General features: G+C 41.3%; 6 protein-coding genes, 2 long non-coding RNA genes and 6 other non-coding genes across 17 annotated transcripts; 8 read left to right on the forward strand and 6 right to left on the reverse strand.

Annotated features, from left to right (window-relative positions):
- The first annotated feature begins 2,855 nt into the window (after nt 1-2,855).
- LOC119886427 (protein kinase C delta type-like) lies at nt 2,856-19,931 on the forward strand. The gene is made up of 17 exons (XM_038697143.1): nt 2,856-3,072; nt 10,646-10,776; nt 11,045-11,317; nt 13,708-13,876; nt 14,255-14,286; nt 14,405-14,490; nt 14,886-15,015; nt 15,170-15,270; nt 15,395-15,479; nt 15,699-15,826; nt 16,581-16,754; nt 16,971-17,062; nt 17,202-17,264; nt 17,414-17,552; nt 17,832-18,020; nt 18,106-18,234; nt 18,383-19,931. Exons 2-17 carry the CDS (start codon nt 10,668-10,670, stop codon nt 18,539-18,541), a joined length of 2,058 nt encoding a protein of 685 aa, XP_038553071.1. The 5' UTR covers nt 2,856-3,072; nt 10,646-10,667; the 3' UTR covers nt 18,542-19,931.
- Nucleotides 11,401-11,472, reverse strand: trnae-cuc. Its single transcript has one exon. It is a non-coding gene; the product is annotated as a tRNA-Glu (tRNA).
- A 1,821-nt stretch (nt 19,932-21,752) lies between the features above and the next one.
- sfmbt1 (Scm like with four mbt domains 1) lies at nt 21,753-42,896 on the forward strand. Its single transcript, XM_038695658.1, is given in 22 exon segments — nt 21,753-21,898; nt 26,187-26,244; nt 26,327-26,421; nt 26,908-27,151; nt 28,040-28,128; nt 28,977-29,229; nt 30,370-30,467; nt 30,655-30,756; nt 31,068-31,227; nt 31,422-31,504; nt 35,446-35,572; nt 36,360-36,473; nt 36,650-36,692; nt 36,797-36,864; nt 36,987-37,126; nt 38,046-38,155; nt 38,620-38,795; nt 39,427-39,530; nt 39,532-39,606; nt 39,755-39,979; nt 40,340-40,468; nt 40,627-42,896. Coding segments are annotated over 21 exon segments (2,601 nt in total). The 5' UTR covers nt 21,753-21,898; nt 26,187-26,219; the 3' UTR covers nt 40,768-42,896.
- Nucleotides 42,897-42,976: 80 nt separating this feature from the next.
- stimate (STIM activating enhance) lies at nt 42,977-58,330 on the forward strand. The gene is made up of 8 exons (XM_038695659.1): nt 42,977-43,994; nt 46,180-46,228; nt 46,331-46,426; nt 46,567-46,688; nt 46,952-47,064; nt 50,042-50,119; nt 50,338-50,481; nt 56,424-58,330. Exons 1-8 carry the CDS (start codon nt 43,769-43,771, stop codon nt 56,535-56,537), a joined length of 942 nt encoding a protein of 313 aa, XP_038551587.1. The 5' UTR covers nt 42,977-43,768; the 3' UTR covers nt 56,538-58,330.
- On the reverse strand, nt 43,958-45,228 carry LOC119885579. The gene is made up of 3 exons (XR_005441370.1): nt 44,699-45,228; nt 44,447-44,517; nt 43,958-44,128 (listed from the first exon to the last, which is right to left on the reverse strand). It is a non-coding gene; the product is annotated as an uncharacterized LOC119885579 (long non-coding RNA).
- Nucleotides 51,109-51,180, reverse strand: trnae-cuc. The gene has a single exon. It is a non-coding gene; the product is annotated as a tRNA-Glu (tRNA).
- On the forward strand, nt 54,522-54,594 carry trnar-acg. Its single transcript has one exon. It is a non-coding gene; the product is annotated as a tRNA-Arg (tRNA).
- trnae-cuc lies at nt 55,290-55,361 on the reverse strand. Its single transcript has one exon. It is a non-coding gene; the product is annotated as a tRNA-Glu (tRNA).
- Nucleotides 58,331-58,519: 189 nt separating the features above from the next.
- Nucleotides 58,520-58,591, reverse strand: trnae-cuc. Its single transcript has one exon. It is a non-coding gene; the product is annotated as a tRNA-Glu (tRNA).
- Nucleotides 58,592-60,738: 2,147 nt separating this feature from the next.
- Nucleotides 60,739-63,233, forward strand: mustn1b (musculoskeletal, embryonic nuclear protein 1b). The gene is made up of 3 exons (XM_038695661.1): nt 60,739-60,877; nt 61,028-61,151; nt 62,758-63,233. Exons 1-3 carry the CDS (start codon nt 60,869-60,871, stop codon nt 62,871-62,873), a joined length of 249 nt encoding a protein of 82 aa, XP_038551589.1. The 5' UTR covers nt 60,739-60,868; the 3' UTR covers nt 62,874-63,233.
- trnae-cuc lies at nt 61,837-61,908 on the reverse strand. The gene has a single exon. It is a non-coding gene; the product is annotated as a tRNA-Glu (tRNA).
- Nucleotides 63,234-65,810: 2,577 nt separating the features above from the next.
- On the forward strand, nt 65,811-81,150 carry LOC119886954 (inter-alpha-trypsin inhibitor heavy chain H3-like). Of its 4 annotated transcripts, XM_038697963.1 has the most exons (24): nt 65,811-65,971; nt 66,209-66,238; nt 66,542-66,565; nt 67,679-67,833; nt 67,998-68,102; nt 68,236-68,398; nt 68,597-68,707; nt 68,884-69,012; nt 69,262-69,378; nt 69,469-69,637; nt 69,758-69,883; nt 69,971-70,152; nt 70,298-70,483; nt 70,585-70,724; nt 70,924-71,084; nt 71,246-71,272; nt 71,377-71,439; nt 72,135-72,260; nt 76,038-76,094; nt 77,289-77,402; nt 77,569-77,770; nt 77,893-78,065; nt 80,200-80,311; nt 80,459-81,150. In XM_038697963.1, the coding sequence occupies exons 1-24, from the start codon at nt 65,858-65,860 to the stop codon at nt 80,595-80,597; spliced, it is 2,925 nt and encodes a 974-aa protein (XP_038553891.1). In that variant the 5' UTR covers nt 65,811-65,857; the 3' UTR covers nt 80,598-81,150. The 4 variants fall into 4 exon arrangements, with proteins under 4 accessions (XP_038553891.1, XP_038553892.1, XP_038553893.1 ...); XM_038697964.1 differs by lacking the exon at nt 76,038-76,094 and having other exon boundaries at nt 65,812-65,971; XM_038697965.1 differs by lacking the exon at nt 72,135-72,260 and having other exon boundaries at nt 65,812-65,971.
- A 2,391-nt stretch (nt 81,151-83,541) lies between these two features.
- On the forward strand, nt 83,542-91,996 carry LOC119886955 (inter-alpha-trypsin inhibitor heavy chain H3-like). The gene is given in 20 exon segments (XM_038697967.1): nt 83,542-84,294; nt 84,377-84,481; nt 84,564-84,726; nt 85,656-85,766; nt 85,879-86,007; nt 86,162-86,278; nt 86,365-86,533; nt 87,124-87,249; nt 87,597-87,778; nt 87,896-88,081; nt 88,470-88,606; nt 88,999-89,056; nt 89,058-89,160; nt 89,515-89,544; nt 89,642-89,683; nt 90,078-90,191; nt 90,300-90,501; nt 90,997-91,172; nt 91,291-91,402; nt 91,519-91,996. Coding segments are annotated over 20 exon segments (2,571 nt in total). The 5' UTR covers nt 83,542-84,136; the 3' UTR covers nt 91,670-91,996.
- A 528-nt stretch (nt 91,997-92,524) lies between these two features.
- Nucleotides 92,525-99,403, forward strand: LOC119886363. Its single transcript, XR_005441476.1, has 4 exons — nt 92,525-92,649; nt 92,829-92,884; nt 97,793-97,893; nt 98,394-99,403. It is a non-coding gene; the product is annotated as an uncharacterized LOC119886363 (long non-coding RNA).
- The last annotated feature ends 31,517 nt before the right edge of the window (nt 99,404-130,920 follow it).

Consider the following 130,920-nt stretch of genomic DNA (forward strand, 5'->3'; position numbering starts at 1 on the left):
ATGTTTGAATCAATCAATTCAGTCTCTAAAAAGGACCTCTACAGTAAAAGGATAGCTGGTATACACTTAAACCAGGAGGCCAATAAACATCTGAAATTCAATCGACTGCCCGTATTGCATTGCCAAAATACCAATTCTATGCATGCAAAAAGGTTCCGCGTGTTTTAAGATCAGACAGTGACACTTACAGAATATGCTGGGAAGTCCACGGGGACATGCTTCTGAGTAGACTATATGACACCAGAGTAGGCAGGTGAGCAACTTTCCAAGCTCTAATCTCAAAATCCTTTTCCAGTGCAGTACTGTAGACACACCTGACCAAACGTTGAGGTAAAAATAATCTGAGAAGAAGAGGTGTTCCATCTAATTATTATTGTCTAATGTTCCTGCTCACAAGAGCATTCATGTAAAATATGTCACACAAAAGAAGATAAACATGTATGACAGCATAACATAAGCAGCTGAGTACAATCCAAATACCAAAAGCCTGCTGATTCTACAGATGTGTTGTTCTGCTGCGGTGCCTAGCACGGCATTTTAAACCAGAGACAACACAAACACTTGTAGATGGGCGCCTGGCATTTTTGTCACCACTTGAGAGAAAAGTCATTTTCACAGTGTTGAAAAGAGGAAAGTAAGGTTGGGCTGCTTTTAGAGATAAGCCACATTCTAGCAAAATGTTTTACCAACATCATGTTGCCATACACGGGCTAAGCCAACCCTATGCCTGTCTAAAAACTTGTCTGGTTTACCTCAAGGCCTGTTGAACTTCTCTTTTTTCAATAAACGCACAGTTCTCTGCCTTGAAACATGAAAAGGGCATTATAACACAAGAGGACGAAAGACTATGAAAGCCAAGAATTGAAAAAAAAAAAAAGCTGAAGTGAGAGAAGGAGACGGAAATGAGGACAGACAGAGAAAGGCATTTAGTATATGGCATGTCTCTTGATGAAAGGGCTGTTTCTCTCCTTTTTTAGGGATTGTTTTTTCATCTCTCCCTCCCTCCCTCTGTCTGTTCCTCTCATTACTCACTCTGATGTTTGCCCTGGCACTGCTTGGATGGCAGAAATGGCCATCTCAACAGGAACCGTCTGGGTTCCCTGCCCAGGTCCAAGTCTAATTCACACAGAATTTTATGAAGCCAGTAGTTTCATGCAGTACACATCGTGTCATGTCGTGAAATGACATAACCTACAGTGACTCAACAAAAATTTGTTTATCCCTTTCAAGTGAACTAACTCTGGAATTCTTACAGCAAACAATAATGCCTCTAATCTCATCTCTAAAGCTGCAAAGGGGTAATTTTGCTCTCCTGTGTTGATGAGGTATTACAACATGACTTGTGACATCAGCAACAAATGCACACCTCTTTCCTACATTTCTTCCTTCAAAGGGTGGTAATGGTGAGACAATCTTTTTTGCTGGCGCATGTCACTGAGAAAATATTGCTTCCCCAAAGTGATGTTTTTCCTGTTGAACCAGAATGCTGGGCGGGACAAAACACAGGGAGGGGTCACGTGCAAATCCACTGGATATCAGTTGGCAAAGCCAGAGCCAGAGGTTTATTTGATGGGAGAGGTGGGCGTGGCTGACTGATCAAAAGTCTGTGATGTTTTATTGGGTGGAATTATTATTTATGACTACTGGTGCAGCATGAGGTCATCGGTGAAGATAAACAATTTTCCAGGAAGGGACAGCAGTGGAAAAAGTCATGTCATCTGACTTTAAGTTTTATTAGTGTGTTATACTGGACATCGGAGCAACATGGTACATCTTTGGAATTAGTGGGGATGGAATACTACTCTTTGTCACAACCACAAATTATAGTTTTGAGTGATCATGAAAATACCAAACTGAAATATATATACTTGACTGCAAATTTGTGTCCAGTTGCCAAAGCTCTCTGAGTGCTGGACAGATTTTGTGTGGTAAAAGCCATTGTACTTGAGTTTCTGTCCCTTGCCCCAAATGTTTGTGGTGGTGATGAAGTGATGAGTAAGTCCATAGTTTTACTCAATTATCTCAATCAGCAGTCAGCCCAGGTCACCTAATCTATATGTCATTGTTATAAATATCCCTTTAGGAGCCGAAACAGGCTGTCTAAATTTACCGGCCAGTTCTCCCTCTCCAGTTTTGGTAGGTGGGGGCTGATGACTCAGCATCACATGGATCTCTACGCTTTGTGTAGGAGAGGAGGAGTTGGAATGTGGAGGTGCTGTGGGCAGGGCCAATGTGGAAAAGCTGTTTGGATCAGTCCACAAACTGTATTCTCTTGAAACCTGGTGTGTGTGTGTGTGTGTGTGTGTGTAACAGAGACAGATGGCAAGACAGATCAGCCAGGCCAGTTTTGTATCTGAGCATACACATTGCATTGATTTCCTTGTTTGCTGCTTCCCTTGCCAAATTCACATTTTACACTGGAGGGGAAAAAATTGTTGGGGGACATTGACAGTCAATGTGCAGCTGCAGAGCTTCCCATTCACGTCCTAGGCTTGCTTTCCACTGCTGATGATGGTGATAGATGAAAAAACTGAATGCTAGAAGGCACAGCATGATACAGTGGAATAGAAGCCAATTTCCAGTGTAAAATGTCAGGTGTCCAATGTCGTCCTGCTAGTGTACAGGCTACGACATTAACAAAAGAATTAATTCGTTATAGAATTAACTAAAACAGAGCATTCATCATTAATCCTCTGTCTGTCTATTTTTAGCACTTTATGGCTTGAGTGTCCGGTGCACAATTATTTCTCACTTCTGTGTTTTTGTTTCTTGTGTGCGCGCGTCCGCGTGTGTTTGGGAATTCACCTGGTTGACGTCACACATTCACTCCTCTGCTCCGCGCGCTGCCATAGAGCCGCAGCACAAAGCACACACACACACACACACACACACACACACACACTCAGACAGAGTGGAACAGACAGAGCCCGAGCACAGCGTTCAACAGCAGCCGACTTAAACACTTCCTTAAAACACCATTGAAGGTTTTGAAGTCGTACCTCCGTGAAGACCGTTGTTCAAAACCGGTACAAACTCGTGACCAGCGAGACGCTTTCCAGCTCCGCGGAAGAGGTAAGTCTCAATTTGTGGGGAAGCGGTTAAACTTGTTTGACAGTTGGGACAGCAGCGCTTTCTTGCGTGCAGTGTGTTCTGGGTGTCAAGAGTCGCCAGTAAGTTGCTTTAGCCGCGCTTTGGTTGATTTAAGTTTTTTCTCACAGAGAAGCAAAGCTTGACTGCAAAGTCGGTTGACATCTGTAATGTTAGTTTGTAGTAATAGGGCTGCTGTCGCGGAAATTTCCCTCTCTCGCCGTGTTACAGTTGTAGTTATGTAAATTAAGTTAAGCCATGCTGTTTCAGTGCTTGCAGCAGGTCCGGGTATAGTGAAACACAACGTTGCTTGTCGCCACTACTGGGGAAGGAACTAGGCTATTACACCGGGAAGAAAGTTTGTGTGCTTCATAAATTCCTCAAGTGTTGTATCTATGGCAACAGTGGATCAGTGATGAGACTTGGTGGAAAATAAAAATGCTCTTCATCCCATTTAAAGACAGTTCCTTTCATAAGACATTAGGGGACAAGCCTCCCTTTTAAACTCCGTAGTTCCATGTCTGAAATGTCTTACTGGAGTAGTTTAAAGGAAGTGGTTATGGCTCTTTAAAAATGAATGTGAGCATGCTGACAAACATGTTGAGCCCTCTGAGTAACTTAATCCTTGAAGGTGTTTTAAGGAGTGATCCTACTGGTATAGCTACAGTGAGTAATTATTGATTATTACTAATTCACATAATAGTTATTTACTGTACATGCAGTCACAAATTGTGTGTAAAGGCCTAACCCTAATTTCTTCAAGTTGAGTTTCAGTTGTCTTTGGTTACAGATAGGTTTGACAGAAAGCTGCTGGTGTCAGGGTCATTACGAAGACAACACAGATGATGAACAACAGCACTGGGCTCATTGTAGTCTAACTTGTACTGGAACCGGTTTGCGCTGTTTTGCCGAGACTAAAGTCAATAGAAATCTCAAAAACTGTTACCTCATTGCACTCAGATTTTAACAACTGGAATTGCCAGCCTTCATCACAATCTCTTGACTGAGAAACAGGACGCACGTAAAAGACACAAAGTATGGATCGTGATGACACTGTGAACAACTTCTGAATCCAAGGTAGCTGGCTTGACTTGTCAGCCCCACAGGAACCCTACCACACCACAACCTATTTTGAAATATTCCTCCCAGTCACTTGCGAAAGTCTTGTGTCACATACAACACAATTCTGCGTTTGTTGCAAGATTCTGTATCCTGTTGTTATCTGGAGGCAGTGCAGCTTTGTGAGCGCAGGTAACACTATCTGCCTGCATCTGCCTGCATTGTGTCAATATTGGCTTGTGCCTTCATGAGCTGCTTGGAGGACACAGTTGGGACATCTGCTCAGTGAGGAGTCACCCACGCAGCACTGATCCCTCGATAGTACAACACACACATAAACACATCTCTGACTCATAATTTTGACAGTGTTTGGACTGTATTTGTGTGAATGGATAATTGATCCTTTAGTTTGAGACAGGAGTCTAGTAAAGCTAGTCACTCAGAGTTGGGTATTGAACCAATATAGTTACTTGTACCAACCAAACTGCGTCAGTTGGCATTAAAATTGCCAAGGCAAAATGTTGACGTCAGTAATTATACTAGTTTGTCTGTTTTAATGAGATATTTATGGATTTAAATCATTTTGTTAATTGTATACTTTTTATTTGGCAAAATTTTGCTACTGTTTGTGATGAGACAACATTCAACACTAATTGAGTTGAGAAATTATATTTATGTCATTATCTGAGAAATGGTGTTTTGTAGAGCGTGTTTGTACTGAACAAAGAAGTGAATTGTGGGAGTATAATTTTGCAATCAATATCAAACTTGGATTACATTTTGGCAATGGAATCAAAAAAATCTACAACAATATTTAGCCCAGTATCCCCGAAACTGTGAGTACAGTTTTCAGAAGCCATAAAGTATGCAACACTTTTGTTATGATGTGCAATACTGATTTTGTTTAATAGAGCACCTGCTGTTATGCATAACTGCACACAGAGGCAGGCACACCCACAAAACCTAGGTATATGGCACAGGTTTGCTAAATCAGTGCTCAGTGATGATTGGTTGACTCATTACTTGCTCATGGATTTTTGTAATTACCTCCCTCGCTCTCTCTGTCCCACACAGGCACTCTCCACATCTTGCTATCCTGCGTAACACTCCTTTCTCTGACTCTATTTCGTCTGTCTTAACCAAGGTTTTGTGAACTGTGAGCGGGGCAGAAATGGACACCGCACTTAATGTGTGTGGAGAGAAGACACACACACACATACACACGCTGTGACAGGATTCATTCCATGCAGATATAGCAGGTTTGACACCGTGCCAGAGAGCTCGGTGATACTGAGAGAAAATCAGAAAAGGTTATCACTCCACAACTGAAGTTTGTGTCCATGTGTACTGTCAGTCTGAACACTTATTAACAGCTTTCATTGATCTGCTCCTAGGTCAGTTCAAGGCACAAAGTGAAATTCTAGCAGTTCTCACTGGAATAAATGTTAAAAAGAAATAGCCGTTCATCTGACTCTGCCCTTGAACAAGTAACCTCAGCTCTCATCTCATTCTTTGACAAATCTCCCTCACTTTTCTTTCCTGTCCTACTTTGACCTGATTGCTGGGTGTGTGTATGTGCACGTTTGAGAGAAAGAGAGGGACAGTTAAATGCATTTTCATGATTGTGTGTGTTAGACATTAACGTTGCTTAGTGAAAGAAAGGAGGGCTTTGATTCTTTAAAGCCAGTCTCCACTGAAATTCATTAAAGGCTGCTCTTTGTTCAGGTTATTAGTGTGTGTGTGTGTGTGTGTGTGTGTGTGTGTGTGCGCGTGTAATTCCACCCATGGGCTTTCGAGGTGTATTATGCTGTAATAAGTATGCCACCTCGCCTTAGTGAAAGACCTGTGGATTAAGGAAAGTTTTGTTTGCATGAATTTGTCTGTCAAAATTGGGAATGAAAAAGAAAATCAAGTGAGCGCAAAAGTTACCTTATCTCATGTTATTAACTCCACCAAGGGGGTTATTTGTTTGGTCCTACTGTATGTGTCGGTGAGAACAATTTTCAAGCAGACACCTACCATCAACATTGCTATCACAGTTTGAGGAACAGCCCTTTTCCATGATCACTGTTTAATTTCCAATGTTGAGGGATTGTTTTTCTTTAAACTGCTGTAAAGCTCAGTTTCATGGTGCAGTAGATGTTTACACACAAAACCACGCACCACGTGATCAGCTTTAGGTGTGAATGTGGCCTGGCTGAGTCGGACCATGCTTGTTCAGGTTCATTATAATCGTGTGGTTACTGGTTGAGCTCTAATTTGCCGGGCCACCGACTGGCCCAGCTCCATCCAGCCAGGCTTTTCTTGGTCTGTTTTGGAGCTTTTGTGTCTTTTACTCAGCCTTGCACTCCCCCTCTCAGTGTGTGCTGACAGCACAGTCTCTTTAAGGAACTGTAAAAGGAAGACAAAAGATGGATCGTATATCAACTGACAGCTCTAAGTAATGCTTGGTAACTTAGACAATGCAATGACATGTGTTTGGTTATGTTTCGCATAACTGAAATTTTCAGAACTAGCTGATCTTTTACCTGCTTACAGCTTTATTTAGCATCCTGTCAGGCAGGTTTTTATCACTTGAGGTCTTCTTCTGTCACTGAGGCAGACATGATCATTTCCAACTTTGACAAAGCCCGTTCAAGGCCTACGTCACGGTAGAAAAAGCATTTAGTGTGTAACACTAATCATGGTTTTGATTAATTGTTTAGGAAATGTGAAAATTTGCTGTTATCTTTACTCATCTACGACATTAAACAGAAGTTGTTTGGATTGTGGACAAAACAAGACACATGAGGGCTTTGGGAAACACTCATCAACATTTTTAACCATTTTGTGACATTTTATAGACGAGACCAGATCAACTGGCAATGAAAATAGTTGTTAGTTGCAGCCCTACAAAATGTCCCCACCTGCTAGACCTGCTTGATCACTTCTTCCACTAAATGACATATGCGATTTAGTACAGACCTTTGACTTGTTTGCGGTACATCTCTGTGCATGACTTAGACTAACATTCACGTATCTCTGTCGCCATTATTGAGTTGTGTCTAATGTATGAAATTTAATGGAATATTGGTTTCACATCATTATAGCTGAAGGTTATTTTCGTTGTTGTATGTTAATCTGCTTATTTTATAAGCTTCTTGCTGAAATTTGTGATTCTGCTGTCCAGTTCATCACAGTATTTGTTCCACGAAGCAGTTTTTGTAGCTGTGGCTGATTCTGAAATTAATTGCAATCAATTCATATAGTTATGGGAACAGGAGCACTTCTTCAAATTCCTCAGAGCTGATGTGACGGTCATGTCAAGTGGCAATTAGTATCATGCTTGTAATACTTGTAATGTTTTCCGCATACCGTGCCTTCTTTCAGTTAGTGGATAATTAATGAATTATTTTGTGTTGTACAAAGTCAACATGTATAACACAGGCAGGTAGTCCAGCTTCACTGGTACTTGGCAGTCCTTTCAAGTCTAGGATAAAGGCTAAAGACTTACTTGACGGTAAATAAATAACTCCTTGAGGCCACACACATGCACATGAGCAATATCCATCTCACTGGAAGTCGACCTCATTGTGGCTCGTGAAGGCAAATCTGGTTCTATCATTGAGTCTGGCCTCTCTTCCAGTGTGGTGTCTATCTTTTTTTCCCCTTTCCCTCTACCCACCCCTTCCCCAATTGCATGTGCTCATTTTTTCCACTCTCTCTGGGGAAACAAGACTCTCTTTTTCTACGTAGCAATGCCTGTGTATGTGTATGTGTACATAAGAGAGAGAGAGTGTTTGTGTGTGTGTGTGTGTGTGTGTGTGTGTGTGTGTATGAAGTGCAGAGAAAATTGAGTATGGTCTCTAAAATAGTAAGAGTCTTTAGATCCCCAACAGACTTGCAGGGTCAGTCAAAAACTTCAGCAGCAACAACAGAGATTCTCAGCCCGGTGGAGACACTGCTGAGGAAGCCAGTTGGAAGTGCACAGTATCCAAAATATAACTAGCTAACAGATATAATGATGTAGCTAACATATATATTGTCTATTACTGTAGCTTTATCCTGATACAACACATGCCTAGACGCTTGTTATGATACCTGTGGAACTGTATAGACTTCAGTTCACATTTAATACTGCATATGCTGTACATTATGTCTCATATCTTTCAACATAGACAATATCAATATACATATTTATTTTGTACATGGATCATCTTCTAACTTGTCTGCTATTTTAGTGTGCTCTGTGTTTAGACACACTGATACTAATGCCTTTACTTCAGCTTAAGAACATGCGCCTCTTTGGTGCTGGTCCTGTTTTCCTTTGCTATAGCCTATGACTTATGACAGCTGCGGCAATCCTGTTTCTTTGCAAAGATAATCAAATTTTTTCTTGTATATGTAACCCAGGTATGTAACCTGGGCAGTGATTTGTGATTTCTGAACAATACAGGGTGGCATGATAGCTCTGTGATAAGCTCTGTCACATCAGAACGATAGGTCTGGGGTTTGAATCAACTGGCTTAAGGTCTTTTTGTGTGAAGATGCTGGAGCATGGACTGTGTGTCTTTGAATAAGAAGGTTGCTTGTCTGTCTGTATGTCAGCCCTGCGATGCCCTGGCAACCTGTACAGGCTGTACCCCTACAGCCCTGCACAGGAAAGATAGGGATAGAAATTGCATAATAGAATACAACATACACAGCACATGTAACTCTAGGGCACATGATATGTGTTTGTTTGTTTTATATTTTCTCGTTCGGAGGCCAAATCCCTACATGACCTTCAAGGATGGTTACAGTGCATTGGCTACATCATTTAAAATGAGATGCTGTTTGCCGCCGATCACAGGTGTCCCATGTCTCTGAAATGGCTATTAATTCAACATTATGTTAATGGTGCAAGAGACTAAAGCTACAAGAGATCAACAAAAGTGCTGTGTGGAAGAATTCTGTGGGATTTTATTGCAGCTTTGGGAATTAGGATGTGGGCTAATCTGCCCTCTGGGTCCTGCTAGTCTGTAAACGTAGCATATGTTTGATTCTGGTGTGAAACCGCATTGAGAACATAAGGGTTCAGTAAGTGTTTATACAGTTTCCTTATACAGCATGAAGACTGACTGGCCCATTAAATTAGAAAATGTCAACCTTTGTAATCAGTTATTACAACAATGTTGCTTGTCTCAACTGTTGTTTTCACTGTAAGACAGTTTAGTATTAAATAAGAGGGATACTGAACAAGGTCTATACTATTTGCTGGTATATTATAAAGCAGCACTGTTGCTTCAAAAGTGTTTTTATTTTGTTGAAAAAAGTATTTAACATTTTTCAGGGAATCGTTTTGTATTTTACTCGTGTTTTTATCAGTTACACCATTACATTAAGATAATTGTATATTTGAAGAAAAAATCAATCCACACTGCTTTATAATTATAGTTTTAAGATGTAATGAAGGGAGATTAAGAATGACTCTGAAAGTCTCAAAGAGGAAGTGTACGAAACACGTGGATTCAGCTTAAATGGAGCAAGTGGGTGAACACTTTTTCAAGCTGTGTTTTCTGTTTCAGTTGTTACTTTTGAAGTGATGTGTGGAATTAAATTTTCACTTGGAAAATAGAACCTCTAAGAATGAATGAATTTTAGCACAACTAATACATAAAAAGAGGGGGAATACGTTACAAATGACTATGACAATGTAGATATTTTGTCTTTGTCAGCGTAATAGATCCAATACTGCAGTTTTCATATGTGACCTTCAGGCATCTTAATGCTAGTCTAGATTGACTCAGGAACATTTTTCTGTAGCAGTACTAATTAGAAAAGATGGGATTTTCTTTTTGCAAGGATATTCTGAAATACAGACAAAAGATACGAGAATGGTCAGTGAGGTACAACAAAACAGAGTATTAGAGTAGAGAGGCATTTTGGCCAACAATTCAGTTAGAAACTGCCCCCAGAGCGTACTATTAACAGAAAAAGGAAATTCTAAAGCCTAACCAAACAAAGCTACAAAAACAGGACTATTAGTACCTCCTACCATAAAAGATAAACATACTCCACATTTGTCGACCAACAATCATCAAGACTGCTGCTGGCAATTATCTATAGCGTAGAGCTATGTAGAGACAGCTGGGAATAAGGAATGGACACAACCAGGATTAATTCACATAAAATCAATGTGAAAACAGTAAAGTTTTAATATATTTGCCGAACAGCAGGACTTTTTGTGTTTGTCTTGGAAATGTGATCCTTCTGATTTCTTATTCCCTCATCCTGCTCTCATGTGCACAGTTTGGGATTGCCACTCTGTTTCTTCTTCCCTCAGAACTGGCTGGTAGTTTCCAAAGTTGTGTTTTGAATTGGAAACTTCTACTTCCTCTGTAGTTTCAATCTGAGAATACTATCAGCCACCGACTCTCTTCCTTCTTGTTTTAAGTGTCAGACTTAAGCAATAGTACAAGATGAATGTGTGCGTGTGTTTGTGAGATGTTCTAACTGTGAGTCTTTATCTTTGTTCCAGGAGGCTTTGGTGAGTGGTCGCCATGGCACCCTTCCTGCGTATCACCTTCAATGCTTATGATATTGGCGCTTTGACTCTTCCGTCTGACCCTCCCATCTGTGCCGTCAAGATGAAGGAGTCTGTAAACACAGGTATGTAAAGATGCACACACACACGTATGCAGACATAATTTTATCTAGACAGGGGAGTGGCTCAGGGAGTAGAGAGACCAGACGTCCTGAGTTTAATTGCCTTAACAGCCACCATCTGCTGGGCTCAAAAATCCATAAGAAAACTGCTTCTCTACCAACTCCAGGTGCTTTGTGCTGTAGCCATTCCTTTGTTGTGATTTTTCTGTGGAAGCAGAAGCAACAGACAAATGTTTTGTTCCCAATGATGATCCCAATCTTTTTTTTACAGAGCGAGGAAAGACCTTGGTCCAGAGGAAGCCCACCATGTATCCAGCCTGGAAGTCCAGTTTTGATGCTCACATCTATGAGGGGCGTGTCATTGAAGTGGTCCTCATGCAAAACACTGAGGTGCCATTGGCCAAGGCCACGTTGGGCGTGTCTGTACTGGCAGAACGCTGTAAGAAGTCCAAGACCAATAGCCGTGTTGAGTTCTGGGTGGACCTGCATCCTTCAGGGAGGGTCCAGATGGCTGTACAGTTCTTCCTGGAGGACAGTGATGCAGGTAAAACTGCTATGTCTTAAAGCCCCTGGAAATCTGGTTTTCAAATCTTAAGTATTTATTATGTTATATATATTAAAACACTGTTCCCTGACCGGGAATCGAACCCGGGCCGCGGCGGTGAGAGCGCCGAATCCTAACCACTAGACCACCAGGGAGTGGTGTTCACTGTGAAAGAAGATAGTATGCTGGCCTCTTGGCTGTTGGGAACTTGCCCATGCCCCCTCTCTTTCTCTCTCCTCCCCCCTCCCGTCTCCCACTACTCATGTAGGGCCACAGAAAATCACTTTCCTTCAGTGTTGATGTGTAATGCCCTCTACTGGCAGAAAAGATTCCTCATCTGGTGTCAATCTCCCTGCACTTTGTACACACAACCACAGCTGAACATGTTTCATTTTTGTGGACCTCTCTGAGGAGTGTGAAGTTGTCATGCTCTGGGCCAACTGTCCTGCAATAAACTGTTTACCTCAAACTGTGAAGGGTTAACCTGCATGCTGGTGACATACCATATCTCACACTGTCAGCTGAGTACAGGGGTAGCCATGTAGCTAATGCACTGTTAACAACCCTTCAAGGTCACTTAGGAATTTGGCCTCAGGGCTGGCTGTACTTTGAATAAGTAACTAAGATACCGACCACAACGATGAATGTATGAATGTAAATATCTGATAATATATCTTGTTGCTTTTTTATTTTATGCTTTTTATTATGTGTTTACAGTAAAGAGTTTAAATCTTTGTAGTCTCTCTTAAACATATTGAATAGCAGCACACATTACCCACCATTCAGAATGACATTGCTGTTTTTATCTGCTTTCAAAAACCTGTTTTAGTTTCAATTTAGCTGCTGTTACAAGCAGAAGTGAAGCAGAGCAGTACTGTCTGACCGTGCTGTATTCAGCTACTTGGTCAACACCACAGACAGGGAACCCAGTCTCTGATAGTCTTTGCTGTCTGCCCAGATCGGGTAAGATTTACAAACTGGTTCTGTTCAGGGGGAGTTTCTGCATGTGACTAAGACAGCCTTCGCTGTACAGGGCTGATGAGGGTCAATGAGAGAAGGGTGTGTCTACTGTTATGAAAGAGCTCCATATGCCATCAGATCGCTCCTACACACTCTACAGGTTTCCTGAAAAGCAGCCCGGAAGTATTTTTAGCCATGTGTGAACAGCCCTCAAGAAGTCCGCCTCCTCTCTGTCTTCTTTCTTTTGCCCCCCTCTCTCACTCCCACTTTCTTGGCTCAGCTCACTGAACTGCTGTCCAAACATAAACATCTGTCGCTAGAAGAGGAAATTAGTTTACCTCCCTCACCTCATCACTCTTCCCACTTTTCCCTGTCTGTCAATTGTCTGTTTTACAGCTACTTTATTTTAATCTCTCCTGTCCCTCCCAACCACCCACATATCCTCCCCATCTCTTCCAGAGTTTCCGCCTTCTTTGTTTACCTCTCTCACGCCGCCTTCGATGCCTTCTCTGGGTGACTCTTGACCCCACCCTGTTGACTTGCATCAGTTAGAGCCACTAATCCAGAATAGCATTTTCATGTGTTTACCCTCCATTTAGTAGCTGCGACTGTGCCCTCTTTCTATTTTTCAACTTGTTGACTAAATACCCCTTGGCTATTATAGCTGATGACTGATTTATGATAGTGCACACTGTAATGTCATTTAAGGAACATTAAAGGTGCATTAAGCGATTCTGCAGAAATCCAACACCATGACAAAAATCATGATATAGAGCGAACAACGACACAGCAAGTAATGTAATTAACGTTAGCTAAGGTGTGGGTTAGCATAATATTGTTGGAGTTGCTGCTGTGAAGCTAACATGAAGCTAACATGCAGAGAGGACAAGATGGTCCCAGAGCAGCACAGCAGCTCCAGACAGCGATATACATAGCTCTCCTCCTACTATAGCTAACATCACAACAAAGGCATATCTTGGTGAACTAGAAAGTAAGCTTTATGTCTGTGGCCATTTAATGTTGCCTGACACACAAATCATGACTGGAATGGTTGGAATAGTGTTGTGTGGCGGGATGCGAGCCACTTTATTTCCCATTTACAGAGCCAGGGCTAAGTACACACACCAGATTTTTTTTTTCAGTGCATACGCAGAACAGATAGCTAGCGGACCGTGAGGAGATATTTGCTGAATTTGACAAAAGGACATATTTTGGATTAGAATCGCTTACTCCACCCTTAAAGGAACATTATTAAGGAACAATAAATTTCATCAGCTAGATGAATAATTAAATAACCATCCTCACTGCATCCCTGCAAATCAATAAAAAAGTGTATTTGGATAACACTTCATTTTAAATTTGTTAGACAAACACCGTTTGAGTAGAGTAGAAAGGCAATACTTTGATCTGTAATTGATCTCTCCCCTCAGCGGTGTGTCAGCCATCGGTGAAGGTACCTCCTGATGATGGAGCCATGACCCTCAACAGGAGGAGAGGAGCTTTCAAGCAGCCAAAGGTTCACTTCATCAAGAACCACGAGTTCACCGCCACCTTCTTCGGTCAGCCCACCTTCTGCTCTGTCTGCAGAGAGTTCCTCTGGTGAGATGCCAAGTCCTGCCTCTGTTACTTCACAGCTGTCACTATTATGTCATTATTATGTTTATGTACTTTAGCTGGTTAGCATATCAAATACTTGTTTCACTTCTACAGAGAGACCATGGTAGTAATTTCCTATGCTACTCTGTCTGGACATGACTTATCCAGAAGCAGCCAATTTGCCTGTCTACTTGTTTTTCAGCATCACTATCACATTATGAGAATGAGTCACTCCATAACAAAAAGGAAAAAAAAAAATATATATATATATATATATTTTTTTTTTTTTTTTTTTTTAATTGTTGTTATGGCAAGGGAAAATTATATTTTTTGCTTCATGTCAACCATTACAATAATTTAATTACATTCCATTTCTCCCAGGGGGCTTAACAAGCAAGGTTACAAGTGCAGACGTGAGTGTTTCATTAACTGTTATCTATATTTCTATTATATTTTATCCCTTTGAATTTTTCCCAGTTAACACAATATATGGTCATTTATTTTTTATATATATACATTTTTTTTTCCCAGAATGCAATGCGGCAATCCACAAGAAATGCACTGAAATAATCATTGGCAGGTGCACTGGGACAGCGACCAACAGTCGTGACACTGTGGTGAGCAAAATTAATGTTCTCCAAAATGAATGCAAAGCCTCACTTCAGATTTCATTTTACAGTACTAGCTTTTATTACTTTTCCCAGCTGCGGTTCAATAATTACTTATTTTCTCCTGCTTTATTTGACTTATGACTTATTCACTGTTATGAAGTTGTCCATTATCCATTATTAGTATTCATTACTTAAATTCTTCAACACAACTTAAAAGATATCCAGCCAAAGTTAACAAACAACATCAATATTAGAATCTTTACTTAAATCACTGGAGACAAGTGCTGTGGAATTTCATTTTCACTCATCACTCAAAAGCAACTAAACATGGCAAAACATGCGTGTCTATTTTAATTATGAGCAGATTTCTGTTGATTAACTGGATTTTTATGTGTTTGTAGTTCCAGAAAGAGCGCTTCAAGATTGATATGCCACATCGCTTCAAGTACTATAACTACAAAAGCCCCACATTCTGTGACCACTGTGGCAGTCTGCTGTGGGGTCTCTACAGACAGGGCCTTAAATGTGAAGGTGCGTCTAATGTGTTCATTGCTTAGCTTTTTCTTTTTTTTTTTTTTTACTTTGTCTTAAATGTTTTGTCTGCATTATGCCTCCTGCCTCTGACATTTTTCTCTTTCATTGTATTCCCTTTCTCCACAAATCCATTTCTCACACCTCTGACCAGACTGTAGCATGAACACACATAGTTACTGTCAATCAAAAGTGGCCAATATGTGTGGAATCAACCAGAAACTACTGTCAGAGGCTCTGTCTCAAGTCTCCCAGGTTTGTACAGTAACAAGCTATGTTTATTTTACTTTGTGGGGACATTTTATGCCAGTCAGTGTTTTAAAAAAACAACAACAAATGATTGATTTGTTCTTGATCAGCAAACTTTTTTCATCCCTAGAAATCTATAAAGAAGCCTGAAAACTCCAATGCAGCAGATATTGGGATCTACCAAGAAATTTCTAATGCAACAGCAGACCCTAGTGGTAAGATGTGTTCATTGTAGCCCACACCGTAGTACAAAGTAGTAATAGTAGTTTGATTTAAAACAAGTTTTATATTTACAGGTAAAATAGATGTGGTATTGTCGCTGATAGTCTTTATTTACATTCTCAAGTCGTAACCTTTTGTTGAATGAGTTTGCATGTATCTTTGCATTCAGGTTTGCATGTATTTACTCTGGGTGTGCAAATGTGTTTTTCTAGCAGATGGCAATGACAAGGCACAACAGGGCTTGAGCCCAGCCCCAGCCGCACCTACAGTTCCCCGAGTACGCCTCACCATCAACCACCTGGTATTCCACAAGGTGCTGGGAAAAGGCAGCTTTGGCAAGGTATCTTCAATCTTTAAATCCTTTCCTGAATTCTACATGAACTGACTGTAGACACAAAAATGAAAGATATTGTTAACTGAAAACTTTGCACAAACTTGTTGTGCCAATGTCATGACATACATACATATATGGTAAAAAGAAACACATTCATTCTGAGGTTGTCCATGTGTGACTGACTTTGTAGATGAACATTACGTAATATAACCATGGAAAAGGCAGCGAAATAGGCAGAAGTATTCCATATTTTCATGTTTTAGTCTTGAACCATTAGAAGTGGCATAATTAAGAAACAGAAATATGTGAAGATTTGAATTGATGAATTTGAATTAATTCTGCTACAAGCGAGCTGTGAAAGGAACACATCTTGCATGTTATCATACTTTAGTGTACTCTGTCTTCAAAGTCTATCATTGTCCTTCCTTAAAGATGAGAAAAGACCTTAGTTATTCATCCATCACTATCAATGCTAGGCAAGATTAGATAAAAATGTACAGCCTGCAAGGGTTGGTCTATTTTGAGGAAAACAAAGACGCTGAGTATAGAAGATTCATTTAGGCCCAGTGTAGCCTGGTGGCAGTGCATTTATGTAAGAACAAACACTCAGTGTCCTCACTGAGATACGTTGAGATCGAGCATGTAAGAACACCAAAAAAGAGGAGGCGATATAAATAAAGCTCCTGCTCTGATTGTACTCCATGAAACTGGCGTAATCACACTGATGAAGTACTCACTCTAAGTGGCTTTGACACCTCAGGTGCTGCTGGCAGAGCTGAAGGGGCAGGGGCAGTACTTTGCTGTGAAGGTTCTGAAGAAGGATGTGGTTCTCATGGATGATGATGTGGAGTGTACCATGGTCGAGAAGAGAGTACTGGCCCTCGCCTGGGAGAACCCCTTCCTCACACACCTGTTCTCCACGTTCCAGTCTAAAGTAAGCACACACATCCTGAACATCTCTTCTAGTAAAACGTCTAAAAGCATGTACCCTGATAGGGAACAAACCTGAGCTACAGCAGTAAGAGCGAAATTCCCAGTTGTTGATAAAGACCAACACTCCCTGCCCCCCTTATCTGAATCCATCCTCTCTCACATACTCTTCATGTCTAATTTGTCTGCAACAGTGCGCTGACAATAATGTTTTGTACAGGAGCACCTCTTCTTTGTTATGGAGTACCTGAATGGAGGTGACTTGATGTTCCACATTCAAGACAAAGGTCGCTTCGATCTCAACAGAGCCACGTAAGTACACTGGGATACCATGTTAAGAACTATGAGTAATACAGCAACCGTCGTTTTCCACAATGGAGGATGCGTAACTTAAGCTCCAAATCGCAGTAAAACTGTGTTTAATGGTTGCTCTGCACATTTCAACCCTCAGATTCTATGCTGCTGAGATAATAGTGGGACTGCAGTTCCTCCATTCAAAAGGAATTATCTACAGGTAAGACCTGGCATCTGAAACCCGTTACTGCAACAGTGTACACTGGAACTGAATCTCTTTGTTGATTTTAGAGTACAGTATTTCAAAGGGAAATATAGCAGAACTAGTTGTTCATTGTGTATATCTCTTCCTGTGTCTTTTTTTCTCAGAGATCTGAAGCTGGACAATGTGATGCTGGACAAAGATGGACATATAAAGATAGCTGACTTTGGCATGTGCAAAGAAAAAGTGTTTGGAGAGGCCAGAGCCACCACATTTTGTGGGACACCAGACTATATCGCACCAGAGGTTAGCTTCAGGGCCTGGCTGATGTCACATGTTTATTCTGCAATTTAGTTTTATTATATATTTTTTTAAATGTGAAGCCCATTACCCGTCTTGTCATGCATCCATTCATAGTCTACATGCCCCCTTAGTCATTAGGAGGCATGGCAGTGTTACTAGAGTTATTCACTTGGCTTCTGTAATACTGGTGAACAACAGCAGAGTGCTTCCATCTTGACACTGTGTGTCCTTGTTCTCCTTACTAACTTCTGATGTATTTTGTAAAACTGTCTCTCATCTCAGATCCTGCTAGGACAGAAGTACACCTTCTCAGTAGACTGGTGGTCTTTCGGTGTGTTGGTGTACGAGATGCTGATTGGTCAGTCACCTTTCCAGGGTGACGATGAGGATGAGCTGTTTGAGGCCATCAGGTCGGACATCCCTCACTACCCTCGGTGGATCACCAAGGAGTCTAAGAGCCTTATTGAACTGGTAACTAAGGGGATACATATATTGTTAGGCACACTTTTGTCCACAATTGGGTCCACAATTTCTTTTCCCTCTGTCATTATTTCAGTTGTTTGAGCGAGATCCCACTCGCAGATTGGGTGTGGTGGGAAACATCCGTGCTCACCCGTTCTTTAAAGTAGTCAACTGGCCAGCGCTGGAAAAGAGAGAAGTGGAGCCTCCTTTTAGGCCCAAAGTGGTAAGAGCCTATGATTTTGTTTCTGAACAGAATATGTGGTACCTGAAATACATTTGTATAAATATGATTGCATGCATCTAGGTTCCCGATTACTCCAGTGTGCTTTGTTATATTAACCTAACTGAAATACCTGACCTGCAACCCACAGAAATCCCCCAGTGACTGCAGCAACTTTGACCGAGAGTTCCTGAGCGAGAAGCCGCGGCTCTCCCACGCAGACAAGAACCTCATTGACTCCATGGACCAGGCTGCATTCGCTGGCTTTTCCTTCGTCAACCCCACTTTGGAACAAATAATAAGCAAATGAAAAAACTAAATGGCTCCCCTGGAAACACGATCTTAGCCCCACACTTATCTCATGCTATTCCCTTTATTTTCATATGGTCTAAGTTCAACTGGATGGATAAGAAGAAGTACATAAAAAGATTTGGGCTTGACTATGACTTCTTTAGTTCCTCGATTAGAGGATGAGATCAAATGAAACCTGGATGTTTGCTGACACTAGCAAACTGTATAGGTGTATAAAAGAATATAAAGCTCCAGGAAATTATGGGAGATTCTTAAGAAACCAGTGCTACCATAATCAATGCAGGACGATTGTCAATGATGCATTCTGTCTTTTCTTAATTTTCTGTCATTTTTCCATGTGATCACACTTTGAATCTATACGAATCATCTAATGTACTGTATCTGAAAAGTTTTTATTCACAGGCACAAGCATGACACCCTTATCTAGTTATACGACCATATACACCCAGCATTGCACACCCAAGTCAAAGAGAATTCAGTGGTGCATACCATATTTACTCTCACCCTGTACTCTGCCTACTGTATGCCGCCTATTACACCCCACCTGTGTGTGTGTGTGTGTGTGTCTGTGTGTCTGTGTGTGTGCATGCTTACAAGTGTGTGGGTGTGTGCAGGTATATTTCTTTCTTTTTTTTTGTGGATGCAATTGGTGCTACTGTAATCTGTAACTTTGTCTGTTGTTGAATGAATCCTCAGCGGTTCCCTCTGGCTGAAGGATAGATATAGGAATCATAAAAAGAGCTATTCTATAAAGTTGGAGGAAATTTAAATCCCTCTGAATTGAAATAATGTTATAGCAGAACTGATTAGCTTCCTCCCTCGCTAACTGCACTGTCTTGAGAAAGGAGGTGCTCTAAGCACACCCCAGAGTCTCACATACCCTCAAAAGAGTTAATGTGTTTTGGGGGTTTTTTTAGCACAGGATTTCTACATGGCAGCCTTCTAGTCTAGTCTTTTGTGTGCCACTGGTGTCAAACCTCTTGTTGTATATCAAACTGAAGCATAGAACAAACAATCATTCCATACATAATATTAATTTCTGGGCTAGCATCAGACTCACTGGAAGGTTGCAGCAATGGTATGATACCTGTACACACACACATACATATATATATGTATGTGTATATATGTATGTGTGTGTTTGTGTGTGTGTGTTATGAAGGATGTGTTATTTTATATGGGAAGGGTAGGCATTTCACTGTAAGCAGAGGGTCTTATAAGTGTGATTACTTGAATGTAGGAATTTTAACATGAAAATAATAGTGCTGTATATGGAAAATGAATGTGTACATTACAATGCACTGTCTGTGAGTTATGGGTGTACTTTTTTTACTCTCCTCATTTATCTTTTAAATCTGATTATAAATAAATACACTGTAAACTCTCAATGCCTGTCAGCCAGTGTCACTTGATTTAATTTACATGTGTTATACACTTGTGTATCACAATGCTTCAAATGTAGATTTTTAAATAGCCTACAGTGTATATGTGTTCTGGTCAGTGCTGGTTTCCAGTGGTTGCTTGCTATTTTATGGTACCCATATTTAACAGTGTGTCGTAGTATCTACAATATCTCATCTCAGGCACTAAAGTCCTTCTTAAGGACACCAAAACATTCCCCAGTACCACGGGGATTTTGTTGGCATGTGAGCAGTACTTGTAGCCGTTACTGCCATCTGACGGTCAGGTGCTATAATTGCAGCTCCCCGTGTAACGTGTGGACGGAAGACGAGACATTCCTGCAGTGCGCACGGTTTATGACCTGTCCTTGTCCTGCGTCCCCGGCAGTAATCCGTTGCCTGCTGCAGGATGTGGCCAGTGAACAAATTCCAAACATGAGGCATAAAACAGCGACCAGCTCGGAGCAATAAACCTGTTCAAGTTGTTGAGACATTTGCCTATGCAAACAGCCCTGTGGATAAATGCAGCATTAAAGTTGTATAAGCTTTAAAAATAAAATGACCCCACACAAATGTCAGATTAAAAAGCACGATCCAAAATGCAAAATAACAACATCCATAAATGCATGTTTTTTTCTTTGTTGTTATTTTCAAAATATGAGTTGCATATACTCCTCTGTTTGAAAGCTTATAGAGAGAGAACCTTTTCACAGTTTAATCAAATGAATGAATCTGGGAGTAAATGCCTACCCCCTTTTCATTTATTCATGGATCTCCGATTGTTTCGGCTGTTCAGGCAAGATCCAATCGCTTTTCTTTAGCCCACATTTATTGTGCTGTTTCCACGTCAACGCATGCAAAACGCGGATATTTTTTTCTTTTGTTAGAATAGGCATCGGAAGGGTTGGTCTATTGTGGAGGATTAACTGAAGCAGTAGCCTTTCTATGGTCCAAGTGAGCGGCAAAACCAGTTTGTGACTAGTACGGAATCGGCTTGAAGGCTCCTAGAAACGTTTTCCAAAACGACAAATACGCTTACTTAATAAAGAAAGCGTATTTATTACACGAAATAGATATACTTTGAGCATTATACTCACAGTGTCATGGTATATTTCCAGCAGTCTCTCCTCCAAAAACCCGACTTGAGATCCTTGTGTAGCAGAAGTACCGTACCAGCAGTGACACATATAATTTTATCCAGTCATTATGATAGGGCGTTATTGTGATTTATTTCAAAAGTATAGTTAAGCCTTTTGTTGTGCAATGTGGGGCCATTTTATTTACTTGATAGATAATATATTGAAGGGAAATTAAGCAACTCGAGGTCATCTTCAATAACACAGTCTATAGGCTACTTTATTACAGAACGAACTGCGTGACTCCACTTATAGAAAGTGGGTCGATTATATGTGCAATTAATTCCAGCTCAACCATTAACTAAGTGTTGATTCCGCTGGGGATCAAACCTTTTAACGACTGACTGTTCAGGTTAGCTCTCGTGTCCTTGTAACAATGAATGCAAACGAAAACCATAATCTGTTCTTTTATTATTTTCTTTTTGCGCGTTGTAGGTTTGGGTTTTCATTCTGGTTGTGTGACATTTTATTGTGTGTGAAGATGGAAGTCAGTGTGATGTAGCCGGGCTCAGAGGCATATAGGCGGCAGAACATGCGCAGTGGCCATTTGTGCCATATTGGAATGAGGTCGTGAACGAGAACTGCGTCAGGCTAGCAGTACGCTGCTACAGCGACACCGGAAGCATCCGGATTTGATCCTCAACACAAAAGTCCCGCTGTTACTTGGACGACGGTCTCAGCACCCGCTCTTATAACCATTTTATTTTGAAACATTCAACCGGGGCTCCCGGTTTGTATTCACATTAACTTAACAGTGCTGCGAGCGAGCAGGCGGAGAGGAACGGCATCTAAAAACCGACTTGGAAAAACTACTTAGCGGTAAGGGGCGAATTTTGCGACTAAATATTCACATACTCTGTGTTGTTTGTTACAAATTCCTTACGGTGTTTTGTACTGTGGTGGCGCATTCGTCTTTTTTCCCGTCTCTCAAAAAGACGAGTCGGGTTCGGTCGAGTGTAAGCGCCCTTATTGCTCGTCAGCCTGCTCTTATTGCTCAAGCTGTGACGTTCAGTAACTTGACTCGGACACAGGCGATTTACCATGTGTTCAATGACTCCCACACGGTCGCTATACATTTAGGACCGCATGTTTATTTATTAGACAGCATTTCCCCCAATTTTTCCAATCGGTATCTGTCATGTTCTCCTCAGTGTGAAAGTTAAGACGGCACTGTGGTCTCTCTGCATATCCGTTGCGTTAATGGCCCATCTCTGTTTCTGAATGCTGCGGTTAGTCCGCACAAGCATCGCAACCTTAAGCTAGTTTCAGTTCAAGGATTGTGTGGAAATTTCCAGAGATTTGCCCTTGAAAAACTCAGTATATTTATAATGTCGAAGTCTTACATAATGAAGGTTGCACGACCTCAGCCGATTTGTATTTCTGTGTAGCTCTCGCTGAATAGCAATATAAACTCATTTGTTTATAAATGCCACCGACTCCAGCCTGCTTTTAACCGCAGATGAACAGGATGATGCTCAGAAGGTTGTCATTTTGTTGTCGTACCCCACGTTGACTTATTGCAGTCTATTTTTCTTTCTGGCTCTTAACTTCCCTATTGTGCAACTTGAGTGATCTGCTGGCAGCGCTGCTCCGGTTGACGTGCCGCTATATAATGGCAACGAGCAGCATTATTGCAACTGAATCAAATAGCGTTGTTGTGTATGCGTGCTGTGTGGAGGAAATGTGGATTTTTCATTTCAGCTGCCTGTTTGGTCTGAAGTTATAGCAGGTCGGCTAGTTGACAGAATTAGAGGTCAGTTTGACAGAGCTCGTGAATTACCATCCACTGAGCAGGCCAACTCCTAATACTTGGTCTTTCTTGGCAGCCATAATGTTCATATTAATGATGTTTGGGGTATTTAAAGTTATTTAAATCGCCATAATAGGAACCTTCACTGGGCTGCACAATAATTTGTTTCTCGATTTTATCGGGACTAATTAGTCCTATCAGGAATGCCATGGAGTGTTTACCTGTCAGCTTTATTTACCAGCCTTTTTAAAGGGTCATTGCACCGATATTACAAACATGCCCCCATATTATCTCACTTACCAATAGTGACATTGATCCATCTGCCAGATGGTTTTAGTTTTATGGTGCCAAGTCTTGAGACATCAGTCAATGTGATTTCTGCCACCACCCCAATACTAAAGAAGTGAGTGGAATTGTATTTGTGGTGCTCACAGCATTAAAAACTTACATTTGTAATATTCAACAGCAGCATCTCTTTCCAGAAAAAACTTTCTTTGGAACTACGCCTACTTTCTACCGAAGAAATAGTTCCTATGTAAGCTGTTCACAGTGACAACTGTTGATTATTTAGTTTGGTAATGCAGAGTTTTTCTGAAGAGATGTTGCTGTTGAAGGGTTCTGCAATTAACATTTATTGTCATTATCGATTAATCTGTTGATCATTTTAACGATTAATCGATTAGTAGTTTGTTCTATAAAATGTCGGAAAATGGTGAAAAATGTTGATTAGTGTTTCCCAAAACCCAAGAGGATGTCCTAAAATGTCTTGTTTTGTCCACAACCCAAAGATATCCAGTTTACTGTCACAGAGATGGGAAAAAAGAGAAAATATTCACATTAATCTGGAATCAAAGGATTTGGAATTTATTTCTAAGAGAAACTTTCAAAATAGACTAGTTGAGGATTAATGTAATAGTTGAGAGCTAATCGATTAATCAACTACTCCTTGCAGCTCTACTGCTGAATTTTTTAATGTAATTTTCCAATGTTTTGGTACCACAAACAAAAATCCAATCGCTCCCGTTGTACAGAAGGCATACATTTCAGAGACTGATATGTCAAAACCTGGCACCACAGAACCAAAACTAATTGAATGGCTCAATAGCACTACTGGTAAATGTAAAAATGTGGTTTTTGTACTTTGGTTGAAATAAACCTTTAAGCTTTTTAGTGACGCAAATTCATAAAACACATGGTATAAAACTACTGCAACTGTTTTTTTTATGTAGCAGTATGTACAGGAGGGCATACTAATTTATTTCCCGTCTTATTTTCCGCTACATTACTGCTTATAATGTATTGTCATTTACTAGTGATCAGCAGATGCTATTAAATGAAATATTTTAGCAGCTAACTTCATTTTATTGAAAGTTGACTTTGGTTTTATTTCCTGGAGAAGTTGTACTGTGTGTGTGTGTGTGTGTGTGTGTGTATATATGTGAATGTGTGTTTTGTCAGATTGCATTTCCTATCCAGGGACTTCAGAGGTTCAGGAAGGCCTTTTTAGATATACTCAATCGCATGCTAAGTGCTGATGAGAACATGATTCAGTGAGTGCTTATAAAGAGGGTGTAGTGTGGATCTCAGCCGTCTGTGAGTGCTTGTTTGTGTGTGTGTTTTTGCGTGGGTGTGTGTTGGCCCTTTCTCTTTCAGGTTCAGTCAGAGTCTAGGGTTGTGCAGAAAGATTCAGGCAGACTGCTAGCTGTGGTCCACACAGAACACTTGCAGTATATGAAACAGGGGAAGTGGCATTTCTTCCTGTCTGCCCGTACAAGCCGAGGCCGTGTTGCTCAACAAAGTTAATTGCTGCAGAAACCTAAAGCTTAGGCAGTCGAATAAGTCAGAGCAAATATTGAAAGCACATCTTTGGGAATTTCAAATGATAGTTCTCAGAAGTGGTGTAATCAATATATCATACTGATTCAGTTTCATCTTGTTTCAAATTGCATCAAAAATGTTCACAAACATAGAAAAGCCATGAAATCGATTGTAGAGCTTCTTAACTTTAGGTCTGTATTTCTACTCCTGTCACTGCTGCTCTTTTTGCACTATTATGTGAGGAGTGTGACCCCTGGGACAATAAGGCCCTCTGGTGTGTATGTATGTGTCAGAGGGAGGGGGAGAAAGATGGAGGGAGTCTTGGGAAGGGTGAAAGGTGGCGCTGATCCCGGTGGAGCACAGGGGTCGTGGTGGCAGTCCGGTCGGCAGGAGGGGGGGGGGGGGGGGGCTTTCTGATGGTGGCGGCCCTGGTTTTAATAGAGACGTCAGATGTGACAAAGACAGGCCTGACAGGCTGGCTGAATGGAGCTGCCGTGACAGAGCAGCTATCCTCAGCGTCCCATACACCGCTCTCTCCACTGTTGTCACGCCCAGCGCTCCCTTCTTTCTCATTCATGCCATCTCTCTTGTTGTATTAACTTATTTCATCTGCTCTTCACAATGCTGCCGTGCGGGTCAGTTTGATGTGTCAAAGCTTGACATGTGTGTCCACATTCATGTCATGGCACTGTTTGAAATTTGCACATCGGAGGCAGGAAACGGTATTCGATCGCGGTTTAAAAAAAGATGAGCACAAGTGAGGTGAAGCTGGGTGTGACTAGCATAGTTTAATATATTTCCGGGCAATCACATACCATCTGGGGTTATGTAGGTGGTAGCCTGTAAAACCCTAATGAATGGCAAATACGCGGCATGTAATTTGTGATTTTATTTACCACATCTCCTAGTTTATATTGATTGAGTCCAGGACCAGATAAAAGCACTTGAATACTGATGTAGTAACTTAACCAGGGATTTGGTATCTGAACAGGTCTATTATCAAGGCCTAAGAGTCCTTGATTTTAGAATAGCTGAAAAATCCAAATAAATGCAAGTTCATTTTATTTTGACATTGATGCAGTGTTTGTAATTTAAAGCTGTTGAATTTTGTCTTTCTTAATATCGCGCTTGACCTAAAGTTTCTGCTGGCTAATTATTGTCACGGTTGCTTGTATAATAATGTGTTGAATGTTGACTGATAATATTTTTATTAACTGTAGCTGAAGGATTGTCATGTGTCCTTGGTGGTGTGGTGTAGGTATGTTAGCCAGCTAAAGTAAGTCTTGATTGCTGTTTCCAGCACATTGTGTAATCTTTTGCTGATACAGTTTGGCTTGTGAACTGCTGAATGGGCTGTTACAAGGCAGTGGTATCACCTGTCCCATTAATCATATAGTTGTTGAAAACAGAAGCACGTTCAGAGATTACTGAGTAATGCTGAGATCTACGGATAGAGATTTTATTAAACATAGGCAGAGCCTAGTGTGCTGCAGATGATCTCTCACTGGATAATAATCCTCCTCCTCTGTTTCTCCTCAGAGCTCCTAGTCTTGGCCTTGAGGGGGCACCAGCATGAGTCAGGAGTCATTGGAGTCTGGTAAGAACTACTCTGTGAAACAGCTGCATGAAATTAGTAAGATAATATGTTGGAAAAGAGAAATGTGTTGTGTGTGTTCCAGATGGTGACTCTGCTCAGGATGTGTCTGACTTTAACTGGGATGACTACCTGGAGGAGACTGGAGCCGTGTCTGTGCCGCATCACGCCTTCAAACATGTGGGTGCTGACAACCGTTACAGCTAACATGCATCACTGGATAAGCGTGTACCAGCTATTCATAATCAATTCCTAAACATCTGTTAAATGTCCTTACAAAGTTTCAAGTACCCACTAGTTAGTTTCTAACTGTGTATTATATCAGAAAGCATGACTCAAGGTTATGGAATGTGTCAGCTCGTAAGGTCTAAATCTGTTTCAAGGAAGCATCCAATCATAAAGCACCATAAACACAGATGTCACTGTAGCATCACCAGTTGTAACAAATCTTCTGTAGAACAGTTTAAACATGTGATACTTGGCTGAAAACTGACAGGTAGGTTTAACTGAAATAAAAGACTATAATAGCATAGAATAAATATATATCTTATTTGCTTTTCATTGTACCTTTTGTAAGTTGTTTTTTTCTGTGTGAACAAAGCAACACAAACTTCCAACTGCGATCAAGTAATTGTTTCCATATCCGATCTTCTGTCCTTGTTTAAGGTGGACCAGGGTCTGCAGACTGGGCTGACTCCAGGCATGAAGCTGGAGGTGTGTGTGCGCTCAGAGGCTGACAGTCCTTACTGGGTGGCCAACATCATCACCACATGTGGCCAGTTGCTGCTGCTACGCTACGAGGGATACCAGGATGACCGGCGTGCCGACTTCTGGTGTGACATCATGACGGCAGACCTCCACCCGTTGGGCTGGAGCCGCCAGCATGGGAAGACCATGAGGGCCCCTGAGGGTGAGGCATGGGTGGTGTTGGCATGGTGTTTTGTTTTTGTTTTTTTTCTTTAGCTGTGGGAGTTAAAATTAAAGTTGCAATCCACCAATGGATTCTTGAAAAATTGCATGGTCACTGTTTTTCCTGTAGAGCTGAGCAGTCATATAAAACATGGCTGATGCTACATGCCAAAAATTCTCTTGCCATTTTGGTGATAAATTGTAGATATTAATGTTATACATCTTTTGTGTTAACTTTAGACACATTTAGTTGTTCCACTTAAGGATTTAAATAAGATTTTCTTTTCTTTGAGTGTGATTCAAGGACAGGTGCTATTTAACGGTGGTAGTAAGTAATTGCACTTTTGTTCAGTATAGCAAGGAGTAATGAATATTTTAGTTATATTTCTGTTCTCCGGTTGTCTCAGGTAAAACACTTGCATTGCCCTTCTGATATTCAGTTTTATACGTTTCATGAGGAATAGTTTTGTCTGGAAAATGGGCAAGATATTTAGAGTTTTTAATGTAAAGTGCTAAAGCATTTTCAGTTTTTCTTCTCTATATCTTTGGTTAATGTGACCCAATAACACATGGGACCTAGATATTGTTGCAACAAAGAAATATTAAGAAATGTAATGCCAGAGTAACTGAAATACTTGATTTGTCTGCTTAGAATGTGGCAGCTGCATGAAACTATTAGATAACACAAATGCAAGTTGCTTACCATATGACCTATTAGATGAAATAATGTGATTTAATTCCAGTAGTTATCTTTTTTTATGGCTGATGCTGTGATTTAGAGTGCCTAAGAGAGACCAGGCAGAGTAGTGTATGTCTACGTGTGACGTCCTGAGCCCACCTGGTTGTTTGGTTGATAAACTAAACACTGTACGTGTATGATCCGCCTCAGGTGTGCGAGAGAAGCACCAGGACTGTGATGCTCTGCTGGAAAAGGCCCTGGCGGAGGAGTGCAGTGCTCCTGCCAACCTGCTGGAATTGGTAAGGCAGGGGAACAGATCCGTCTTAGAAACTTCTCCCACCCAGGGGGTGGGGCGTTAGCTTTCGTCTCTGTATGTGCCAAGAACAATCCCCTCTTTCTCCATACTGATTTGATTCATTTGACAGCTTTAAAAACACATGTAATAAATACTGCAGTAAATAAAACAGTTGAGGTTGTCATAACAAAGCCAGACTTTTCCCCCATAATGTTGAAGTGGCAAGGCAAGTTCAGTAAATACAACTGACATTAAAAAAACACCAAGTTGACAGTTTATACCCTCAGGTGATCAGAATCACAACCAGTGACTCTGCAGTCTTGACACACACACACACACACACACACACACACACATGCTGTACAACTGTCATGTTTTGTTTTACTGTTGTTTGCTACTTGTTTTTATTGTCTTTGTAGTGTATATTTTATATCTCCAAGCACTTTTGTTTTTTATGGCCATTTTGAAATGGCAAACAGACAGGGAAACAACTTCACACTTAAAATGTCCATTGGAATAGATGAACAGAATAGGATTTTATATCTATGATGAAGTCTTGCATGTGTACCCTGCGTGAATTCCCAAGTATCCAAAAAACAAGGCTCTGAGCTTTTGTTTATGCCACCAAGGTTGCGCTTCTGAAAGCAAATTTGCTGTAGGAATAGCCTGTGAAATTCTTTAGAGCCATTTGTTAGCTTTCAGTGACTGTGCTTCAGTTCTGCCACTTAGTCATGCAGTGCATTCTCTCCCAGTACAAATTCCTCGCCTTGCCTAGGCGTGTGTTCATTTGTGTTTGGCATAAGTGTGTGTGTGCTATCAGCTTCTCATTTACCCCACCCCCCAACCCTGCAGCCCCAGCGTGGTAGAGACCCAGTGGAGCTCCTGTGTGCGGGCTGCTACGTGGAGCTCCAGGACAGTGTTGACCTGGGGCTGGCATGGGCTGCTGAGGTGGAGGAGAACGTCGGAGGAAGGCTGAAGCTGCGCCTGGTAGGCACAGAGGGCCTCCCAGACACACCCACAACCCTCTGGCTCTATTACCTACACCCACGCCTCCACCCACCCGGCTGGGCCAAAGAGCACGGCTGCACCCTTAGGCCTCCGTCAGGTCAGTGGCACTGACACGGTTCAACTTTTAGATTTAGAAAAGAAAAGAAAAGGGAAAATGATTTCTAGATCTTGAGGTTTACTGTCAAAGCAGGCATGAGTAATGATTTCTGATGAAAGGACACATGTAAAATTCACTTGGCAATCATACACTGGATGCATGTCTTATTATATAATATAGTCTTATTACCACTTTAAATAGAGTCATTGTATCAGATCAAATGTTTTTATCACTAATTATTTGAAAAAATAATAGTATTTTATGTTTATTCCCAATTGCTCAATCAGACCTGTCATTATATGATTTATATTAGCATTTTCCAATACTTCACTGACAAGTGAATAGTGATGAAATACAAAGAACCAATATTCAAAATCTGATGGTATCCCACTAGACCTTGAAATTGATTTTCCATGCAGGATAAGATAGATCATGGTTTTCAGGGCCACGATCTGCTAATGTTATTCAAGTGAATAAAGTTTGTTTATATGCAGGATGTAAGACGCACTGGAAGCTGCGTCTCTCTCCTGATACAGCTGATCTACCCTCTGCAACACCTACAGCTAATGCCTTATTAATGTTTAATGCCAGGCTTTTATTGCTAAGAGTTTGTACCTGAATACTGTGCTTTTGCAAGTTAATAACAGAATGTAGTGACCAGTAGTGGTGCATTACACTTATCATAATCATAGCCTTTTTATTATTATTACTTATTTTTATTGTGTCATAAAAGAATAGCAAAGATATAATGCTTTTTTTATATGTAATGAAAGGTAACAACAGATGTTCAGCCTCATTAATCCTGCACATCACCTTGTTACATCTTGAACCTAATACCCTGTGAGAAGACGTTAATGTGTTTTGTGGTTGCAAAATTGTGAAGGACAACATTTTTTTTTTGCTTGCGTCTTTTAATTGTTGCAGCCTATTGGCGACATATTAGGAGGTCCAGAACAAAGAACAAGCTGACACACATACTATGTTTTGCCGAGTCTATGCCATTGCATAGAGTGAAATTCAGTCACATGTACGTTTTACCTTTTCATTAAATATGTGTTTGATAATCAACATAGTTTCTAGTCATCAGGAAGTCAGGTTTAGCTCTTCAGCAGCTGATTTGTGTGAATGGGTTTGTTTCAGACCTGTTGGCCCGGCGGACAGAGGAAGAGTGGGAGGAGGTGAAACAGAGAATCAGTGACCTGCCTCAGGATGAAGCTCTGACTGCAGAGTTCAGTAAGGTACTGCCAACCATACTCTTATTTGTTCTTACTGACCTAAACATATCACTGTTTATCCGCTGGTTAAGATTTGATAATTATGCTTTAAGCAAAGACTTGTGACATTCTCCCCAAAACTTGGGGCTGAAACATTATTAACAGGTGTGTGTGTGTGCGCGGGTGTGTGTGTGTGTGTGTGTTGTCTCAGGACCAGCCTGCCATCGCTGCTCATTGTTTCAAGGAAGGAATGAAACTGGAGGCTGTTGACCCTGCTGCTCCTATTTCCATCAGGCCCGCCACTGTCACCAAGGTAACAGACTTTCCTATCAAATATGTCTCTACTATGCTGCAATGTTTTTCTCCGGGCCTTAGTTGTTTATGCTTTCTATTGCCATTAACACTCTACTTTGTTAAATCTGTAGCTAAAAAATGATCACCCCTCTTACAAATAAAAGGATGAAACAATGTCCATTTGAACTCAAAATGTTGCTATATAATCACGGTCTAGTGGTTCTCCTCCTCCTACTGTAGTTTAGTTTGAGATGGTAGACGGCAAAAACTTTACATCTGTCAATTAAAAATGTCTTGAAGTGTCCCAAAATGACCTTCTCTCCACTTCAGGTGTTCAATGAGCATTACTTCCTGGTGATGATGGATGACCTTTGTGGTATTGAGGAGTCAGAGGGTGCTGGGAGGTCCTTTCTGTGTCACAGAGACAGTCCAGGCATCTTCCCTGCTCAGTGGAGCCTCAAAAACGGGCTCCCTCTCAGTCCCCCACCAGGTCTGCTCTGTCAAATGTTATCCCTTCATAACCAGTTACTTTATCAGTCATCAGCAATGTCAGAAAGTAAGGAATGGCAGTGAATTACATCACTCATGTGTTCTTTCCCCCTCTCTCCCTGGCTTTATTTGTTCCCTTGATCTGCCCTTGCTTCTCCCTTTCTGTCCATTATTTCCCCATCTTATCACATACAGGATACCGGGGTCCAGACTTTGACTGGGCAGATTACCTGAAACAGTGCGAGGCAGAGGCAGCTCCCCAGCATTGCTTCCCAACTGTAAGTCAACCTCTGTTTTATCCCTTTTATACCAAGTTCACGCTGGTCAGGCATCAGTGTAAAGGGTGGTCTCATGTCCAGTGAACATGAAGGTTGATGGCAATGTGAGTTAGTGGGTCTTCAACTATTGGATGGATTGTCATGAAAGATGGTACAGACATTCATGATTCCCAGAGCGACTCATTTAAAGAGGTCATAGTATTCTTTTAGGCTTTTTCCCTCTCCTTTTCCCACAGAAAAAAACTGCCTGAAAACAGCTCGTTTGTAGTGCAGACTTCCGCTTTCTAGTGACATCACAAGAAAACACGTGTCTTAATGCTCGCCTAGTGGCTAGTACGGCCATAGGCGGAAATCACGGGGGGGACAGGGGGGACATGTCCCCCCACATCTGAGGGGTGTCCCCCCTTTAAAAACCATCAAATAATATAATGATATATACTTAAAATAATTGTGTAAATAGTAAAACAATACAGATGCAAACAGGGCAATGAAAGTGCTTTTTAAGTTTAGAAATATTTGAGTCCCCCTCTCTTGCCTCACAGTGGTTTGGTCCACTGCCTGCTTTCCCTCACAGGAGCCCGGTGGCAGAAAACCAGTTCAAATTCGTCAATAGTTGTGGAGCTCCAGTAATATTAAGCAGGCTGGCAGGGCTGTTTTATGCACTTTAAACATTGGATGAACTGATTATTTTGTCTTTTAATACAGATGATGCTGAGTCATTAATAAATTAATAATGACAGAAAGTTATGATAACCGATTATTTTTCTATGAGCCCACTCAGTTATTATAACATTACCTAGGTTGTTTAGTAGCTTGTTTAACAGCTTATTGGACTGGAACTCATCTTCTACAGCTAGAGATGCGCAGATTGATCAGCTGGGGACTGAAATAGGCCATTTATTTTCGCTTACTCGGCTCCGACCAGTGACCGGGGTTGAGCAGTGTCAAATATCCAATTTTCTGCTGCTGACAATGAACGTTATAAACACGCTGCACGGCCGTGTTTCACATGTGTGCACAGACAGTAACCTCGTGTCACAGCCACACACACACACGCTAAAACACGTCCTAGGTGTGTGGAAGTTATTCACGAGAGTGAAGAAGACGCAACGCTATCTTATTTACTTCTGCAGAGTAACACACAGAAAGAGACGCTGTGGATATTGTAAAGCAGGGAGCAGGTAAAGCAACAGTGAACACAGCTGTTGGTGACGATGTCATTCATACCATGGTGGGCTCTATCGGTAATTAACAGCAAGCCTCCTCCACACGCGGCTCATCTGCCGCTGTGAAAACGGAATCGCGGGTGAAAAACCCAATGCGAGTTCTTTTAAATAAAACTGCTGACAAATAAAGTCAGAGCAGACAGAGACAGACAGACAGGTGTAGGTGTGTGCTTGTGTGTCTGAAGGGAAAAGAAAGGTGAGCTGATTACTGTAGTTTGTGATTAAACACAAAAATAAATTGGAGAATTAAGTAGAATTAAAATCGTGTGCAATTTATTTTTAGCTCCTTCCAGTAAAAAAATTTATTTTATAATCAGTGCTTCATTATGACCAAACAACTGAGACTAGTGAGAATAGCTAACATTTATACTGGTGCTGATGGGGATCCTAGATTTTTCCAATAAATAGTTACAAAAATGTTTGTGTATGCTATCAGTTATAGATCTTAGAAAGAAATAAAATCGGAATCGGCCAAAATCAGAATCGGCAGGTCAGACCTTTAAAAAATCTAACTGGAATCAGCCAGGAAAACTGTAATTTGTGCATCTCATCTACAGCGATAATCCTGTGTGTGAACCGATATTAGGCTGATACTGTAGATCTACCATTGTGTTGGGTTTTGCGAATTATGAGGTTAAGTGGCAGAGCAGTTGGCCTGCTGCCGTTAAATATCTAATATCTAAAAGTCATATTTAAACAACTATTGCTTTGTGTTGTTGGCCAGAAAAATAGTAGTAAGACTTCTCTCTGTGTACACGTATCCTATAGGCCTACAGGTACAATTATGGCTGTATTATTTGTGTCCCCCTCCAAAATAGTTTATTGTCCCCCCCTACTGTGAGATGAAATTTACGCCCTCAAGAACACCGGTGGGAAAACACTCTGAGCTTCAGCACACAGTGACAAGACATCCGCCTGCTGCCTCTCCTCTCCCTTCCAAACATTAGCTACAGGCAGTCAGTGGGCATGAAGTTGTTTCTGTGATGTAGAGAGTTAAAACTTTCTGGATGAAAGATACATTCGTTACAAATTAATAACTCCCCACTCTGAAACTCTTGCTCCAGTCCATGTTGCTAAGTTGGTAAGGGTAACATATACAGCTGAACCGAAGCCATGTTTACTGGCTTTTCAGGACCCGCCCTACTCTGCTTCTGATTGGCTAGTTGTCCTTAACTGCGCATGTGCAAGTCTCATAGCTAAAACGAAGTGTTTAACACACAGGGTGAAAACAAGAGCTGCAGCAATGTGCAGTATGACAAAAAAATGTGTTTTTTGAAAATTAAACCATGTAAACCTGTTCTGGTACAACCCCTGAATAAAATGAATATAAGCACAATATGAGCTCTTTAAAAAAAAAAAAAACGCCACCAGATGCTGGTCAGACCCACATTTGTAACCGTGGTGGTGATCGTTCGCTGAAAGAGTCAATCTGAGATGAGCTACTAACTGGTTCCAAGCACATTTTGTGCTCTTTATTGGTCAAAATCACAATTAAATGTGAAATTTGTGGTAGAGTAATATGATTAAATTAAATTAATTAAACTGTCATATAAAGGCTGCATGAGATCTCTGCTGTAATGCAGTGTGCCTGCATGAATGAATAGAATTTGAATCACTACTGTATGTGATTTAAAGCCATATATTCAGAACACGAGCTTCAGACATTTTTTTATGAGACTGAAAATAACCACACCTTGTGCATCTTGTGGCCACCTCTTGTGTAAACTGTTTGTCACATGGATGGTTTTGATGCAGAAAGAGTTAGAGTTGGGGACCAGAAGTTAAGTATGGCTCAGATCAGTGCTATAACACATACTGGTTTCTCTACAGCACACTCATAAGCATATAGTCAGTTCTGTTTGCAGATTTATAGTCATTTATACTTTGGAGGAAATTTATTTTATATTTTGCTATCCCATACAGTCAGAAATGTTTTTGACAGAATGTATGAAATGAGATTTTGCCCATTCGACTGACGGCATAATGGAATGCCAGTGATGATACTATGTGTCCGCAGTGTGATGAGTTGTAAACAGATGGCTCACTGGGACTTTTACCAGAGGCAAATATGTATATACAGTATCTCACAAAAGTGAGAACACCTCTCACATTTTTGTAAATATTTGATTATATCTTTAAAGTGTAAATTTGCTGTTCCCTCAAAATAACACATCACACAGCCATTAATGTCTAAGCCGCTGGCAACAAAAGTGAGTACACCCCTAAATGAAAATGTCCAAATTGGGCCCATCTGAAAAAAATAATGGTTGCTCTACATAAAGATGGCCTAAGCTATAATAAGATTGCTAAAACCCCGAAACTGAGCTGCAGCACGGTGGCCAGCGTTTCAAAAGGACAGGTTCCACTCAGAACAGGCCTCGCCATGGTCGACCCAAAGAAGCTCCGTGATGTTTGTCATAGAGGAGTGGAAGAGGACTCCAGTGGCAACCTGTGAAGCTCTGTTGAACAGCAAATTTACACAGTTATACAAGCTGTACACTCACTACTTTACATTGTAGCAAAGTGTCATTTCTTCAGCGCTGTCACATGAAAAGATATAATCAAATATTTACGAAAATGTGAGGAGTGCACTCACTTTTGTGAGATACTGTATATTTATGTGTATATGGTTTTCATAATAGACAAAAATCACCCAACACACGACCATCCTTTGCTGAGAAATAGCTCACATGTGAGCTTCTGTTTACCTGCCAGGAGCAATGTGATCACAGCTTCAAAGAGGCCATGAAACTGGAGGCCGTCAACCCACTGTCACCTGAGAACATTCACGTGGCTACTGTCACCAGGGTCAAAGGACAATACATTTGGCTCAGTCTGGAAGGTAAGATGGGGTACTGAGAGAATGTGTTTGTTTTAGCTGATGTATCATTTCTGTTGAGTCCAACAGCTTATTGACGGCCATGTCATGTAGAGCATTAATCAATGCGGGTCTAATCTGGATTTCCTGGCTCCCTAGTTCAGTGGCTAGTTTTCCGATTTTCTATGGAGAACGCAGGAATGTCAGATACACAGATTATATTATTTTACTCCAGTTCATCACTGCTTTGGAGATTATAAAGTCTTAGAGAAACAGATTTTGCACAGCTCACATACAACATTCTGCTATGTTTGAAGCGAAGGGGGTTAATAAGAGTTGGAAAAAAGGGGTAGTAGAGTAGCTCTCAAAAATGTGATCAGATTTGATTGACAGTGGAGTCTCCCAGGCAACATTTCTCTTACAGTATGAAGCTGATCAAGAAGATCATTTTCAAATATTTGTTTTTCCCTTTTTTATGGGACATTTTGATGTATATATGCTGCAGATACAAAATTGTCATTTATTGTAGAAGATCCTGTGTTGTCTTTGTATAATCAAAAGATGATGTTTATGTGTATACTTGCAAAGAAGTAAATGAGGAACCTAAATGTAAGTTTTACTATTGTGTGATATTTATTTGATTTGATTGTAGCTCAAATTAATGTTGTATGTGAAGTATGTTACTATGTCACCAGTTGCTCTAGCTGAATTTGGCCTCCATGACCGGGTGAGAATGTAGTCTATGATATCTTTTGGTGTATTGTGAGTGATTTTCTAATAGCGCTGTGTCTGTGTGTATATGTATCTGCAGGACTGAAGCAGCCCATGCCAGAGCTGATAGTTCATGTGGACTCCTTTGACATCTTCCCTGTCAGCTGGTGTGAGACAAATGGCTATCCGCTCGTCTACCCCATCAAACCCTCAGGTATACAACACCAGTTATTATAGTGGACTCTTATGGTTTTTACACATTTGCTTTAACAAGACTGTTACTAATGCTGTGACAGACATAATACAGTTTGGTGTGTACCCTGACCTCCCAATTAGTGGCATAATGTAATAGTGTGACTGGGCACACATTAGTCTTTCCTTGTTTTTCAGTTGAAAAAGAGAGGAAGATTGCTGTGGTGCAGCCTGAGAAACAGTGAGTATAGAAGGAAGGTGCGGAGGTGGTGACAGGCTTATTGATTTAAATGGATCGAGTCAGATTGCCATTCATCACTTGATTCAATTTTCATCATTTTATAGCCGAGCTCCATTGAAGTCATCATCACCTGACACTGTCAAGCAGCAGATGGCCAACCAGTCAGAGACAGGTGAGTGGTTTGTCTCAGGTCTCACTGAAAGATTTCAAACTAGGATATTATGCCTTCAACTGACTATCTGTGTAGACTGTGGTTGTTTCATAACTGGTGTCTCAATTTTTATCTGTGTTTAGGACAAGGGAATGGGAAATACTGCTGTCCCAAGATCTACTTCAACCACCGCTGTTTCTCTGGCCCTTACCTTAACAAGGGACGCATTGCAGAGCTGCCTCAGTTCATTGGCCCTGGAAACTGTGTCCTCGTGCTCAAAGAGGTGAGAGGGGCTAATCCAGCTGTATGAATAACATACATGCACACACACGCACACAAAAAAACAATCAATCCTTACACAAAAACATGACAGTTGATGGCAATGTGTAAGTCAGTAGGTCTGCAACTATTGGATGGATTGTCATGAAATTCGGTATAGACATTCAGGATTCACAGAGGATAAATTTTAAGCTGAGGAACCCTTACCTTTCCATATCAAAAATTTCCAAAATCCTGCAAAACTAATGGCATCGCTATCGCTATCAGCCTCAGCAATACATTAGTATTAGCATTCTAACACACTGCTAAAAATCAAGTTTATCATCATTGTCATTGTAAGCATGTTAGCATGTTAGCATGTTAATGTTAGCATTTAGTTCAAAGCACTGGTGTGCAAAAGTCACAAGGCAGCTAGCATTGCTGTAGAATGGTTCAGCTATTTTCATTCCTATGAATATTTAGTGGAAACAAATGAATTCATGTTGGAGATGACTTAGAGCCTTTATCTCATTGCATGGTGTTAAAACCACATTTTCCCATAATCCCTTTAGCATGCTGACAGAAAGAGGAAGTTGCTACCCCCCATTCTCAATAAACTGATTTTTATCAGTGTGTCACATGTACCATGGCAAGAAACACAAAGCAGAGGGCTGTCCCTCTGCTTTGTGTGGTAAAGCAGTGCCCTTTCTATAATAAAGCAATCTTACTAATTAATAACCAATGGCACACAATGTAGATGCCAGTAAAGGCTGCTAATCTTCTGCCAACAGTTACGTTAACGGTAATGAAAGTCTTGTTTAAAAATGAATATGTGGTTTGATGTTGAAATGTGACACATAGCACCATTAAAGAATAAAAGTCATAACCCTCTAACCTGCAGATAAAACCTGTAAGTGTTGCAAGTCTATGTATCTTGTTTCCAGGTATTGACTCTGCTGATAAACTCGGCCTACAAGCCCAGCCGTGTGCTGAGAGAGCTGCAGCTGGACCAAGAGAGTCGCTGGCAAGGCCATGGAGAGACACTCAAAGCCAAGTGAGGGAAAACGCCATTAAATCCTCAGCTCACAATTGTCCGAACACATGCAAAACCTGCAGGAATAGTAGGCATGTTGGCCAATATTTGAACACATGCTGGATTAAACGGTCTTGACTCAAGCTGCAACCTTCAGGGCTGAAAAATGAAGCCATTGCCAAAGTTCCAAAAACTGCAGTTCACCGAATGGCTACATGAGGCTGGCTCCAAAAGCGATCTCCAGAGACCCTCCATGTTAAAATGCCCAACTATACAGCAGGAATAAAAATGTTTACAGTCTGGTACAAAAAAACGGTTTTGGCCTCTATAGCTAAGTTCCCCCTTCATGATGACTGTGCTCATCCATTTAAATTATATTAAGGCTTAAAGTTAAGCATAATTAAGGCATTTTAAACCTAAATATTGTGTGAAAAGATTTATCACAGTTTATTTACTGCTTAACCATGCTTTTCTTAAAACGTCAGGTACAAGGGAAAGAGTTACCGGGCTACTGTGGAAATAGTCCGTACTGCAGACCGCGTGGCAGACTTCTGCAGGAAAACCTGCATCAAACTAGAGTGCTGTCCGAACCTGTTTGGACCTCGCATGGTTCTGGACCGCTGCTCGGAGAATTGCTCTGTCCTCACCAAGACCAAATACAGTACGTGGTTTACAGAACTACAAACGGCTGATTGTCAAGAGCTATGCTTATGAATAAAACTGAATGACTTATCAGATGATCAGCTTAGAAATCGGTATACTTGCTCTCCTTTAACAGAAACGTTCAATTCTTTTCATTTGTGTTGCTCATGAATAGAAATGATTAATGAATACATAAATGTTGCCTTAATGAATACAAAAATTCTGTGAAGCCGAGGGATAGAATTTGTGATTTGGAAATTGCAATAACTTTCCACAGGCAATGAATACGCAGGTATGGTTTTTCTAAAAATACGTGTCAGAATTGGTGTGTTTCATCTTCTACTGAGCTGTTTCAACAGTACAAAGTCACAGATTTGTTGATATGTTTACTTACCGCTGCACTGCAGTGTCGGGGTTAAGAAACTGATGCAATTTGATTGCAACAGATGAACCATTACAGTTTCACTTTTGTCTCATATGTTTTCACATCACTCCAGATACCACATATCCTCCACCGCTTTGCTTTAGTTTTAAAATCAGTTTTAAAATCAGTTTGATCAGTTCATTTCCATCCATCTTTATGATATACTAAAACCTTTCAGACATGTCAAATGCAACATTACACAATAAGCATGTTGTCTTGTCACCAGCATATTACTATGGAAAGAAGAAGAGTAAACGCGTTGGCCGTCCACCCGGAGGCCACTCCAACCTGGAGGGTGGAGTGAAGAGAAGAGGGAGGAGGAGGAAAAAGGAGGAAGCAGCTCTTTGTCCATAAGAAGAGACGCTCCTCAGCCTCAGTGGACAACACGCCTGCTGGGTCTCCACAGGTAATGCACACACATTCATATATTTTTATAATTAATGATGCATGAATTGCATCATTGTTAAACCAACATTGTTAACTCTGGTTCTTCCTCACACATTACTTGAATCTGTGCTAAAGAGCTGTTTGTTGTCCCGGTCTGTGGCTCGCAGGGCAGCGGAGAGGAAGAAGATCTGGATGAAGATGACTCCCTGAGTGAGGACTCTGGCTCTGAGCTGCAGGATGATCTTCAGGATGATTCTGAACAATCATTTGGGAAGTCCCAGCCCACCACACCGTCCCCCTCCCCACCGGCAACACCTAGACCCACACGCCGGCGCCGGAAACCCCGCTCGCCCTCATTCTCTGATGATGAGAACCGTCCTCCTTCACCAAAGGTTATGAAAGTCACAAAGAGTCTTAAAATGACTCGGTAGCAATAAATACTGAAAATAATGTGTACAAAATACGCTTGTACAAAATGTATGATTTTTGCACAATCCCTCCCCTTCCATTAAATACTGCCTTTCTCTTCCTCCATTTAAATTAAAAAAAATTATGTTTTCACTGTGACCTCAACTTGCTCTAAACAGCTTCTGATGAAATCAACAAGACTGAAACAGCCAGCGATTATTTTGTTGCATGCTCAGGTCTGATCATCAAATGTAAAGGTTCAAATGAGCTGTGAGCCTTTCTACTTGAGCTGGGAGATCTCTGAGTATCTTTGTGACTAACTCATCCCGTCTGTGTGTTTATAGACCTCAAAGACTGAGCCTCCTCAGAAGTTGTGTTTGGACACCAGCCCACTGGAGTGGAGTGTTACTGATGTGGTTCGCTTCATCAGGACCACTGACTGTGCACCTCTTGCACGGATTTTCTTAGATCAGGTAAGAAATACTCACAGACGTAATGGCCTGACTTGGGATGAGAGCTCACTCCCCTCTACTGAAATAAATGCACTTGTATTGTATCCACAGTCACAAATAGAAAACATACCTTAAACACTAATTTTAGAAACTGCATCTCATATGAATTTATGTTGTAGGAGATTGATGGACAGGCGCTGCTGCTGCTGAACCTCCCTACAGTGCAAGAGTGTATGGACCTGAAGCTGGGACCGGCCATAAAGCTGTGCCACCACATTGAGAGGGTCAAGCTGGCATTTTATCAACAGTTTGCTACGTAGCTGACGGGGAATGAACATTGGCGTGGCTATATCCTGTTCTTTGTGTCAATCCTGTGAAAAAACGCTGTATTTTCCCATTCTGACTTTTTAAACACTGGACACAGAATCCTGCATTTACCGCATGGTGTTGGACAATCCTGGACATGAGATGGATGATGCAACATTTTCTGATCATCGAAGAAAGAACAAAGAACAGCTACATAGACAAAACAGTTCAGGTGCTGTTTAGGAAACGCATGGAAAAGGACTGAAGGGCAGAAGAATTCAAGGCACTTTGATGCCATAAATAAGTAAAAGCCTTTATTAATTACAGCATGTTTTGCACAGGAAAAAAAAACAGAAAAGGCAAGCCATCATCAAGGACTTGCTTTCAAGCAACAGATTGGTTTCTAGCTATTCTCTAATAAAGGCTTCTTTATTTATTTATGACTTCTGAATGCCTCGGAGTCTTCTATTTTATTTCCTCTTTCTTTGAGGAAGAGTGAGTAACGCTGCCTTCCAGGCAACTCCGAACTGGGAAATTTTCGACCTCCAACTAGAAAAACTATCCTGGCACGCCACCTGAAGTCAGACTTCCTACTTGTGAACTCAGAGAAAAAATATCTACCCCGACTTCAGGAGTAGCAGCTGAATTACGTCACAAAACAATGAGAGAAGATCACTTTATGAGATTCTTTACTGTAGCCAGCTACCTAATAGGCCTAACATATTTCTACATCAATGTACATACAGAACAGGTTTTTCTATATGACTGTACGTATTATTTTAATTTAAATACATGCAAATGTACTTTTTGTTGCTTTTTTGTTTATGGTTTACATTGTGTGCTTCCATGGGAGCTGCCATTCTTTTGTGACGTAATTCAGCTGCTACTCGTGAAGTACAGGGTAGTTTTTCTAGTTGGAGGTCGGAAATTTCCCAGTTCCGAGTTGCCTGGAATGCAGCATTAGCCCTAGAACATTTGGTATCTGCCTGTCAACCTTTGGTAATGTCTGCTGGAATCAAATGAGGTGGTCCCGCCTCCTAATCAGGTGATTTCACACTGATGTCTAATTTCACTGAAAAGATGGTCAACATTTATGTCATGAAATTGTATACACTGTATGTGAAAGTGCACTGACATTGAAGCACTTAAAAAAACAGATTGATGATTACATTATTTTCATAATCATTTAAGTGAAAAAGCTCCAAGCTGTATCTTGGAGCACTAACAGATTGGAAGCATTTGTCTTGTGGTTTATAATGTTTTTAAGAAAAGACTTATTCTCAAAAACATTGTTAAACCCATTAAGACAAAAATAATTGTTTTCATAGTGTTCAGTTCAGTGTCACAGTTCAAGTGTCTTGAAAGCCAGAGGTAAGATTAAACTAGAGATAGTGATAATTGATTTGAAATAAGTCATAGGGAGCCATTGCAAGGTAAGGAATTAGATTTTAGTGTGAACACCAGATATGTGTACTATACCAACACCATTTGCAAATGTTATCCAGCTGGATTAAGATACAATCAACAACACATGTAAAGCGGGCCTTCATTTCAAGAGATACACTTGCTTTCTTGTTCAGGCTTCTACTGTATGTAAGGACAGTTTACAGTGCAAGGATTCTGTATTGCAAGCACAAGGAAAACCATGTACTGTATTGTGGTATGCAAATATGACAGTGCATGTTTGTATATAGTGTATATAATCAAGTATCTTCTAGTGCAACAGGGTGATTAGAGGAAAAAAAAGAGCAATTAACTCTTCCACATAAGCAATGTGTAAATGCCCTAAATATACAGTGCATTTGCACAGAATAGGCCTGAACTCATATGGAGTGTATGATTAAAACAATTTCAGCTATAAGTAATGTTATTTGAACCATTTTATATAATTGACGTCTTATTTTAAACAATTAACTTAATGAAAAGTGTGATGTTTTAAAGATATTCAAAATGCTTTTGTAACTAAGTTTTTCTTCTTTTTACCTACCAATTGTTCTTGTAGTGTGATCTATTGTAATGTTTTGTTTTTTTTGCCCCCATTTTGCTTGTAGTTTCTGCTGTATTTAAGGGAACAGCGTTTTATTTCACGGTTGAAGAATATAACAGCTATTTAAAAAGACGGCAATTAAAACTGTTAACCTGATGTGAAGACTGCCCCTGGTGTTTGTCATACATTTCCCAGCATGCAGTTCGTGGCTGCGCAGGCCTGTCACATGACGTTACGTCTGTCAACAGGAGTGGGCACTGCTGGTCTGGGAAGCAGCTGGAAGAAGGCGAGCCGTGACCTGCAATTATTCACATTCATTTATTTCGTATACCGACGAGCTGTTTTCACAGGCGTTCAAGTCACGAGCAGCCGGTGCACCCGCTGCTTTCAGCGGCTGAGAGAAAATATAAGTTTGCTAGCCCAGCGTTAGCTTAATGCAACTGAGTTAGTTAGCTTGGTAACGGTGATAGCATCTCAGCCGCTGGATCCCCTTTTTACTATGGGCGTTTGCCGGCACAATCCCCCCTCTTACTGGCTGACCTGCGCTGCACAAAACATAAAGTAACTTATAAACGCGGGATTGGTTTGTTGGAGTAGCGACATGACACGTGTGTAGCCCCTGTGCGTTACCGGTGTTAGCTCACAGATCCCAGGTCGCGCTAGGATAACGTTGTTGTTTTTCTGCTGCAGGACCTTCTATACCTGCTATTGATTTTTAATGTTGCAGCTCGGTTCAAAGCGTGTTGACAAACTAGTTACAGCTGCGTAGGACGTTACTGCAAGGGGTTACTGTAAACCCCTTTGACCGACGGCTTTACTTTTCCAATAACAAAACAATGACAACTATGTGTGTCTGAAGCAGAAGAATGAGCCCGCTTGGAAGGGAGAGGATGCCTCCATCTTTCACCGAAGACTGTCCAGCGTAACAATAGCTGACCAACTGCTGGAGGGAACTGGGAAGCACGCTGCAGTGTGAGAAGCTACAGCCCTCGGCTTTATTAATAAGTCTCGTCTGCCTCTTCTGTCCCATGGCTGCTGTTAGTGGTGTCAACATGTTGTCCCAGCTCGGAAACGTGGCACTGGCAGGTCCAGGAGGAGCGGGGCTGCCCGCTGTGACCTTTACCAACACGTCGGTGTCCTCCAGCCCGACGCCAGGTTCTGACAACCGGGGGTGCGAGAACGGCGCCTTGATGGACTCGTTTGGCATTTTCCTGCAAGGACTTCTCGCTGTGATGGCTTTTAGCACGCTGATGTGTGAGTATGACCAGAGGTCTGCCGTGTGCCAGATATCTGACTCCAGCTGCTGATGAAACCGGGCAATGATCCAATAGCATCACTCGTTAATCAAATGTGATATTGATCTCAGCTGGGAGGCTCATGCCCCAACTCTGTAACAGGAAAAGGCAAACAGTAGTATGATCAAGAAAGGCTTTCTGTCTATTGGAAAACTAAATGTAACACTCCACCTGGTGACTACTTTATTGGTTGTAGTTGTAATAATAGCTGCTTACTTACACTCTACACCTCATGGCACACTTGACCTTTCCTGCTATGTTATATCTAGTCTGCCCCTATCAGGTTAAAACTAAGTCAGTACAATTCCTAACAGGGAACAGCTATTGTTCTCACGAAGGGTTTTTGTCATTATGTTTAAAATGTCATGAAAATTGTCATCTACAGCAGTGGTAGAGTCAAAGACCGCTTACCTTGTTTATGTGTGTTGGAGGTTCACCCAGACGGCAAGAAGCACCTCCAGCTTCAATTCACTTGTGTGATACTGATTTGCAGACAAAAAACACAATGTATCACAATGTATTTAGAATAACTTTTGCTGAGTAAGGTTTATTTACCTCAAGCATTCTTTACTCAATATACCCTGTGACTGCTTCACAATAAAAGTCAGAGTCATTTCTCTACTGACTACTGAACTAATGTGTGCGTTTTAAAAATATACTCACTGCACAAACTACTTTTTCATAACTGCTGTCCGCTAAGCTCATTCTTGTTTCATGTCTCCCTGTGAATCATCTGCTCAGGTTTGTTTGTTTCCATGTCCAGCTAAGGTGGCTTTATGTTCGAGCTGGGCGGTTGATATTATATTTAGATCATTGGCATCGAAAGATGAAAATCACACTCTTGGTTTAGCCATGGCTCCATTCAGTCAGTGTCTGGCGCTAGCACTGACATCTGTGTGAGCTAATGAGAGCAGCCTCAGTTTTGTGTGTGTCCATGCAGCCTCGCAGCAGTGGGGAATAATCAGCATTTTAGACCTGTTCATTTTCTTTTCTTTTTTTGCCCGAGGCAACTCTCTGAGCTCCGCTTTGGCTTACTCCTCCCAGCTGCACGCAGGGTGTGTTTAGTCCAAAGTCACACTTGTGCTCAGAGCAGAAACTGTGGTCACAGCTCGCAGTATAACTTGCAGCATGAAAACACTAAAAGCCTTTTTTAACTGTTTGGGCAACACCACAGTATTTTGTGGAAGTTTTGAGAGGTAAGCTTGTTTGACGTGTTCTCTGTGAGTTAAGGGGTCCGTGAGGTACCACAGCTTTGAACAGTTCATTTAGAGAGAGACCGTGTCTGATGTTGGGAAAAGTAAATCGGTGATATCATGATGTGGTTCCCCTCTCATACAGCACTGTGTCATAAGAGGGTAGTGGGGGTGTCATGGAAAACAAGTCACTATTGTGAAGAACAGCAAGAGCTTTATTTGTGTTGGACATTTCACTGCTCTCAATGATGAGCCTTCTTGCGTAACACTCCTCAGACTCTTTTACACACAGGACTTCTAAAACTCCCGTAACATCCCAGAGTAGCATTCGCATTGACACATACAGTAGTTGTAGTGTTTGTTACCTGGGGAACAATGTTTTGCACAGACTATCACTTTGCTACTGCAGATGAGTTTCATTCTGGACAGCTAGATCTTCATCACTTTATTACTACGTTTTTACACTTGGCCAGGCTACGATTTAGATGATCAAACACTGAAGAATTTAGATCCACTTCTCTTTTTTTGGCCATCTTGAAAGAAACATCTCCCTGTTTCCTGTTAACTTAGCAGTGAGCTAAAAATAAGGGTATTGGATTAATAATTTTGTAGCTGTTGCACTGCATATGGTATTAGCTGGTTTAGGTCATGTTCTTGACTGCTAGCTCTACTTCCTCTGTGACCAACAACATTTGCTCTTGCTCAGTTCTTGTTCATAGATCACTGTCACATTTCTAAATTATAAATATGTCAGTACGAGGCAACATTTTCATTTGTACTAAACAAATAGATAGCTTTACAAAACCAACGCAATGCTCATTGGACCTTTGACAGCTCGCAGGATGGTTGTAACTTGGTTCAATGAAAACAAAAGATTTTGTGATTTTGTGTTTGTATGAGTGATCTGTGGTAAAATCCCAATTTCTTTGTGGCCATCTCTTTCCTCCACAGTGAAACGCTTCAGGGAGCCAAAACATGAGAGGAGACCCTGGAGAATCTGGTAAGGCAGCTGAGCCAGCTTACATTCATTTCTCTGCAAAAGCATCAAATGAATCCCGGTGGGGTGCCTCGGATGCATTTCAACCGTCCGGTCTCTCCGCAGGTTCCTGGACACTTCAAAACAGGCCATTGGGATGTTGTTTATCCACTTTGCTAATGTCTACCTGTCAGACCTCACAGAGGAGGATCCCTGCTCACTGTGAGTCAATCATGTGTGTCACGGTTCTCCTCAGAGCCCCATGATGCCTGCATGTTACATAAAGATTTCCAAGAAACTGTTCAAGTGAAGGAAAGTGCTGACTACTGCTTTAACTAACATTCCCTTTCTGTCTTTCTCAGTTACCTCATTAACTTCCTGTTGGATGCTTCTCTGGGCATGTTGCTGATCTATGCTGGGGTGAGAGCTGTCAGTGCGATTGTAGAATGGAGGCAGTGGGACTCTCTGCGTTTTGGAGAATATGGTGAGGAAAAGTGGGAGCTCCAGCACATTCCTAAAATGCCTGTAATGCCCAATGGAGGGCAGTAGCTGCCCCCTCAATACTGCACTGCTGCAATGTCATGTCTTTTGTTGCCAGTGTCTTCTTGTTTCCCCAAAACACTTTGTGTCACACTGAAGCAGTGAAATCTAATAACGATCTGTTCTACATGATCTAATTATATTCTCTCTAATTTTTTTGACAGTAACTGTCTCTCTTTTCCTGTGTGCATGTGTGTGTATGTGTAGGAGAGCCAGTGCAGTGCACAGCATGGTTGGGCCAGTGTATCCTCTACATCCTCATCATGATGTTTGAGAAAGTCCTTATCATGCTGGTCCTCCTCATCCCCCAGTGGAAGAAGGTCAGAAAAAAAAAGACATTTTGGAGAATATGGTGATTTGAACGATTTGAAAAGACAGCAGGTGAAATGAGTGCCCATTTATATCATAATGATCTTTTTCAGTTCAAGAGGAATTCTCAATACTTAAAAGTGTTGTAGTACTTTCCAGAGCCATTATTAACCTGCCTTTTGACCCTCTCAAGTGAATTAGTCGAGGAAAATAAAAAATTTTAACAAGACAACACATTTATATATAGTGTATTTGGACTAAATGAAGCAGCCCTATCTCTCACTCAGCAAGCTGCTGTGTCGGATCTTTTCACTTGTCTTGTTTGCACCATTTGAAAACATTTGGTGGGTTTTGTTTTAGCTTGCTAAAGGTGCAGGGTATATTGGTAGGTTTAGTTATAATAATAACTTTAATTGAATAGCACTTATAATAATAATAATAATAGTATAAATAATGCATAAATCAAGTAAACAACTTACAACAGAGTGTGAAGCAAAGTGCAAAAAAGAGGAGGAGTAATTGACAAAGGCAGCATCCCTGATTTTCTTTCGGCTGTTCCTGGGAACCTCCAATAAACCAGCTGCAGATGATGGCAGTTATCTTGAAGGCAAATGGTTAATAAGGAAGTTAGCAATGTAGCTAGGTCCTAGTCCGTTAACGGCTTTGTATATAAGGGGGAGGACCTTAAAATCAATACTGAATGTTACAGGAAGACTGCAGTGCAGCTAAAACTGGATTAATGTGCTCTTTCCTCTTGGTTCTGGTTAATAGCCTCTCAGTGTTTTTGTTTGGTTGTTTGTTTGTTTTTTCTTTTTTTCTGAAAGCCAGTAAAAAGTGCATTATAGAAATGGAGTCTGCTTGAAATAAATGCAGGAATCCATTTTTCAGAATCTTTTTGATTTACAAATGGTCATATTTTAGCTGTGTTTCAACATTATGTTTTCCTCACCATTTTAATGTGGGACTTAAATCTTAGATTTGAATTTAGGACAACACCAAGACTTGTAACCTCAGATTTAATGCAAGGAGTTAATTTTCCCGCATTAATAAACATTATTTCACATTTTTTAGGGCCGACTAGTAGGATATTAGTTTGACTTTAAGAAATGATTGCTCATCCATTTATTTAATGCCAAATCAGGCAGTGATGGAGTTTATAGCTGTACCATCATTTGCTTCAGGAGTGATGTACAGTTGCTTATTACTCAAATAACTATGGAAACAGACATTGTGCAAAGGCAGCTCCCTTTTGCAACAGTAAAACAGATGTCATGTTTCACAAAGACACAATCTCCAAGACATAGCTGGCAATGTGTTTTCACTGGTGGTCTTGTGGTTAGGATTTGGCGCTCTCACCGCCGCAGCCCTGGTTTGGTTCCCTGTCAGGGAATGTCGTATGTCACTTACATCACGCTAATAACAAGAACTGTACTTTAGACGCACATGCAGGTGTACTCGAGTGCGATACTTTCCTGATTTTACACTGTATTTCACAATCTAGTTAACAAAGTTAGTGCTTTTCTAGATACTATGCATGCTCATCATTGATCTAAAGTCCTACAGCGAGAAGGGGTTTATTTCTGCTCACAACTGCAGCTGACCAGTTTGAGGAATCTCTAGCTGAACATGTCCATATTTTAAATCCTGAATGTGTCTCACTCATATGCTGTACATGTGTGTCTAAAATACTATACAGTTTACTATCCAGTGTGCTGGCATAATAACTTGTTGCCTGACCGGGAATCGAACCCGGGCCATGGCGGTGAGAGCGTCGAATCCTAGCCACTAGACTATCAGGGACACCTGGAAGAGTGTGAGTTTCTCTGGTAGTGGTGGATCACAGTTGTTATCAAAAGCTTTTGTCAATTTTCTCTTGCTTCATGCTCCAGCACCCCTGGCTGCATGGGATTATAAAGTAATTAGTCTTTGTTAACAACACGGGGATCAGGTAAGTATTTCTGAGTTCTGATTCTGTAGGTGCTGCCTTCTGATAACTCTTGCTATTTCTCCTTCTCTCCATAGGAATTTAGATCAATGATGAGCATAGTATTTAGAAAAGCACTATCTTTGTTAACTAGATCGTGAAATCATGTGTCTCGCTCAAACACACACATACATCTGAAATACTACAGTGTTTATTATCCTGTGTGCTGTATAATTAGTTTTTTCCTGACCGGGAATCGGAACCCAGGCCGCGGCGGAGAGAGTGCCGAATCCTAGTGTGTGTGTGCTAGTGGTGGATCACATTTGTTATTTCAAATTTTATAATGTACAACACCTAAATGCTTATGGAGAAATTTTTTGTGAATAAACAAGGAAATGTTTGCTGTGTCATGTAGCCTGCCAGGTGAAAGGACATGATCATACTGATACATTTTTAGCTTTTATTGTAAGACTTTTATTAAATGGTTTAACTAGTCTATGTTCATCAGAGTCAAAAGAATTGTCTTCATTCTTGTTCTGATAAAAGACAGAAAAGAGCTGTCAAAACAGTAGTCTGCAGATTTGCTGCTGTAACATAATCAGTGTGCTCCAGTCCCTCCCATGTTAAAGTGTATGTTTAGGTATGCATGGTTTATCATGTAAGTTTCTTATGTTGTCACACACATTTATGTAGGGCCTTTTTTAACCTTCTAGTAATCTGAAAGTAAACTCAGTGAGAGTCACACTGGTTCGGGTAAACATCTCAGGCAGAATAAACCATCTGATTCTGTAAGAGATATCACCCAATTTAAAAGGGGTGGTTTAGAACAATCCCTTCAACAAATTTGATCAAACTATTACGTATGGTAAATACTCCTTTAAAACACTTTCCATACTCTTTCTGTAGATGTTTGGTAGTTTCTGTCTGATTCAGTCAGTGCTGTGAATGCAGAAGCTGTGGTGTTTGCCCTACTGACCTTAGAACTGTAAGTCTAAGGCTGGCTGTGCTGTCAGTGTTCTTCTGTATGCTTATGTCTGTGTTTGTTGTATATGTTTGTGTCGCAGCTGGCTCTTCTCAACCCCATAGAGAATCCTGACCTGGAACTGGCCATCGTCATGCTCATCGTTCCGTTCTTCGTCAACGTAAGTCTGCTGTTACTACGGGTTTTTCTTTGTACCCTGATTTTAGAGCTCCTGCGACACCAATGTGTCTGGTGAGAATATGTCATTGGGTACCTAAATCATCCCTGTTTGTTTATACCATGGCCATTGTCTTCCCAGTTCATATGTTTTAAAAATCTCTCTGTTAATTCCCTCTGGGGAAACATCATTCACCACAGTATTTTCTGTGTTTTCTTTAGGCCCTCATGTTCTGGGTGGTAGATAATTTCCTAATGAAGAAGCACAGGACAAAAGCAAAGCTGGAGGAGAGAGAGGAAGACTCTCGGGGGAACGGCAAGGTGCGCTACAGGCGAGCTCTGTCTCATGATGACTCTGAGTCAGAGGTAAGTCTCACTGTGGTAGTACAGATGTAAAACACACTAGAGATAAGAAAATATCTCTAGCTTAACGGTGTTTGTTTTATTGATAACACATAGTTGAAATTGACCAGCAATCAAGACGTAGATCATTGAAGGCCCATTGTACACAGCCTCTCCCATCTCTTTCTTTACTCTAAAAGCCTCTTCTGAGCTTCTGAACCTTGGTCTCAGTATGACAAACTCTTTTGACTGTCAGCTGTTCCTGGTCTCCAGTACTGATTGGCACCCTGTTATGGACAAATGTACTTGGTACTAATTTAGCGCACACTCAGTCTGAAGAGGAACATAGCCTAGAGACGTTGGGTTGCTTAGATTATGGTTCACTGCTACTTTATAAGCTTCTAAAGCAGATGAGCTCAACACAGAGCTGTGCTCCACACACATACCATTCATATGCCCACAACACGTAAGGTCATAACACCAGTCTGGTTTAAGCACATTCTCAGGAACATTTTCCAGCAAACCCACATTAAGAGACATGCTTGATTTGTTGCTGTAATCTGGTTTCTTGTTTACGTGTGTAAATTAAGCCCTTCAGGTGTGAACTACCACACTGTGTGTGATCCAGGATTGTTGACACATAATAATGTATTCCCTGACCGGGAATCGAACCCGGGCCGCGGCGGTGAGAGCGCCGAATCCTAACCACTAGACCACCAGGGACATCTGTTAGGCTTTATGACAGCATGTAGTCTGGAATCTGTGGCCTATAACACACAGTGGTGGAGGTACCACATACTGCCTCTAGTGTTGGTAGTGGTGCACAGAAACATTAATAGTGATCTTGGATACTGTGAAATCACAGTTGTTTTTAAGAAGTTGACAGTAGATTGTTGTTGTCACAGCACCTACAAGGCTGCCACAGAAATACTTCCATTTGAATCAACAGGCAAAGGTGAAGGACACCATCACACTGATTTAAAGTACACCTTTTATCGCACACATGTTTTCAACCACTGATTTGTCTTCATCAGAGAAGGAGGTAGGCGGGCTATGTTCCTTCATTTCATTGAAACAGTCTTATTGTTTACTTGCCATTTAAGGTTAATCAAAAACAAAAGCCGTAGATGGAAGGGCATTATTATTGCACTATGTAGTACTTCACTATGAATGCAATAGTTTTGTCCAAATTGAGCTCCTCACATTTCATTAGTGGCAAGATGGCCCTTGTTATTTTTTTAAAAACTGCATGTTCAGTATGCTTTGTTAACATTGCAATGGAGGGTTTTGTTATTTGTAGAACTTTACAATGAAGCTGCTGATTTCTCACAGTAATATAGTTTCATGTGGTAGTGAAGCCTGACGTACCATTTCATAATATACAGGTGCTGGTCATATAATTAAAATATCATCAAAAAGTTGATTTATTTCAGTAATTCCATTCAAAAAGTGAAACTGGGATATTATATTTATTCATTCCACACAGACTGATATATTTCAAATGTTTATTTCATTTAATTGTGATGATTAAAACTGACAACTAATGAAAATCCCAAATTCAGTATCTCTAAAAATTAGAATATTACTTAAGACCAATACAAAAAAAGGATTTTTAGAAATTTTGGCCAACTGAAAAGTATGAAGATGAAAAGTATGAGCATGTACAGCACTCAATGCTTAGTTGGGGCTCCTTCTGCCTGAATTACTGCAGCAATGCGGCGTGGCATGGAGTCGATCAGTCTGTGGCACTGCTCAGGTGTTATGAGAGCCCAGGTTGCTCTGATAGTGGCCTTCAGCTATTCTGCATTGTTGGGTCTGGCATATCGCATCTTCCTCTTCACAATAGCCCATAGATTTTCTATAGGGTTAAGGTCAGGCGAGTTTGCTGGCCAATTAAGAACAGGGATACCACGGTCCTTAAACCAGGTACTGGTAGCTTTGGCACTGTGTGCAGGTACAGCTAACAAGTCAGCAGTCTTCCCTATGATTGTGTAGCCTACAGAACTAGACTGAGAGACCATTTAAAGGCTTTTGCAGGTGTTTTGAGTTAATTAGCTGATTAGAGTGGCACCAGGTGTCTTCAATATTGAACCTTTTCACAATATTCTTATTTTCTGAGATACTGATTTTGGGGTTTTCATTAGTTGTCAGTTATAATCATCAAAATTAAAAGGAATGAACACTTGAAATATATCAGTCTGTGTGGAATGAATGTATACATTATACAAGTTTCACTTTTTGAATGGAATTACTGAAATAAATCAACTTTTTGATGATATTCTAATTATATGACCAGCTCCTGTATACTAGTCCCACAGTTCAGGCTGCTATGTATTCAGAGCACATAAGAAGGTGTTCCCTGACTGGGAATCGAACCCGGGCCACGGCGGTGAGAGCGCCGAATCCTAAACAGACCACCAGGGAACTGTGAGGGTGAACTCTTGTTGGAACTGTAACAGCAACTGAATCAGATATATGTACTATTAATTTTAAAAGGAAGGTGGGTTTATGTGAGACACTCACTTAAATAGGATACAAGAAAGCACTTGACTCTAATGAACAACAGTGAAGCAGTCTGATGCGTCTAACCAACACACAGTTGTTTAACTGTTACACCACCTTACCAAATCTGTGAATGAACAAATGGATTCCTAGATTCCTTACTTACCACGGCAGTCAGCTTCTGCCAGCAGCTCAGTTTGAGCTTATTTATGTCTGTGGGAAGAGCTGGCAATTTTAATGAATTCAGAGCTCTGGATGCCAACTCTCCAAAGGGCCTAGAAATTATTTGACAGGTTTAAGTGAAAATTGCATGCTTTGAGGAGATATGGAGATAAAACAAATTACTGTTTCATTTCCTGCATTAGCATTTTGTGAAATTTGCTATAATTAATACAAGGTATTCTTTAATATGTTGGCAATTCTAATTTGGTAGAGAATTTTGCAAAATACTGATAAATAGAATATTAGTGTAAATAGTAAATGGCAATTTGATAACAAAAAGTAAGATGGTCTTTAAAGGAGGAAAAGAATATTATTTAAAATACTTACTAATTTAAAAATAGAGATACATAAAGAACCAGTCATTGCCAACTTGTTAGAGTTGGCAGCAGCTGGTAACAAGTTGTCTCCTTGTTTGTTACAAGTGGTGTTGAAATAACTCAAACATGCTTCACTTCCCTTTTAACTGTTGTTGAGAAGGCTGTTAAACATGTGATATGGGTCTTCCTGTGGTCAGATAATGAGGCACAGATGAGAAGTATAGGTCAGACAGAAGTCAAGAGGAAGTAATCGGGTATGCAGGTTTGGGTTTTGGCTGCTGATAATGGTAGAACACAGCAGGCCAGTGGTGTAATGGATAACACTTCTGACCACCAGTCAGAAAATTCAAGGTTTGACTCTTGGCTGGTTTGTGAATTTTTAGTTTTGACATTGTGTTCATCCGTTGACATGCATCACTGTGTTGGTCTGAAGTGGTTATAGCAGACATGAAACACAGTCCATGACCAGATTTATCCAAACCTTGGAAGTGTTTAGGGTGGTCTTTTGTATGCAGGGCAATTTATGTCAGAGATTGTGAAAACGCAAGGACAGTGATGAGGAAACAAAAGCACAGAGCAAAGTGGCATCTGAGTCATGAAAAACCTCCCAGAAGTGTTTTATGTGGAAGTGACACTGGAGTTTTTCAGAATCAGATTGGGAAAAAGTGGAAGATCCGTGTTTAATTTTCATTTGGCCAACAAATGTATAACTGTGGTTTAGACTTTATTTGTGAAATCAGGTCTTAGTGTAAAATGACCTGTTTTAAACACTAGTTGTATTTCTTCAGTAGGCCACATGTTAGTATGTTTGTGGATCATAAAGAGAAGTGTAAAGCAGCTTAGCAAGGCGTTGTAATATTTGAATGGTCACAGCAGTTCAGACAAAAGCCAGCCTCATGGTTTGTTTGAGTGCGCGCTGCAGCTGGTGTCAGCGTGCTCTCAGCAGCATGAGTTGTGGGGGAAGGGCTGCGCCGTGCAGAGGTGAAACATGAATTGGTTTCACTAGGAAGGAAATTGCATAGCGGGCCAGTGGCGCAATGGATAACGCGTCTGACTACGGATCAGAAGATTCTAGGTTCGACTCCTGGCTGGCTCGTCTGTATTTTTCTTCTCTTACTGTTTTCTTCAGCTGAAATGCAGCATTGGCAGATGTCTGTTATCAAAATATAATAATAAATAATAATCCCTCTATCGTGTTTTGGTCAGAGGAAACAGATTATGTTACTTGCTGACTTAGTGACAGCGTTCCTTCATATGCAAAGACACAATGCAAGAGATACTATTGACATTAGTTTACATGTTTTACCTTTATGTTTACATTAATACATCTTAATGTTTCTTGCTGTTCAGACAACAGAATATTACAGAATTAGTATCTGAAGCCAAACAATATCAGGGAATGTGTATTTCACATCTTCTTTCACACACATTGGTTGGATTAATTAATCAGTGTGATAAGCTAGAGATAACAAAAGATCTATAGCTTAACAGTGTATTTATTGATAAGGCATAGTTGAAATTGACCAGCAATCAAGACGTAGATCATTGAAGGCCTATTGTACACAGCCTCTCCCATCTCTTTCTTTACTCTAAAAGCCTCTTCTGAGCTTCGGTCTCAGTATGACAAACTGTTTTGACTGTCAGCTGTTCCTAGTCTCCACTACTGACTGGCACCCTGTTATGGACAAACTTACTTGGTATTGGTTCAGCGCACCACTTCGTACTATTTCATAATATACTACTACAATTCAGGCTGCTGTACTGTTTTCTATGTATTCAGAGCATAAGGTGTTCCCTGACCGGGAATCGAACCCGGGCCGCGGCGGTGAGAGCGCCGAATCCTAACCACTAGACCACCAGGGAACTGTATGAATGCATAATTGTTGGAACAGTAACAGCAACTGAATCAGATATATGTACTATTAATTTTAAAAGGAAGGTGGGTTTATGTGAGACACTCACTTAAATAGGATACAAGAAAGCACTTGACTCTAATGAATAACAGTGAAGCAGTCTGCTTTTTAGCTCCAAATAGGTTGACTCTCATTAGTGCGTCGAAGCGTCGCTGCATCCGGCGTTAGCAGGGATTCCCCCGGACAAGCTCCAGCTACAAGACCGCGCCTTCGACCGTCTAAAGTTTACTTAGTCTACTGTCCACGAATACGTGAAGCAGCATGTGAAGCGGCAGCACCGCAAATCGTGTTTACTTTCTGTCTCCACACAAGCACGAAACACAATATCAGCATGAGGATACGTAGTCCGTTAAAATGTATTTTCTAAGCATTTCTTTGTCGCCTTCATGTTAAAGGAATTTCAGCCCTGCTGCTGCCATGGTAACGTAACGTTACACCGTGTGTCATCTAACGTTTGGCGGTTTCATTTTTCTTGTTTATTTAACGGCCACGTATGATCGAGAAAACAGCTGAATCAACATTACAGACAATCTGTGACCGTACAGTCTGAGTCGTTTCAGTTATTTTCTTTGCCCCACACTGATGAAGTACATGTGATTATCATGCACTGCATATTACTCAATATTGAAATAAAGTAGCCTAATTAATATCTGACATTGTTATTATCGCAACACATCAGTGACGTGGAAATTTGATTCATTTTAAGATATACTACTATTGTCATTATTTTCTTGTGCTTCATCAGGATGATTGAATAAAATATTGATTTATTGATTAGACATGTTTTTGATATTTATATTGGATAATTTGGTATGTTAATCAAGTAACAGGCAACTTTCTTTTCTTTAGGATACACAAAATAAGTCTAATCAAAAAAATTATTGTTAGATTAATCGACTTGAAAAATAATCAGTACTTACAGCCCTAAATAGTGTTGCCATGACCCTGTCTCCCACTCAGTCAATTTGGCCTAACAATGTCTCTCTCTCTTTCCTGTTTTTTTTCCCCCCAGATCCTTTTCTCAGCAGACGATGAAATGGATGAGTCAGATGAGGATGACGTTCGTCGGCTCACTGGCCTGAAGACAGTGAAGAAGAAGAAGCTTCGCATGGGGATCCCTGTTTGAGCTGCGTGGTTAGATGAACTGCCATGATAAAATGTCCTCTGGTAGCTGTTCACCTCACAGGCCCACATACCCATTCCCCGTACCTCCACAGATTTGGTGTCAGCCTTACAGGTTAACACGATCATTTCAAACATAGGATGCCCTTTTGATGACAGAAGAATATACTGCAATTGAATTCCCTTTACTATTGACTCCTGGAGGACTTCTGCATAAACTGTGTCTAACCTGGGATTTAATTGTACACGCTGGGAGATATTTTTGCAGTTAACCGGGCACTTTGGATCACTGTTGCATTTTAACATGGCACTCCTGGGGCCAGTGTTGTGTTTAAAGACACTGTCTAGGAAAAAGAACCTCGCCATCAACATAATATTGTTAAATCCTTTATGTTCGTATAATAGGTAAAGCATTGGTTTCATACTGTCTGGACTTCAGTGGTGGTGTGTCCAGGATCATGTTGGTTGGACAAATCCAAATGGCCACAACAGACCCAACTGCATGCAAACAAAACTGTTGAAGGAGTTGGTTACATTTCGTGGTCTGACTTGTCCTCTAAAGTGATTGTATTCCTGATGTAGATTCCATGGTAACTTTGTCCTTTGTTTTCACATGTAGAGGTACCACCATGGCCTGTGAAATGCATATCTGAGTGTGTGTGTATATGTTGTGTGTTTAGTTGGGCACACCTCAAAATTTACGTTACAAATGTTTGAATCACTGTATTGATGCAAATCTAACCCACTCCGGCACAGTTACAGACTTTACCGCTGCATATCTTGTATTTCATGTTACCTGTGTCAAAGGGAGCACATTAATGCTTGCAGCAGCCTTCCACTTTGTCCTTCTGACTGAGTCTTTTCTGTTAAACTGTTAAACCTCACTGCAAGCACCACACACTGCAACACCTTTCTAATGTCAGCTCAGCCAGTGTTGTCTGTCTGTAAACACAAGCCTGCAGTTGTTTGTGACGGTTTTACTAATGTGCTCTGACTGTGTGTTCTTTGTCTTTGAATGTCTTTTGTTTCATTTTGAGTTGTTGGGTTTTTTAGTATACATTTTGAGTGTTATTTTTGGGCCAAAAAGGTGACTATGCTTGTTCCAAAAGTGTTCTTTATCCCTTCACTCCAACAGGGAGAGTAGAATTGGGAACAATTTCTTGCACAATTTCCCATTCATCACAACTTTCATCTTTCCTTTTGTGTTTGTGTGATTTATTTTGTTGTTGTAGTTACAATAATGTGCCTGAGCATTACCAGCAGGTGTTTTGTTTGTTTGATTTAGTTTTTTTTTTTTTTACTGTTCAATCCAGAGCTCCAGATCTTCAGTCATGAAGCAGCATTCAGCAGGCTCTGATGTTAAGAATGTGACATGCATAGACCTCTAAACTGTTGAATGACTATGGACCAGACAGTCTGGAGAAAGTGTGAATGGGTTTTTTGTGTACATTGTATATGCTATATACAATATACCTGTATGTACGGGCGTGTGCTGGATGCATGTGTGCATAGTCGTGTGGCTGCTGGTCCTCCTATAAAATAAATGGAGAGTGACATAAGCTGTGACTGTGATGACTATGGTAATGGTGATGATTTCATTAAGATATTTTTGGCATGTTTAAAGGTGGAAACTACAGCATCTTGTAGCAGTTATGGAAACTCTGCTTAACCAGAAAAGAGGGCTTTTAGTATTTTGCAAAGTGAAACTACTAGATGATTACAAAGGCAAGTGATGGCGATAAATTGTTGATAAATTATCAGTATAAATGCTTTTCCAATAAAGGATGTGATACACTAGCTTGATTACTGAGTTATTTCTACTGCCGTTTGTGTTTCAATATTGTTAAGAGATTTTAGAAAAACATTTATTTATTATTTATTTGTGCGGTTTTTCATTTATTTTTGTTTGTATTTATCGATAATGGTGTCATATTTCCTTCTTCCTAAAACATCGCTTGTTTGAGGAAGCATGTAACAAAAATCGCGTTCCCTGACCGGGAATCGAACCCGGGCCGCGGCGGTGAGAGCGCCGAATCCTAACCACTAGACCACCAGGGAAGGTATGATTTAGGGAAGACATGTTCCAGAAAGGAAAATGACACTGCCTAACTGAAACATTGTATGTCTAAACCATATACAGTCTATGGAGTAAACAGAATGGTTGGCGTTGCTGATTCTTTCTTTACCACTTCCCCCAGAGTTGCAGTCGCCATTACAGCCACCCGACCTCCAGACAGGATTGTGTGTCCAAAAATAGGTCCAGCTAGTAGACCACTTATAGGTTCTCACAAATTACCGTAAGGAGGAGTCATGGTCAACCTTCAGAAGCGCTTACAAAATACATTACAACCCGGCTTCGTCAGCTTCACTTAAAACACAAACACCACTTCTCCACTTTGTATGCCGTGATCTCACTTGCTGCCTGAGACTAGCATATCATTTCTTGTGTTTGTTTTTTCCCTCCATCCCAACACTGTCTGCAAGTACAGTTGTAATATCATAGTTAAAGTTGTTAGAGGAGGTTGAGAGAGATATTTAACAGACTTAGTAATGCTCATTACCTTAAGCTGTGCACTTGGAAAGTATTATATATAACACCTGCACAAACGTGTATTTTATTGGGAGACAGCAGATGGGTAATATGGCAACTTTGACCAGATTCATAGGGAATAATCATACACGTGAGGAGTGAGATGATATGATCTTTTTCATTCCTCAAAGTTTATAAATCTTTAAATCAGGACCGGGGGCGGAGCTAGACTCTCAGCACAGTGGGGGCAGAGCTTCGCCCACCTGCTACAAGGTCATATTAACCATGTTTACATGACCTCAGACTCGCTCCAAAAGTCCAGAGTCTGTCTGCTTCGCTGGTGCCGGATCAGCCATTCTACTAAATGTTTGTGCTCACACAAACATTACGTTACAAAAAGACCCTGGGTTGGCCGCCCCCATCCACCGACAATACCTCTACTTATGATCAGGACTCTGTCCCGATTTAAAGATTTATCCCCTCAGTGTGTAAGATTATCCTGGCGCTGTGATGTGATTGAATGAGTGTGCAGGCTTTCAGATTCTCTCTGCGTCACTGAGCTTGTCCTTCAAATTAAAATAGTGAGTCAGTTTGTCCATCACCACATGGTAAACTCCTCAATTTCAGATTATGATGCCAAGTCTTGCCTGTGAAGATTTTCATTCATCCAGGTCATAGTTACCCAAGGAGTGTAAAATCAGTTGCTCGATTTTACCCTCCTTGGCCAAGTCTTATGACTGCTACTGTCTTAACTGTTTGCTTACTTGTTCAGCCCATGATATACCTTGTCCTCAGGAGAATCCAATAAATGAAAACAAAAACACAAAATGGAAACAAAAGAAAATCTGAAATGGAGTGTCACATATATTATGTACATTAAATAAACAAAACACATCTTAAAATATTATAGATTTATCCACATAAAAATTTAGGGATTTCAGCAGAAAGAAATTGTTATAGGTGCTAAAGTTCAACACCAATCCACACTTCAATTTGTTTATCTTAATGTAGACCTGCCTTTGCAAAAATGATGTGCATATTTGTTGTTATTTATTTGTTTGCTTAGCACCTGATTGTTGCTATTAGAGCTATTACTTTTAGCTTTATTATTTATTAGTTACTGGTACATATAGAAGATCTATTGGGGTTTATGTTGTGAGGCCAGATGTGACCTGACGACTGCTTGTTGGCTATTACTCACATTAGGAGCACACCAGTGGCCTTTATGTAACTAAAACAAGACAGTGGGACAGTGTTCTCTTTTTGGTTCATCCTCCATTTTATTAGTTCTTTTTTTTTAACTATCTGAAATGCTTTTTTAAAAGACCCTAAAAGACATTCTCTCAGGCTTAAATCAAGTTTCAGCAATGAGCAGGCAGAGTCCCAACCACTGGAGTTGCAAGGGAGGTGTTACTGGGCGGTGGACACTCTTTATTCCCCTTTTAATGCCAAGTTTTACACCAACATTTAAAATAGGGGCTATCTCTGCCAGGGTCAGCATGGGAGGAGGAGGAGGCAGACAGCCCCTTGTGTTGTGTCCGGAATTATCAGCTGTTGGCCTGTAAGCTTATCGTAAAAGATGGGAGACCCGTTCCAGCTGTACCATCCCTCACGTCACACCTAATTATACACACTGACAACAGCCAGAGTGGGACAGAGGGTAGGGGGTCTGACTGACTCATATGGGTCTGGACCAGGACTATATATAATGTCAGGCTTGCTGGGAGACAAAGACACACGCTAGGAAAACAACCACTGAATCCACCACACTGGAAAGAGGAATCAGTACACCAACTTCAATCACCATGTCACAGGTAAACTACATCAGATCAAACATGCTGTTTTGATTGTTTACAGAAATTGAACACAGTGCTTTTGGTGTGAAGACCAATTATTAACACTCTTTGCTTTCTTTTTCACCCTTAATATTTGTAATCTTTCCTTCTTTCTTTACTTTGTCCCAGCCAGGCGAGGTGAAGAAGAAAAAGCGTCCCCCAATGAAGGAGGAGGACCTGAAAGGAGCTCGCAGTAAACTGGGACTGAAGGGCGAGGTCAAGAGCAAGACCTATGAGGTCATGGTGGAGTGTGGTGAGTAAAGCCCTTTACTAATGCTGTTAGTTACTGAAATACAAGACAAGTGACGTAACACCGTGTCAGATGTTAACATTGTACCATCCTTAAAAATGTAATGTTTCTCCACTTAGAATTTGTTTGTATTATTCCTGCTTGGCCTGTAGAATATCACACTTCTTGACAGTTTCATATCGCTTAACTATGTGATTTAACAACTTAAATAGAAGAGACTGATGTTGAGTAATGTTACATGTCACTGTTTCCAAATGCTATGGTTCATTGGCCTCTACCATTAAAAAACAAAAAAGATGACTTCTTTGTCAATAATAAACACATCAAACAATGCTGAAATAAACACAAAAAATTATAAATATTTGAATGGATGAATAATAAAATGAAATAAATCAAAACTGAAATAAATAATACTTTAATGCATAATTGAATTATTAAATAAATGCTTTGAAATACAGAAATTAATAAACATAGATTTGTGGAAATGTGAAAATAAATTCTTCTTCTTTGAAAATCATTTTACATGCTAGTTTCGACTTAAAATACCACACTGTGAAAAGTAGAAACTAGCATGAAAAATAACTTTCCATGTATTTAGTGCATACATCACTGAGGAAGTACATCAATGAGTCTAAAACATTGCCATTTCTTTGAGGAAGTATATTATCGACTCATTAACAAAAGTGCATTCCCTGACCGGGAATCGAACCCGGGCCGCGGCGGTGAGAGCGCCGAATCCTAACCACTAGACCACCAGGGAGAGGTACAATATGTCCTGCAATCCTTTATCACAAAGGGACAACATACAGCTCTTAGTGAAGTTGCACCTGCTAGTTATTGTTGTGCATCTGGCCGCTGTCACGAAAATTGTAATTATTAACCCCGCAGACAGGAGGCGGGATGAGTTTGGCAGCTTACTACATTCAACAGCAAAGATAACAGTGAAGTCGTGCTAAACAGTCATTGGTGGAATGTAAAACTTTTACTCTAATAAATACTCAATTTCAGTAGGCCTACAGTTTTGTTCAGTAGGCTATTTGTATAATAGCCTACTGTACTGGAGTACTTTGCCGTTAATACAAGCCCTACCTGTTCACAACTTTTCACATATTGTAGGCCTCAATAGTAAGGGAATCAAATACAGATGTGCAAGTCAGTGAGCCGAAAATCACTTTTGACTATTACTTGGGAGTATAGGCTTTGTGATTTCGTGTGTTTGCATGTGCATAATAAAGTGCTATAGAAGTTATACTAAGGTGCAACTCTCCTTATTATCTCACTGTTTCTTAAGAAATCCGATACTAGTAGGCACAAATGACCTGCTGGTTCGGAGGGATGGCACCCTATACCATCTGCCTGATAATCATGTGAGCTGGAAGAGGCAGTTTTTACTGTAAAGACATGAAATTCCATATTATTCAACAGGGAATGAGAGCCAGCTCCCGAGAGCACTGTATCCTAAACACAAGACCAGCAGAGCAATGAAATGAAACAGAAACAGTTGTTGCAGACATTTGTGTTCTTACATACCTCCCCTCAAAGGCGTGAAGTAGAATTAGCATTTTAAGCATCTGCCTTTCTGACCATATATATCTGTGTCTGTGTTCAGAACGTATGGGAAAAGCTGCGCCGTCTGTGTTCAGCGGTGTGAGGACGGGGACAGAGACGGCCCTGGAAAAGCCTGCTGATACCAGAGCTCCTGGAGCTAGTGTGTTCAGCAAGTAGACACACTGCATGATGGAACGATAGCACTGAAGAAACGCGCTGAAGTCTTGAGGTTTCTGAGTCAGTGGTGATGCTGCATAACATGCATTGCAAAAAAAAGTTTTTAATGAATCTGGATTTAAGAGAGGAAGATAGGCTAGCTATGTGCCAGTGGGTGTGTGTTTACATTTATGTAAGCAGTTATTGTACTTTGAGTATCTTTGACTATCAGATGTGGCTTAGGACTGGATTCATGTAGCTGATGAGCTGTAAATTACTTTTTACCTGTATTTATCAGTGTTGACAAAGACTGCTAAAACAATTGCTTATTTGTTCATTTTTTTAACTGAACATTTTTCCTAAATAAATTATTTTCCCCTGTATTGGAATTCAATTTTTTTTATTTGTCAGTTGTGAACCACAAAAGGTGGGTCTTTTCTATCGGATGTATTTAGGGCTTGAAAGCACACCTCCATTTCAACAGCACGATCAAATAGTATCTGTTTACATTCACATGCAAATGAGTGGGGGAAGTAGAATATCAATAGCAGGCATATGATGATTAATCTTAGTCTGATTTGAAAGTCAATGCGAGTTCTTATGTACCGACAAAGTCAGTGCCTCTAAATTATTCAAACTTCCAAGTTTTTGAGGTTTTGGGATGGCGTGTGCCATGCCTAGAGGAAAGTGTTACGAACAAAGGTGTTAGTTGTACATGTAGCTTTTAATTATGAATTATGATGTGTCTTATTGTATTAAATTCAGCTATAGTGTGATGATTCCTTTGTCATTTTAAATTCATATTTATTAAGTTTTAATTAAATAAACTACAGAAAATTCCAGCAAAGCAGGCAACTACCCCTGGACCCAAGATCCTCAGGGGAGAAAAGGGTCCACAATGTGGCAATTTCAATGTTACATGGTAATTAAAAGCTTCTATATTTAGTATTTTTATATTAACTATGGATTACATGACAACATTTATGTGAAAATGGTCAAAATGGTTGCTCGTAGTGACAAACCCACAGAGAATTAAAACCCAACTGCTGTTCGCTTTAGCTATACAGAGAGTTTAAGGGTCTCTCAGCTCAATGATTCGGTTTTCCATCTCACAACTTTAGTGTTCACCACTCTCATAAGCGCTGTTTTCAACAGGAGCAGGTAGATGTTTTCCACCCCAAACAGCGGACAGAGCTCACTGTAGCATTGAGCAACTAAAGACATGTTTGTGGTGGAGACCACAGCAGAGCTAAAAGGAGAGTGTATATATTCACTGTGTGTTCAGAAACTGTGAGCATATTTATTCAAAGCCAATGGAAAGATGCAATGAGATGCCCGAAATGACGCAAAGACGAGATGAAAATGTTTCAACCAAATTGGCACACATCCCAGTGCATTTTGAATCTGCTTCATAAACATACAGAAACCAGAGGAGAAGTGGCCTAACTATTTGTTATTGCAGGTTAAAGCTGGGGTACGTAATGTTTTTCGGAAACATTTTTTGTTATATGTGTTGAAATTCTTTTTACATCCCAACAGCAATCAATAAATCAAATGCTCTGCTTTACAAAAATGAAAAAAGTCCAGTACCTGTGGCTGTTTCAGTACTGTAATATGCACAGCATATACACAATACACAGAGAAACAGGGGTCTGTAAGGCTACTCATTTTTGCCCTGAGACCCAGAGCCCTTCCCAAATCCTCAAACACATTCACTATCATTCTCTAGGGGGTAAGCCAGAGATCTAACAGTGAAGCCGACCAAAGCCTGCATGGACGGTTCCACGTTTTGTCGGCGCTGAACTTGCCCCTGATGCCCTCGGACTTTCCCTCCTTTTCCCATCACCTGACTGCCACACCCAAATACACACCTGTTTCCACTCTCCCTCACCAGCCCTCCAGGTACTTCCCATTCCTGCTCTCTCCTTGCCAGATTGTGAAAGTTGCTTTGAGCATCATACATTTGCCTTCAAGCCAGAACCTGTATTCTTTTTCCAGCAGCCCTGAACCAATTTATGCCTGCCAGTTTGAACTTTTGCCCGATTAATGGATATGTTGTTTGATGTTTGCCTGTTGGAATGCTGCCTTCGGGTTTTGAACCTTGCCTGCCTAACTATACAGTTATCCACTGCCTATCTGATAAGTCATTTAACTAATCTTGTCTGCCTGATGAAGTCTGCCTGATCCTGTCTGTGTTTGGGTCAGATTCCAGAGCAGAGTACAGCTGGTCTAAGCAGGAAAATAATATGTTTGTTCACAAGGTTGAGAGTGGCCGAACTACTAATTATATTCCTCTTCTTGTCTTGACTTGCAGTACTTGCTTTGTCTTTCTTTATATTTTCTATTTACTATGTTTATTGTGATGCACCAAGATACCAAGGCTAATTCATTGTTTGTAAAACCTACCTGGCAATAAACTTGATTCTGATAATCAGCCAAACATTAAATCTACATTTGTAGAGATGAGTGTGGTCACAATTTTTTATGTGCATTATGATGCTCACATTTACTTTCAAACACACTTTGTAGTCACGTTTGTTTGTCCCTGTATAACACCATAGTGGTCTAATTCAACTACATGCACTATGCCTTCCCACAAAAAACATACAAGGGTCTGTCTGATTTTGATACAGTACTGTGAGTGGAGCAAATCTATCAGACGTTGATGAATCAATCAATGAAATTAATCGTTTTAGTCTCATGTCCGGTGATTATTCACAAACGTTAAGACCACTTTTCATTTGACTTGATGCTTTGATTGATTCCAAACATCTAGTTAGGTGCAAGTTTGGTGTCCTACCCAGCAGTCACATAGTTTCATGAGTGCAGGCATTTACTTTGAGCCTTACAAGCACCGTTTGTACCTCAGAGCCTGCTGCACATTGAGCTCTGTTGGTCAATACTCCAGGACAACACACACACACTCACACTTTGTGTCCCTCCCCTTGGGCAGAGAGAGTTTTTCTCAGCAGTGAAGTGAGCCAGTGTTCAGTGGAGGTTTGGTCATGTCTGGACTGCTGGGTGTGCGACTGCTGCTGCTGTGGGGCAGCGCCTGCTTCTGGCTGCTCGGCCTGGCCCAGGGGGCTCTGGTCATCTCCGGGTACCATGGAGCTCCGCAGGTAACTTCCCTCACTGATGTTTTTGTACTCTGATCTTATAATCTTGTAATCACATCGTTTTGTAGTTCAGTTTTGCCTGTATTTATTTGATCTGGCTCCACATTTAGTAGCACTAGTGTGTATAATTAATGTATGTGTGCAACACAGAAAGTAAAGTCTTACAAGCTAGGTTATGCAAGTGTTTCTTTCTAATATGTTGCCAACATGTTGGTTCACCCTGCTGTGTTTGTATTTCAGGAGACAAGAGGAGCTGCCAGATCATTGCAGGTATTTGGCAGAAACTGTTAGAGTCCTTTCATATTATGGGGAAAATGTAAAAATCCTTCTGCTTGTACCTTTTTTTTTTTTTTTTTACCAAACTTGTGTTCATTGCTAAATACCAGTATTGGTTATTGAGTCATACTTACATAACTTAAAACAAAATAAATAAGGCTATTTTTAAAGAGGCATCTAGATAATTCAATTAAATAGTATTAAACAACAGTGGCAGTTAAAACTGACAGCCTTGTGCAGTCTTAAAATTAGATTATCTAAATCTAAATCTCCTTTTTCTTTGTTTTTTTGTTACAGAAAAGAAGTGCAAATGAGGCCACGGTAGGTCAATGAACTGTTTGTATCTCTGTTGATGTTACTGATGAAATTAGATTATCCAATGTTTTCAATTCAGTACAATTTTATTTAACAAGGGAAATCGTATGCAGCATCTCACGAGCCAGTACAACAAATAAACGCACAATAGATAGGAGAAGAAAGGAAAATCAGTCACCAAACTTACAAGTAAAAAGACTATAAGCTTAGAAACTACATTTGGAACTGGTAATAAATACAAATACATGCATATAAAATATAAGAAAAAAACCTATATAGCAGAGGGAATATAGGAATTACAGTAGCAATTACTTACAGGCAGGTAGAGCAAAGCTAAAGGAAGCAATGAGAATTCACATGAAATGTAGGTTCCATATGCCCATTGTTATGCTTATGACTTGTTGGTCACAAAATTAATTTCTGAACCCTCTGTTTGAATCCAGTAAACACATCTTAACAACACTGTTCAGACTGTTTTGGTCCTCAACTGTCAGCAAATAAAAGAAAAGGTGAATAGACTGTCAATAAAAGACTGATAAAAATAAGATTAAGAATAACTGAACTGACTGAAAAAGAGTTCTGTCCGTGAAATACCCACACTATCCCTGCTTAGATCATACAGCGCCCAGATTGACTCACCCACCCTCATCACAACACTCCCAAAGTGGAATCAGTGACATAATGTCTTGTATTTCAAGCTGTTATAATTTTCTTTGGCACCAGTCACAGCACATGCTGGAACCATCACTTTGAAATAAATATTCCAATTGATCCCAAGCAGGAAAAAAAAACTTTCTTAGGCCCATGTACAGTACAATACAATACAACAATAGAACACTCAAAATATTGGACTAAAAGCCTACGTGGTATCATTGCTGTCATATATTTGCTGTCATACATTGTATGATGTAATGCTTTTAACTAAAAGTGCTTTTACCCTGTACGATTTGATGTCATTATTCTTTTCTGGGTTTCCCTGCACAAGGACTGCTGATGAAATTTTGCTATCCAGCTAACTGCCCCTGTTAAATAAACAAATTCATTTCATTTTCTTTTGCTAAAAAATATCCATTAGTGTTTGAGTCTTTCCATCTCTTCCCCCCTCTCTTTGTGTCTCAGGTGGAGGTGTACAGTGTGACAGTGGACTGCACTGTGACGTCACGTTTCGCCCACACCGTCATGACCACCAAGGCTCTGAACAAAGCAAACTCCTCCCAGGAAATCTTCTTTGAAGTGGAGCTGCCCAAGACCGCCTTCATCACCAACTTCAGCATGTCAGTCTGTCTTCACTCTCTCCACATTTAGACCCGCATTAAGACCATTTGTGTGTGACATATCCTTCCTTTCCCAGATGTGCACTAAGGCCAATTTTTCTTGATGATATAGTCCAGTGTTCTAGTGTTTGCTTAATGTCGTTCTCCATTTTTGTGCCTCAAAGGGAAATTGAAGGTCAGGTGTATGTTGGGGAGGTGAAGGAGAAAGAGAAAGCTAAGAAACAGTATGAGAAGGCCGTTTCCTCTGGGCAGACGGCTGGACTGGTCAAGTGAGTCAGTCAAGATGAAAAATACATAAACCCAGTATTGTAGTACCACAGTATAGTATCTAAATTTTTATGGACTTCCTAAATTGATCATTTTACCTTATAGGCAGTCAATTATGTCTGTGTTGTATTACAGAGTTTCTGGAAGAAAGATGGAGAAGTTTTCGGTGTCTGTCAACATTGCAGGCAATAGTAACGTGACTTTCATTCTGACCTACGAGGAGCTCCTTCAGAGAAAACTGGGCCAGTATGAGATTCTGATTAGAGTGAAACCCAAACAACTGGTCCAGGACTTTCAGGTGAATCCATGTTCATGTTAAAATCCTAACTCTTGATGGTTTCCTTGTGATATCACAAATTCTAAATGAGTGGTTTACCTTACAAATGATGTGTGTTTGTGTGTGTGTGTGTGTGTGTGTGTTTGTGTGTGTGTGTGTGTGTGTGTTTGTGTGTGTTTGTGTGTGTTTGCGTGTGTGTGTTTGCCTGTGTGGAGACAGATTGTGACAAACATCTATGAGCCTCAGGGCATCTCTTATGTTGACACCCATGCAACCTTCCTGTCCAATGAACTGCTCCCTCTGGTGGAGAAAACGGTCACAGACAAAAAGGTATGTGATACATCAGGCCCTTTAACAAATTGTCTCTGATTATTTGCCTGTCTTGCAGTTCCTGAATTCAACTCAGTTTTCAAAATGACCTCCGTCTCACTTCCCTTTTCTTAACATGCAAAAAAATTGGTCACCCAAGAATGAGCTTAACTGATCGTACATATCCCATTGGCCAGGCACACATCTCTTTCTCACCAACTATCGAGCAGCAGAGAAAGTGTCTGGGTTGTGATGGAACACTCATCGATGGAGATTTTGTCATCAAATATGACGTGAACCGAGCAAAGAGCCTCGGGGACATTCAGGTCAGCTGGCACCAAATACTGTACTCAGTGTCTGCAGAATGCTCATTTAAATCAGTCTTTACATGTAACCCTATACAGATTCATATTAATGTTGAGCTCTAAAATAAAATTGATGAATCTGTGATTAGATTGCTCAACAACATGAAATGAATCAACTTTATTTGAGGGAAAAACAAATATTGCCATTCTCATTTTGCCTCTTCATTCATTCATGTATATTCCTGCTCTTTATGATTCTCTTCCCTTCAGATTGTGAACGGATACTTTGTGCACTTCTTTGCCCCCCCTGACCTGCCCAGAGTCCCAAAGAATGTGGTGTTTGTGATTGACAGGAGTGGATCAATGAGTGGAAGAAAGATGGCACAGGTGAGAGACTGTTCAGACTGTTAATGTGGTTCTGATCTATTGACGCCCACATGCGCACATTTTGACCTCTGACCTCATAACTCTTTGCAGACACGAGAGGCATTGCTGGTCATCCTCAAAGACCTCCACGAGGACGACCACTTTGCCCTCATCCAGTTTGATCACAATATCGATTCTTGGAAGGATTCACTTACCAAAGCAACACAGGAAAATGTGTCTGAAGCCATGGTCTATGTCCAAAACATAAAAGACTTAGGAGGTTAATAGAAAAACAAGAGACACTAGCTTTTAGGCTAAATGTCATCTTTACTCCCTCAGTAATGGAAATACACTCTCACACTATACTTTTTTCTCAATTTGTTGTGTGTTTTCCTTCTAGGAACCAACATCAATGATGCAGTGTTGAGAGGTGTGAACATGCTGGTCAAAGACAGGCAGGAGAAGAAGCTCCCAGAGAGGAGCATCGATATGATTATTTTACTGACTGATGGAATGCCAAATTATGGTGGGCGTGCATATACTGTAGAACATTGATCAATGAACTTTATATTCGTTTCATACATCTCTGCATCTTGTCTGTGTGCGTTTAAAGGAGAGTCTAACCCCCTGAAGATCCAGGAGAATGTGCGTTCTGCTATTGGAGGAAACATGTCTCTGTTTTGTCTTGGGTTTGGAGATGATGTGGATTACTCCTTCCTGGATGTGATGAGCAAACAAAACAAGGGACTGGCCCGCAGAATTTATGAGGGTTCAGATGCAACACTTCAACTTCAGGTGGAGAGTTCTTGGCTATGAATACATATCTGAGCCAGTAGTTCCACTTATGCCACATTCCTTATCTTATCAGTATTTTTAATAAAATTTGAATAAAACTTTATTATAACACTTGTAATACAATGTGTGTATGCATATTTCCCAGGGTTTCTATGAGGAGGTGTCCAGTCCTCTGCTTTCAGAGGTGGATCTGCGTTATCCTGACAACGCAGTGGACTTCTTGACCACCAACAACTTCAACCAGTTGTTTAATGGCTCAGAGATCGTGGTGGCCGGTCGGCTAATCGATAATGACCTGGACAACTTCTTGGTAGAAGTGTTCGGCCAGGGGGTGAGGAGAAAAGAAATCTCGGAATTTTTTGAGACAATGCAGAGGTGGAGAGAAGATGTGTGTTTATTAATCTGTTCATTTCTTATACTCTCCCCCTGTAGTTTCAGGAGGACTTCAAGGTGCAGGGTCAGGCCAGTACTGTGGACTGGGACGCTATGTACCCGGATGAGGAGTACATCTTTGGGGATTTCACAGAGCGTCTGTGGGCCTATCTCACTATCCAGCAGCTAATGGAGAAGAGGTCAGTCAGAGTCATTTCACTCAAGGCTGAGACCGAAATTGCTTTAGCTTGACAGTCTTTGTTTCCCGTTGGTCTCTTGAAAAACAGTGTTAGCTCATGATAAATCTTGTAATATTAATTCATAGGTGCCATTTTCTGAATGCCAGAGTCTGTGTTGCAAGTATATTTTAGCATATTCAGTATATTTTCCTTCTTGCAGCAAGAGTGGTGCCCCAGACGAGAAAGACAACGCCACAGCCAAGGCCCTGGACATGTCTCTGCATTACAGCTTTGTCACACCTCTCACCTCCATGGTGGTCACCAAGCCCGACACTGAGGATGGACCAGACACCCCTTTCATTGCTGACAAGCTTACTGAGGGTAAGATTAAAAAGTTATGCTGGACAAGCTATTCTGAAAATGGCTGCAAAGCAAAACCTTATTGTAATTCGCAAGTACGAACGAAAACCAGCAGAGGCTGGAGCTCCATTTTAAACTATGGAATGTTCCAAGTTGTTTTTTGTCCATCTGTTTCATGACAGAGCAAAGGCAACAGGCAGAACGAGTGGGTAAGACAGACATTTGTTTTACCATATAGCAAAAAAAGACTTTTGGGTTTAAGTCATTTCACTGTATTCCTTTTTAACTTGAATGTTATTCTTCTTGTATCTAGCACATGGATTTGCAAGCTCACCAACGTACATACATTCTTACCACAAATCACCCACATATTTTGGTAAGTACATTTTTAGCATTGCTAGCTGCATGGTTCTAGGGATGACAATGTCAGTCTGTCAGTCAGTTGGTCTGTCAGTCCACCACGGCATCTTGATGATGAGTCCTAATGAACTGACCTTTCCTTCAGCACCACCAATCTTTATCGATGCAGTGAAATATCTCAACATGCAGATTGTATGTAGATTGGCGAATATCAGGGTTTTGGTTTTGAGTGAAATATCTTGACAACTATTAGATGGACTACCGACACACATTGGCCATCATTTATCATTCTTGCGTAGAAACAGGCGTATATGTTGGCGTAATAGCCATGCTTACACTCCTCTCACCGCGTGATTTATGAAGCTGTGCGTACCTTTGAAATCCAGGTGTACGCAATCCCTGCCCTTGATAAATGCCCTATGTATTCAAGTTTCCGCTTCCCCCACGCCCTCATTTTACACCATGGACCCGCGGAAGACGGCAAAGAAGAGGAACTTCTCCAAGGTGGAGATCGAGAACCATCACCAGGGAAGTGGAAAGAAATAAAATTGTTTTATTTGGGAGTTTAAAGAGTGGGATTAAAGGCGCCCACAAAAACCAAATATGGACCCATGTTCCGACTGTTAATAGTGTGGGGGTTGAGAAGCGCACTCCAGCAGAGGAAAGAACATTTATCAAGTTAAGCATGCGTTTTCTTGTTCTTTATTGTAGGTAAAAAAATAAAGTGGTCCCATTCACAGATCACCTCAAAAAGGCGTGTCTCGGCTGTGAAGATGAGTCAGAGTCAGACTGGGGGAGGCCCACCGGCACCTGCCGGGCCTAACCCTGAAACGTCAGGTAACACGCACAGGCTCCACTGGGTATAGCTGAGGCCTGACTACAGATTTATCCTAACTGTCATCCATCATTCTGTTTAAGTGCAGTTATAGTTTTTGCGTTGAAGCGGCTACAATTCCTACTATTGCGACATCAAGGGATGATGCTTACATTTTGTTTGAGTCAAACGCTGAGCAAGAAAAACATAGACAAACCAATCTCGTTTTGCTTTAGAAACATTTTATTATTTTCTTAAAAATGAGAAAAGCAAAACACTGAAGACAAAAAATAATAAATAACCTTAGATGGCATTTTGAATGTGCATTTGGGTGCTGACTTGTGGCTGGTTCCGTGAATCTGCAGCGTGCATTTTTCCGTTTTTAGGCAATAATATAGTCAGTTTGACCTGCAACTTTTATTTGTGTCACAGCCTATTTTTGTTTGGATATACACTGATATAAAAGCAACCCCAAATAAACTACAAATGAAGGAATATATGCCTACAAATCAAATGCTTTGGTAAAGTCACACAAATTAAACATTGAAGTCCATGTTGCACAAAAATAAACACTGAAGTTTATAACTACTTTTTTTAACAGTGGGTCATAATATATCATCTTTTAGTTTGTCAGTGCGTTTTGTGGTGTTAGGAATAGTTTTTTTGCGCATTTCCACACTAACTCAAAACTTGCCTACATGAACACCACCTCCTGAGCTGGCGTAGGATTTGAGCGTCCCATACGCCAACGTCCATATTGTTAAATCTCAAAGTTACCGTGGAACGCTGGAACGCTGGAAATTTTGTGTACGCACATTTCATAAATGAGGACCATCTATGTTAACAGGGTCCTATGTTCTCAGGGCTTAAAGCAAGAAAATTTTCTGTGCCTGAAATGTGTTCAGGGTTTACGACAAAGATGGAGGGTAGGGGGCAAGCTGTAACTTTGTGTTGAAAACTGACGGGGACATAGGGACTCAGATTAGGGGTCTGACATGCACTTAGCTCATGAAACATGAAGAAACACAGTTCTGGGTTCACAAGAAGAAGACAAGAAGATAATTGTACACTGGTTTGATAAAACTTAGTGTGGAAATATATGATAGCCTATATGTCTCCCAGAAGATTTTGAGCATTAAACAGTTAATTTCCTGCATTCTGGTAACATTTTCTGCCAACACCTATAATCAGTGCTTGAAGCGGAAAATATAGGTGCTGGGCAATACGGCCGAAAATGTTATCACGATAAAACATTTAACATCATTCAATATCGATTATTCTTATGATATATGTAAAATCACTGTAAGGCAGATTTTTGTTCCTGAGTGAAAGTTGAAGAAACCAGATGGTTAATTGTGTTTTTAAACTATTTTTATGGTCAGAACAAACACTCAATGCCAAACAGTGGATCCATACGTTCATTCATTTACGGCGTCCCGCCACAATATCAATGCTGACCGCCACATATTGATTTTCGATTTTGTTTTATTTATTTTTTTGCTAGGCCTATTTAAAATCGTATTTGATTGCAGAGCGCCGTAGCTATTTTGCGTAGCACATCTTTCCCTCGTCCCTCTCTCTCCCTCATGAACACCACTGCACAAATTTGTCCAACACCCAGCTTTAAAAAGTTATTAGCAAGCATGTAAGAAGCCTAGTTAATAAGAAGAGCTAAGTTAATGTTAAAATACAGCTGGGTTGTCGAGGTTAGCACGTTGTTTATAGCTAGTGCCACAGTTACACTGTCATTCTGTGGGATCACTTAATCATAATTGAATGTTTTACCTCAGATTTGTTAAGTAAATTTCAATTAAGTAATATTTTTTCAGACCCTCCTCAACAAATTAAAGTGCTGATTTGTTCTTGATTCAAATGAATTAAATCAAACACTTATTAAACATGTTTTTTTATTGAGGAAAATTATATTGCGATAATTATCATTATTGTTTTATTGCCCAGCCCTGCTGGTACTCCCCATTCACATGGGAGCTCACGGCTGCATGAGCTACCTGCTCTGTCTCCTCCGACAGAGATTAGCAAACAGACGAGAATGGGAACAGATGTGCGCCACATAGAGCCCATGCAAGAAAAGTCCCGGAACGCCAAAGAATAAAATGTAGAAGTAACTTACTTGTATTGGTGGCCCACTTCAAGCACTGCCTCTTATCAAAATTGACACCACATATCTGTGAAGCTGTACTCCACCAGTGGATTACATTCCGACAAAAATGGCCTTGTTACGTTGGCAAAGGTCCGACGATCCAATCCAGTAAAATATTTAGTTCAAAATACATTATTATATCAATAAATATACACGGACTGCTATTGCGTCGCTTTATATTAGCCTAACTACAGCTAGCATGTAAACAAAAAAGCGTCTACACGTTGACCTTTTGAGTGACACCTTAATTGACCAAATAGAAACTACCATGTGCTGGCCACGGCCTCCGATAGCTAATGAGCCAATCAGGACGTGCCAGTCCCCTCTCTTTCGTGTATACACCGACAGCGAGCCACCAACTGTGCAGAGGAAGACTGGTGCCTCACACATATAACACGCAACAGTTAAAAAAAAAAAGCAAGAATATTTTCCAGCGACATATTTATATATGTTGTCGAATACAAAAACTACCTTGCGCCGGAATTCCGGCACAGCGCCGGATAACTTTAAGCCCTGTGTTCTCCAGCTCAATATGTTCCTATATACAGATGTTATTTCTACAGTGACTGGAATTTGAAAAGCCTTTCAATCATCAATTGTCCTGCGATTTTAACTGCAAATATAGCCCATACCAATCTCTGATAGTGTTTTAATCAAGAGACACACATGCTGGGAACATACAGATGAGCCACATTTGTGGTGTCTGTAGTCGTCTCAGGGCTGCAATAAACACAGATCCATTTGGAGCGAATGCCAATTATTGGCTGGTTGACTGTCACCCTACCTCGCTACCATGGCTACCAGCCCTGCTGCTACAGGAGCCGCCTACATGCGCACTCAGTCTGTCCTGACGCCACAAAGCCGGGAGAGGTCAGACCGGAGCCGATATCTGCGTGGCTTTTCAACGATGGTGCCAACTGAGTGACCACACGGGGCTAGATATTTTTATTGAATAGGGGTTTGTTCTCTTACAGGACTTTACACGCCAGGTCAACATTCATAACACAGATGAGCCAATGGCTGAAGCAGAGCTCTAGTTAGTGGTGGTGTAATCAGTAAAAAATAATAAACATATAATAGTGATGGATTACATTTATATAGCACTTTTTGTCACTTTTGACACCCAAAGGGCATAGGGGGGAATTTGACTCAACCACTAGATAAACTCTGAGACAATTACACTTGGAGATAATATACTAATATATGTATTATAATATATATAAACACCTGTTCATATGCCATTGTTTGAGCTTGAAGCTCGATGCAGGTCCTCTTGTTAGAGCTCCTTTGTTTGCACTTCATCCTCCCCGTCCTCTGCCTCTATTTCCTCAGACCCTGAGCCAACAATGCTGTCATCGTGGAAGCTCTAATGTGCACAATAATGTATAAAATTCACACTCGTGCTGTGTAACTGATGGTAACTGTAAAATGTGTATCAACCTGTTTTTAGCTTTGCCTAATGTTACAACAGCTATCAGTTGCTAACAGTTAGCTACCAGCTCATTACTGAATCAAAGTCAGTCTATTTTATCCTCTACAATATTAACAGGCTATCTATCTTGATAGTAAATACTAACAGTCATGTTAGTTGTTTACTGTCATAATGATAAAATTAGGTGTTTTTCTACCCGTGATTCAGGCGCCATTGCAAAAATGCTCTCCGCTCGTCACTCTGATCTCCAGCTCAAACTGAGCGGTGAGTCCGCAACGTGCGTGCACATGTTTTAGGGGTTTGGCTTTGCAAGGAGCTCTGAAAGGAGGGGGTGGAAGTTTTTCAGTTGGATACTTTCAAAACCTAGCTGTTTCTTGCTAGTTTCTCAAACTTACCAACCCTACCTTTAATCGACAGATGTCAGCATGCTACCATACAGAAGCCCTAAGTGGCTATTCATTCAAATATTTTTTTACTCCGTTTTCCTTTGATAACGGGATAATCTTCTCATGATCTCGAGGTAGCGAGTGTTGTTTTCCCGTGATAAGGGGATAATTTCTGTGTTTCTTTACGATAATTTCAGATTATTAGTGTCACTGGTTAGTTCAGTTGGTAGAGCACAGGGCTTGCAATCCAAGGATTGTGTGTTTGACTCCTGTTCTTCATGAGTTTCTTTTTCTTATTTTGTGAGGGTTTTTTTATTTTTATTATCGTCTTCAACAAAGTTGTTATGAAGAGATTAAGGGGAATCCAATCACACATTTCCTGACAGCTATTTCAACGTTTTGGAAATAGTTGTCAGAAATGTGTAACGTTAAATGGATTCCCCTGAATGAAAAGCACAGGAATTATCTCTGCCTGTGAATGATGGGGAAATGAAAAGTCCATAGGTTGATGGATGTGGACCAATCACAGGGATGCACATAGTCCAGCAACAGTCTTCGTTGTTTGTGTGTGTGTGTGTGTATACTCTTATCTTTCTCATAATCTATATATAAAAAGTTGGTCTACCATGAGGATCAAACACTCAATCCCAACTATGAGTTCTGCACTCTACCAACTGACCTAACCAGTCACATTGAACATGATACTTAAATTACTTTTGAGAAATGTCCCTGCCGACCCCTGTGTTAAACTACTGTTTTGCTAACTCTAGATCACGAGAAAATTGTCTCATTAACACGGGAGTAAAAAAAATATTTGAATGAATGGCCACTTAGGGCTTCCGTACTAACACGCACATTAGCATGTTTTTTAAAGCATGTTAACACTTTCATTGTATGCATGTTAGCATGCTGACCTTAGGATTTAGTTTAAAGCCCTGTGCCTAAGTACAGCCTAACAGTTTCTAGCATGGCTGAAGACTCTTAGTCTGGTTGAAATGTTATCATCAGCATGTTGAGCCCGTACTATAGCAAAAACAAAATCATATTGTTGATATTCTGGTGTCACCTGCAGTGGATGGAGATCCTCATGTCATTATAGAGCTCCCTGACAGAGAAGACGCTCTGTGCTTCAACATCAACAACAAACCAGGAACCATTTTCAACCTGGTCAGAGATCCAAAATCAGGTCAGCCTGATTATCAGCATGACTTTCATACCCCTTGACAAGTATAAGATGCAATTCTTGGAATCATTGTTACTTTCTTATTTTTCTCCTTCACATGTATTCACTGACAGTAAATCATACTCTGTAGTTAAACGGTGAGTGACTGAATCCAGTGTTGTTTCCTCAGGTATTTTGGTCAATGGCCAGATCATCGGCGATAAGAAGATTCCCCCTGATGGTAAAATTAACACCTACTTTTGGCGTTTTGGCATTGTCCACCAGACTCTGGGGGTGAGGCTTGAGGTAAGCACTCGGGACATCTCAGTCTTCCAGGATGGAAAACTGGTTAAGCTTCTGTGGTCTGATGCAGCTTCTCTCAAAGGACCCAAGTGAGTAGCTGTGCCGTCACACTGTTATCTCCTTCAGTAAAAGATAACTGTCACACTACATGAATAATATGAATTATAAAACCAAGTTCAGGATGAATAATTATCATCTCCCTCTCCTCCAGTGTGGATCTTTCCTTGACCAAGGATCACAGCCTAACAGTAACTCTAAAAGATTCAGTCAAGTTTGTCATCCTGCTACACAAAGTGTGGGAGAAGCACCCATACCACCGGGACTACTTGGGTTTCTACACCCTGGACAGCCACCTCCTATCCCCTTCTGTTCACGGCCTGCTAGGTACAACATGACACACATGACGCCCAAACCTAGGGGGGTCCATGCTCTCCTGGGAAGCCCCCCCCAATTATTGCAAGCTGTTGGAGATGATAGAATGCCTCAAATCTGTACATCTGTACATCATTTGTGAAAAACATGATAGTTGCCCAGGGGGAAAAAATCATCCTGTAAAACCTACATCCTCTTTTGTATCTAATTATTCTCCAACTGTCTCCTTGTTGTGAAACCATAAACGCAACCGAATGTTGAGATCACTCATTTTCACTCCTGCCACCTAAAAAGAGTCAAAAATTGTTTGATGTTCCTGTTTTTAAGTTAGGCACTCCAGGCACACATTACATAGGTAGTGTAGGAATTCTAAATAAACAGCTTTACTAATCTTGAAACCTGTTTTTGTTATACTATGCTGGATTAGAGTTTACAGAATGTTTAGCTAACAAATCTGCTACATGTGAATCCATGCCATAATAATCTGGGCTGCTCTAATAGTAAATGAAGGATCCCCAACAGTGCCAAGTAAATGTTGTCGTCAATATTGAATTGAATATTAGACCAAGAACATTTACTTAGCAAACACAGTGACATCTGGTGGCTTGTAAAACCAATGGTAGCCCTTCAAGACTGCAGCCGAAGTACCATCACAACTCGCTGATATTAATAGTTCTAGCCTATTCACCAAAAGTGAATAGGCTGACGCGATGTAGAGGCAGGCATGAGTCAAAAGGACAGTCCAAACACAGGTTGAAATCCAACTCATATGTGTGCAATAAAAGCATATTAGGCTATTTCTGTTAAGTGTTACAGCTGCAATTCACAAACCTGGAGTGAATGGACACATACAAGAAAACAACTCCCTATGACAATGTTAGGGCAGACATTCAGGCTAGATGGCGATATTTCCACAGTAATATAACTTTTGCTCCATTGATTTACCAGTCCAGAGAGAGAGACTGAGGTGAAATGAAAAATATTCCTAAAAGATTCAGGGTTTTCAGAAAACATTTGAAGCTGGAGTCCAAGAAGCCACTCCCCCACAACGCTATCATAGCAGATCAAAAGTAGTTAGGCTATGTAGATTTAATTTCAGAATTCACACAAAATAATTAAAATACTGACATAAATTGACACCAACAAAATCAGTCAGCCCTCAGATAAGTTGCCAGAATATCTGGACCAAGTTTCCTATAGTGGGATTGGTCAAATGTGACAGACATGCTAACAGGAGTACTTGATACACCCTATAATTCAACAACAAATAACAATGTGAAATCAATGTCTCAGTGTGATAGGGGTCACTCTTAATTATGAACCTACCGAAAAGTATCACCTGAATCTGTAGCTCCCCTTGGCTTTAGAGCTTTATACTGAGTTTCAGTTTGTTGTTTTGATTCACTCTCAGTGTTGTTTTTAGATGCAGCAGGCAGCTGTTTTCACTGCAAAAACTCTAAAATTGCACTGTACACTACCTATGTCATGTTTAGCCAAACACAGACACAGAAATACAAGGGATTTGGACCCAATTCAGTTTAATAGGAGTTAATTTATAATAACACAAAAAGTGAATAGGCTGACGCGATGTAGAGGCAGGCATGAGTCAAAAGGACAGTCCAAACAAATCCAGTCGGCACAGGCAAAAATCTAAATTCCAACCCAAAAGAAGTCTAGCAAACACAGGTAGAAATCCAACACAAGGGAACCAATGGGAAAAGGACAAGGAGATGAAGATGAATGACGAAAGACCAGTGAAACACACGGACTAAAAGATGGAACTAGACACAGGTGACACGCATTATAGCAGGACAGACAATCATAAAGGTGGGAAAACACACAAAGACAGGAAGCAGTGTTACAACAGACACTGGTTTTGTTTTCATCCTAAGGTGCAATGGTGTTTGTGGTGGTTTGCGGCAAAATGTGGTTTACAGTAGTTCTTAAGTCAAAACCAGATTTTATTAATTGACTGCATTAACCATCTTTCTTCATGCAGTAGAAACGGAGGCGTACTTAAAAATATGGGACATTACAGTATAATAAATATCACATGATTTTACTGCAGTTCGGAGTTATCACTGGACAGATACAGGACCAGAATAATTATATTTTAAAATGTTTTTTACTTTAAATGGTTCTCCAGGTCAGTTCTATCATGGGATTGAATACGAGGTGACAGACCTGCGTCCAGGTGAAGTCCCAGAGAAACCAGATGCCACCATGTATGTGAAAGGACAGGAGCTCAATGTAACCAGGTACACTAAATGCTTCAGAGAAGTTTGTCCTATCTCAGTGTGGAAGAGTTTGCATGTAATGTGTCCTAAATGACTAAATGGCTGTTGTTTTGTATGTGCACTTAACATATCATTTGGTCTACATGACATTTCTATCTCTGTCCACAGAGGCTGGCAGAGAGACTTCAGGGGGGATGTGAAGAACGGAGAAAATGTTCCCTGCTGGTTCATTCACAATAATGGAACAGGCATCCTTGATGGAGATGCAACAGACTACATTGTTTATGGCCTTTTTAAGACAGTTTAAAAAAAGGTTACACATCAATGTCTACCACAGAAATCATCCACATCAAATTCTTTAAATAAATATTCAAATCTGCCGGTAATTACACCATGAATACTTTTAACATTATAAGGGAAACAGGCTTCATATCAACACGGCATTGTATGGACAAGTTCACAGTTTCTGTCAGTGTAATTGCAGGAATTATAAGAATCCCGAAATATTGAGAGGTACTGGGAGCAATCACGTGTATTGAAATAAATGGGACAGTTATTAAAGATGGATTTACTGATTTTATTTCAGTTTATTTTTCATTGTTTCCAACATTGTTTAGTAACATAGAAAAGACGGTTTAGTTTAATATTTATCACGTATTTGCTTTGGTTTTTCCTCCCCTCCCCCGAGAGAAGTTTGACTTTAAGAACCTCTATTATCTTGCAAATTTGCTAATGCTAAAATCCTTGTATGATGACAATGACACACCCTACTTTAATCCTGTTATGTCTGATCTGAGGAGCCAACTCAGTTCCAGGATCCAAACTGTTTTCAAGCTGATAAAAAGGTTTGTTACAATTCATGTCAAGTCTACTGTAGGACTCCTCAATCACATGAGACCAAATAAATGTTAAAGGGTGGTGGCGAAACATTTCTTCATGATGAAACAGTCCAAAAGGAAAAGTCCTCTAATGACTCAGAATATTGTTTTACTATGTGAAATATCAACACTGGTGGTTATCTGGGCAGCACGGTGGTCCAGTCGATAGCACTGTGGCCTCACAGCAAGAAAGTCGTGGGTTCAAACCACAGTCGTCCTGGCCTTTCTGTGTGGAGTTTGCATGTTCCCCCTGTGTCTGGGTGCTCCGGTTCCCATGGTGTGGGAAAACATGTTAGGTACACACAGTCAGTGGCACTCATATATACATCTGGAGTTGCTGCACATCGGCTGCCCACTAATCCCTTGAGGGACGGGTTAAATGCAGAGAATGAATTTCACAACATGTATGTGACAATAAAGGTGGAGAAGAAATAAATATAGGAAAATAGAACTCTAAAATCTGCACTCTTGCATTCAGTAAAACGAACACCGGATAGGCAAGTCAGGACCAGATGAGCATAATTTCAATTGTCATAATATGGGTGGAGTGTAAGTCTTATGAGGAGACTTGATCCCTTCGAATTCCCTCCACACTTGTTTTCAGTCATGCCAGCGGAGAGACTCTTCTATATCCAAGGCATGCCAGCGGTGTGCCGAGTCGTGCTGTTGTGGGTTAGTGTCTTCATCTGGCTTCCAGCTCAGGCCCAGGGAGCGCTGGTCATTTCCCGTAGAGATGCTCTGACAGAGGTATTTAAAATATGCTACACTTGCAGTATTTGCATGTAAACAAATGTCTTTTACTGGTCAGTTGACATACTGTTCATAAAAGCCTGTATCTGCCGTCGAAAGAGATCTATCCCATCAAAAATCTTTTCGCAGGAACTGCATGCTTTGAATATCTGGCAGCAACAACAGTATTTTTCCCTGAAAATCTATTTAGAGGGCATAATTACTAAGGCTGTGCAGAAAAACTGAGAAGCATCGCAGAAACGGAAAGAAAAGATGCCAAAGCAGTGATGACCTGGTCATCCACCTGAGCAACATAGTGACAGCTCAGCTGACGGTAAATTCATGTTAAAAACTGTTAAAAAACAAACCATGTAGTTATATGGCTTGCATTTCAAAACCTTGTTATTTCTTGTGACTTTACTGTCTATGAAGATTCTCAGTCATCCAGGTCATAGTTATCCAACGAAGGTTAAAATCAAGGGCAACTGGACTTGGTTGAAGATACTGGAAGACATTTCGTCCCTCATCCAAAGGACTTCTTCAGTTCTGACTGTTCTTACAGCAGTCAAGTCTCAAGTGCAAATTATTTTGATCACGCTAAAAATAAAGAAAAGAAAGCACTTCATCAACTCTCATCGTTCTTTTGTGCCATTTTTATGTTTAGACATTGTTCTAAAATTTTATTTGAAACATTTGCTGTCACATGAAAATGTGAAAATTTGTTTCTAAATTTTGACACACGCTGTCAACACGCTGTCAACAAAGCTTGAAATTGTCTGTTGGTGGTTGTGTTTCACATTGAGATCAAAACATTAACAATTTTGCACCAAAGTTCAACAGCAACAAACCCATTAAAGAAGAACTGCACAACAGTGCAAGAAATAATGCATTTTGATCAAGAGGGAGATTTTGCCGTTGTCTTCTGTTCCTCCCTTCCTCTTGCGTCCACTAGTTTCCCACTCCAGTATGCCAGATTTTCTATGTTGCCTACCAGCTTACCTTGCCTGCTTGCTGCTGCCTGTTTTATCCTGCCACTTTTTTTGTTTGTTTAATTACATCCAAGACTATTTTCTCAAGCCTGCCTTAAGTCTTTAGTCTGATTCTAGGTCCACACCTTGCTTTCCAGGTGTGTTACAGCAATGCTTGTTTAACATTCTTGAAAATTTTGGTGGCAATTTAATCAGAATAATGACAAGTATCATCAAAACATGCATACTTGAGATAGGAACTACTGATTCATTGTAGGTGCAAAACTGTTCTGCAAAATCTATAAACCTGTGAAACGTTGCATGCTAGGGTGTAACTAATGGCAAACATTCCGGGAAATCTTAAGTTTAGAGTTGGCAAGTAGTCATACATTTTGTGCACATCCCTTTCCAGTCCTGCCTTTCCTTTCTCAATAACCATGCAATCATACTCTGTTGTGTTCCAGGAGACCAAAGGCGCCATGGGCACCAGGTCAATAAAGGTACTCAGCTTAAAACGATTACTAACAAAAGCATAAAGTACTATTTTGTTGATTGTTCTTTATATGCTGTGTTTATATGTCATTTGTTTTTGTTTCCACCCTATTACAAAACTCAAAAACATTTGTGAAAATAAACTACATATTCTTGTCTCTTTTTCCTCTACAGAAAAGAAGCACAATCTCTCTGAATGTAAGGGGAAAATTATAATGACATAAAATGCTAGAATCAAAAGGCATGACTTTTCCTAACAACAAAGAATTTATACATTAATGCTAATGTATCATGGCAACTTAATTGGTTAACCTGGATATAATGATCCAATACACATGAGACCATGGTCAAGATCACTGGTAGCTTCTTTCTCACAGTAGTGGTATTGTTACTGTTTCCACATTTTCTATAAACCTCATTGCTTCCAGATGCTTCTTCCGCTCTTCCCCGGTGTCCACAGGCATGTATTTATTTTCTTTTTGCTTTACTGGAGACAATAACCATGCTGGAAGTGATTTGTCCATCTGTGTTTTATTCCTTTCTGCGTTTGCCAGTATGACTACTTCTAATAGTTTCATTTTACATTGTGTTTACAGAACAGTGATCTCTCAGTGTTTTATGACATAAATCATTTGAGGACATTATTCATGACATTTGGTATAGAATTCAGCAGAGAGACAACAATAGACTGCCAGTCCCTTTCGGTCCTTTGTTAGTTTACTGTAATATGACATGACATTTTAGAATTGCCATATTTATCTGTCTGTCCATCCTTTTAGATGGTGGAGGTGTACAGTGTGACAGTGGACTGCACTGTGACGTCTCGTTTCGCCCACACCGTCATGACCACCAAGGCTCTGAACAAAGCAAACTCCTCCCAGGAAATCTTCTTTGAAGTGGAGCTGCCCAAGACCGCCTTCATCACCAACTTCAGCATGTCAGTCAAAATTCTGCACATTTGACATTGACCATTCACCATGTCTTTCTCTATATTTGACAAATGTCCTCATGCCTCACAGGGAAACTGAAGGTCAGGTGTATGTCGGGGAGGTGAAGGAGAAAGAGAAAGCCAGGAAAGAGTATGAGAAGGCTGTTTCCTCTGGACAGACTGCTGGACTGGTCAAGTAGGTTGGACTGAAACACGTTATGGTGTGAACACATGGTGGTGTGAACATCACATTAAAATAATACAGTACGTCATTGCAGGGCTTCTGGAAGAAAGATGGAGCAGTTTTCAGTGTCTGTCAACGTGGCAGCTGAAAGTAACGTGACTTTCATTCTGAACTACGAGGAGCTCCTTCAGAGGAATCTGGGCCGATATGAGATTCTAACCCGAGTTAAACCCAAACAACCTGTGCAGGAGTTTCAGGTTGAACACACTCTCCTCTTTTATTTTTCTAAATAATGACATCCTGGAAAGGAGAAGCTGAAAAACCACTCCATTTCTCCAGCGTTAGGAATGCAAGGTGTGAGGACTTTGTGTTAACATTTATGAAGCTTTAGGCTGATCTGCCTGATCTGCCTCTGTATGTTATGTCTGCATGTAATAATAATAATAATAATAATAATAATAAATTTATTCATAGAGTGCTTTCAAAAATCAAAGTGTTTTACAAAAACTATACAATCAAAATACAAACAGTACAATAAAATTTAAATTGAAACACTGAAAAGTAAATACCACTGTACAAAGACATCTAAGATAAACGTTTAGGACTCAATCGCAGCAGTGAATAATAAGTAGGTCTTAAGCTTTGATTTAAAAACCTCAATTGAACATGCCAGCCTAACATCTGCTGGAACACTGTTCCATAATGTGGGAGCATGAAACGAAAAGGCTCGCACACCAATTGTTTTTTTCCTAACCTTTGGTACAGTCAGAAGTCCTGTCCCGTGGCAGCGCAGCAACCGTGTAGGCACATAAGAATTTAAAAGATCAGACAGATGTAATGGTGCACGGCCATTCACTATTTTATACATTAACAACAAAACCTTAAAATCTGCTCTAACCTGAACAGGGGGCCAGCACAGGAGTTATATGCATGTATTTAAATGATCCAGTCAGAATACATGCAGCAGCATTCTGGACCATCTGCAGACCTCGCAAACCTTTCTTAGGCAACCCAGAGAACAGTACATTACAATAGTCCAGCCTAGATGTAACAAAGGCATGAATAAGGGCCTCAGCATCTTTAAGTGCCAATATTGATCTAATCTTTGCGATTCTTCAGAGATGAAAGAAGGCTACGTGTGTGTGTGTGTGTGTGTGTGTGTGTGTGTGTGTGTGTGGAGAGACAGATTGTGGCAGACATCTATGAGCCCCAGGGCATTGCTTTTGTTGAGGCCACTTCAACTTTCCTCACCAATGAACTGCTCTTCCTGGTGGAAAAAACCGTCACAGACACAAAGGTAAAGATTTCTATCCTTCTGTTTGTAGGCTTAGAAGAACTTTATGATAATCTGTTAAGTATACATGATGTGTCCAGTAATGTCAAGTGAAATGAATCTCTTTGTCTCTCAGGCACACATCTCTTTCTCACCAACACTGGAGCAACAGAGGAAATGTCCACGATGTAAAGGCACCATAATTAACGGATATTTCATCATCAAGTACGATGTGAAACGAGAAGAGCGCCTAGGGGACGTTCAGGTCAGCAGGAGCACTGCTTCCTTTTGCATTATCTCCTACTTTAAGTGCTGATCTTAGGTTTACTCCCCTAACCATTTGAAGTTGTGCATAGCTGTGCCTTTATGCTGCATCTTCATATTAGTCTGTTATTAGATTAATTAGTTTTTCTCTTCAGATTGTAAACGGATACTTTGTGCACTTTTTTGCTCCACCTGACCTGGCCAGAGTCCCAAAGAATGTGGTGTTTGTGATTGACAGGAGCGGATCAATGAGTGGAAGAAAGATTGCACAGGTAAAAGACGTTGTGGGTAGGTAAGAGCCACACTGTGTGCACCACGTTCTGTACATCTTCACATGTGAATTTGGGAACCTTTGCAGACACGTGAAGCATTGGAAGCCATTCTGAAAGACCTCCACGAGGAAGACCACTTTGCTCTCATCCTCTTTGATAATAACATTATCACCTGGAAGGATTCTCTTACCAAAGCAACAGAGGAAAATGTATCTGAGGCCATTGCCTACATCAGGAAGCTCAGAGACAATGGATGTAAGGGGACAACACGCGGTACCAACTTTTATGACAAATGTTTCTGTCCTTATTCAGAATATCCAAATATTTACATGTTACATTTTGTCAAACAAGAGTCAAGTGAGTCAGATGACTTTAATCTTTATGTCAAATGTCTTTTCTTCCAAAAAACTGCAAATGTAGATGTTGCAGATGAATAATAATATTATTAGATGGCTTTATTTGGCATGATGAGCTGGGTTTACTCTGTGAGTTCTCTATTTAAACAATAGGGAAAGTAAAGTTAGTGGTGAAAAGAAATGTCAAGATAGTATATGAACTAATGACTCATTGGTGACATGAGAGAAAATCACAAAAGTTAAGGGAGAGTTAGAAGAAGATTGATACCACTTTTCTACCAATTCAGTATGAAGCTACTGCCACAACTGGTTATCGTAGCTTAGCATAAGGATCTCTTGTCGTCATTGGAGGTTGCACTCTAGGAAGTCACTACTACTAATGCCCGGCAAAAAAGTGTATTTCCCAAAATTCTGACCTTGATTTTCTCCATGATAATGTTATCTCAAAAAATGTTCGTGTTCATCTGCTGATGTGTCATTGCCTTTCAGCCACCAATATCAATGATGCTGTACTGAGGGCAGTGAGCATGCTGGTGACAGAAAGAAAACATAAGAACCTTCCAGAAAGGAGTACAGATATGATTATTTTACTGACTGATGGGATGCCAAACAGTGGTGAGCTATGTTCATTTAGAAGATTCTAATATTTCATTCTCAAAGGTCAGAAGTCATGTAGATTAAATCCAACCGCTTAAAACTTGCAAGAAAAAGTGTTGTGTCGTAAAGTAATCAAAAGGTATTGTCCTTTGTGGTTTATTTCTGACACACCTGTTCGTTCTAAAAAGACCAGAGAGAAGATCCTTTTAGGACTGAAAGGTTGTGTATAAATAAAAACTTATTTTTTTCAAAGTTTCAAAATGTTGACAAGCTCTTGAAAAATCATAGAAGTAGCCAGGTAACTGTCTCATTGGAAATGAAGGTTTACATAATTCATGTATGCCTGTGTGTATGTGTGTTTGAAGGAGAATCTAACCCCCTGAGGATCCAGGAGAATGTGCATTCTGCTATTGGAGGAAATATGGCTCTGTATTGTCTTGGATTTGGGAATGATGTGGATTACTCCTTCCTGGATGTAATGTGCAAACAAAACAAGGGACTGGCCCGCAGAATTTTTGAGGGTTCAGATGCAACACTTCAACTTCAGGTAGAGTAAAAAAAAGTGATTTACAGCAAAGACAATGTCCATGCAAGTTTAGTGTATGATATTTGTTTGCAACCCCAAGGAGATATGGGATTTTTATGAAATGTGTCTTTGTTCCAGGGTTTCTATGAGGAGGTGTCCAGCCCTCTGCTCTTGGAGGTTGATCTGCGTTATCCTGATGACGCAGTGGACTTCTTGACCACAAGCCACTTCGGCCAGTTGTTTAATGGCTCAGAGATTGTGGTGTCTGGTCGGCTGAGGGACAATAACATAGATAACTTCTTGGTTGAAGTGTTTGCTCAGGGGGTGAGAAATGGACAGCTATATGTTAATTACGACATGAATGAACATGAACATTATTCATAATATATAATAATAATCATGGTAGTGAATAGACAATATACGCACATTTTCTAATATGAGGCTGTTCCCATGATTAAATCTTGAATGTTAAGAGTGATATTATGAATTAATTAATGTAAGTAGATTGTCAAAGTCTAGGTATTTTTACTTCAGCATCTGCATGTTGTTATTGTGACCTGTTAGCATGCTGATATTAGCAATTAGGTCAAAACACAGCTGTACCTAAGTACCACTAGCATGGCTCTAGACTCTTAGCTTGTCTTGTTACCAAATGATTACAATTAATTACCTGTCAGTCATAGCTGCTGTCTAATCTATTGTCTTTCTCTAGCCTGAAGAGGACTTCTGGGTGCAGGGAAAGGCCAGTGTGGTAGATTTGGATGTGATCTACCCAGAACAGGAGTACATCTTGGGTTTCTCAGAGCGTCTGTGGGCCTACCTCACCGTCCGACAGCTACTGGAGAACAGGTTCGTTCATCTGAATTCTGTCAGTCAGCTTCACCTGTACATGCTCCAAGATTTGAAGCAAGTTTACCCTCAAATAAGCAAAAAAATCATAATTGTATGGTGCAGACTTTTTTATTGCACATCAAGTGCACCACATGTCACTATTCAACAACCAACTAATCTCCTCTTTCTTTTAAGATATTTTTTGGGGCATTTTTCATTTTTGAGAGACAGGACAGTGAATAATGATAAGAAACAGGGAGAGAGATAGGGGGCTACACGCAGCAAAGGGCTGCAGGCTGGACTAGAGCCCAGGCCGCTGCACTAAGGACTCAGCCTTGTATGTGGGGCAGGCGCTCTACCAAGTGAGCTAACCATGCTCCAAATCTCCACTTGCTTTTGCTATGTCACAGTGACATTGGTACTCAGCAGGAGAAAAACGATACAACAGCCAAGGCCCTGGACATGTCCCCTGCGATATAGCTTTGTCACCCATGTTACCTCCATGGTGGTTGCCAAGCCTGAAAGTGAGGACGGACCATACAGCCTTCTCATCGCGGATAAACTGACTGAGGGTAAGGGGGATGTGTAATTATGATTTCATTTTTGTGGCTGGACCGTAGCAAGGCCAGCCTTAAAAAGGCAAAAGTCTGTACCTGACTGATCGATGAAGCTACACCATTAGTCTGTCCAGTGTTCCCCGTTGACCATTGCTCTTTCAAAAGGAATAGGCGGGAACAATCCTCAGTTAGATCCTCCTGCCATATGCTAGGTTTTGACCTAGTCCTGTTAATTATTAGAAATTATTATTATTTCAAATTTGTAACACTAATTATTATTATGAGAAACCTGTTGATCAGTGTGTGAAAGTAAAATGTGCCACAGACATCCAACTAACTTGGTGTTCTGTGTGTTGCCCAATGTCACAGACCAGCGACAGAAAGCAGAGAGACACAGCGGTACGACAGTCTCTTTTAAATTAATTAAATGGCATACTTAATGAATCTGGGGCTGAGAACTTTTCTGATGTTTGCTTTTATTATTTTTTTATATCAGGTTCTTCAGGCCATTCTTCCAGTAACAGTAGCCCATCAAGTGGTAAGCTTTCATACAGCAGTAGCTGTATGAACATTAGAGAATTTTATCATATTTATGCTTTCATTATTCCTGCCACAAATCTTGTTTTAAACGTTTTTATTGGTGCTTAGACTCATCAAACATAGGAATCAGGATTGTTGTTTTTTTTTTTTTCTAAAATAACATCATTAGTGGCCTGTGACCTGTGACATGACCTGTGACATTTTAATTATTCAGTTTTATTCAATTTTGTTTATTTTCTATCATTCGAATCAGAGTATGCTCTACACTGCTACACTGAGGAATGTAACCAAATTGTGTTGCTGTTGCTACAGATAATTACACGCTTGTTATATACTAGAGTTTGATTGTGATGCTCTCTGTCTGACATGATATTTTAATGATGCGTTCGCAGTGGATGGAGATCCTCATTTCATGATAGAGCTCCCTGACAGAGAAGACGCCCTGTGCTTTAACATCAACGACAAACCAGGAACCATTTTCAACCTGGTCAGAGACCCTAAATCAGGTCAGCCCTGAGTCTTACTCACTCACTTTTCCAAATATAGAGCACAAGTCTCCTTTTTTGTGAGAAATATGAGATGGGGCAACAAATGCAAACCTTTTATTTTTTTAGGTTTTGTAGTGAATGGCCAAATTACTGGCAAGAAGAAAGTCTTTCGGGATGGTAACATCCACACCTACTTTGGCCGTTTTGGTATCACCCACCAGAAGCTGGGGGTGAGGCTGGAGGTGAGCACTCAGGACATATCAGTCTTCCACGATGGCAAGCAGTTCAAGCTGCTTTGGTCTGATGCAGCCTCTATCAAAGAAACCAAGTGAGTAATGCGGCATTCAGACCTTTTGGTCTGAAAACACCATAACGCTGCTTTGCTAATATTATCCAAAGTTACTGGACAACAACATTCTGCCTACTGAAACGACAGAATGATTGAGTTATTTTGTCATTTTGGTCATGTCAGGGTAAAAATTATTTTAAAAATAATTTAATTTCTTGTGTTTATCACTTAATAGAGTCCATGTTAACACACATGAATGTTCTATTGTCATACCTTTAAAAAAATACCTTACAGTGTAGCAAAAATAAGCTCCATCTAAATACAAACTAACAGAAAACAGGAGCAGTTAAAACTACAAATCAAAAACCAAATGTACACTATGAAACCTGCACTGAGTTAAACTATACTTAAATCACATTGACAAATAAATCTTCACTTTACGCCACATGGCTCCTGTGAATCACAATGAAACATTATCACAATTTTGCCTCTCGCTGTCAACTATTGGTCACAACTCTTTCATTTCTCCTCCAGTATGGACATCAGGTTGACTAAGAACTGCAGCTTGACAGTAACACTGAGGCACTCTGTTAAATTCATGGTCATCAGACACTCAAAGGTTTGGAAGAGACGCCAGGAACAACAAGACTACCTGGGTTTCTACACCATGGACAGCCACCACTTGTCTGCTTTGGTTCATGGCCTGCTAGGTAGAGAACTGCAAGAAAGTTTCATATCATGATATATTGACTGTGTCGCTATTTTATGTTTGCTAATTCCTACTTTTGAATACAATCAAAAGATATGAAGTATGTAGTTTTCCTTCAGGTCAGTTCTACCATGGGGTTGAGTTTGAGGTGGCAGACCTGCGTCTAGGTGAGGTCCAGGAGAACTTAGATGCCACCATGTATGTGAAAGGACAGGAGCTCAATGTGACCAGGTGCACATGCCTCATGCCACATAAAGTTTAAACAGGAACACATAATGCCTATGAGGTGAAAGAGCATTTCTTTTTGCATAATACACACCTCTTCATTGTTGTGTTTGTCTCCACAGACACTGGCAGAAAGACTTCAGCTGGCATGTGAAGAATGGGGAAAACATCCCCTGCTGGTTTGTTAACAGGGATGGAACAGGCCTCATCGATGGAAGAGCCTCAGACTACATTGTGTCAGGGCTTTTTAAGACAATAGCTGATGTAAAGTAAAGTTGACCCTATGCTAAATGTGCTTCACAGCTGGTAATATACAAACTTCGAACTACTTTAACATATATCACTAACATAACAGGGTGTCTGGAGATTTGTGCATTAACTATTTTACACAAGAACTATATATTTTCTGTCCGATACAATAAAATACATCACCACCTGTCTCATATTCATGTTTTGCACTTCATAAAACATCCATATTGTGCAGGGTCTGCTTCTCTGTGAGTGTGATTGCATTTTTATATATGTTTTAACTTGTCATAGCAGGAAAAGCATAGATGTAAATAACACTAATGATACTTTGAGGTAACCTCGGTGCGTGCATGCCCCCTGCAACAACAACACCAATGTGTTTTGCCTCATGCTGTGCACTTGCCTGTGCTTTGCTGTCTGCATCTTAATTCACAAAACTACTGCTGTTCACTATAATCAAGAAGAAAGGGTGTCATATATGGACTGTGTGACTGTACTTACCTGTACTTCCTAACTAGTCATAATGCAAACCTTGCATCACCAGAGAGAAATAATCAATAAACACCTTTATGTGGATTGAAATTCGCACACTGACAAATAATTAAGACTCAAAACAAAAAATAAAGCAGCCATTTAAATGTAGCCACGTAATAAAATCTATACTTAGAATTTAAATTTGAAGTTTACATTATATAAAGTTTTTTGATTCGGTGTGTGAGTGTGTCACTACGATAAATACACAAGCTTGTGTTTGATTGACATAGATTTTTGAAAGGGTAAAATAATCAATTCAGTATAATATATAATGATAATTATGGCCACCGGGGGCGGCAGTGAGCTCATCACGGCTTGTTGAAAGAAGATGACGCACTCGAAAAACAACAACGATTTGAAGTCACACAAAGGTGAGGTTTGTGCTTTACATAAAAGTATGTTGAAACTGTATGTTTCACTCTTTCGAACGAAGAAACTACAAGAATACTAACCGAAGAGTTTGACCTCAGGTAAAAGCCGCTATCTTTACTTAAAACTATCGCGAATTTACGTCATCTACCAAGTTACGTTAATCCCGCATAAACTAGCTGCACAACACCATAGGACCGAATTCAAAAATAAGATAGCCATACTACATGAATTCACTGTAGTTGAGGTAATATTATAATGACCTCACATTTCTTGATAGGTTATCGCCCAGTGAACTCCACAACTTCTCACCTGAAGAGAGAAGACCAGAGACAGGTGACATGAAACTGACACAGTACAGATATAACAACGGGGTTATTAGGTCGAATAGACGTGCGGACAGAGGGATGTCATTTTATTCTCAAGGTGTGTTCAACAGGAGCTCACTAACCTGCACAGTAACCATAACGTTATAATATAGTAGTCCACACTACATAGTATATTCATAGGTGTCATTTACACTGGAGAAATGTCCCAACCACTTTTTGAAATGGCTGATTTTGTCCCCACCATTTTTTAAAGCATAATTTGTTAAACCTTGTGAAATATAGCTTGCAGTTAAATAACAAATATACAACATATAACAAAAATACCGTTAGAGACGTTTATTTGCACATTAAGAAAACTTGCAGTGCAATTAAAATATAGAAACAAATGTGCATTATCCAGCTAAAAAAACAAACAAGGTACTGAACTGAAACTGTCAGTTCTTTTAAATCAAGACTGAAGACTATTCTTTTTACCACTGCCTTTAACTAGTAGACTGTTAACTTACACTGCACTGTAACTTTTACTGTTAACACTATTTAAAAAGCTTAGAGAGCTCTTTTGATTCTACCATCTCACAAGGCTGATCCTCAGGTAATAGGGCCAAGTAGAATTACAAGGATTAGAGTCCCTACTTTCTAACTTGTTAACAGGGCCCGCTGTCAACTGCTTTTACCAGAGTTTGTAGCGTGGACAATCTGGATTTACAGTAACGACTGTATCTAAGGAAGGGTTAGAGTCCACTTAGGGTTAGAGTCCCTAAGTAACTAAAGGGGGATAGAGTGGGAGATGGGGAATCAAAGGAGTAAAATAAGCAAAGCCTGTTTTTATTTTCTATTTAACTTTTAAACTTCTTATATTTCCCTGTTGCTTTTATGTTTTATGTAAAGCACTTTGAATTACCTTGTTGTTGAAAAAAAACTTGCCTTAATTATAAATCAAGCAGCACCAATCAGTAACTTTAATAACTTCTTGACACAGTTTCTTTTTGCCTGATCTGAAAGCAACACAGAATGCCAGAGAGCTGCACTGACTGCAATGTCACATGCTACCTGAATTTGGTGTTTCCTTTTACATTAATAAAAACATTTCCACTATAAATTTGTGCAGAAACTTTCACCAGAATGCAGGAAATGAAGTGTTTAATGATCAAAATTTCCTGGTGGAGGTCCCCCCAGATCCCCCGTCGCGTATCTTGATGTCTCGCAAGCTAAGTGTCTCTTCACACCCTTCATCTGAGTCCCTATGTCCCCACCACTTTACAACACCCTTGAATATATTATTCTGTACAGTACTGTATTACTATAGAAATGTAATCATTATTTATGAAACCTTAATACAGTGGCAATATCATGGTCATTAATGTTCCATGTATGTGTGGGCTTTTTACAAACTGTGGTTGATGCATCTTTTTCACTGCAGACATTTCAACATGGGAAAACCACAGGTGTTATTAATAATATTATAATGCTGTTGTTAACTTCACTTAAGGATGCACCTTTAAGTATGTGAGAAAGCCTCTACTTCAGTGCTTTTCCTTTTGCGCTATCAGGACGTTTGTGGTGTATTGACTGGTGTCATAAATCTTTATCTTTATTATATGTGTGTGTGAGGGAGAGAGAGATTAATATCTCAGAAAACACATTTTTCTGTCTCTTTTCTGTCCTTTACACCTCTCATTTGGGTACATGAGTTTTTGCATATATGGTTTGTTATGTGCTGTACTATGCAGTGAGTCTAAAATGTATTGTGTGTGTGTGTGTGTGTGTGTGTGTCTGTGTGTGTGTGTGTAAGAACTCCTTGTACTGTAACAACTCACCAGCTCTTATTACATGGCTGTGGTGTGTGTACTAATAGATCCAGGGCAAGTGTGTTGACCCCAGTCATGTCGGAAGTTCAGGAGTTCGGAGGGATTTTCTCTAGTGTGTGTGACTGTGTGTGTGTCTGTCTCTGTGTATGTGTGTGTTTGTGTAAGCTTTGCTGATTAACACCAGATGCGTGGGGCTCAGGGTGTCGGCAATAGCTTGAGAGGGCCCCACTGTACTCCATTCGGCCCTGGTTGCAGAAAACGCTCAAGCGAGTTCTTCACACATGCCTGACATTAATATCTTTGCTGTTCATCCCCTCGATCCCCACAAGGTTAGAAACATCAGGTCAGACTGAGCTCAAGGAAATTTTAATAAGGAGGTTGTGCATCAAAGGCGGAGAGTCAGCGTAGATCTCATGCTGCTCCACCAGAGGGCGGGAGAGAGCTGTTAAACATCTGTAGTGTTTCTAAACTCAAGGTACTCAGGTCAGGTTTGACTACTGTGGGTTAATATTTTTTCCAAGGATGTCTGTAGTTTCTTTATTTCATATAAAACACAGAAACAGATTTTGTATTGTATTACTGTTTTAAAGTTAAATTTTAAAGAGAAATTGTTTATCTAGAAAGTTCTATTACTAATATTAACTACTGCAATCTGTTGCGTAAGTGACTGAATTAAAATAGTTTTTATTCATGCAGCTACATATCACTTATATATTATTATTATTATTATTTATATAATATTAATTAATCATTTATATATGTATTGTTTAGTATATAAAATGTCACTTGTTCCCAGAGCCTAAAGTGACATGTAAAAATTATTTTGTACTTAAACTAAAGACGTTCAATTTACAATCATGCAAAAGAGAGAAAAGAAGCAAATCCTTCAAGTCTGAGACGCTAGAATTTTTCCTTTATATATAACTTGAACGATTGCTTGATTATTAAAATTGTTGATGATTAATTAACTGTTGATTGACTTATTGCGTAACAGATTAATAGTTTCAGCTGTACTTATGATTATTGCAGTAGATGAAAATTAAAGTAGTTGTAAAATCACTCTAAAATGAAGGCCATTACATTACATAACAGTGATGCCTTTCTCACTATAGGGTACACTATAGAGCAAAGTAAATCTCAAAATTAATATTGCACTTTCAAACAACTGTCCCTATGAACTTTTTTCTTGTTGCGTGCAAAACTTGAAAATGCAAAAATGCAGCTGTGCAGTGAGACATTTGTGTGATTGCTACAAGTTTGTCACAAGTTTGTCAAAGTCTATGTCATTTCCATTTCAGCTGCACTTTCTTGAACCCTTTCCTTTGTCCTTACCTCCCAGGTCTCCCCCTCCCCTTCCCCCCGCCTGTCTCTCTACCTTTTGTCCCTGTGTGAATATTTCACATTGCTGCTGCCGCTGGTGCGTGATGCGGGGGACTGAGCGCTCATTGTGCGTACGCAGTGTGGGTGCTGCGGTATGTGGCTCCCGGCGTGTGGTGTGTCGTGACAGGCGTGTGGCCGCTGACGCCAGCCGGCCGCCTGCCTGTCTGTCTGTCTGTCTGTCTGTATCGTTACACCTGACCGGCGTTGACATCGCCATACCCACATACACACAATCACGTATACATTGTACCACTAGACATGGTGCCTAAAAGTCAAATTAGGGGTCATCGACTCCTTGCAGCTGTAGGATGCCCAGTCGTCCTTCCAGTACAGGAGGTTTACATGGGGCTTTGTCGCCTTTGATGTTCCGCTGACTTTGTGAGTTAATGGGTGTCACCAGAATTTAATCAAAAAGTATTTTGCAAGTAATCTGACTAAAGAAAATGTAACCTGCATGGTTTAAATGCAATTTAAGTACAGCTGTTGCATATCTGCTGCAGTTATTCATAATAATAATTAGGCAGATTTCTGCTATTGCTTTTTCAGCACATGCACTCATATTTCATGTTGAAGATGTACCACTGTGCCGTGTAGATCTAGGCGATGTTGCAGCGCACCGTGGTGTAATCCTTAGTATTTAGTATGTTCTCTCAGGCTGCCGAGGTGAAAAGTTGAACCTGGTGTTGACCTTCTCTTGAGAGAGGGCTTAGCTCTGAAGTCAGGCGCAGGCCAAACGCACAGGGAGGATATTCTCAAGTTCCTCTTTCCCTCCCTCACGTGCCCGGCTCCTCTGCACGGCCACCCTCCCCTCCCACACGGAAACAATTAACATCTGTGATAAGAAGTTGTACATATTTCCATCATTTTATCTTGTCGGTTTTGTTTGTTTGTTTTTCCATCATGGCTTAAGTCTTGTGTCCTCTTGTCATGGCGCTGATAATCACAATTACATCTCATCTAGGTGCAAGGAGTTGGAGAGCGAAAGATGGAGAAAGAGACTGAGAGGGGCCTTATGTTTAGCACTGCAGGGAATTGGATTCCAGATGAAGAGATAATGAAGAAAACAAGCAAACAATTGTGCAAAAATAGACAAAGTGGGGGGGTAGAGCAAGAGCAGACTGACGACACGAATGAATGATGTTTGGGGCACCTAGACAAGTTTTCATTTGTACTTCACGAAACCAGTTGAAGACTGGCTTTTACTCTGCATAAAAAAGGTGGATATCTTTGATTATCATAAACCCTCACAACCACAACAAATACTGTGTTGTAACTTAACCTAAAAAGGTGGGTAATCTCAGTCCCTATTTAAAATGAAAGTGAACTTGTTTCAGATGTGTGTTTGTGAAAATTATCTAAAAATGTATGGGATCATGAACATACAGAAAGAGGCATCTGAACATTGTGTGTATGTGTGTGCATGTGTGTGTGTGTGGGGGGGGGGGGGCTTTATTTCGCATCTTTTGTTGTTTCTATGTCGCATTCGTCCCTGTAAAGGACAGAGAGCTCTAACTTTTGGGTAAGATTTACGTGTCTTATTATGTGTCGTATCATATGCCTCAGACTTGCTGATCCACACTCTGTTTTGTTAAAGCAACATGACCCAGAATTCAAAAGTAAGTCTGACATTCTTCCAGTCCAGCGGAGCTGGAGAATACATGGCCTAAAGATATGACTCCGACAGTAGATGTTGAGTCGTGCTGAACTTCGTTCTCCATCTGTTTTAGTTTTGGAGTGGTTGTGATAACCTCAGCCTGACCCCTGATTGGACTAATCTCACCCTCATCTTTTCTCGCTGGTCAGCTGACAGAACACTTCTCTGCAATTGGTGGGTGCACTATTGAGGAAGAGGAATTTGTTTAGCATTGTGTTGAGTAACAGTTAGCCAGTGAGAAGTTTAGTCTACTGTTTAAACCATAGCAAAGTTTCAAAACAGAAACTGAAGAAATGTTTAGGGTGAGAATTTAAAGAGCCAAACTTGTTGGCGTTCCCAGGCAGTAGTCATGAAATGCTGTTACCCTGCGGTGTGTGCACAAGCACAACTGGATGCCGGTAAATATAAACTCATGTTATAAGTTACATTACACTATTACAGTAATAGTTGTAACATCTGTAAATAAGTCAAACATGTTCTTTGTGTTCAGTCTTAAAGAGTTTGCCGTCCAGTGTAGTAGCTGGTCCAAGCGGTCTGTTTGGAGGGCTTTAGTCCAGCCAGATTAGATCAGAGGAACTCTCTGTTTGTTTGTTTTGATTTGGGAGGGGCAAGGCTCCTGAGGGATAGCCCCGCTCTCCCTATCTGTCAACTACCACTCTGCTGTCCCTCCCCAGGATTCACCCTCAGGGCACAGTTGACTGGAGCCCCCCTGACCTCTCTGTCACCCCTTCCTAACCCACGTTAGCCAAGGCATCCTGGGAACAAAGAAGAAATCGAAGGAAGACTCTGCTGTGTCTTAATGTCCTCTGAACCAAATCACAACCAGACCCGTTCACCCGGGGGTGTAGGCAGTGCCACCCAGGCCGGCAGCCCCTCTAGCCCTGGTCAGCCATAGAAGAGGTTCATTCCAGCCTTTGACCTCTCTTTCATCTGTTTGTGGGTCTGAGGTGTTCTCTCACACCCAGTAGTGAGAGGAGAGGAGAGGGTGACTGAAAGCTGCTGCAGCTGCAGTCCAGTTCTTGTGTGTGTACTGTGAGAATATAGCATCTGAATATGCGTGAATATCCGAGTCCAAATTTGATTCAAATTATTTTTTTGTTATTGTGAATCTGTCATTTGCTTAAATGTAGATCCAAACTTAGCCAGTAGAATTAGCCAAATTTGCCATCCGTTTCGCATGATTTTCTGCTACTGGTTGTTCTCTGTTGTGTAGCCTTCTGGGTCTCATGACTGGAATACTCGTCTCTCTTTCCACTTATTCTAGTGTCTTGCAAGGCAAGGGCAAACACCTTCACATGTACACACACACAAGACACACATCACCCTCCTCTGCCGCCCCCACACACACACACCTCTGCTGACCTCTTCTTCATCTCCCATAAGGCCTTGGGGTGAGGCAGCCTGGCACCAGACAGTTATTTAAACCCTCAGGCAGCTTCACAACAGGTCAGAGACAGAACGGAGAGAGAGAGGGGGAGAGAGAGAGAGGGAGAAAGAGAGACACATGTATTCACAGCTCATTATTTGCTGATTAACTGGTGTCGTAACTTAAGATGAGGGATGAGGACTTTTTCTTTTTGAATAGAAAGAACTTAGACTTTGTGAAGTTTTGCTAATGACATTCAGTGATTGTTGGCCATTTGCTGTATTTGCATCAAAATACCAAATAAAATTTAAAGTCTAAGAAACTAATTAGCTTCTTTTACTTTAATTACTGTCTTTGTAGATTCCCTCTCAGTCTTTAAACCCATCCCTTTAAAACAGAAAAATATGTTATTCAGCCATAAATTAATTTTGTGTTTTTATTATGTTTCATTTAATTGTAATCCCATGAAACAGGAAATAAAAGCACGGGGATGCTGTGATTGGATTAAAAGTAGCCTTCGTAAACATTGTGACCCATGTCTTTGACACACCTCCTTTCTCCTCTTGAAGAAAGTCTCTTCATAACAAGAACGGCGAGAGATGAAGGTCTCCTTTTAAAAGAGGACACGGGATGGGGAGGCAGACTTTGGAGTCTTTGTTAAGCATGCGGGTCTGTGTTTTGTCTCGGTTTTGTTCTTCTAAATCCTCCTTGGTTTGTGTTTGTCTCTGAGCTCTGCTTTGAGCGATTAGGGATGAGGGTTTGAACGGCTCGGTAAAATGAAGACATAATTTCAGCACTTTATTGTAGCTTTGAATTGTGTTTCTTTTTATCAATAAATTACACTGCTTTGAATATTAGTTATATTGAAGGTTTGTTCTTTAAAGAGAAATAGCCCAGAGCGTATGCAGAATTTTACTGTTGCATTAGACTCGGGGCTGGTTTGCTCTTTATGAGATGAGAGTATATTGTATTGGACAAGTGATGTCAGTAAACCACGCCACCAGAGATGAGCCATATCACAAGAGGCATCGCTCGAAATCTGAGTTGTGCCATTAGACAGAGAGAAAGGCAGTATCTTGAGAGAGAGAGAAAAAGGAGAGAGACACAGAATGGATTGTTCCATGGACGGACCTTTTAGCCTTATCTTCCTGAGCTACTCTTACAGAAAACCAAGGAGAGAAGGGAAAAGAATGCCTTGCTCTTTCTCTCCCTCCCATTTCCCATTCTCTCATTTCTCCTGTCTGCCTCTCCCTTCCTTCTTCATTTCTTCTTCTTCTTTTGTCCACCAGTCTATACCCGGCGCTTCTTAAAAATCCTCTTAACCCTTGCACTGTTCCATTGTCCCCTTTCCTCAATATCTTACCTTGATGTTTTAATATCTTGTTTCTTTCCTCACCCACTACTATCTTATCCGTCTTCAGCTCTTTGGAGCGCTGTTAGAGCTCATTGCTCCTACAGATTGCTAAAAGGTAGATTTGTAAGCCGCCGCTGAGTCTCAGCAGCAGTTGGCTGTTAGCGTTACCCTCTGTAAAATAGATCCCTCTCTCCATCTCAGGCTCACACCATATGCATGACAGCTTTTCAGGAGGGGTGCCATACAGAAGTGGGCCCAGTTGCCTTTCCAAGAACATCTTATTTGCATTTGTTTACATGTGCCACTCTCTGCACATTTGGATTTGCTGCATGTCATGATGTTTTGGTGCACCCCTTGCCCAGATCCTGATACACACAGACACACACACACACACGCAACAGTATTTGGTTGTGATGACACTATGAGTCGTCCTCTCCTCCCTCTCTGACAGAATGAAACGGATGGATAATTAGATATCAAAGGAAGGCAGTCAGGGTGTGGCGAGGCGCGCGGGCCCCTACGATGGTAAAGCACTTATTAATGAGATAGGCCTTATCTGCTCTCCTCCCAGGAATTCTGCCTTTGATCGGCCCCGACTCCGGACTTAATACATTTTTGATTGATAGGCCGAGATGACAGAGAGAGGCGGCTTGGTGGTGGGGGTGGCGGTGGGTATGTGCGCATGTGAAGGGAGGGGCAACCCTCGGATGCAACTGTAACGATGCCCTTCACATGATTAAAGAACTTATGACAATAGTGTTTCACCTTATAGGATGGGATGCATAGGCTGACTGGGGATGAGATGACACACGTATGTTTGCATAGTAAATAAATCCCCGTCACACAGACAAACACATACTGTATAAATGCACACACATGCACCTTCACATTCCTCTGCCCACACAGACATAAATTCACTAAGACAACCCAAACAGACAGGCCTATTCAGTCACCTTAACCCCAACTATAACTCACACAACGGGGGAACCAGAAAATCTTTTCCCTAAGACAGAGCAGGCGAGGGCCAGGCCTGCGGAGGGGGACTGAGATAAGGCCCTATCACCGTCTGGAGATGAGTTATAGCCCACCTAGGAGGATGTGGCTAGCGACCCACCCGAACACACAGCTCGGCTCGCTGGGATTGGTAGGGGTGGTGTACTGCCATTAGTGAGGCAGCGGGTGGCCTCATGGACAGAGATAACAGCCCCATTCTCAATAACACCTTGACCAGAGGGAGGAGAGACAACATCAAATCAGTGAACCTCTACGCACATTAAAGCTCACACAAACCCAAAAATCCACACACACCAGACCCCCCCATTCCCTCTCTCAGTCCGACAAAAAGGTGACTGAGCGTAACCATTACAGAGCCGTGTCACCCTGTTATGGGTCTCTGTCAGTGTGAGGTGTCGGGGTAAATTAAAGAAGCCATAACTGCTGCTCTGTCAACTGCCCGTCATCCCCCATTTATTACCATGCCAACAGGCGGAGGGATAAAGCCCCCATCAAGTAGACAGATCGATCAATGTGACAGGCACATTTCAGGTTTCCAAATCAATCACACTAACAAAGGCAGGTGAAAGAGAAGGTGGTTGTTGAATTTTTTTTTCAGAGGACCACAGCTGTGTTTCTGGATGAGTCAAGACAAGAGGCCAAAACATACCCTCTGTTGTCCTGAGCCAAAGACTCAAACTTTATCGACCAGTACTGTGGGTCAGCGCATGGATCTCTGTCCCATTATTTGATTTGACTTTAGTGTCTTTATCATTCAGGCTAGTGCTGTTGTTTCTTAAAGTTGATTGGGAGTTTTAATTTAATAAGATGGTACGTGCAGCTGGATAATTCCTTGTGGACGGTGCTGTGTCAATGGTCAAAAGAACATTAACACATCGCACATCAAAGTTTTTACTTAGCATACAGCTCCAGTGCTGGACACAGTGTGAGAGTGCGGCTCCATGAGAAACATGATGAAACGAAGGCAGCGTTGAACAGAGAAGGGGTGGGAAGCAAGACAGCGCGAGGAGGGGGTTAGATGATAAGAGTGGGAAGAACTGATAGAGAGGAAGAAACCGTGTAGAGAAAGAAAATGATTAAAAACAGCAATCACCCGTCGGAGACTGATAAACCAACCAGTCGTTAATTGGAAGCGTGCAACTCGTGGGGATATGGTTGGATTAGGTTCACTTCTTCCCCTGCTCTCTTTCTTCTCTTTCCTCCTCCGTGGACTTAAATGTCTGGAAGACACATTTCATTATCAACAGTTAAAAATATTACAATTAATGTCATATTTATTTTTTTCTCACTTGCCAACCAATGGAGAGAGATTGTCACTTTTTATGCTTCTTTGCTACTGTACATCTGAAACAAACTTGGGAAGACATAGTAGCATTTGCTGGGGAAAAAATGAAAAAAGAAGAGAGTCAGAGATGGGGAGACAAAGAGCAGTGAGGTATTAGCCATTTTGAGTGATCTAGGCTTTTGGGGCATATATGAGATGGGAGATGGGTGGTGGTCCATAAACAAAGGGCTGACAGCCAACCCATCACCCCAGCAGGTCTGGCTTGTGCTGCCTAGATAAAGCAGGGCTGCTGCCTCCTGTATCAACACCATCCATCATCCATCTTTGCCTGCTCGCCCGCTCATTCGCCCTCGCTTCAGCCCTCTTGCTCCGTACACCTGCCCCTCTGCCAGCTGTGTGTGCACTTTTTACCCATCTGAGCTTTCCCAAAACATTCCATACAGCAACCACAAATATCTGTAATTTTCATTACCCCTCTTTATATGTTGACCTAGTTTGTAAACTTTTCCAGTTAACTCAAACCTTTAACGAACATGTGTGCCATTGATGCGCAACTGTCCATCCGAGCTGTAGTTCCTTGGATTGCTTTTTTGATGTGACGTGGAGGGGTGTGTGTGTGTGTGTGTGTGTGTGGCAGGGAGGGGGTGGGGGGGTCTTCAGTGAATTACGCATCTCAAACTCAACTTTGTTAGGATGAGCATTAATCATTGATATGTCCACCATCCGCTGTGCCTGTATCGGTTGCTGCTCATTTTTGTCTTGCAGCAAAGTCAGCTGAGAAATAAAAGGCATTGTTTTCTCTTTCGATTATTGGAGAACTATTCAGGTTTCAAGTACTGTGCTCGTCAAATCATACAAAGCAGGGGTCTGACTGAGCTTTGGCAAAATAGCTTTTTCCAAAACTAACCTGACAAAATATTAAACCATGATTTAGGAAATTTTAGCCCCCTCAAAATGACCCTTCAGACCACCATTGTTCCCTTGTCAATTTAGTTTTTGTATGAGCATCTCCTTCCTTTCTTTGTTGCTCGTGGGGAATGGAAATTATGCAAATGGAGATGGGCACTCGGAAGAAAAAATGTTGACATCTCCCAGCCTTGCTGCCCCCTAAATACACACGCATCATGCACACACCATTCAACGAGCTCTCTTTTGGCCCAGTTTGTGGGTCTGTCTCTTTTGGCTGTCTCTCAAACATACTTTAACAATTCCAACCATATTGCCTGTGCCTCATCCTTTCTTCTGTCCATTCTGGCCCATTTAAGTCTGACTGGACAGGTGCTGCGACAGGAAGACAGAATGCTGTCAGCCATTGTAACAAACAATATTGGGTTATCTAACTTTGGAAGAGAACAGAGGAAGTAAAGGTTGTCTTGTGTTTGAAGAAAAACATTTGATTAGCCGCCTACATCAATCCCACCTCTTCATGTTCATTGTGATTCTAACAATGCAGAATGAATGAGGGTTTTTTGCTTCAAAGACAGTGAAATTTAGTGATCGTTTGGTGCAGAGGAAACTTTGTAGATGCAGGTTTTTTTATATTTCTTTAGTGTTTCTTTCAGTTCCACCAATCAGAGGGGAATTAAGATATAGAGTAGAGACCAGGAGACTGAGCAGAGCAGGACGACCAGGGAAATAGCTCAACCAGAGGATGAATTAAAATGAATAAAAGCCAAGAAATGAGAAAATGGGCTATCATTTGTGCAGCATAATGAACAAAGTACAGATATCACTGTCTTTCCATGCCAGGGGGGCTAGAGGCTCTACGGTCTCACACTAGTAGAACAAATGAGTCAACGGAGCCAGAAAGCATAATGATTGTCCATTAGTCTGTCCCTAAACTCTGCTTCCTGTTGTAGCTTTAGGGCAGCAGAGTTTCTGAACTGTGGGAACCCATCACGTGACCTCGGTACACCCTTTGAATACCCCCAGCCTGCCCTAATGGGCCCAGATACAACTTCCCCGGGTATCAGCTGAGAATTGAGCACCGAGTCGGGGTTCACTCAGAGGTTTAAGGCTCTGTGCAAGTCTGGAAGCAGACTACATTCCAACATGTTTAAAACTAAAGAAAGAAATCTGGCGCTTTGATGTAGCTCATAGTCATATAGATGTATCATGATGCATTGTAATGTAATATAATATAATAAAAGTTTTAGGGCTGTCCTCAAGTCGAATCAGAATCGTCAAGTCCTGCCTATAGTGGACTGATAGTCGAATCATGTGTGTTTTTGTGCGTAGTGATTGCGGGGGGGGGTTACACACGGTTGCTCCACTTTAATCTTGTGAAGCTGCAGAGCTGCAGTCTCTATTCATTTAACTTACACTGTAAATTTCCAGCTACACTGAGGCTTTTTGAAGACCCTTTTCTTCTCACTCTCTCTCTCTCGCCTGCTATTCTTGTTTTGCGTGCGTGTTGTATGTACATCGCTGATCCTCACAGGTCTATTTCAAGTAGCCAGCTATATAAAAACGATAAAATCAACACTGATAAATTATCCGAAAGTCGCGCGATGTGCGAACAACTAAGCACATCACCGGTGAAGGTGGGGCTCGGTATCTTCAGCAAGTGTTCCTTTTCTGCCACTACGCACATACACGCTACGACCCAGGGTTAAGGTTACAATTTTGGATTTATTTACGCACTTTAAAAACATTTATTGAAAGTTTTATTATTTTTACATGTTTATTTACAACATTAAACGTTGAAATGTGTATTGTAATAGGCTGTATATTTATTTATTGGGAGAAAACTGGTAGTTCTATGTAAAATCAGACATTGAGCACCTCCATATCACCAAAATGCCATGATCCTCGTTTCACTGCAAAGCTTCAACTGTGAGATTGACAGTCGAATCAGGCTCCGCCCATCGAAGCATTGAATCTTTGACTATTCAGGGTCAGCCCTAAAAATTATATATACATTGGGGAGAACAAGTATTTGATACACTGCTGAATTTGCAGGTTTTCCTACTTACAAAGCATGTGGAGGTCTATAATTTTTATCATAGGTACACTTCAACTGTGAGAGACGGAATCTAAAACAAAAATCCAGAAAATCACATTGTATGATTTTTAAATAATTAATTTGCATTTTATTGCATGACATAAGTATTTGATCACCTACCAACCAGTAAGAATTCCGGCTCTCACAGACCTGTTAGTTCTTCTTTAAGAAGCCCTCCTGTTCTCCACTCATTACCTGTATAAAAGACACCTGTCCACACACTCAAACAGACTCATCTGGGAAAAAGTGAGTTTTGTCTTGCTCAGGAGAATATGTGTGCAGAATTATTAGGCAACTTCAAAAATCAATTCTATCAAATTACTTGTTTATTCTCAATTTTTAGAGAAACTCTAAAAACACAAAATAATAGAATAACATTTTTGGCCTTTCAAAAATATTTAGCAACCAATATAGCCATCCTTCTTTTCAATAACTGCCATGAGCCGTCCTTCCATGGAGTCAGTTTCTTGATCTGTTCAGTTTTCGCTGAAGCAGCAACCACAGCCTCTCAAATGCTGTTCAAAGAGGGTTATTGTCTTCCCTGACTAAATCTCACCTTTGAGAAGAGCCCACAAGTTCTCCATAGGATCCAAGTCCGGTGTGAAAGGGGGCCACGTTGTTATTTGAGGCCCTTGCTGACTAGCTAAGCAGTCCAGTGGACTTGGAGGCATGTTATGGAGCATTGTTCTCTATAAGGATCATGGCCTTCTTGAAATCTGAGGACCTCTTCCTATACCACTGCTTGAAGAATGTATCTTCCAGAAACTGGCAGCAGGTTTGGTAGTTTCAGTCCATCTTCAACTTGAAAAAGTCCAACTATCTAATCCTTAATGATAGCAGCCCATAACAGTACCCCTCCTCCACCTTGCTGGCACCTGAGTCAAAGTGGTGCCATGTGATGCCATCAGTGATCCAGCCACAGGCCCATCCATCTGGTCCATCAAGAAATACTCTCATTTGATCATAAAACCTTTAAAAAAAATCTGTCCTCAGGTATTTCTTTGCCCAACCTTGATGCTTCAACTTGAGAATCTTATTCAGTGGTTAAGTTTAAGCTTTCCTGACCTTGGCCATGTCTCTGAGCACTTGCCACCTTGTACTTCTGGACATTCCTGGTAGTTTAGTTTGCAGTTCTGAAATGTGGTGGCACTGGAGGATAATGGGTTCCTGGTAGCTTCACATTTCACATTTCTACTCAAGTCTTTTGCAGTTAATTTGTGCCTTTTCTTCTCCGTGCGCTTTTTGCGCCCCAGTTGACTATTCGCTACAGAACATTTGAGTGTCTGGTGGTCACGCCTCTAAGGTTTAGCTATTTAGCTAAGACTGTTGCATCTGTTTGAAAGGCATTTTACAATTTTTTACTTTTCAGTGTCAGTTAAACCTTTTTTTTTTTCTTGTGGTAATGAAGCTGCCTAATAATCCTGGACACCTTGATATAAAGTGTAATTCAGTTTCACCACACCCTCCCTCATTACACAAATACAAATCAACTGAAAATGATTGACTCGAACGAGCATTCAAGTTTATTTGGTTTGGAGTTGGAAATTGGGCATAGAAATAATAAATAAATAATAGAAATCAGTCAGATTACTTACTTGCCTAATAATTGTGCACACAGTGTACATCATATAATGTGAACAACTGCAGATGGATTATACTTTACGCATGAACCGTTGGTATTGCTAGCCTTTAATATTAAGCTTGTATGCATACCAGCATCGGAGTTTAAGTTTAAATAAGTTTCCAGACCTTCCAGTACTGTAACATTTATGTAGTATTAATGGCAGAAATTTGCAATAACTATGTGTTGTTAATAAAGATTGTTTTAAATTACAGGCTTACATCAACTCCAATGTTTACACATGTGCAGTACAAATTGGGTGGTTCTGCATGTGCAGAACGGATTGACCATACAGAGAGGTGGCACGGCTACAGCCAATCATAACAGACTATACTGCAAGGGGGCACAGTGTGAGCGAGGAGCGTGGCGTGAGCGATGCTTCAGTCCGCAGCTGGACCTTAATGCATATGTGACTCCGATCAGATTTTTTTATAACGGTATGAACAGCCCAAGTCGCATGGAATCTGATATTTTTCAGTTTGACCACTTTCATATGTGGTCCAAATCAGATACAGGTCAGATTTTTTGTAATGCGACCTCAGTCTGGACAGTCAGATCAGAATTCACTCTAGAGCGATCGTTGTCACAATTCTGTGCTAGCGGGAGCTGCAGCGAACGCAAACATGGAGGAACGGCAGGGATGGAAGTAGTCAGTGGACTCTCTTTCTCCTCCTCCTTGTTATCATTTGCTCACAAATTCCCTTTCTTTCACCTGAAATCAACTTAAAAATAAAACCATAGATGGTAAACCTCTGTGGCCTCCATGTTTACTTCTGTTCTGAGTGTGACGTCCTATTATTTTTTTATGCATGCAGGTCACTTTCATGCCGTGGTTAGTTCACACTGGTGTGATATGGGCCACATTTCAAAAATAATGTGAACAAGAAAAAAGGATCTGCGCAATAAATCGGAACTGTCTGCAGTGTGAACGTAGCTTAAGAAAACCATTTCACTACAAAAGCTGCAACCAAGGAATGTTTGCTTGAAAAATTATATAAACAATTGATCAGTGATTGAAATTGTTTCAAATTAATCTTCTGTTAATCGACTAATCACTTAATTGTTTAAACTCCTCATATGAATATATTATTGTAATTCTTTATTATTTAGGATATATTAGACCATTGCAGGCAGTGTTGAAAATCAATTAGCAACTGTATGTTGTAGTAGTAGTTGTAATGGATTTAAAAATGAATGTAATTCATTGAATTAGCCAAAAGTAGACATTCCCATCTATGAACAGTTTCTTTTTCCAGAAATTTCCAGAAAAGTTACCACTCTATCATGAACATGTTATACAAAAACCTTTATTTGTGATCTGTTTTGTTGTGTGTTGTGTTGTATTTCACAATGCTTTTCTTGAATGAATCCCCTTCATAGGCATGATAAATGAGCACCATCATCTGTCCGGGATGAGCTCATTGCTCCAAACCCTCAGCTCTAATGATGATGATCTTCAGTCACGCGTGGCCTAAGAAAGAGCATGGCGCGTTTAAGACCCCGCACTCACCATCATCTCCTTTAACCCCCATGACTCAGCTGTTGACACTAACCCCTCCCCAGCCACCTTCGACACTCTAGTCTGTGTGGTTGACTGACGTGATCGGATGGGACAGAAGCAGACTGTGAGTGGGCAAGTGTTGTCTGAAAGAGTGTGTGGGAGAAAGAGAGAGAAAGGAAAAGGACTTTGTGATATTAGTGCAGAGGAATGTGATGTGTTGGGGGTCATGTGAAACACGGCTGGCACTCTGAATAACCTTCAGGAAGGCTATCACGACGTGACCCGGAAGTAGTCAGGTCATGTGTCAGGGCAAAAGGCTCGTCTCTGTTGACAGCACCCTTTCCAATCTGTACACAACTCTCACTCCTCAACCTCCTGGGAACCGTACTCCCTGGCTGCTCAGTTTAAAGGGCTCTGTCCGCACAGGAAAAGACATGTCGACGTGAGAGACCAAAGCATAGAGAGCCTTTGTTGGCAGTTAGGGTATCAAGGAGCCATTTTCTACTGGTGTGAGCTGAGAGGAAAACTTCCCCCAGGAAGTACTGTGGTGGACTAATACAAAACCACATCTTGACGTATCTCACTGGTCAAACCCTTTTTACAATATGAATCCCCGACAGGGAAAGGTGTCCCAGGCTTGAATCATGTGGACCGTTGATCAATGTTTCATGGTCTATGAATAGACAGGGATGGAGAAGGGGAGGCGATGGGTGGAGGAAGGTTGACGGAAAAGTCAGAGAGTTCAAGTTGCATGTTAAACAAACAGCAGGACCTTTTGAAAAGCTGGAGCCTGAGGTTTGCGTAAGTTAAGTAAATTAGTGCACATTTGCAGAAGTAACCTAATTGTCAGTGCAAATAAAGGGCGGAATTTTAATTGAGGACAATAGCGTTCAACTCACCGGCAGAATGGGGAAAATAAAGTGAGACTGATGGAAAGACTAATGGTTTGTGTTGGCTGCTGCCACAGCAATTATCACTATCCTTTACTTTGTTAAAGAGGACAGAGTAGACTCAATAAAGTGCCATGTTGTTGTTCCTTGAACAGAATTGATTCTTCAAACTGTGAGTGATGGACAAGGTGCAAATCTGCTGCATAAGGTCTTGTTTTGTATACAGTTCATTATTGTGTAGCTCTGATTGCTATTTATGATGGCATGATTTCATCTAGGTATTTACAAAACCTCTAAGATGTACCTGATCATAAGCTACATACCTGTAGCTACTGTTCAATCTTTGCAGATTGAAAACATGAAGTAGTTAACGTGTTGTTGAATGTATGTACCTCTACTATTTACTGTTGAAATTATGAGATGATTTATCATTTAGGCGATCAAGAGAAAATGTTACCAAGAAAAAAGGCTGGTTGCTGCTTCTCAAATGTGAGGATATGTCTGATCCTGTTTATCTCTCTGTTTATGTTGTTGTACATTTACCCAGTGGGCTTTCGGCCTATTGGTCAGACAAAACAATTAACTTGAAACCAAAACTTTAAGATGAAAGCTTAATAAATCATGTTATTAATATCTTTGGCATGTTACTAAACTGTAGTAAAACAACTTGAATATGTGTGTGTTCTGTATTTTGTAAAGGAGAAGCCTTTTTAAAACAAATCTACCGCAGTTCAGTTGCACAGCTTTTTAGCAAGGTCAAAACAGCTCAACTTGTCAGTGCGTGCACATCCATGTGCAGCATTAGTGTGTGCGTGCGGGCACGCACTCTACTGTGTGTTTTAATGTTTTAACATATGCAACCCCCATAAACAGTGTTTTATGCAAACAGTGGCTGAGCTCCGATCAGATAAGGCTCCAGAACAGGAGAAGGAGACTGCCTCGTGAGAGGAGAGAGGGGTGGAGGAGAGACAGAATGAGTGAGGGGTGAAGGCGGCAGTGGCGGCAATGTGAGAAATGAGCACAAAATATTGTGTCCAAGAAAATGTCTCTTCTGAACATTTTGAGACAGCTAAATAAATAGCAACACATTTGTCTGAGGAGCGTTTGTGCCTTTTTATTTGACCTTTTAAACATTTTAGCATCAAAATTTCTGTGACCTTGTTTCAGTGTTTTAGCTACAACTGATAGCAACTTTTGCAACGTCTACAGAATACAGAAGTTTCATAGGAACAAGAAAACACATTTACTCACACAATTTGCTCACTTAGGTTGCTGTACAGAACGAGGACCATGTCCCTTTAGCCCTTCACACCGGGTTTTTATTTTGGTAAAATCAGACATTGTTTCCCTGCATGTGGACTTGGAGACGTGATAGCAGCTGTGCACTGCAGTCCAGAGTGTATCTGGGTTTTAGGTGTTTTTTTGGCATAATCTGCTGTGTTGTGTGTGTGTATCTGATGGTAAGACACAGCATGGCGTTGGTCACTTTATCATTGCTCATGTAATCTCTTGCTCCACTCTACTTCCCTCTACCAACACAACATAAAAGGCCGTTGCCTGATGGAGAAAAATATTACACGACACAACTTGGCCTAGTCGCTCGAGTCATGTCCCTATCTTCGATCTCTCTTTCTTTCTGTTGCTCGCTCTCTTTCACTTCTCAGCTGAGGAGAGAAAAATGTCTCCAGTCGCCTCGGAGTTTTGTCGTCTTGCCTCCCATTTTACCTTTCTCAGCATTTCTCCTCTCTATATTATGATTTTGCTCTGTTTTTGAAGATTGAGGAAGCGCTGTGGTGTTGACTGAACTACTACTTTGCCCTAGATCAGCTAAATCTCTCATTTTGAACACCCCCCGCCAATTTCTGTCACTCCGGGAGACAAATGTGCATCTCGTGTTCATTCCCCCCCTCTCCCTGTGCCCACTGGCTCCCTGAAACTCAGTTCCTTTCGCCTTTGAAGTGCTGCGTGCAGAATGGAGATTCTTTGCATGGTAAATTTGCCCAGTTGCCCGCAGCGTATCCATTACACAAGTTTAAAGAATGCTTCGGAGTCGTTTTGGAAGGGCCCTTTTTTCTCACTTCACAACCAATTTCTCTGTGTTTTGAACTTCGGTAGTCATGAGCCATGTAATCTGTAAATTGGGCCCTTTCTTCCAAGCTTGCACTGCACCATCGAGCAGCGTTTGATGTGCAATTATTTTGCTCATTACAAGTTAATTTTATTGTTATAGTTTGCAAATGTTTCTCGGGGTCATGATGTTAAAAGTTTCTGAAGAAGTAAGAAAGAGGGAGAATTAGCGTGCTGAGCGTACATCATGGCGGCGCGGCGAGCTCATTTGAGATGCCAGAGCTGGCTATCTCTAGGCTCACTTTCAAGCCTTTTAGAAACAACCTGCTGGGTGGTTTGAATAGCTAAGGAGAAGTTGATCTGGGATTTAGTGTGGAAAAGGGATCCAAGGCCCTTTATCTGCTGTAAAAGGTTGGGAAAATGGAGATTTGTCGTGTTTGTTAGAATGGAACCATAATCTCTTCCACAGAGAAATCTTAGCAGTATGGGAATCATACGTCCCGTTTATTTAGCCTTTTGTCCCCATTTTCTCTCCACACACATCTTGGCAACCTGGTGTGATTATGTATGTTTGCAGACACACTGTTGATATGAGAGGGGAGGGCGGGTGGAGAAGAAAATCTGTGCTTTTTTCAGAAACACCGGATTTGAGTGGCTTGCTGATTTCACATAGAAGAGGATCAACACATTAATTATGTTTGGCTCATGAACAAAGCGCTTTTTGGAGCTGCTAAATGTCATTGTTAGAGCTTGGCATTACAAGTCTGAACATCATATAACCATGCCGCTAAGCATTAAATTCATGTCACTGAATAATGCTGTCTTGCTTTTTTTATTTCAGTAGCTGCTAAATCCATTGATGGAAATAAGATTGGATTTTACAGTGACATTTCACTTTTGTATTATTTCAATTTCTGATATCCCAAATCATTTGGCAAAATGCTGTTATTCTGTTGCCTTTCTTGGCTTAAATAAAGACAGCTGGTTTAGTTTTATTGCTGTTTTATGTTTGATTCAGTCACCCTAACTCAAATACATTTATAATTACCCTTTAGCTGTGGGACAGAATAACCAACACACGCGTGCCCAAATTGTTTGTACACTCTCCTTTTCATCTGAGGAAGAGATAGCGCTTTCTTTCTTTCACTCTTTCATTTCTCCCCGTCTCATGGCAAAGGCAAATTCTGTTGGACTGTGTTCTTTAATACCATCAACGCTAAATAAACTTTGTTGACAACAATAGCTGCTGGCAAAGCGCCTCCACAAACAAAGGAGAGCCAACAGGTTCAAAGGCAATGCATCACTCTGCTTCTGACTCGTCATTATTCATCCTTCTGTCTTTACCTCTCATCCCCCATTCTTTTCTGTGCGTGCGTGTGTGTATGTGTGTTTTCTTTGTGGCTCTTTGTCTGTTAAACTGCTACATGGTCTGGATACAGAGGCTTATTAGCTGTTCAGTTTAATTAAAAAAGCCCATTCATATGAAAATGTGAGTCCGATAGCGATTGCTGTCCCCAGCAGCTTCCTCCTGTTACTTTTAATTAGACCCCCACTTGATTGACATCAAGCCTGCATGCTGGCTGAAGCTTAGTGTGTGTGTGTGAGTGCGCAAGAGAGACTGTGTGCTTATTTAGTGTCTGTGTAAGTGTGTTGAGTGTGTACAGGCATTTTTCTACACAAACATATACACCGACGGGCACAAATACCAGCTCTAAGGTCATTAAAGCATTACAGGGGAGAGACTGTACATCAAAGTTCACTTTGTCGTCATGAGGTAATTATCCGCACAGTAGCACAGAGCCCGGCTGCCCACCTTGTCACTCATGTCCACCGGGTCACTTCGAACAATGAACACTAACCTTGTGATTATGAACAGGGTCCGCAGTGTTACCGTGCTCACTCACACCAGCGCCACCCGCCACGCTGATGGAAAAGGTGATGAGCTACTTTTCTATTTGTCCTCTCTTTCCTCGTTCGCTCTCACCCTCTGTCTCTGTAGAGAAGTGGCTCTCTTCATCTGTTTTCAATGCACGCTCCAGCTCTCGCTACCTTATTATTATACTGTCAGCGGCACGTGCCTGGCTGATAGATGTTCCTCTCAACTGTTTACTACAAGCCGATGATTTAACTAAGGCTCTCCGTTCAACTTGACCTCTCCTCTTTTCTTCTTCTAAAACAAGATGACTTCATCTGTTGTTTACGACGGACTCCATTTTATGGGAGCAGGCAGAGGAATAAGCTCGCTATACAGTTGATGGCTGGGCTTTCACATGAAGGTGTTTTTGCGTGTGTGTGTGTGTGTGTGTGTTAAATTGAGGAGGTGTATGTATGTGTGCATTTCCCTCACATCTCTTGTTATCGCAGGGCAGATTGCGTGCAGCGTAGACAACAGCTCATGTTCGTTGGAGTAACAGTGCACCGATTCCTTCGATGGCTCCAGCTGAATGTAGCCCAGAGTAGCAGCCTGTTTCATGTTAAGGGCTATGTAAGGCCCACCTCCACGCAGACTGCAGTCTCCAGCAGAAATGGCCCATCAGAAGTCACTGCTCTGTAAAGTTGTGTTCCTTTCCCCGTGTTTTGTTTTGATTTGCTGGACGTTTGGAAATGATTTGGGAGAAGGGCCTGATGGCGACAGGGAGACCAGAGCAAGACGTGCACGGTGGACCTGAAATGTTGTTCCAATTACTGCCTTCATTATGGGTTTGTCAACCTCTGTTTAGACACACGGCGGCCCGCATTTCATGCTGTGGCAGGAGAGGTTTGCTTGTTGTTTTTTTTATGTAGTCTGATATCCGCTGGAGGCAAATGCCACTTAGGGTGGAGACAGCCACAGATAGGGGGCACTCTAATGAAAAATGTGAATGAACTGAAACTAGAGAAATGAAATGGTTTTCATTGTCATGTTAGTTTTGGTGTTGTTTTTGGTCTGTCTACAATATTTGAAATCTTAAATCAAAATTGAATCTGTATTACATTAGCCTTTCATTTCATCCATCTGTGAAATAAAAATGACTTAAAGTTGTTTTGTTTTGCCCCAGAAGAGCTCCATTTAAAGGTCCACAGACCTCTCTACTTTGTTACTCTGTTACACAGTGTTCTCTCCTTCCTCTCAGACAGATTAAATCACTTGTGTTACTCGGAAATGCTCCGAGCAATAAGTCAGGATGGAGCACGTACAAAAGAGCCTAACATGGTTTGAAAGAGCAAGACAGAGAGTGAAATGTAGGTGAGTGTGTTGATGTAACATATTATTGTGGCGACTCTGCTGAGTTAACACCATTAGCCAACCAGTGCGAGAGTCCAGCTGTCTCCCTGAGCCACCGAGGTGAGTTACCTGGGCTGACTTACCTGTCCTCTCAATGCCCCCCAGGATACAGTGTTTCAGCCAGGCCTCTCCTCTCCACAGCACTTAGCAGTGATTAACCCCGGATTCGGCCGACCCACCTGCCATCTGACTACCATTACAGCCCTGCTTATCTGCCTCTCCATCTCCCTACAATAGGGCTTGGGCCTGGGCAAGGCTGGGGGATCGGGCCGGGGAGGGCTGCCTGCTCTGTTTAATAATAAATCATTAGCTAAATACTTTTGTCCATTTGTGTCATGTTACATGTACTTCAATTTTCTGCTCTGTCTCTGTCCGTCACCCCCCCCCCCTTCCCTTTCTCGTCACCACCGCCTTCAGCTGCCACTGTTCATCCAGAGTCGCTGCCAGTGTCGTGTCCACCAAGCTTCTCTTTCCTGTGTTTTTTTTCCTTTTCTCTTTCTGTCTCTAATAGTCCTGACTGACTGTACATCTAACTGATTTATATCAAAGCAAGAGTTGATCATCTTTGCACACATAAGCAGCCACATAAATGTATGTATCCTGCGCTCTGACTACTAGTGAAAAGAAAAGATTTGTGAAGCTTTTGAGATCTTAGAAAAAAAACACTCCAGGTTGATCATTCCATTGTGTGGTGTATTAATCCAAGCGGATGTACTGCTTCATGTTTTGCGCCTTTTTCTAAGAATGCCTACATCCTAGATGGCACCATCTGAATTGGTCTGTTTTGGCTGCTACCGTGTCAAAACCATCCATTCAGATATATCACTAACATTTATGCTCCACCGAACACTTGTTTTTGTCTGGTTCACCGTAAAAGAACACCGCAGAGGTACAACGACCACAGCCGATTTGTGTCAAGTGAGGTTTCACAACACACACACACACACGCTTGACACCAGCATCTGCAATCTGGACAGCGAGGACGAGATAAGTCTGTTGGTTCATCTAACTTGCATAAAGTGATTATGGACATTCTGAGCCCTCCATATTTAGACTTCTTGACGCCCCCTCCTCAGTCGCCCCCCTGGTCCGACTGTTGTAATCTAATTTTCCGCTGACAGAGGCCGTGGAGATCCTTAGGTCACGGTGCAAGTCCCTCCAGCACTCCACCCCACCCTCCCCAGCGCCCTCACGGTCTAACTAAGAAGTCGCCATGCAGGAGACAGCACACATTAGATCTGTCTACCGCTACGCCGTCTAACCCAGACGATTCCACAACCCCGCACTGCCTCGGTAATAGATTAGAGAAAAAGACGTCAGTAAGGAATTGAATTTATCCTCGTATCCGCTTTGTGTTGTTCCTATCATTGCTCAGCACCTTACAATACCTGTCAGAGTGAAAGATGAGCTGTATATTGCATATACATTTTAACCTGTCAGAGATCATTTAGGAAGATTAAAAACACGGATGGAGAAAGTGTGGAAGGCTGCCTGCTGCTGGACCTGCGAGAGGAGGCCACACCTGGAGAGGTCACGCTCCTTGTTGACCTTTAGTGTGTCACCGACCTGACTCACCCTCAGTGTCACTATACATCACTCTGCCTGTCAACACTTGCATATGGCCTCCTCTGCTACCGTTATCTGCAATTGAGAGCAGTTGGGCTCTTTAACTTGATTCGCCCGTTGAGGGATTTATCTCAATGAATAGTCAGACCGCCGCAGTAAAATGCTGATGTCAATATCTTGCGTGCACAGCTCACAGGAAATATTTATTTCCTGCGAGTTGTCTTAACCTCACACGGCTTGAAAAATTCAGGCGGATGTGGAATTTTTATTTCTGTCTTAAGTGAGCAATTACTTTTTCTGATTTCTATGTTGATGCTGACCATTTTTTCATTCAGCATCTTGTATTGTATCCCCCTCCTCTCTCTCCCTCTCCCTCTCTCCTCCAGGCCGCAACATAGCCAGTAGCTGATAGGCATCTCCTCTGGAGTCTGCTGTAGTCTGCCCCGGCTTCAGACAAAGTGCCTCCATCAGACCAGTGAGGCTCCCTGGGAACCTAGCAGCAGACCCCCTGGCCCCACCACCGGTCTGTGTGCTCTGTGTGTGTGTGTGTGTGTGTGTGTGTGTGTGTGGATGGATGATGAGGGCTCAGACTGGAACCTTTGTGTTCCAGTCCCGGTGTTGTAAATGGGTTTTGTAAACTGGAAGATGTGGCGATGTGTAGCATCCATGATATGTAGGCAACAGCTTAATGCCTGGTTTATTCTGAGGGTTCATCTGAAAGCAGCGCACCATGCTATTACTGACTATTCATTATATATGTTTGTATTCATGTGGTTGTGTTGTAGTCTATGTGATGGACCTATATCAAGATTGACTGTTTCTAAAAGCCCTGAGACACTGAAGCACGCTCGTGCACTCATGCAGAAGCACATACACACTTCATAAGTCATGCCCCCACTTCAAATCTGCACTTGGCATCAGGGAACACTTGGGAACGCTTGGCTTTTTGACTTTCATCATAACTAGAAAGAGAGGGACCAAATGGACAAAAACAAAATCCAAAGGAGGAAATCAGAAGTAGTGCTTTTATCAGGGGCCCAGTGTTCAAGGTCTGACACACACACACACACACACACACGTACTCTTCCTGTACCTGACCCCCATGTGACCCCCATAACTTTCCAACATTTAAAAATGCAGTCAAGGAGGCTATTCTCCCACTAGAGCTTATTGTGTGTGTGTGTGTGTGCGCGCGCATGCATTCTTCTTAGGCTATCGCCACCATCACTTGACAAGAATTATATAATTGCAGCCTGTGATCTCATTTTCCTCAAAGGGCATTTTGAAGTTTCCTTTCCTCTTTTGCTTTTTGTTTCCTCTGTGTCCCACTTGTTTTAATGTTAAAATGACTCACATTAAATCACCAGACTCTCCCCCGCGCCGTTATGCCATTCTGCAACGCATTAGCTCTCTGCTCACTGTTTGTGGAAACTTTTATAGGTTTAAAACAGTATGTTTGAATTGAGTATTTTTATTGTGTAGATGCATGCTGGTGTAGAGTAAGGCAAAACACTTTTTTATTCAGCAGCTATAGTGGCAAAGAAAACTCAGTTAATGAAAATTTAGTTTATTTTTTTATTGCAAGAAAAAAGAAAAATGCAGTAGCTGATAACTTGAATATTTCCCCCCTGTATTTTTAATTACTACATTAAATTATTATTTGTTGTGTTGATGAAAAACTAAAGTGGATTTGGAGTCCACCTAATTTCCTATTTTATTGTAATTAATGGAAGTTTTTAGAAAAGTACAATTTGTGGTAAATGACCGTTTAAATGAATCTATCATATTATTGTATAAATTTATTATTTCATATATTAATTTTTTTTCAGATTTCTCTGTCCTCCGACTGGCTTCCCTGTTTTTGTGGAGGTTGCCAGTCATATTTTCATTTCCACAGAAATTTAAATGTTATATCTCATAGTTAATGCTCAAACAGAGGACCATTTTTCTTTTCCTGTTGCTCTTTTACAATACTCCCAACTCCATGTTCCGGTTACTAATTAAGCAGCTAATGATGTTGTACTGGATACTATATATAAAGCCATGCTAAATCAAAACGTAAGATCTTTAGATCTTGTGTCATTTCACCCTCTTACTCCACATCTCTGCAGCTGCAGTCCCATTCAGAGTCAATAGAGGGCAGAAGTGGTCTGCAGAGGCTTGACTCTATATGAAGGGAGACAGAGACATACAGAGACTGTGTGTACTACTGTGTGTGTGCAACCATGTCAGTGTGCATGTGTGCTCATCTGCCTGTGTGTTTTTGATGCGTGTGCTTGTTTATGCCTTTTGATGAATGGCTGTATATCACTGGTCCAGCTGCTGTGGGTGGTGAAGTTAAATGATCCCTTTACAGAAACAGCATGAACCTACAATGATACCATAGAAATATAACAACAAAAAATATAAGAACACTCTACGGGAATGTAACTGGAATTATAGCTCTCCCGTCAGACGACACTGTATGTTCCTAAAGGGTTTATTCTTACTTTTCTCCATGCCTTGTACAGTGTGTTTTTCCTTCTGACATCTGGCATACAGAAGCGACACAATCATATGCAATTTGTTAAAGGTAGTACTCCTATTCAGCACACTGTCTGTCCACATCATTTCTTTCCTTCCTTTAACAACCTAAATGAAAAAGGAAAGGGCTGTCTTTCTTTCTGCTCCCACAAATCAAATAGCTTCAAATGTATGAAAGAATTAAAGAGCATTGCTGCTGCCGCCCCCCCCAATTGTCACACAGGCCTTATCTCAGATTGACACCTCTGGAAATGTCCCAGGAGAGGGACAGATTTGCTGCAGGATTAAACTAATTTAACAGATGATTGAATGTGAGTCCAAAGCCACTCTTTTGGAAAAAAATGCAAAAGGGTCTCACGGCCACCCCTCTAGTAGCCATGATACATGAATGACTTGGCAATCATGCTTTTTGTGTGTGTACATGCGAGTGTGTGTTGTGTGTGTAAATCTGCAGCATGTTTTCCGTCATAAGATTTAAAAGTGATTTCTGTATGGAAAAAATATATTTTATATTGGAGCATATTGTAGTTCTGCAGTGATTTTAGTGATACTTTGAAATGTTGTTGCACTATTAAGGTTTTGGAGATTTTCATTTAAAAGCAGGCAGCCTGACACTCAAGCCAGCCACCATCTCTGGATTTGTGGCATTAGCTGCAGACGTGAATCATCGTCATGATATAGAGCAGATGGAGACAGGGAGAGATGGCTTTGGGTCTGACAGTTAGGGAGAAGGGGGTTCCTCTGTAAGACTCTACAGAAACCAAACACTTGTACGCCATGTAAACTCTGCATTTTGTTCACGTTCTTTATAATCTCCCAAATATGTAAAAACATGGGAACATTTTCAGTGTGTCCAAACCAATTTGTGCCTCAGGGATGTTTCTTAATTGGAAGACATTCAAGAGAACACTTACACGCTCCCGAGTGGTGTACAAAATATTACATTAATTAACATGCAAAACAGTCCCGCTCGGCTCATACACACACAGACACACACAAGATGCAGGCACGCAAAAAGATTGCAGCGACAGCACAAAACAGACGTAGGCCAAGAGGAAATAAGGGCAAAGAATAGGAAGGAAATTTGCTCGAAAATTTAGCTGTAAGCCTGCTGAAGATCTTATTACATAGGCTGAAGATAGAGATCTCAGCTGGAATAATACTTAGCACATGCTGCCCTTTTAATTAAGCAGTAATATCTGCAGAGAGGGGTGGTGAGCAGAATCTCTCTGTTTCTGTCTTCATCTTTCTCGCTCACTCTCGTACATATCACGGTTCCTCATCTTTACCCTCTGCTCCTCTCTCTCTCTCTCTCCCAATAATCTCGTATGAAAGGGATGGGCCGAGGTGTGGGATGGAGGAGGAACAGGGGACACACTCCTGTGAAGTGAGTGTCTTCTTTAAGGCCTTACACATGTTTCTGTGTTTCTGCCTCACTGGGCGCCCCGCCGATGGCCCTGGGGCTCTCACTTTGAGCTGTGTTAAGTGTGTGTGTGTATCTGTGTGAGTTAGAGCCGCATGCATGTATCCACTGTTTATCCACACAACTGCTGCTCCTGCGAGTAGGTGAGGACCACCTCTAAGGCCGGCGGGTGGTACACGGGCACCTTTCTACAAGAGTGTTAGCGGTGAGGCCCGGCCCCGGTGTGCCCTCGAGCAAAGGCTGTCCTCCTGTGGCCGCGATGCCTCATGATGTGAATTTGGGATAGGAACCAGTTGTCCAAACAGGGCCGACCAGTCTGCTGGGGTCTGAATATCAGGATCTCTCACCATGGGGCTGCTGTCAGCGACAGATCCTCGGCGTCAGGACCCCAGACCTCATTATGTTCAGTCGCCAAAGGTTTTTTGATGTCAAACTCAACAATATTCAAGTGTTCTTTGTTTAACCTACCGTGGTCACAATAACCGCCGCTTTAAATAAAGTTATTATGTTTGTCAAGATGTGTAAAGGAAAGTGCAAAGTCATGGAATTATGGCTGTGTTGGAGGTGATGCAGTGTTACAATAGTGATATGACTGTGGTAGTAAATACAGTAGATAAGCTGAATTCCCTGTTGTACTGCATTGCTGTTCTTAGGTATAAAGCCTTAAATCCTCTGAGTATGCTATTTAATCTAGTGGCTGAGTGACGCCTCTGCGCACTTCCAATTGTACGACATGAAGCACATAAAGCCTTTATTCAGATGTGTTAACCATTGCTCTGTGCTCCATACAAGTGCAAATCGAGTTAACACTCTCTGTTCGCCTGTGTCTTCACACCCTGCGCCTGTGTCATTACTCTGCTCACACTGGCAACCGAGCTCATTGTGTAATTCTGCACACACTGCACACACTTACTGCACACACAGGAGCTCCAAAACGCCACATGTTAATCAGCTGTGAGTTAAACTTGCAGCAGAGAAAAGACAACAGATCAGCTCAATTAACACAAAAAAGAAAGTGCTCACTGCACACACACTCATATATACACACACACACACACACACACACACACACACACACACACGGCCTTAGCCATTGCACCTGCAGCTGAGGGGCATTGTTCCAACAGCCCCCTCCCCTCTCTTTCTCTCTCTCTCTCTCTCTCTCTCTTTCTCTCTCTCTCTCTGGAGGAAAGCTGTTTTGTGGCCGTTCTTTTCTCTCCCCACGAGCCTTGGCCTTTCCACAGAGCACCCCTCCTTTCTCCCGTTTCCCGGGTCGCTACTCTCTTTTGGAGGTGCAGGGCGCCCCTCGTCTGCCTCACTGCAAACACAGCTGACAGAGGGCTGCTCACGTGCCGCTCCACAGGGCCCCAAAATCCCTTTGAGTGTGTACGAGAGTGGAGTAGTGCTGAAGAGAAAGTGGGGGTTTGTGTGTTTGAGTAGGATCTGTGCTATTCATCCCATTTGAGATGCTGCGGATGTCTGTCCATTTTTAATTGTTTGGTTGGATTGTTCCCTGAACATATCATGTAATATAATCTTATCTTTGTAAGATAAGATTATATTAAGAAACAAAGTTGAAGCAGGTCTTTTCTGATGCTGCCACGTTTTTACCTAATATTCTTCTAATGTGAGAACTTAATTACATTATAGACTGTTAAAACCCTCATTATTACTCTGTAAGCCATGTAGCAAAATCGCAGCACCTGTTCTACTGAGTGTGTTTTTGTTTCAACACTCATAGATGACTTGAAACTGAAAAATGTGAAATAGAATAAATGACCAAAATGACTGATATCAGGAGGTTATTATTGACCTGTTCCTTCTAAGAAAGTATGTTTTGTCTCCACTCCTCTTGGAAAATCATTCTGTCCTTGGCTTTAATGCTGTTTTGCATTGCTCTCCTCTTTGGCTCCCTGTCCCATTTGTCACTGCAGCCCGTATTGCTCATTCTCACTGATCATCCTATCACAGTGCTATTTTTCATATTTCTCATATCCGATCCCCTTATCTCTCTTTCAGCGCCTGGGCCAGACACGCAAAGCTAATACAGGCTCCCAATACGTGCGCAGAATTCAGTGACCAAAGATCACAGTGGTGTGAAATACATATAGATTTCATACGTTATTCTGTGTTTGCTTGTAATAGGATCGGGCTTATCCCATTTCCAATAATTCAGGAGATAACATGAAAGTAAGTACACATTGTTGATCAATGAGAAAGCGGAATTCCCGACAGGCCCTCGGAAATGAATTTACTCAACCCACAGAAATTAGGACAGTGGCGGAAATGGCAACCATTATAATTATTTGCAATATCAGTCATTCGCTGAGCACTTGACAATCAATTTGTGCAACTACTTACCAAGCCAGAAAAAAACAGACACACGCGCAGAGATTATAAGGTTGCAAATGTGTGTGTCTCCAAGTCAGGCGCATATGCAAGTGTGTGTATGTGTCAAGGCTGTGATGGATGAGCTGCTGTAACTGTTGGTTGACTGGTGTTTCTGGTATTCTAGCCATGCTGCCTGTGTGTGTTTTACTGCCCTGCTGGGGGGCTCTTTCATAAAGACCCTGCCTGGCTGCATCTATCTCCCCAGGTTAAAACAAACACAAACGCCCACCACCATTCACCCTCCCACCCCAGCCTGCTTGGCCTGCCCTCCTCCTTCCCTGGCTCCAACACTCGCGTCCAGGGGGCAATAAACTCGTTATCTCCCCCTCTCAGATCCTAATCTGACGGCCCGCCGCCCTGCGCGCTGCCAGGTGACCTGGGGTGGGGGGGTGGTTGAAGCTCCTTCTCCAGCTTATACTGCTCCAGCTCCCCTTTGCTAGCCTTTTAAATCCCTTCAGCTTTCGCTGCCTGTCTGCACCATCTTAACCCCCACCTTCTGAAACCCTCCCCTGCCTGAGGCTCTGGCGACCTCCCCCCTCCGACCCTTTCAGCAATTAATCCAGCTATTGATCACAGTGAAATTCTAAAGGCAAGTAGGCTGCAGGCAGACTGGTTGAGGTCTATTCAGGCCGGTGGCTGCACAAGGCCAGACGCTGATGAAGCCAGGGCATCACAACCTTGCTGTTCAGTTCATTTTATTATAACTTCTGAGTGAAATTACTTTCTTAACAAGAACCTAAGATTCTAAACATCTATAAAGATAAATCTCCTAAACTGAAAACGCAGTATTAGTTCCGTGCAGCATACAGGTAAGACCTGGGAGTTGAGTTTGCTGTGTTTCAGTACAGTTGGTCTATGTATCAGTGAGGGCGCGGGGCTTTTGACAGAGTGGAAGATTTTGGCAGAATTCCAGTCATTCTTCAACTCTTTTTGAGGAATGTTTTAAGATACTGCCCTGTATTTAGCTTATTCTTTGCGTGCAGGGTCAGGATAGGCCCTCCAACATTTAACAGCAAAGTAAAACCAGACAGATACACACAGACATGCTGAAGATATGCTGTGACACTTTAAAATACATTCATAATGTTGACATAAGCGGACTACATTTAGTGTAGCTCAGACAGCGTCGAGGAAGCAGTTCATAAGCCAGACCACCACCTGTGATAGCTGCTCTGGAACAATGCTAACGTATGCGAGGTCTGACTGCCCAAGGTCTAGCTAATGGAAAATTCCCCAAGATACACACACTTCCTTAATGACTCATTGTGCTTCCAGCCATTTAGACACTATTTATTGAGGGTCTGTTTGATGACAGTGTGGTTCTGCATGTTTGTGTTTCAGTATGTGTGTGCAGTAAGTGTGCTTCCACGAAAGCGTGAGTTCAAATTCTTTGAATTTCAACTATCTTCTTCACTCTAACATCAAATGTGAAAACTCTCAGGGGGGTTTCCACGGTGATCACAACTACGTTGGTGAATCACTGTGCTTTTCCCTGGCTGGTGACACAGTCGGCCTCTGTGCTGTGCAAGGCTGAAGCTGCAGTCCGGGTCCAGGTCTTTGATGTGAGGAGCGGGGCGAGCTGTTTGGGTGTTTGGGCAGGAGCTGGGACAGACGGGGGCAGAGTGTGATGGAGTGATTGCTCTCCTCGCTGCTCTCCTGTCTACCCTGGCATGAATGCCCCTCTTCATCCACCCTAAAAGGCACATTATTGGCCTCAGAGAGTGGGATATCCTGGCCACTGACCCCAGAGTAGGGGTCAAGGGGAACAGGGGGGCAGATGAAAGGGAGCGTAATTATGGGCGAAAGACAAAAAGAAACCTTGTCTCCAAACAACTATTTTGTCGTGGAAGGGGGGAGAGGGTAAGGCTGACGGGGGTACAATTGAGATCAAGACATTTTCGCTGGCAAGTTATGTCCTTATCGCGGCCCCTGCCCCATCATGTGAAGCTGAGGCCTCGCTCTGATTGGCAGAGCTGTGGCTCTTATCTGATGATGATTGGTCGGGGCCCGCGGGCACAGGAAGTGACAGCATGGTTCCCACAGTCCCACCCCTGTGAGAAAAACACTCAACTAGGGGAGTGCGGACATCTGTGTCTTCATGTGTGTATTAGGTACCCATGTCCCCACATATTTATTATAAACTCATGTCACTGAAGTACTCTATTGTTTACAGACTGCATTTTTAGTATATGTGGGAGGGTTTTTCTGCACACCACTGAGACTCGCCATCTTTGGCCTCTGACATTGTGGCAGCCTCAGGGTCTGTGTTTGTCTGACCTAACATGCTCTAACTGGCCAAATGACCATCTGACTGTTGTTGAAGTTTATAATCCAGGGATCCATTTTTTACTGAACGAATCCTGTCAGGCCTTGAGTTGATTTTGTGGAGTTTTAGTGGGATGTTGTGTGCTGTTGAGGCTCGTCTGAGAAACTGTGAGTAAGTGAAATCTTACTGTCAGAAATAATGTTTCAGGCTACCAGTACCAGAAATTAAGGTGATTCACTCTGTCCGTGAGTTAATCCCAAATTAAAAAGGGCTTTCTGGGCATGAGCCTCTGTGGGAGATGATGGAAGGGACCTTTCACTCTGGTGTTTTAGTCCAGATCACAATACAGCTGGCATCACAGTTTGGTAATGTGAGGGCTGCTTTTAGAGCCTGTGAATCAGGGAAGTTCCCAGTTATTGTAGAGTAAGCAAGCATGTTGTCATCAGGTGCTATTCATTTAGGTTTTATCTGGTTTTATGGTACTTTGTTGTGTTTTTTTCTGTTATGCTATGTGTGTATTTTTATGAAAGTCTAGGGACAATCATTACTCGCTATCTTATAAAAGCTGTGGTGCGTGCCGCTGGTCAATTCTGTGTACAGCCCATAAAAATAAATATAATGATTTATCTTTACAAGATTTGCGGATTCCAGTTAAAACTTGGGTACGGTCTGAATCAACAAGGCAGCCTGTACTCACTCAGGAAGTATATCAAGTCCATGTGCTTCTGGAGTCATTTTGACTTGACAACATCATTAGTGAAACATCAAAACGCAGGGCTGAGGACACTCTGTCCGATAGTGTGGTTGTATTGGTGAACTTACCTCATTGTCGCAGTAGCACCTCTCAGACTGCATCCCCACTTAGCTTAAAATGCTTTTTACATGTTAAAACAACATGCATTGACACTAACCTTTTCACATCACTGCCTTTTCATGATAGGAAAATTGGTAAATCTGTTGTTCTTCCTCTTTTGTCAGTGGTGCATTACAACAACAAAAAAGTACAGGCCAGGCAGCCTGGTTACTCTGCTGTATCACAGCTGGTTAAACGTCAATTCTGTCCCTTTTGCTCTCTGATCACCTGTAGTGTGGTTTAATACGCCCAAACTCACGGTGTAGCTATTCTTTTGATAGCAACTCATAAACACTACATTTTATTCACGAGCACTGTAACTTCTGCACTAACGATCACAAAGTATGGTATGGAGTAAACACTGGGGTAGCCTCCCTGCTGTGTCATTTTGAGACAAGTTTGTTAAATATTGCCGAGGTTTGCTGTGACTGAGATCAGTTTAAAAGCACTGTAAGTCAGTTTAGTACCAATCTGACTGCAGCCTTCTGTGAATTACATGCTGCAATGGCTTGGGGGAATTATTCCAGTCCCCTGAGACCCACCTGTGGGCACTCACTCAGATCCTTTTGCAATAAATGTGTGTGGTGTGTTTGCTTTATGAGATAATTCACATGGTGCTCTTGTGATTATCCTCAAGTTTTCCAGAATTTTTGGCAATGGGCCTTCCTCATTGCTGTAAATGAGGAGTAGAAAAGGGATTTGTAAGTGATAAGTCACGAGCTGAAAAGCTGACCACTTGACAGCATTATCTAACCCTCGACTGATTAGATGGCTGTGGACTGTGTTTGGAGCTGTTTGTGCATGTTTTGACACCCGTGGACCTCGGACAGGTTAGGTGCTGCTGGGGAGCATGTATTGGGTTTGTGTGTGTGTGTGTGTGTGTGTGTGTGTGTGTGTGTGCTGGCTGGTGCAACATGCAGGCAGATGGAATTAGGATCTTGTCGGCAAGCAGAAGCGAGCACTCCCTCCTAACTGATGGATGGAGGTCAGGGAAGTGTGCGGCTCTCCTGCCCACCCAGGGATGACTTTATTGGGGATAAGAGGAGTGCTGCCACGGGCTGCTTTACCAGCACAGGACTCAGATTCCTGGCCAAGATTCATGATCGCCCTTTACAGGAATGTGGTCAGGCAGAGAGAATAGCGTGTGTGTGTGTGTGTGTGTGTGTGTGTGTTGTGTGTGTGTGTGTGTGCGTGCGTGTGCGCATGCAAATGTTGTTAGAGGTGTGTTTGTGTGTATGGCCTAGCATGTGAGGGCACTCTGCATTTATATGTGTGTTTATGATGTGTGTTGCTGCTCTCGAGGATGTTTTTGTGCTAGACTGTGGCTCACCAAACTACTCTTAAACCTGGACTGAGAGCTGACACTTGAAGATGACTTAGTGGGAGCAATGAAAGGCGGTCGGGGCTTGTCTTGTAAAAAAGTACAAATTTCTGATGAGGGAGAGACGAACCAGCATTAGGAAGGAACATTGGCCTGAGCAGCTTTATTACTGCCAGAGATTTACGCTCTACTTTATTCCCAACTGTCACTCGTAAAACTAAAGGAGAGGAGAGGAGAAGGGAGGGAGGGGATGATATACTAGCGCGGCCCTATATGATAATCAAACCCAAACAGGAAATCAGTCGGAGGACTCGGCCGAGAGGAGGATGTCATCATGCAGCTGGATGCTCTGATGGCGAACAATATTTCTGTTATTTCTCATTTCACCTTCACTCACTCTGCCCCTGAGCCTTCTTTCCAGCAAAACCGTTTTCTTGTTCAGTCTTTCAGTCACAAAAGGAACTGCAGTAAAAGAAAACCCTAATAATAATGTCACTGACAGCATCACTGACTGCATTATGCAATACCATAATTGCTGTATCATTGTTAATGCTTTTCTAACATAAACATCCTCTGTTGCACACATGCGCATGATACTGTCATCTTAAGGGGAAGTATCCTCAAGTGATCTCGCTAAGAAAAAAAGAAAAAGAAGAAATGCTTTGACGACTTGAGGAGGAATTTGAAGAACTGTGTTTCTGAGAAAATAGATAAGATAAACCGATGGAGGAGTTCAATGTGGCATTCAGAGCGATCAACCGCTCTGATAAACTAAGAGATAGTGAGAGGAAAGGTGGGAGTGATAGTGCAGGTATGTGTGAGGTAGTCAGATTCAGGAGATGCAGTTGGCAGGTTTTGTGTACAACATTGTTGTTAGATTATGGTATCTTGTTTGAACAAGATAGATACACGGAGGTGGTAAGAGTCACTTTGGAGCAGTGCTTTTGCATGTGCAAGGGCCTATGTGCTGTTGTTTCACACGCTTGGCTATACAGGCCCCTCTCTCGGACTGCATTGTAAAATCACATTGATCTGGCCTGACAAGGCGTTGAGTCTTATCCCTGCAGCGCAAGCTTAGGAGTTGACGCCACCGGCTGAGGAGGATAGCAGCGGCGGATAAGATGAGGGAGAGGCGAAGATCCTCTGCCTCATCGGCCGCATTAAGAGATGGGAGGAATCTAAAGTGTAAAATCGGCCTCTTTTGCGATCAGTTGGGATTTAGTGCTGGTTTGTGGCAGTCGGCGCCGGCACTGAGTTCTCCCTCCTGACAGGGTAATCGCCCAGGGGCTTAGCGCCACAGGAAGAACAATACCTCCCACTTCCTCTCATCTCATCTCACGGATGATCTGGACAAAGTACACGTCCACATCGACCATATCTGCCGGAGCGAAGCAGCCGGGGAGAGACAGGAGGATGACAGACCGAGGCCTGAGAGAACGCTTAGAAGTCCAACATGCTGTCAGTGAGGGGCAGGCATGAAGGAATATTTGTGTTTGTCTTAAGTGTGTGTGTTGTTGCGTGTTTGCATCCCTGTGTCTCTAAATATGCTTTTTGCATGTGTTTAAACGTTACTTTGTGAGTTTTGTGCAGTCGGTGCACATACAGCCTTATTAAATTATATGTGTCCACCTTACTTGTATGTGTGTGTGTGTGTGTGCCTTTACAGCATTATAGGATGTGTGTTTGTACCTTCACACACAGATGATATGCTCATAAATATACGTGAAGAAACAGCATGTGCGATCCAGGGGGGTCAGTGCTAATCTGCCTCAGGTTTTAGTATCTAGAATCCCTCCTGTTCCCATTAATAAGCGCCCTAAATAAAGCTGTATCTCTGACACATGCAAATGAACCGACGCAGCAGTAAAAAAAAGATCAAAAGATGAGAAAGGCTGCTATTACAGTAATCTACCTTGGTGGAGATGAGAGGCTTTTATCTGGCCTAAATTAACTGGCTGATCCGCAGTCCATCATCAGCCACGGGATCAGAAGGCGTCAGGTAGCGCAGGGCTGCACAAATGTGTTTCCAACATAAAACACTAAAAAACAGCCGGTGGTCTGCTTTTATCAGCTCACTGAGTTATGCATGAGTAAACTCATTTTAAATCTTTCCATCTACTATTCCTTTATCCTGCAATGTGGCACTTGTTCCAAACAGCCGCACAAAGGGGTTAATTTGACAAAACTGTGGAACTGCTGAAATTGTGGATTGCAAAGGGAACAGAGAAATTGTCTGAATCATAAATACAGCTGTTCGGCCGGCCGCTCTGAAAGTTTTACCACTTTTGACGTGTCCAGGTTTCCTCTGTACCTCTCCGATTTAGGTTGGTCCGGCTGCACAGTAACTTGAGATCTGACTCTCCTTCCCTCTCTCTTTCTGTCCAGGTGCTGGGCTTCACTGAGCGTCTAAATCTGTTAAGTACAGTCTCACTCCTCTCTGTCTAGCCTTGTGATAAGGAGCAGAGTTTCCAGTCTCTACCTCACACATGTATTCTCATATAACCTAGCCATTACTTTGCATCATTGAGGTTTATTTTACCTGATAAGCACACTGAGGGACTATTCTCTCTGCTGTGAGTCCTGAGGAGGAGCGGCTGCCCTAAAAGTGGTTTTAGCTATCTGAGGTATGGCAACCATTTTTATGACACTGCCTGTTGCACTTAGCAACTTGTTGCCAGGTTCTCATGTCAGGCACATGCACAGCGGAAAAGTACCTCTTTGTGTACATAAAAACAATCTAGGGTAATTATGTGACCGTAAAAGGCAGGTCCTCAAAGCAGGGGAGCCATTAGAGAGAGTAGTTTTTTACATGCATAAATCATCCACACACACAAAGAACTATACACACATCTGCACAAGCACACACACAGACACATAACGTAGCCTTGGGGGCATGACCTCCGCCCTGAAGGAACTGCTAATATGCCCAAATGACTGCCCAACAACTTGGAAACATCAAGTGGCCGACTGCTCAACAATAATGACATCTGCCACAGAGCATCCAATTAGCACCACAAATGGCCACAAGAGGTCCTGGATGTGTCACTGTGTGTGTGTGTGTGTGTGTGTGTGTGTGTGTGTGTGTGTGTCATTGGTTCATGGTTCTTTTTTTATGCAAACTTAAGTTCATATCTGTGTTTCTTTGTGAGCTTCTATATAAATTATATATAAATTGTGGTATATTTAGTCTTTGCTGTGTGTGTGTGTGTGTGTGTGTGTGTGTGTGTGTGTGTGTGTGTGTCATTGGTTCATGGTTCTTTTTTTATGCAAACTTAAGTTCATATCTGTGTTTCTTTGTGAGCTTCTATATAAATTATATATATAAATTGTGGTATATTTAGTCTTTGCTGTGTGTGTGTGTGTGTGTGTGTGTGTGTGTGTGTGTGTGTGTTTGTGTGTGTGTGTGTGTGTGTGTGTGTGTTACCTGCCTCTTTTGGCTGGAAACTGTCACTGTCTCAGTCTAATTGGATTGGGAGAACACCAGCGGCTAA

Source organism: Micropterus salmoides, unplaced genomic scaffold, assembly GCF_014851395.1.
Source record: "Micropterus salmoides isolate LMB-PRFRI ecotype aquatic unplaced genomic scaffold, ASM1485139v1 Ms_hic_scaffold_4, whole genome shotgun sequence".
Classification (NCBI taxonomy): Eukaryota; Metazoa; Chordata; class Actinopteri; order Centrarchiformes; family Centrarchidae; genus Micropterus; species Micropterus salmoides.

What these genes read in the sequence shown, in the direction of transcription:
- LOC119886427 (XM_038697143.1), top strand. Translation starts at nt 10,668, where the DNA reads ATGGCACCCTTCCTGCGTATCACCTTCAATGCTTATGATATTGGCGCT. An exon ending in TTCGATCTCAACAGAGCCAC is followed by an intron (nt 17,063 to 17,201) that starts GTAAGTACACTG and finishes TTCAACCCTCAG; the next exon opens with ATTCTATGCTGCTGAGATAA. An exon ending in CTAAGAGCCTTATTGAACTG is followed by an intron (nt 18,021 to 18,105) that starts GTAACTAAGGGG and finishes TCATTATTTCAG; the next exon opens with TTGTTTGAGCGAGATCCCAC.
- stimate (XM_038695659.1), top strand. Translation starts at nt 43,769, where the DNA reads ATGGCTGCTGTTAGTGGTGTCAACATGTTGTCCCAGCTCGGAAACGTG. An exon ending in GGCTTTTAGCACGCTGATGT is followed by an intron (nt 43,995 to 46,179) that starts GTGAGTATGACC and finishes TTTCCTCCACAG; the next exon opens with TGAAACGCTTCAGGGAGCCA. An exon ending in TCGTTCCGTTCTTCGTCAAC is followed by an intron (nt 50,120 to 50,337) that starts GTAAGTCTGCTG and finishes TGTTTTCTTTAG; the next exon opens with GCCCTCATGTTCTGGGTGGT.
- mustn1b (XM_038695661.1), top strand. An exon ending in TGAGGTCATGGTGGAGTGTG is followed by an intron (nt 61,152 to 62,757) that starts GTGAGTAAAGCC and finishes GTCTGTGTTCAG; the next exon opens with AACGTATGGGAAAAGCTGCG.
- LOC119886954 (XM_038697963.1), top strand. Translation starts at nt 65,858, where the DNA reads ATGTCTGGACTGCTGGGTGTGCGACTGCTGCTGCTGTGGGGCAGCGCC. An exon ending in TGCTGACAAGCTTACTGAGG is followed by an intron (nt 71,085 to 71,245) that starts GTAAGATTAAAA and finishes GTTTCATGACAG; the next exon opens with AGCAAAGGCAACAGGCAGAA. An exon ending in GCTTCTCTCAAAGGACCCAA is followed by an intron (nt 77,771 to 77,892) that starts GTGAGTAGCTGT and finishes CCTCTCCTCCAG; the next exon opens with TGTGGATCTTTCCTTGACCA.